The sequence below is a fragment of the Musca vetustissima genome, unplaced genomic scaffold, assembly GCF_032173495.1.
Source record: "Musca vetustissima isolate MV318-11 ecotype Yass unplaced genomic scaffold, APGP_CSIRO_Mvet_v1 utg4099, whole genome shotgun sequence".
NCBI classification, from domain to species: domain Eukaryota; kingdom Metazoa; phylum Arthropoda; class Insecta; order Diptera; family Muscidae; genus Musca; species Musca vetustissima.
The window spans coordinates 1902-146080 of NW_026873995.1; the positions used below are offsets into that span (position 1 = coordinate 1902).

The following is a 144179-nucleotide window of genomic DNA, read 5'->3' on the forward strand; positions in this document are numbered from 1 at the left end:
AGTTCGTTCGTTAACTGCCTTCGCCTTAATTATCCTAATTAAAAGAATAAATTTTTGCTTTTGTTATTATTGTTATTGTTTGCTGTCATCATTTCATCAGCGTGTGGTTAAGTAGTTTTGTGCAATCAGTTTTTTTGATTTTTTTGGATTGAAAGTCGTTCACGTTTTTGTTCACGACTCACGTTTTCCGCCGATGCTGCTGCATAAATTTCCAATTCAAATTACCGATGCTACCAGAATACGCTCTAACGCCAAGTAAATTCAGAATTTAGTTCATAAGTTCATTGTATTATTCATTGTTTGAATACAAACCAACACAAACTTGGAAAACAATTTTCCAAATATCTGTTGTTGTCAACTGACAGAAATTTTTTAAATGGCCTATAGAATATTCGAATGTTTATGTAATTTTCAAGTAATTTTAAATTAAAAAAATAATAAAAATTCGGAATCCAAAAATTTTTAGGTGAATTGTTTATAAAAACATACTTACAACAATATATAAACACATTTGAAAAACGAATCACTTGCTATATCGTTTACGAGATGTTTACAGGAGACAGATGAGGAGTTTTGTAAGCAAATATAAATTGTGGACCTAAAATGTGTTCAGGCATCAGCAAGCGATTTTTTGGGAAAATTTTTCACAAAGCCTGGATTTTTTAAAAATATGTTTTGCGGCATCAACTAGTTTGATTTTTTAATGAATATTCTGGCAGGTACCAATAAGCAAGAACTATTTTTTCAATAATTAATAAAAGTCAATTTTTTTATTGAATATTAATTTCTGGGACTTAAAAGCTTCCATTTTTTTTAAATATTTTTTCAGGGACGGATAAACGTAGTTTTTTTTAAATATTTTGAGGATTGGTTTTTTAAAGCGACTCCCCATTTTCGGTTTTAAACAATCGATTTTTTATGTGTATTTAATTTTAACCTATGTGTATTTAATCTCAATAATTTTTGTAATGAAGCGGGGTTTTTTAGAGAATACTGGGATTCAGCCTGACTATTTTGCAAAAACGAGATTATATTTTTTTAAAAAAATGTCCAAGTGGTATATCATGGAGAATGTTTTAAATTCTGTATAGGTTACTGATTCAATAACATATTTTTAAACCCATATAAAAAAAATCAGAATAAATTCTGAAAATATGAAAGTCTACAAATATAGAATGAAGAAATTTTTACTTGATGATTTCTTTAGAAAATTACAACGATCTTTTTTTCAAAATGAGCCTTCATTCGACACCTACCATTATTTTAATTTTAATCGCTTTGGCATGCATGAGCAATCCCAAGCCTATATCAACGGATTTTTATCATAATTTTCACTGATTTATGACCATAACAGCAGTCAATTTTGCCGGAGTTTTTGGCAAAAAATAAATGCTTCACTCCGCTGCCCTAGTTGTGATTCAGATAGAAGTGGAAGTAGAGGGAATGGAAAACATGTCCACTTAAGTTGTCGGTCGAAATCGATTTAATACCCCATGGAAATTTGAAAAATTAAATTAGAATAAAAACAGGTGTATGGGGGCTAACCGGAAACAGGGACCAATCTTGATATTTTTAGGGACATTTTCTACACAACGAGAAAAAAAATACATATAAAAAATCAGCTACTGAAATTGTGGATGTAGCGTTATATGAGCGATTCCCTATAAAATGAACCAATATTGATAATTTTTAGTAGAAAGATTAGACACCCCATGAGAACCTGAAAAATCAAATTAGAGCCAATTCTGTTAAAAAAACATGCATAATAAGTCCAAAATACCGAATAATGGGTGTCACCATTATATGGGGACAAACCGGAAACATGTGCCAATATTTAAAAAATTATATTAGAATCCAAAATATTAAAATTCTCCCAAATTAGTTGAAACACTTGAAAGTCAGTATTGATCCTTTTTGGTGGGCAGATCTGATAGAAGAAGTGAAATTCAAAATTATGTAGCTCGATTATGTAGCTCATTTCTAGAGGAGACAAAATTTATTTTTTTCTGTCTGTCGGTTTTTAATCCTCTGGAGACACTTATTTTATCTTTGTGAAACTCAAAATGCCAAATTACAGCCACTTGGTTTGAAAAATTCCTAAAATCGATCTAAACCCTTACTACGAGGATATGTTAAGTCATGGACATCTAGTAAACATGATCTATGAGATTTTTTTATACCCTCAGCTTTATGGCTAATGAGGTTATATACAATTTGATACGGCAAGAATGTGCCTGATCGAAATATTTGTTTTTGACCCCATGTTTTTTTGGACCAAATAAGTTTGGACTCAGTTTGCAAATGTCCGTTCGTTGGGATGTCAGTCTGGGCTGGTCCACACGATCGTAATATTTCTTCCAAACTCAGTTCAAGTTCAAAGACGATTTGAACCAAACTTTACACAATCTATTATTTTCATCAAGCCTAAATTAAGTCCGAAGACTTAATTGGTCCATTGGTCCACTCTTTCTGGTACCTCCTCCACAAAGGATAATATTTTATAAGAATTGAATTGACATTGATCAACATTTAATCCGAATAATTCAACCTGTGTGTAACTCTGAAGACATGCGCACACCATAGGATGAGGGTATATATCTCTCGGCGACACCGACTGACACTTTTTTACCTGTTGTAAGAAGTTTTTAAAAAGCTTCTATAATAAAAAAGGAAAATTATGAGGACTAGTGGCTATATATGACACTAGCAGTGGCTATATCCCACCACGTGGTAAAAATTACATTTTCCCCCGAAATTAATATTTTTTGAACAACTAATTTTATTAAAAAAAAATAAAAATGTTAACTTTTTTGTCGCTAAATACAAAGGTCAACATATAGCTGAAATTTAATGATTTTTGCGAACGGAGTATCCGAGCCACTAAAAAACTTGAAAATGGTGATTATCTGTCCGCTGAAAATGTTCAATAATCATTATCAAGAGAATTGAGTCTAATATCAAGAGATTGATCCAATCTTTAAATATCGCAATATTTTCTTCAATTTAAATGTTTGTATTATTTTTCTTTAATACTGGGCTTGAAGTACCGACGTCTTGGAATTTTTCCCACATATGATTTCCGGTTAGATAAAATTTTTAACATTATAGCTACATTTTAATTTTAACAGTTCCGATCATGTCTAATAATACTGTCCACAATCCATCACAGAGCGAAATAAATTCCCTTTTTATTCACACCTTTCCCAAGCTTCTCGGCCTTTGATCGGTATAATTTCTTGTCCAAGTAATAAACAAATAAGAAAAAAATCTTTTTATTTCATAGCCGTTTAACATAAAATCCGAAACAGCTCATTTGTCATTCTTCGCATCCAAAACAATTTCCCAACCATCTTGAATCACGAACATTCCGACAGTTAGTTCCGTTTTGCCCAAGTTAGCAACTGCAGTTTTTTTTTTTTGCATTGGAAACAAATAAAAACATTTTCATTAGTTTTCCGTTTAAGCATCCGTTTTCACTATTTCTTAAGGAAATTTACGATATGACAGTCATCAATCCAACCAATCAACAACAGCAGCAAACATTGCAACCATTCGCAACCATGGTAGCTGGTGGTTGTGACATGGATGGCAATGCAACAAAGACTTCAAGTCTTTCTTTCTATGATGGTTTTTCCTATTCTTCTTCTGCATTTTCATGTCTTTTAGAAAATGAAACTCAATACCACCACCGTCATTTAGTCAGTCATAATAATCTAGTCGTCATTCAGTGAATTTTGTCATTGGCAAAACAGAAAAGCTCAATGACAAAAACGTGTCTATTAAACAACACTTTTGTTGCAGTTGTTTGTTGTTGGTGGTGATGTTGTTTGCTGATCGTTTCTCAAATTCCTTATTGGTTGGATTTCACCCGATCCGACGCCAGCCTGTGTAATTGCAATGTTTAGTGTCTTTGTTGAATTTTTTTATGTTTTTGTTGTTGTTTCTTTTTGCATATTGGCATCTAAAATCATAAAACAACAGTAAACCGTGAAGAAGATATATTTGATGGAAAAAATCAATATTTTTTTATTATTTGCCACTTGAAATATTGTCTTAATTTGAAATTGAAATGAAGGGTTTTTATTATTATTGTTGCTAACTGGCATGCTGGCTGATGCTGCACCTGGAATGCAAGTCATTTCATATGGGGGAGATAATTGCCATCAAATAATGACTTCGGCTGCTGCTGTTGTGACATCATTATTGAGCATGCCACCCATAATTCAATGTTAAATTATTGATGTTCCTTTGGAATAATAAAAATGATATTATTTGCATACAATTGACGAGGTAATGAATGTTCTTTACAATGTTAATAACTGTAGATCCATTAAAAAAATTATGGAAATAATTAAAAATCGTCTACCGGTTTAGAATGATGGTTTCATGTACAGCAGGTGGTGCATATCCGAAATCTATTGGGTATTATTTTAAAGCTTTCAACGATAATGTGGATTTTATGAAAAAAGAAACATGTTCAAGGGCTATTTGAGTAAGCGGTATTTTTCAATAGCATTATCCGAACTTGGGTTATTTAATTAAAAATGTTAAAGACCATCAGAAGGTGGATTTTTTGAATTACTTACAAGGACAATGTATTTTTTTAAAGGACAAAACTAGTCTGATTATTCTAAACTATAGTTTTTAAAGACTATTAAGGCGTCAGTTTCTTCTAGAAGCGTACATTTACTAAACAATATTTTTCATGGACTTCAAAATTATGAGGGATTTTTGATTTTTAAATAAATATTTTTTCAAGAACTATCTGACTGAGGATTTTTAATTAAATTTTGAAGAACTTTCAGAGGGGGATTTTTTAAATATTTTCATACATGAACTATCTGAAGGCCCACTTTTTATTTTTTAACCACAGGATTATAAAAAAATCCACGTTTTCAGTGAATATCAGTGGATTTTTCAAGGAAAATCAATGACGTGAATTAATATATATATATATATATATATATATTTTAATTTTTTTAACAAATTTGTTGGCGTGGATTTTTAATGATTTTTTTCAGGGGCAATGTCCAGCTTTTTATTTGAAATGAAGGTCCACTTTTGATGGTTACCGTAGAAGGGGAAGGCCAAGAATTAAATGGAAACCCCAAGAAGAAAACAACATCTTGGAACGTGGTCTTCCAAATTTGCGGATTTGCGCACAAGACCGACGCGCTTGGAAATCTTTTTTAAGCTCGGCTTATGGAACAACCACAGGATTCAGAAAAATCCATTTTTTCAATCATTATCAGTGGAATTCCGATTTGGGCTAAATATGTACCGTTTTGTTGTATGATTTGTTGCCATTTTAAAGCTAACTTCATAATGCCTCTCTCTTATAAGTCCTGCTCTCTATTTTCAAAAACTCTTGTAGTCGATTTTCACAATCCTCCTTAGATATCATCAAGGGGACCCCCATTCTCGGTGCCAACAATTTTTCTGGTTTAATTCGAATCTACTCTAATTCTAGAATGTCCCTAAAAAAATTGCAAGTGAAAATCTCAAGAACTCTTGAAGATATAGCCGATTTATTGTGTCATCATCAAGTGACGGCAAGAGTGATTCTTAAACTTTAAACGCATTTTTCTCGAAGCAGTGTTTTACGAATGGCGGGCATGATAAATCAAAAACTAATAATCCAATCGTTTCCAAAGCCAATCGGCGAAGATCTTCTTTATTTTTTAACTTAGTTTGTGGTCAATAATAGACGATTTTCCAAAAAAAATTTTGAAAGTTACGCCATTTTGTTAATTGCTGTGCGATGTTAATAACCTTAGTTCATACGAGGGCCAGACATGTACTCTTTCTAACACAGTTGGAATTTTCGGATTCCGATGTTCCAGTGAGAAGTTATCATGCCCGCCATCAAAAATAAGGACTTAAATAAGGTTCCCTTAAAGGAATTTTGCAATGCAAGGAAAATTTGATAATCGCTTGGTGCCACGTATGGCGGATGCATTACAACTCCCCAACCATGCTCCCGAAGTTAATGTGATCCATTTCTCATCTCCAGTCCCCATCCGTTATAGAAATGGGTCTATCTCATTTCGTTTGGCCAAGGCTTCACAGATGGAAATTCGATCCATTCTATTTATCTGTTAATTTCTGTGGCACCAAAACATCGAGCTTCTTTTTGAATCCAGCTTTGTGTAAATGGTTTAAAATAGTTTTATTGTAGATTTTTAGCTCCTGGGCGATGTTCCGACTGTTAATATGCCGGTCAACTTCGATCATTTCTCCGATTATCGACATTTTCGACGACCGGTCTAATTTCTTTTTCCCCAACCTAATATTTTAAGGGATATCAAACCCTGCATTGCTATTATAAAATTCGCATATGTATTTTCCAAATTATTTCGATATAATTTGGAAAATATATATCGAGATATAATTTATCAAGCTAGTATTGATACGAGCAGCATGACCTACCGAGTGTTATTTGTGATTATTGTTCTAATTGTGACTTAATATGCGAATTTTTCAATGCCTTTCATAGCATGGATTTTTAAAATATACTTTTTAAAGACTTATATAGCTCACGAATTTTCTCAAATTTCCTTTTTTATTGTCCATTTTTAAAATATATATACTCAGTTTAAAAATTTCTCAAGATTTTTCGCTTCATGAGAATTGAATATGTCATATCGCATTACTCCAATACTCCCGAAAAGTCGAATTTCCACCAATACTTTTATACATCATTCAAATCTCAAATGTTTCCGCAACATGTTGATTTTTTAAACACCAGCATAAGCAACATGTTGCTATGCAACATAACTATACCTTTTTACAAATACTTGTTGAATACATTTCTCAATTTCTTCACGATGATCATGATTTACTGGAAAGTGCTAATTTGCCAATAAATGAAGATCTGCAGACAACAGGTTTATGGTTGTTGTGATAGTTTCTGTTGTGGTATAGTTGTTTTGGTTTGGTTTCATACAGGCTAAGTACAACCTGTTGTTTGCGGTTGTTGGTGGGCTTGAGCCTAAAACACGTTCGTTTACTTTTATTATTATCGTACAAATACAAGATGAAGAAGGAGGTAAGCCCGCTATAAGTAAAAGTTTATTTCTTTTTTGCACAAACACACAAGGCTTTCGTTTGTTTGGGTTTCGATTTTTTTGTTATTCGAACGTAATTTTTATGTTCAACATAAAAGAAGAAATTCAGTTTTAGATGAATGGATTGAATGTCGTTGGTTGCTTGTTCGAATGGATGAACATTCAATTTTCCCGCCCAAAAAATGCCACTTGTCTTAAAGGATCAATCAACAACGAAGTTATATTTCGTGGCTGAAGTTTTTGTTTGGGCAGGTGAATGTTGTACGAAAAAACTTACAACAAAACAAGAAAAGATAAACAACATCATCATTGACAGACAGACAGTCAGGTTGTTTAACAACTTGCGATTTCTTCATTGGAATGTTGCTGACTTTTCGAAGATTTCTTGTGGGTTTGAATGACATTTTTTGTGGGCTATGGGTTTCGTGACAGGAAATTTTACTTGTATTTTGTTTTCCCTAAGGGTTTTCTCTTTTTATTGGTATTTAAATTTATTGAAATGTTATGAAATGTAGACGATTTGTTTTCCTTTGTGATTAAATGTTTTGCTTCTGTACCGAAATTTCTATGATGTACACTTTTGATAATGGTATAAAAATTGTATCAAAAAGTTGGAGGGTAAAACGAATTTTGCAAAAAAAAAAAAATTGTGTTGTGCTATTAAAGAACCGGGAATGACCTTTCACGAGACAATTTCTGTTTCAGAATCTGCAATCAGCTAATATTTTTGATTCCGTTTTTCCAATGTTTCCTTCATACAAAATTTCAAAACGTTTGTCATGTTTCATTTATCAAAAAATATTATATTTTATTATATCAAATATAACTGTTGGGCGCCAAATAACCAAAAATATAATATTTATTATGTTGTAATTATGTATATATTACAAATAATATGTAAAATATACAAATATATTGCGCAAAAGCTTTATTTCATGATCTAAAACCATCAAAACTCACTCAAGCCCGACAATCTGTAAATGCTTATTAACTGTTCATGGCTAAATGGAGATTATGGGCATAAAGACAAAACCTAAATAACTTACTTCAGTAAAGTTTAAGTACTCGCTTCAGATATCTTTACAAATGGCGAAGAGAGGAGCGCTAGAGAGGATAAAGTAGATCATTGCAACAGAGCCGCAAGTCATCCATTCATGTATGGCTTAAGGCGGATATAGGAAAAAATACAGATTGAAGACGATCATATTTCATAAATGGATATTAAACCATTAATGGCAGGCAATGGCTGACGGAGAAGGGAAAAGTGTTGCTATGTAAACAAATACAAAATACCATAATTAGATGTAATGCAATCTAACCCAGTAACCGAAGTAGCCGAACATATAACAAAACAAACATTTAATGTTTATGCTTCTCAAAATTAGTCATTATGATGAAGAGCACATCATAAAAATGCAACAACATCCACCAGTTTTTTTTCATCCCACAAAAAGAAAAAGATAAAACTGACCAGCCTCCATTTATAGGTGTGTGTGTGTGTTTTGAGCTTTTACTTCTCTGTGGTCCATTCACGGAGATAGCCACCAAAGAAATTACCCAAGCAATTGACTATTTGTTGTTTTATTTTATGCGGACAGGCAGACATACAGTCGGTCAAGCCCCATAGCAAGGTCTAGTCAACAGCATCCATGATGGAATGGAATTGACCATAAATGCATAATTTTCTTTTCTAAGTAAACAAGACAAGAAAACAACTCCTTCTCTCCAAACAAATGAAGGCCAACACAACAAAAGCAACAACATCACCGTCTGTCACGTTCACTATCTATCAGAGATGCGGAGAAAAAAGAAGTGAACAAAAAGTAGCGATTAAGTGAAAACTTTTCCTTTTTAAATGAAACAACGACGTTTTGTGTAATTTGCAGACACAGTAATAGGGGTATTCATAAAGTGAGATATTTTATAATTTTTGGGAGTATAAACCTATTACGAAACACCAATAAATAAAACTGAAATCAGATAAAAACATAAACATAACCACCCTCAAGGAATTGTTCGAACCCCAAACCTTATGTAGATATAACTATCAAAGGGAGAAACTGAAATTTGATTCAATCTCTGTAGGGGAGACTGGGGCACCTTCGGCACTTTTTTTAGAGCTCTATATCTCAGTACTTATTCAATATATATAACAACTTTATGGCTGATTATTGTCCTCAGACACTTAATTATAAAAAATAGTACCAAAAAGATATAAAAAATAGTATTAGTTAAAAAATTTTACAGTTTTGTAAAAAAGTCAAATTCGCCGAATGTGCCCCAACCCGGGGTAGCTTCGGCATTTGATGGGGCACATTCTGCAACATAGTCATAGCCGGGTAATTGTCATCGCTATCAGTCTGGTTAAAATTCTGATCCTCTAAAGGCTCTATTTGGTTTTAATACGCCACACAATGTTTGAATTATAGGGCTTTATTTTCTAACGGCGTACGTTTACATCTCAAGCTCGCACACAACATCAGAAATAAGGGGTTTCTATCGCATTTTCGTCAATACAAGTACGTTTGATCTTATATATGCAATTTCGGACCATATTAAAGGATTAGTTTTAAAGACAAACTCAAAAACATTTTAAGGAAATAATATTGCACAATCTGTATATGGCCGAATGTGCCCCACTTTAAAATGCCGAATGTACCCCGAATGTACTTTTTATAGTTTTTTTCATTTTTTTCGATCAGTTTTTAAAAACATTATATTTTTAAACATTTCTATAATAATACACATCGTAGTTAACCATTTTTTAATAATATTGTCTTAAAAATTTAAAAAGTTTTATACACGAAATACTTACGAAGTGGAATTGAAATATTACAGAAACATCTATAAAAATATAAAAACCCATGTATCTAAATAAGTTTATTAGCTAGAAATTTCAAACTTTGTGTCAGTTATTTATTTCGATATTCGATACCTATGTATCGAAACTAGTGATGTACGGTGAGAGCTTCATATCGATCATATCCCCTACATCGTAATATTTCTTCAAAAATTAAGTTTGAAGATAGGGAGTGTGGGTCTACTCCTTCGGGTACCTCCTTACATAATGGTCAACATTTTGCTAATAACTAAATGTATAATATAATGAGAAGGGTGTATCGAATTTGACCCATATTTTGCAAATCGCAATATCCTTACCACACATATATTAAATCCGAAGATTCGGTCCATCTCCATATATTTAAACAAAATAAGTATCGGGCTATAAACTTTAAATCATAATTTTATCAATTCTAGATCAACTCCAAATATCTTCTCAGGTAGATTTGGAAATAGTGGCTGAAGCCAAATCCAAAGAATGCGATCAATATGGCATTTCTTACATTGCAACACTTTTCCGCTTCTTCAATCTCAATTTTTTTTCTATATTCGCCTTAAGTCATACATGGCGGAATGAATGGTTTGATCAAATAAAAAATATTAGGTTGGGGAATGAGAAAAAAACTCAAGTAGTCGATTTTCACAATCCTACCTAGATACCAATTTTTTGTCATTAAAGAAATTTTGCGAAATGTTACCCTTCCAACAAGCATAAAACTGAAATTGTTTGATCGATACTTTTCGAGAAATCTATCTATAAATAATGGGTTTCCTTTTTCTCAACCTAATATTTGGAAGGTCCGAAAGGCATTTTCCAGCTGAAGTAGCAGTATTTTATTATATTTCCAATATCGATATCCTTTTTGTTTGTTGTATTTTTAAGGCCAAAGCCTTATTCCCACCGAAGAGTGTAAAGGGCCTCTTTGAAAAAATATCCCTTTAGAAGATATAAAATAAAATTAAACTGAAAAGGAAGTTAACATGTGCCTCCGGTTTAAATTATTAGACAAATGCATCATAAAAATTATCAATGTCTTTGTATCGGAAAGGGTTAAGTATGTTAGAGGTCATATACACCGTTCCCAACCGAAAATTCCATTTGACAATTTGGGTACTGGCAGAAACTTTTAAATTTATGCCCATGTTAAGGACTTTGCAATATACTTCGTTACATTTTCCGCTTGGGTGGATACACCACCAGAAGATATTCTATGAAATGTATACTTTTTGGAAGCTCTCGTCCTTATAACTGTATTCGAATTTATTTAAAGCTTAAATTTACTAAAAAACGGGACTTTATGTAATGTCCTCAAAAACAAGAAAGAGATATTTGTATGTTACAATAGTCCTTTTTACTTATAACCGAACCCTATATTCATTTGTATCAATATTATTTTCTTTACTCCACATTTATTTTTTACATGGCAATATTTATCCAGCCACAACGATGTATTCCAAAATACATCAGCAAAAAAAACTTGCACTCACGTGTAAAAAATGGCCTATTGGAAATTGTCATCGAACAAGTTTTATTATCTTTTGATTTCAACATCATCATCATCACTACTTGTATGACCAGCAGCAACAGTTGTTGTTTTCGTTGTCATCCGTAATTGATGACAATCATTTTGGTGTCTCTCACTACGGTTAATCTCCCAAAAGGATTGAACCTGTGTTAAGCACAAGGCAGAAAGTGAAAATTCAACGTGATTGTAATAAATAATCGTACGCCCCAAGGAAATTTTCAGTCGTACCATCTACGAGCAGCCGCCATTCATTCAAACACTTTCAGTTTATGTTTCTCAGCTTAATATTTGACGGTTTTGGTAACAGAAAAAAAAAGAAAACTTGTTGCAAAATAAGTTGCCTCAATGTAAAGTGTCTGGAATATTCCTCTATGGAAGATGCAGCAGGCTATGAGGTCGACATAAATATAACCAGTGAGCGGAGCAGTATAGTCGGACGGGGCCGACCATACGATACCCTACACAACTACCACGAACTCTAACTTCCTGAGGATGTTTATTCCGAGTCTGAGTAATATTTCCTGATATTTGCCCCCTCTTTTACAGCCCCCTCTTGTACAGTCCTTCTAATTACTTGTCCAGATTACCTTCACGGTGGGTGTGTTGTGATTTTCGGATTATACTCTACTCGAAAACACACAAAAAATTATGTTTTCGGTCCATTTCATCCCAAAATTTTAATCTGACCATCACCGAAAATTGTATGCGTTGTTCTTGACCATAACTGGAACTTCATGAAAAATTTCAAAGCCATCAGCGCGATATTTCTCCCTTTAATGTGGTAATGGATTACTAAATAATATCTAAATACGTAAGCACATGTAAATATTTGACTGTAACTCCCACATCTGAGTAGATACATCACTATATTTGGTATCAATTTAAAGGTCAACCACTCATCTTGGATATGTTATCAACTCCTAGGGTCTACATCCTCCAGGAGTAAATATATATGCCATAGAATACAAATTTTGTAATTTTTCACACAAAAGTCAAGGTCCATTTGACCCGCTAAATATTGACCGATCTTTATCAAAACAGGCACGCTTATTCTCTGACCCGATCCCCTTCTCCATGCAAAAATTCGCGGTGTTTGGGCCATAATTGCGGCCTCTGGAGCGACCAGAAAAACCGACAAAAATTTAGTATTTGGTCCATTTCATCCCCTAAATATTAACCGATATTTTCCAAAAACAATAGGGGTCTTCATTGGCCAGAACCCATCCTACATGCAAAATTTCGTGAAGATTGGTCCATAACTGTGGCCTGTATCGTGTTTACAAATTATAATGGACAGACGGACGGACGGACGGACACACATGTCTAGATCGACTCAGCTAGTCGAGATATGACGATCGGTATACTTAAAGGTGGGTCTAGGACCAATATTTCGCGGCGTTACAAACATTTGGGGCTGCACAAAGCTATAATACCCTGACAACATAGTTGTGTAGCGTATAATAATAACTGTAAATGACCAATGTAATAGGTTTATTTATTATATAATGTTGTTAATTCCACATTATCTACTAAGTTCGATTTCTGTTTGATATTAATCCTAATTCAATAACATTTATATTGATTATTATGAAGTAGGCGGCGTACCCATACGTAACTCATAAATACGAAGGCAATTCGGAAAGTTCTTAGCCTAGCACAAAAAGAGCGGTATAAACAGAGAAAAGTTAGGTTAGTTTTGCCTCGATCGGACAACTCCTTCATATAGAAACACTTGTTCATAAAAGACGCATCCGCAATTTTTTACAATGGAAAAATTAGAAATGCGTGCTTTCATTGTAAAAAATTGCGGTTGCGTCTTTTTTTGAACACCTGTTTCTATATGAAGAAGTTGCTACAAGTTTCCAAAACACCTAACATTTTTGTGTTTATGCCGCGCTTACTGTGCTAGACTAAGAACTTTCCGAACTACCCTCGTAATACAGACAAGGAGTTTTGTTTATACAACACTACAATGGAGAACTATATTTAGGATTAAATAACTCTGTGCAACATTTGGGGATGGGAAATTCCTAATGAAGATAAAACCCTGGCGGAATATTAAGAACCAAGTTTATGAGCGATGGCGTGATGAATGTTTGGAGCAACTCTAAAATCTATTAGGAAAAAGTGTTATATCTTTATATGCGGCTTTTGGCTATTGGTCAATGTTTTGACATCGACTCATATGTAGGCATCTCTCAATTTTAGATATTTTGATGGGCCTAGATATATTTTCCAATCGAATTATTATTTTTGCCGAACATATTGAATAGGTTGTGTCAGAGCACCCCTATAAATTGTCGATATAAGTCTATTTATGTTATAGCACCCATACAAAGGTATCGCTTAATTTAAGGTATGATGGACTTTCTCGCCCTGTGGAAACCTGAGTGTCAGTAATTATACCCTGCGCCATAAGGTGAAGTGTCATTCCAAATAATAAAATGCTATGTCGATTTAGTCATGCCCGTCCATCCGTCTGTTAGAGCTCTAACATAAATATCACAATATTTACGTTAGAACTTTAAAATGTTAAACATACTTTACTACCATTCCTAGAATGTTTGATATTGAAAATGAGGTATATCAGTCACATTTTATTTTAGCTCTCATATAACACAAATATTTGGTAATTGGTTTGTTTTGGATCGTTTTTCAATCGAATTGGCTGTATTTTTGGGTTCTAGATAGAAAATCTCCACCAGAGATTATAAATATTGGTCTGCATTTAAAAATGACCCCCATATAACGATACGCCCGAAATGTCGGTACCTTGGGAGATTTGAGTGCGCTTTGAACCAAATTAGCGGCAATTCTATATTGCAGATTATCATTGGGTTGAAAATCTTGCTATGGACGATTATCAATATTGGCTCAAGTTTCAAGGTAGACCCAATATAACATACCCTTTCTTGTTTCTATATTTAGGAGATTTTTTAAACCATGTTGTCTTTAATGCTCATTGGGTGCGATGTGTTCCTACCGAAATTGATCAATATCGATCTTAATGCGTGGATTTACCTATATTCGGCAATTCAGCCCAAATGGTGGAGGGCCGATTTATTCTAAATTAATCGGTACGAAGTTTTGACTCTATCTTAGCTCATAGTAATATTTTTTACCAAACAGATTCCAAAAATTGATCGTTCTAGTATCTCTCCCCACAACAGGTCACAATTTTGATAAAAAAACACAAATATCATACGAAAATTATTGCCAAAATTTTAACTTGGATCCAAAGAATGTGGTGTGATTACATTCGAAATCGTGATATCAAATAAAGGTTGTGGTTGATAATGAATTCATGTATTAACCCTGCGGTGAATAACCTAAAAAAAGTATAAGTAGGTCAATAACCGATCTGAGCTAAATGTAATGATAATCTATCTTAAACAATCATAGTAATAGGGATCTACTTTAGGTGTTCCCCAACCCATTTGCAATTTTGTTGTCCCGGTTATTGATCGTAGGGGTAAAATCTTAAGAAGTCATGAAACATCGTGACGGATATCGATCACATCTCGTAACAAATGTGTGTTTCACACCTTCTCCATGTTTCTATGATTTTACACACTAGGAAGAATATTTCGAGCCTAACCATCAACCATCTATAATTTTGCCTAACCATCAAAAAATTAACTAACACGCAAAATATTATGTAATTTAATTTATGGTTAACACACAAACAAAAAAAAAAACTAAAACAAACTATTTACTACCGTCAAATACCAAAAGACAGAAGGAAAACGTGACGTATATCCAGTGTTCAGTTGTTGACAATATAATTTCGTGGATAAATAATATTGAAGAAATAAACAAACAAAACATTTGATGAGGTCTCAGTATCACCGGGCATTAAATGCAGGCGCCTCTTGCCCTCAAGAAAAAAAATTAAAAATCATTTAACCGATGCCTCTTCAACTCTTCCAATCGACGCAGGGTGCAACCAAATATTTTACTAATTATTCATTATTTGTATGTATTACCAACATCAACATGTTTGTATATATGTGTATGTGTGCATTGTATATATGATAAATTACAATCCACAAAAAAAAATTACATTACCCTGCAATTTTTGTATGGATGTCACATCCGCATTTACGGTTTCGTTTTTTTGTCTGCATTAAAATTTACAAACCAACAACCGACGAACCAAGAAACATAAATTTCCTATAAAATTTACGTCTTGACCTTAGACAATAATAACCATAATACTCACACACACATACACTTATTACTACCACTGACACTACTCAAATTGAATAAATTTTTGTTTGTGGGAACAAGTAACGTTACTTATACGCATTCAACCATTTCTGACTCCACTCCCGCTACCCATCAAAAAGTGTGTCATTTTTTTATTTAACACCATAACAACAAAACGCTCGTACAGAAATTTGAATGCGTGCGATGGTTCAATCGTAACTCCGAGGGCCAGCCAGGCAGGCAACCAACCGACTAGCCATCCAACCAACCATCCATCCATTTGAACAAGAAGGCGTCTCATTTTTTTTTTTGGGGGGGGGGGGGTTATTTTTGGTTGTTTTTTTGCTATTAACGCTTCTATGTAATGATGGCGAAAGTTGATTATTTACACGCTTGTTTTGAGACTTTTTGTCGTTCGGCATTGTCTTCCGCATAGGAAATTTGTGTTTCGGCGGTTTGGCCCAAAACAAAAAAAAACGCATGAATCGATGTTTTTGTGGTCGATCGTTGACTGACTGCCAGTAATTTTTGCAGAGGTTATATTCAATACATGTTTCCCTAAATAAACACAATACGATTCAATGTGCTGTAGGATTGGTTTTAATGTTTTGTTTGAAAACGTTTTGTAAACAATAGCAGCCCTAACATAGCCACCACGCCTGCATTACCGAAGCGAAGTCGTGATCTCATTGGAAATCTTTTCAAATATAGCAGCATCGATCAATCAATGACTTCTTTCTTTGGGGAATTTCTATCGTGGGATGTTTTTAGCTTCGTGGTATAGTCTAAAATAGTAAAATTTAAATTTCAAATGCATAACAGGGGGGTGTATGAAGCAGACAAATAGGAAAAAGAAAATAAATCGAGGCTGTAATCTCCCTGATCGAAAATTGCCTACCACTGTGTTAAATGCAGAATCGTGTGAAATATATAAACGATATTGAACAAAATAGACATAAAGAAAAGATCATGGTTAAAATGTTTTCCGGTTTACCAAAACTTACAGTCTCCGAAATATCAGGATCTTAAATTACTTTTTATGTGATTTTTGTTGGCCTTTGATCTTTAGGTTTCCTTAGACTTTCATTTTGTTCGGCTCGAGGTCATTTTTAATAAAACAAATTTTACAATAAAGTAAAAATCGTGAATACGAGGGCAGTTCACAAAAATCGCGGTGTAAACAGAAAAAAGTTACGTGTTTTGGAAACTTCCATCTCTGTTATAAACACATGCTAAATTTTATTTCGATCTGGCAACTCCTTCATAAGAAAAGGACGCATCCGCAATTTTCTTACAATGAAAGAACGCATTTCTATTTTTTTCCTTTGTGAAAAATGCGGATGCGTCTTTTTGGAACACTTGTTTCTATATGAAGGAGTTGCCAGATCGAAACAAAATATAACATGTGTTCATAACAGAGATGGAAGTTTCCAAAACACTTAACTTTTTTCTGTTTATACCACACTTGTTGTGCTAGGCTAAGAAATGGAGGTCAAAACCTCTCCTAAAAGGACTTATGTGGAATTTGGAGTTAATTAAGGGGACCCCTCCCATTCTCGATTTCATATTTCGATGAGTTTCAACCGGCTGGCAAATGAGCATACATTATGTTAAAGACTTGTAACTTTGCATACATTTATTTGAGACTTCAAACTTTTCGATACAGATCAGTGGAACATCTACATCTCAAAATTCCAATGCAATTAGGAAGACTACATATCGGGCTTGGGTATGAACTAGGATCATTGCCTTCGCTCGAAAATTAACAAAATGACTGACCTAAGAAAATTGTTATTTTTTTATATTTTTTATTTATTTTATTTTTTATTTATTTATTTTTTTTTTTTTTTTTTTTTGAAAATCGCCTTTTTGGACCAAAGCCCAAGGATTTATCCTAGTTCATACTATAACTATGTATGTCCAGAATAAAGTGTTACAATTTGGAACCGATTGGATTAAAAGTTTTTAAGTTACCGTGCCCTTAGCTGGTTCGAGATAGAATATTGTGCGCAGTTTTTCCAATTTTAAAGATCTACTTTCCTATTTAGCTACCTTATGACAGAACGGTTGTTCCATAAGCCGAGGTTAAAAACGATTTTCAAGCGCATCGATCTTATGCGCATCTCATCCAATTTGAAAGACCATTTTCCGAAATATTGTCTTCTGCTTAATCTTTCCCCTTCTGCGTGAACCATTGGTAGGCTCGCGTACCTATGCCTTTTGAGCTGGGGCATATTCATCAATTCTCACAACATGGCCTAGCCAACGTAGTCGCTGAAGCTCGATACGTCAGACTATGTCGATGTCACAGATTACATGGTACAATTCATGATTCATTCGAACGCGATAGTAAATGCAGATCGACCAATAAATCGTTCGGAGAATCTTTCTACCAAACACTCTTAGATCTGCCTCATCTGCTTTCGGAATTACCTATGCATCAGATCCATACCACAGCACGGTTAATATCAGCGACCTGTACATTGTGAGTTTGGTCTGGCGAGAGACCGCTGGTCTTTATATAGACCAATTGGTCTGTATAGAGACCACTGTTCTTTATATTGACCAACTGGTCCGTAGAGAGACCACTGGTCTTTATTTTGACCTTGTTCTTAAATTGCTTACTTACACCATGGTAGCATCTGTTGGCCAACAATATCCTTTTCCGAATTTCACAACTAATATAATTAGTTTTATTTATGGCGGTACCAAGGCTCAAATTCCACACTTGGTCCGAGACTACTGGACCCACTTTGGCAGACTCATTCTGAAAAACTGTCACCTTGGTGTACAGAGTGGCATTTCTATTCACATTTGCATGTCGTATGAACTTTTCCAGCAGGATGTTGAACAGGTCACACGACAAATTGTCATCTTGTCTGAATCCTCGTTCGATATTGAAGGGCTGGCTCCGAGAAGTCCTTCCAGACTTTAACTGCTGAACTTGTGCTAGATAATGTTGTCGTGCATATCCATATTAATTTTGCAGGGATGCCGAACGCAGACATGGCTTTAAATACCTTTAAGCGGATTGGGCTGTCGAATGCGGCTTTATTGTCGATGAATAGATAGAATGTGTCGATGTGTTTTTCGTTGGTTTTTTTCAGGATCTGGCGCAGAGTGAAAATCTGGTCAATGGTGGATTTGCCAGACCTAAAGCCGCATTGGCATGATCCAATAATGTCATTGACCATCGGCTTCAGTCGTTCATACAGTACGCTGGATATCACTTGATATGCGATGGGAAGGAGACTTATTCCTCTACAGTTGGCACATATCGTATTGTCTCCTTTTTTGTGCACGGGCACAAGATCCTGAGGTTCCAATCATTGGATATGCATTCCTCTAACCAAATTGTACTAAACAGCTGGTGCATGCTCCTGACCATCATCTGACCACCAGACTTGAAGAGTTCGGCTGGTGACCCATCGGCACCTGTTGCTTTTTCTTCAGCCGAATAATTGCTAATCTGACCTTATCTTGGCTAGGTGGTATACACTCTATACCGTCATCTCTTATTGGTTCTGGGGACTTTAGAGATAAAAATGTCACGCCATAACTCAAAAACTTACCCGTGGCGAATTTGTCCTTCTCTATATTAGCCAAGGAATTTCATCCCCAAAATAAAATTTTCACCCCCAGACCATGAGCTCAATTTTGTACCACTGTATAATTTACCGCAAATTTTTCTTATTAATATCCAAAAATATATATAAATATTTTGTTGTTGTTATTTTTTATTATTTTACTGGTGACACCTCGACGACACTTGTAAGGTGGTGGTGATGGGTATCATGGCCGCATAACTGGTAGTATTGTTGGAATCCATTCTCTATCTTCTTTATCATCTTTATAAATTACGCGAATTTTGTTGTTGTTGTTTTCTTCATTGTAGCAAAAACAACCACAAAATCCAAATTTATTATTTTACTTTTTGTTGTTATTGTTGGGCTTTGTTTAAAAATACAAAAAGAAGAAGAAGACGGCAACAGCAAAAAACCAAGAAGTATGTGAATTACACCATCCATGGCATACCAGAAAAAACAGCAAAAGAAGAAGATTATTATGCAATCGTAACCACATTGTTGTTGTTGTTGTTGTTTTTTTGTGTTTTTCCTTTATTTGTTGTTATTCATTATCATCGTCAATTGTACAAAGAGCAGGTTAATGAAAAACTTGTTGGATTTTTTCTAGAGACCAAAATAAAGAAATCAATTGGGGATAAATATTTATATCCTTTAAGAACACTACAAAGAGGACATTGAGCAAGGATCATGTAAAATTGGAAACGGACTATAAAATCGTATGAATATCGTATCTTCGAGGACGCTACCTAAAATCTTATGAGCGAAATTTTTGTAGAATATTTAAAAAAAAAAATCTGAAGATAATAATCAGGGAAATGACGTACAAGGAATCGAAATAGAAGGAGGACATGTTTTACAAAAATATTCGTCATTCTATTTGACTGGAGAAATGTAATCTCAAAAATAATCTGCAGTAGACGCATACAAAGGTATAAAAGGTTTTCTTAATGCACTTCAGATTACCAACAAAATCTATTTCTATTCACAGTTGAACGTTTTTTTTAATCTACACAGTTGAATGTATGTGTGTATTTTTAAATTTTGTTGCATTACTTCAAATCCAAATGTCTAGTGTAGCTACTTATTCAGACGTGCAGTTATGACTTCATTTTCAAATGATGATGATGCTACTGCTAATAATAAAAATATAAAAAAACTTGTTTCAAATCTATCTTCCAAATGTGGTAAAACAGTCAGCCTTCCATTCACTTTTTTCCACAAATGTATAATTCCTTGAAATAATGATCTGCATCTTCTGTAATCCACGTAGTTTTGGAATTTTAAATCGTTAAACATGTGCCTGTAGTCAGAAAAACAATTTGAATTGGAAAATTTGCAATTGCTTAATTAAATGAATGGTGTTTTCATGAACTAATTAAAAAATTCCACAAAGTAAGAGGAATATGTTTAATGTGGAATAAAATTATATACACTAAAAATTACAATACCACTGCTAGAAAAAAACGTTATATCTGTAAAATTCTATCAAAAGTAGGCATTTATTATATAGGTTTTAAAATTAAACATAAGATTTTGAAGAAAAAAATCTCTGACGTTATCTGGGCTAAGAATTCTTCATAGAAAACTGAGTATATTACTGGAAAGACCACAGACTATAAATTAACTATAAGAGGTCTTAAATATATAATACGTATAATGTTTTATATCCCTGAATATATGGGAGACCAATAGAAAATCTCTTACCCATAGAAGACCTGCGGAAATTTTTTGAAAGTAGTTTTACATAGATAGGATAGGAGAAGACTCTATATCGACGCCTCCGAACCATAGTATGCTAAGTCGACTTAGCATGTTTTAAAGTTGTTTAAGTTTTTAGATACTACGGTCCTTAATTTAAATTCTCTGAAATTTTGGTAATCATCGGCCAATCCAAACCAAAGTTATGAGCAAAAATGTACGTAGCATGGCGCGTAAGATATAAGAAACATCCATAATTTGAGAGCTTCTACTGAAAAACTCACTTTTCAGACTTAGCATACTATTCTTCGGAGGTGTCGATATATTGAAGGCCCTTATGGTAGCTCTTCTGTTTATACAGAAAACCTATAGAAGCTTCTCATCCTTTAAAAAGAAAAAATAATAAAATTCTGCCAGCCCACAAGTTGTATACCCTCCACCGTGTGTTGGACATACCGCTTAGACTTTGAATTATAAACTGTCGAACATTTTTAAAGCATTCAAAGGCACCTCCTTATCTTTCTGCACAATATGCAGTTGTATACCATAGAAGAAAAATATTATAGTCTGTATGGAAAAAAAGTTCGTCACTACAAGAAAAATCTGCTCTGAAAAGGGATGTTCTGGTGTGATGCCAAATGTCCGAACCTTGACACGGTTGAATTCGAATTTGAAGATGCAATTTCGCAAAAATATTCGACATAAATGCAACATATCAAGTAAAGACATTTGTAAGCCACATTGCCCAATATGCCTTATGAGCCGCTTAAACAACGGCGAAACGTTTCGCATAATGGTGGGAATCTTGAGAGATTTCCCATGCCTCACTTTCCCACCCCTGCCGACCGAGGGGGCGACCTCCCCCTTCGTAGGGATTGCGTACTCACCATAATCCGTATTATGATGGCATATGAAAAGGGAAACCAGCTACAAAGATCCATTTCCAACTCGGTGGCTACGTCAACTTTCCGAATTATAGCTCGAAAAACCGAAGAGCTATTGTTGGCAAGCTTCCCCATCAAATGGGTGGAATGTTTGGTGAAGTGGGGTCATTAGACCTCTACAAATACAAGTTTTGAGATTCTAAAGAATTATTTTTTGGAACTACGTTAAAAATAAAGCCTACCCCAAAAGATCTGTGTCGATTCATGACCTCAAACATAGAATTTGTGAGACCATCGAGGACAAAGAGCGCCCACTTATGCGAAATTTCACGAACATGATATATAAAAATCCTCGTGTTGCCCATTTGTACCTTTTTTGAATAAAAATGCTGTAAAATTTTTAATAATGGAGATATTTGGATCAAATTTTGAGGAATCATTCTGGAGGTATATAATTTTTACAATTTTTTAATGTTATTACCTACGTAGATCAATAACGGTGGTACATTTGTACCCATCCAAAGATAGCTCTCTAACTCATTAAAAAATTGGACTATCGTGAGGTTTTTTGTTTTAAATTAGTCTATACGGATCTGATATAGATGTAGGAACTCAAAATTATATATACATTAAAATAATATATATTTAAATCCATGCTTAAATGATAATCTATCTAAAACAATCATAGTAAATTCGTTATAGCTTTCGAATGGGTTAAGCTTTTTTAGTTATTTTTTTTATTGGGATCTTATTTAGGTGTTCCTCAATCCCTCTGCAAATTTTTGTGGCCCTAGACAACATGGAACCATCAGGGTGGCTCGTGGAAATCAGAAACTACCTTGGTTTCCTTTGGTATACAGGGACTAAAACGTATACTTTTTTGGTTATTGACCGTAGGGTTGACGTCCCTTTCTCTATCCTATAAAATTAAAAATCCGATCATTTGCCTCAAAATTGGAATTTTCCCTTTGAATTCAAAAATAACTTCTCAATAACTTTTCTTTAAAATATTTAGTGAAAATTACAAAGATAAACTATTGATAATATAATCGACATGTGGCAGTGGGAGCGTTTCTCAACACTTTAATGTGCTTTTCTCAAAAAAAATCCGCGTAGATTTTCCCTATTTTTCAGCATAATTTGTGGTCGAAAATATATTTTTTTAGATCCGCTCGTTGCCAGCCAGTTTAAAAACGTATAAAATTTGAAATCGAGATTGGGGGTCCGCTTATGAGAATACCTTTTGGCATTGTATAAATAATCTATGGTCTTGTACGAGAAGTATTAGTTAGATATGATATCTTGATCTTGGAAAAAAATATCTTCTTTTTTATGAGAAGTCTGCTTGAACTTCTGATATCTTTGTTAAAACTTCTTGGTCTGCCTAAGGAAGACCTTCGAAAAACATTTCATAACTTCAGTCCTTTACAAATATGGTACTCTACAAACAGATGTCTAGGTATTCTTTAAAGGGACCTATTGGTCATCATTAGAGTTATTTTTATTCTATAATAAAAAACAGTTGTTCTTCCTCGAATATTTTGGACCTTCTTCGCTTGTTCTCCAATAATAAATCTTGATTATTTTCCTTAGGAACATACACAAAAGTTTTCCTCCAATTCCGATACATTTCAAATCCGTCATGTTTTTCTTCATTCACTACTGCTACAGACATTTTCCTAACTCTTAATATCTATCCACTCCATGGAAACCACAAACAAATAAGGCACATCGATTTGTAACTCACTAATGGCCATGAATATGTGAAGAGTCAGTAGCCATATTTGGAAATTTGCAAATTCATTTTGTCTACCAGCAAATGAATGAAGACTAACTTGGCCTAGTGGCAGAAATAAACCAAATACCAGCAGTGTGTAATAAGGCAAACTCTTATTATATTTGGTATTTGTTGTCGTTGGCAATTGTTTTGTACGAGTGGAGTAATGGCTATGCGGACCTCAAAGCCGGATTTAGTTTTTATTTCCACACAAGTCATTTGCAAAAAAACAGCAAAATGTAAAGATTTGTATTATCCATAAGAGAAGAGGAGTTTTCAATGTATCAATGCAACATGTTGTCGCATTCAAAATGATGCTTGGCAACATGTTGCAGAGTTAAGTTACAATTGTTGCATTATTTTTTATTTTTTGTTACAAAATCGAAATTTGTTTTACAATTCTTCCCACATTATTTTATGACATTCAATTTACAAATCAATGGTGACATTACAATACAAAAAATTGTATTTTGTATTTTTTCGATTTCTAGATTTTGATTAGATTTTTTTATTTGGTCCGCAAAACATGATAAAGATAATGTCATTCAATTAAAATAAATTGTTTTCATTTCAATTACATTTTTTGTTATTGTCTTCATCAGTTCGGCTTGGTTGGTCAATTGGGGAAAAAAATAAATAAAACTAATGAAGGCAATAAAAGTCAGTTGACCAATGCAAAAAAGCAGACACACACAAACAATCGCTATAGATTGTAATCGTCGGGGTCGAACCTGATTTGACCTATAGTAACACACCTGTATGACATTAAAATAGGCTTAGATTTACTAATCAGTTTTTTGGTTGAGGACTAAAAATTTAAATTTTAGGTTGGAAATCATTGTACAAAATCATTTGCAAAAATATATGGATAGCTTATACGAAAAATTAATAATTTTAAAACAGATCTGAAATAATTTTAAAATAGATTTGAAAGTTTAAGGCACTCCAACCTGGTTGAATCCATATTGTTCCGCCCATTTCTAATAATTTTATGTGTAATCTGTAAAAAAAAACTTAATTGCACACTGTATACCTGAGCTGCTACAGTAAGTAGAGCGTTTTCAAATCCAATAATCACAAAAGGTGACCAATATTTAAATATGATACAAAATAAAATCAATTTTGTGTCCGTATTCACATGAAAAGCCTAAACATACTTTAGGAGTGGATTTTGGTCTCTCCCCTGACCAAATCATGGGTTATTCTTCCACCATAAAAATGTGTTTACAAAATGTTACAATTTTTTTTTTTTGTTTTCAAATCCATTCTTTGTATGTTTATTTTACAAATATGAGGCTGGAATTAAAATTTGCTCTCATTTTTCCGTTCGCAACCAATGAAGTGTAACTAAAGGTGCGTCGATGCTTTTGTCTTCAATTTCGTTCGACATAAAACCTATATTATCAACAAATGTTATCCAATAGACCAATGACCCAAAACACCCCATCCCCCAAACTCCACCTTTTATACAATTTATATACCATATTGAAATCAGTTACTCTGCTAACTTCACCTGTCTGCCTGAGTTTCAGTTTCATAGTTGTAATCTAATCATTTTGTTGGCGAACTTCATTCTAGACACAACTTTATTTTAAAACTTTATTTCAATTTCCAATTTATTCTTCTTCTATTCTAGTTGATCACTGCTCTCGCTTCCAACTGTTTGTGTCACAAAAATAGAACCAAAAATGTCGGTGCTACGTACTATGCTGTTGTTGGCGTTGGGCGCCACCATGACTTTGGCTCAAAGACGTCTTGCCTTGCCGGATCCCAGGAGTTGTTCGAATCGTAAGTATTGCACAAAAAAACATACAAAGGATTATAAGGACTGAAGGACTCTGTTTACAACAGAGTGAAATAATAATCAATGGAGTTCTTAAAAGTAAATAATGTTTAAGTTCTGCCGATATTGTAATATATTCTATCAAAGTATAAAAAAATTAAAATGCGATTGGTATGAAATTGTAGTTATGTTGAAACCCATAGAGACCTACAGACCTATAATGAGAATGTCCTGTCAAGTGGTATTTTATCTACTGAGAACGAAAAATGACAGTCACATTAAAAATGCGATCACGACCATAAAATAAAGTGTAAAAAGTGTGACCTAACCTGACCTAACTTGAAAAGGGAAATTTACCAATTACAAATTAAAAACTGTTCGTTAAAAAAATACGTTTATAACTTTCAAAATGTTCAGAATGTAACTTAGGACATACTATATCAAAGAAAAAAATGATATCTCTAGATTTGAGCAATCTAGTTCACGGAGTGTATCGATCATTGTCGTTCCTCTTTTTAGAAAGGCACTAGTTCCTTTGCTCCATATAGTTCCGATTCCTAGATAGTTCCTTTGATTTTCCCTCTAATTATCGTTTTTTTCGCATTGTTCCGTGTTGATGGTTAATATCTATTCTGTAGAATATTCAAAAGGAGAATTTAGCTGTCAGATTATATGCTCAAAATAGTTTATTAAATATTTATATACTTTATTTAAAAATAAAACAATAAGTTTACATATTTTAAACAATGTGGCAGTATCTGAAATAATGAACGAGAACGAATGAAGAATATGGGAATTTAGAAACGAAATCAGTAAAAGGAACGTGACCACAAAAAGGAATGCGATCAAATAAATGAACGAGATCAGAAAAATTAACTAAAGAAATTTACCTAGTTCCTTTATCGGAATAGTTGCAAAGAGCTAGTTCGTTTCGGAACGATTCAACTCTAGATTAGCCTACGGTGAACAAAACTGAATACTACGGAACGCATCAAAAGGTTGCAAATAGTGGAAAACCCATTCGTTATTCAGGGCTTAAATATATATCAAATGAGCTGGCCGCGGATCTGGGATAAGGATTTCTGAGTACAAGAGTGGCTATGTTGATCAATTCTATATCAACCATGGTGAAATTGGATCACCTTAATTAAATTATTACATAGGTCGTTGGTCATCATTTAAAAAAAGACCTCGGTATCCCGCAGTTTTCTTACGATTTGCCGTCAGAATCCTCTGTATTTGAATAGAACCTTGTTTAAACCTACTGAGCGCCTTGTCGATTTTTCAATCCTAGTTGCGCTGTCGCATTGACAGGACAAATTAGAATTCCTTCCAAAAAGTATAAAATTCTTATTGGACTAGCGCAGAATTTTAATCACCCGCCACCCTGTGCTATCTAAACTACCATATCATATTGACTATCTAATTTTAGTCCTAATCAAAATACTTGTTGGCTACAAGATGGCTGACTTATCGTGCGGGACTTCTCCGGCCACCCCACCCTCTACTCAAAGAAATATAAGAGAAGCCTGCTGCCGTGATATGGTTTAGGTGTCTTAAATCAAAGTATCAATGAAGTAGAGCAAATGAATAGAAATGAATCAGCATACCGAATGACAGACTAAGTATCAAATATATGCTTCGATAAATATTAAACTCACCTAATATAAATTGTATTTCCCAGAATTTGGCGTCTTCCGTCAAAACCATTACCAAAGCTACAACAAAGAAAACTGCAAAGAAGTCGAGTTCAATGACATCAACTTCATGGGACAGTGAAACAATTAAAAAAAAAAACAGGTCATTCTAGGAACAATGAGCAGCTGCAAAATAGCTGACTATCGCAGAGATTACTTACTTACTTACGTAGATAGGTTATGATAGAACGGTTGTTCCATAAGCCGAGCCTAAAAAAAGATTTCTAAGCGCGTCGGTTTTGTGCGCATCTCATCCAATTTGAAAGATCTTGGTTCGCTTTTATATGCCTTTTGAGCTGGGGCATCTTCATCCATTCTCACAACATTGCCAAGCCAACGTAGTTGCTGCAGCTCGATACGTCTGACTATGTCGGTGTCCGAGAATACATGGTACAACTCATGGTTCATTCGACGACGATATTCACCGTCTCTCAAACATTCCAAGAGCTGCCTCATATGTTTGCGCAAGTAACCATGCTTCAGATCCATACAACAGCAGGGATAATATCAGCGTCTTGTAGAGTGCGAATATGATTCTGCGAGAGGTATCCTTGCTTTTGAGTTGCTTACTCAGGCTCCGGATTTCAAAGTTAGTTTATGGCGGTACAGAGGTATAAACACTGGATGAATTCCTTACGTCTATCACAACATGATCGATTTGATTTCACGTTGCTTGATCAGGAGAAATCCAGGTGGCTTTATGTACATTGAGATGCTTGAATTACCAAAAATAAAAGAAATACCAACAGGGTTCTCAGGGAATATAATTAGTTGTTCTCCCTTCATAAAAAGAGGCCTTATGGCCCTGTACCGTCAGGTTTGATAATTCAGGATTGCATATTAAGACGTATACCAAATATTAATACCATTTGAATATTGCAACCTTCACTCACACAAGACTACACAGAGAAAAATAATCCTAATGAATATTTTTATAATTTCATTCCCAGTTAAATTTTTCAAAACGAAATAAAAATTAAAACAAAAAATTTTATATTTATGAGAAAGTCACTTTTTTCCAAGAAAATGTAAACATTTCATTAATATCACATCTATTTTCCTACTTCGCTTTACTGTACCACTATTTGTGCTCATGTTTCTTCTCTCTCTTTACAAAATCAAATGTATTCCTCCCAATATCGTTCTCCCCCTCACTTCTTACTTGGTGGTTGTTGTTTTTGCAACCGTTTATTTGATAAATGTTTCTCTTGCTAACAATCGTCGACATTCCACGCACTCGTCTGTGACTAGTTTTGCATTCCATTGTTTCCTTATTTTAGACATTCCTACCGACCTCTGTATTGGTGTTACAAAATTCGCATGTGTATTTTCCAAATTATTTCGATATAAATGCTAAATACAATATATACAGAACAACAAGCCCAACCTAATATTTAGCATTGCATACGGTTGTTCTAATGACGCAGAACATTAACATGTGAATTAATTAAGAAGAAACGAGAAAAGACATAACGAAGAAGAAAGCATAAAATCAAAATAGAAAAAAATTAAACGACTAGAATTTCTGTGACACAGAAACCCTTTTTTTCCACTCTCTCTGACAAAAAAAACAGTATTTCATAAAACATGAACTGAATTCATAAAATGCAGAAATCCCGACATTGGCAACACTTTACGAACACTATTTATATAATATACCAATTATTTTTTCTCTGAGTACTTTGGTCCTTTTACAATGAATTCTTATTAATTTTGTGATTTTTGTTCTCATTTATGCTATTTATTAAATTTTGTCATGCTATATTTTGAATTTGGTCCTTTATTGAAATTACAATTTCAACTTGATTCTCTTTTCCATCCCCTCACAGGTGTCCGCCATGCCTCGTATCGTGATGCCCGCGGTGTCAGTCACTCGTACTTCTTCAGTTGGGAACATGCACCGACCCGTAGCCTTGAAGTCGATTGGTTGGATGCCCGTAACATTTGCCGTCGTCACTGCATGGATGCCGTTTCGTTGGAAACCCCGCAAGAGAATGAATTCATTAAACAGCGCATAGCACGCGGTAATGTTCGTTACATCTGGACATCGGGTCGTAAATGTAACTTTGCTGGCTGTGATCGTCCCGATTTACAACCACCAAATGAAAATGGTTGGTTCTGGTCTGGATCGGGTGCTAAAATCGGACCTACCTCACAGCGCAACACTGGCGATTGGTCGTCCACTGGTGGTTACAATCAACCTCAGCCTGATAATCGTGAAGCTGCCCAGGGTAATGATGAATCTTGCCTTTCGATTTTGAATAATTTCTATAATGATGGTATCAAATGGCATGATGTTGCCTGCCATCATTTGAAACCATTTGTTTGTGAAGATTCCGATGAGTTGTTGAATTTCGTGCGCTCACGTAATCCTGGATTGCGTCTTTAAATAAATTACAATTCAAAAAAAAATTTGGGTGTTTTCCCCGAAATGCAATCAAGCCCAGTGTTTTTTAAAAAATTGGAACTGCCTTTCAAAATTTTAATCATACGGAATCATTTGAAATTGTGTGCTCTTCAATCTTAAACATGAAAGAAGATCCCATTTTAAAGAAATTGGTAGTTTTAAGTTTATTTCTAAAAAAATAATTTATATTTTACTCTCTAAAAAAAAGAAAAACAAAAACAACAAATGAAAATCTGTTATTGTTTTGTTTCATAATTTGTTATATACAAAATTTTGAAATTTATAATTTTGTGTTTATTTTTTAAAATGTTATATAGTTATAAAAAATCGTTATTTTTTAAAAAATCTAAATACAAGAAATCATCACATTTTATTTTTCCCCCTCTTACATACTTACTATTATTATAATTATTCTTCTTTATTCGGTGTGAACCAAGTATTGTTTCTATCAAAAACAAAAATTCCATTCAAATTGCATTTATTTAATAAAGACAAAGATACAACAACAAAATTGAACTAAACAAATTGAGAATTTTATTTGATTTAGAATTGTAAAGGGGTATTTACAGTACCCTTACAATAGGTCTTGGGTGAGTCAATTTTCTCTTAAAGGGAAATAATTTCCAGCGCCTAAAAATATGCTTCAAATGTAAACTTTTTTAATTTTTTCCTTTATTTTAATGTACGAGGGCAACCCTGGCATAAGCCTTTGTTTTTTGGAATTTTGAAACATTTTTATTTTTAATTTAACAAAACATAGGTGTTTATTTTAGCTTTAATGAAAATCGGGTTAAACATATATTTATAAGCTGTATGTATGCCTAACAGGGTTTGAATTAAATTTAGCAGGATGTACAGGGTGAGATAAAAAAAACTGCAACGCCATAATTTTTACATCTTTTTTTTTTAAATTTTGTTGAATGAAAGCAAAAAAATGTAGGAAATAGGATGAAATTTTAGAATTAGTTTAGATTTGTTCGAATTGGTCACCTTTGGCACGATTTATGGCCTTCGAACGGCCAATGAAACCGTCACACGCTGCCCGAATGTTACTCTGTGTTATTTTGGCCCATTCCCGGTGAAGCGCTTCGTTGAGGTGAGGTGGCTTTGGTATTTTTTAGTGCCAACCTTGCTTTCCAAAATACTCCAGACACAATAGTCCAACGGATTGGTATCCGGAGATTTTGGTGGTCATTGTGCGCTGGAAATGAAGCGAGGAACTTCATTTTGTAACCATTTTGGGTAGCTCGTGCTGAGTGCGATGGTGCTGAGTCCTGTTGGAATGTCCAGATATGCGGCCAAAATGTTTGCGTGCCCACGGCTTTAATACACCTCCAGAATATTTTCGCGATAATATTCGGAATTTATTCTGATGCAACGGTCGAGTAATACGAGCGGAAAGCGACCATCGGCTGTTATGTCGGCCCACACCGTCCGGCGTTTGAGTTCTGGTGGCCAACGAAAGGTGCATTTTTTAAGCTGACCTCTCTGGCAAGTAAACTCGATCATTTTGTTTGTTTACAAACTGCTGGACAACGAAATTGAAATCGGTATATATCTATATGAAATAGAGTAAAAATAGCTATAGAGCCATAATATTGAAGAAACGCACAATGAACTTTCTTAACGACGAAGCACGCATTTTAATTGTGAAATTCAATGATTTGATCGCGTTGATCGTTTGTATGGCGATTCATCGTTAAATTATGGACCAAACTGAAGATGTATAACAGAAAAACAAAACACTATATGTGTGCAAACTGTTAAAAACAGTGTTGCCAAAGTGATAACAGCTAAAAAATCACCTTTATAGGTGTAATAAATTAATAATGTCATTGTGTAATAAAACTTCAGAATTCCCTCTAACCATTGCTGCTAAATTCATAAAAATCGGTTAAGTATTTCCGGAGTTATTCGAATTTCAATTCTACCATGTTCCGAAACATACTTTCTATTCGATGCTGGGCGCCTATTACCAAAATATGAAAAACTCCACAAAAATCGATCTTGCAAAAATGGAAATTTTTTCTTCATACAGCTACAGTGTGTATTTGTAGGTGAATATATTTTACATGGCATATGTGCATAAATCAAATGCAATCACACCTACATATCAATCGAGTAACAAGAAATTGCATGCACCTCGAACTGCCCTTTGCTCCTACAAGTATGCTATAATTTTCTTATAACAGCAGACGACATTATGAAAACGATTTTTGCCTTTTTTAAAAGACCGATTTTTGTGTGGTTTTTCATTTTCAGGTAATAGGCGACCAGAATCGAGCAGGAGGTGTATTTCGGACCATCGTTGAATTGAAATACAAATATCTCGGCAACTACTAAACCGATTTTTAAAAAGTTTCCAGATATGGTTAGAGGAAATTCTGAAGTTTTATTACACACTGTCATTCCATGTTTTTACAATTATAAAGGGTGATCTTTTAGCTATTATGTTTTTGGAAACACTATTTTTAACAGTTTACATATATTTCGTGTATTGTTTCACTGCCAAACATCTTCAGTTCGGGCTATAATTTAACGATGAATAGTCATACAAACCCTTTCAAACTATTGATTTTTTACTAAAAGTACTAAATGTGATACCATTTGTGTTTGGCGAACCGGTAGAGCTAGAACTCTTAAATTTTAAATGAGGGTCCCTGATGGAGTGTAGAATAGATATAGCAAAGGTTTTTTTGACATTCGAACTATAAGTATGCGAAAAGTACTAAAATTTTGTACAATTTCGTAGCATGTGACTGGATAGAGCCAAAAACTTGAAATTTGAACGGAAAATTAAGGTTAAGAAGCAGGGTCGATATAAGGAGCGGGTTTTGGAAGTGTGTACTTATGTATACGAAAAGTACTATAGGGTACTATATTTGGTACAAATTTAATTTGGAGGTACAAATCGAGTTGGAATCCTGAAAATTTAAATTAACATTACCGCCGATGTGTAGAATTGGGATATATACGTAGTTTTGGAATTTTTATACTTATGTGTACGAAAAGTACTAAATTGTACTATAATTGGTACCAAATTTGGATGTGGGTGAACCGATAGAGCTGGAAGCTTTACATTTTGAGTTAGGATCATTCTTGGGATAGAATTGAGCAGTTTAAGAAATTTTGGAATTTCCTACTAATGTGAACTAAATTTTGTAATTTAAATTTTGAGTGAACCGATGCGATGAAGTTTTGGAAATTTGTACTAAATGGTACCAAATGCGCGTTTTTGAGTGAACAGATTGAGCTGGAATTTTGTTATATGACCTTCGGATCACTTTTGGGGTTTAGGATTGGGTTTTGTGGAAAGTTCTGGAAATTCGTACTAATGTGTACTAAATTTGGTACAATTTAACTTTTAAGTGAACCAATTGAGCTGGAAACCTTGAAATTTGGAAATAAGGTTATTGTTAGAGTGTGGGATTGGGGTATGGATGTAGTTTTGGAAATTCACACTTATGGGTACTAAATTGTACTAAATTTGGTACAATTTGAATTTTGTGTGAACTGATAGAGCTGGAATCCTGCAATTTGGGGTTACGATCTTAGTTGGTATGTAGTATGGAGCTATGTAGAAAGTTTTGGAAATACGTACTAATGTGTACTAAATGGTACCAAATTTGTATTTGGGTGAACTGATAGAGCTGTAGGCTTATTCTGTAACTTTTAGAAACATTCGATATTGTTTAAATTTCATTAGTTATTGTAAAAACGACAAAACAAACAAATGAAATTGTTGTAAAATAAACAATGTCGAATGTTGTTAAAAAGTTACAGAACAGGCCTAATGGAATCTTAAAATTTGATGTTAGAATCACTGCTGAGGTGTAGGGTTTGGCTTTGTAGAAGTTTTGGAAGTTCGTACCAATGTGTACTAGATTTTGTACAATTTAAATTTTGGGTGAACCAATACAGCTAGAATCATGAAATTTGGAGTTAGGATCACTGTTGGGATTTAGGATTCAGGTATGTATAAAGTTTTGGATATTTGTACTAATGTGTACAAAATAGAACCAAATGTGGATTTGAGTGAACCGATAGAGCTAGAATCTTGAAATTTGAAGTTAGGATTACTGTTGGGGTGTAGGATTGGGCTATGTTGGAAGTTTTGGAAATGTCTACTAATGTGTACTAAATGGCACTAAATTTGGTACAGTTTGGATTAAAAGCTAACCGATAGAGCTGGAATCTCCATTGGAAGTTATGGCAATTTATATTCAGGTTTACTAACTGGTATTTAATTTGGATTTGGGTAAAGTTATATTTGAAATTTGGAAATTTTACACGAGTACAAAGGGTAAAAAATGACAACAAATTTTGTATAGAGCTAAATTTCTTTTGCGGTCAGAATTGGTGTGTAGGGTTGAGATATGGAGGTAGTTTTGGAAAAAAAACGTGCTATAAGAGAACATAGATACTAAATGGTTCCAAAAGTGTTGGTAATGTTTGGTATTGGGTTTTAAATAATTCCCACATTCGCTAACGAAGTAGCGTTTATATGCTAGTGGGGATATATATACGGATTTTCAGAACTCCTAAAAAATCTGTCAAGTCACAAAATTCGACAAAATTATATTAATCAGAAGGTTTATAAAAAATGTGTTTAATTAAGGCTTGCGATAAATAACCATTTTTTGCTAAATTAAGAATAAAAATATTTTAAAATTTGTCAAATATAAAGGCTTCAGAAGTTCTTTACACGATGCCATTCAAATTGGAAATACATCGGCCTTAAATTGTATGAAAATTACGATTTTTATATTTTTAAGACATGACGATTTCGGGACTTTTCAGAATTTGTCTTGCTTAGTACCGTCATACGTATCAATAGATGGCGCTATTTGCGTGCTATTGCCAGAGTTGCCCTGTACACTTTAAATTATGTTCACATTAGAAAATAATGGAAATTTAAAGAATACTCTTAGGCGCAAGTATGTCGTTAACTTCAGTTGCTACGAAGACAAAATTCGACAAAATTTAATTCATAAGGCTTATAAAATATGTTCCATTAAGGCTTGCGATAAAAACCATTTTTTGCTAAATTAAGAATAAAAATATTTAAAAAATTGTCAAATATAATTTAAATAACAAGAAACATTTCATTATTTTTTTTTCAATAACATTTATTAACGTATTACATATACATACATAGATTTATTAAGTTATATAACTAATATTTCGAATTTATATGTTTAATTAAAACACAATGAAAAAAATTCTTTCATTTAATAAATTTTATAAATATATTTTTGTTTGTGTGTGTGTTTTTAATAGTTTGGGAAGTGTATAATTGCTAATCATACAATTAATAATAATAATTTTAATTATTATATTAATAAAAATACTTAGCTTTGGTAATTTGCTTTAATTGCTATAGAAAAGGAAAACACAAAAAAGTACAATATTAATTAAAAAATAAAAATAAACATAAAGAAATATACAAATTATATATTTTTGTAATATATATAAAATATAATCATCTTAGGCAATAGAATTTGAACTCTTCTTTTTTTAATTATATATATTGTTAATTATATATGTATAGACAGAAAAGAAAAAAAAATAATAGCTATGCATATATGTATTCTAGGAGCAATAGACTTAGTTATTTTGGACAATTGTGCTTTGTTTTAAATTATCTAGGCTATAATGATTATATTTTTATTTTTTTTTTTTGTTAATATACTTAAAAGCTAATAATTGTATGTTTAAAAAATTTTGATTTAATTGTTGAGGGTTATAATCATCTCAATTCCCAAAAAGAAAATACGGGAGATGTTGGGAGAATAATTAGAGATTTAGACACAAATGTATATTTGTATGTAAAGTTATTTAAGGGCAAAAGAGGTTGCGTTTTAAAGCTTAAAATAAATGCACAATTATTTCAGCAAACAAATGTAAATAAATTAAAAACTAAATTGTTACAGTTAAACTGTGCCAAAAAAATATATATAGAGTTAATAATTAAAACTTAAAATTAAAACAATTCATATTATTATTAATTTGTTTTAGAATTTTGAAATGTTGTTGTTGCATAAAGTTAGCTGATGAAAGCATTTTTTGGAATAAGGTTGGGGGCTTATTTGGAGGAGGAGGAATTTAATCTTCCCATTCTGTATTTGTAATTTTTGGCGGATGGGGTAGGGCTTGTGGAGAAGGAATTTATTTTTCCTGTTTTTTAATTTCTAATTCTTTGTTGGTTTGGTTAACATTTTGCGGGTGAATTTCATGTTGCTGATTTAATAATTAATTTTCACTTGTGTTTAATTTTAGCTAATATTTATGTTGCATTTTTGTGTGTGTATGTATTGTTAATCATTTAATTGTTTGTATTTATTTTATAGTTTTGCGTTAACATTTCAATAAACTGCAAAACCAAAACCTAAAATTAAAAATAAAAAAAAAAACAATTTATTAATTATTTAAACAAAAAAAACAACAAACACATTTCTAGGCAAATAATTTCACCACTTTGGTTCCAGTTTTTGTTTTTCACAAAAAATAATTACACACCATCACATTTTTTTTACTTTTACTATATAATCTATTAATATCATCCAAAACACCATCACCAGATTAGAAAACATTTTTTTGTATTTTTGTTTAGAACATACAAGACTACATTCGGCGGTACCGATCATTTGATATTTTCTACACCATCACAACTTTGCTGATTAAAATCGGATTAAAGAAAATATTTTTGGTTAGTGGAATTCGGTATTAAAATGCGGCTACAACCAAAAATGGAGCGGGATATATCCAAGTATAAGCTTTTCTAGAAATTTGTTGAGGAGGTAGCCTTTTCATTCGGTGAACCCGAAAGGACAAATTACAGCTTATTAAGTAGGAATATGCGGATAGGACCTTTCAAACACCTAAAGTGGGTCGGACTTTTAAAAATATGAATTTTCCGGCAGGATGTATTTTATTCTCTGGAAACTCTAAATAATAACAATTGAAGTGAAAAACAAGGCCAGGACCATTAAAATACCTGTAATGAATGGAATGACTAAACATATTAACATTGTTCTACCTGGATTTGTATTTACTCTCTGAGAACCCTAAATGATAAATTTCAACCACTGTAGATGGAAGATTCGGCTATGATCTTAAAAATGTTTAAAAGTGTCCAGGACTTGTATATGTGCCCTGTATGAAAACATGGACTTACACTGAATATCTTCTGTTGATGGAAGCTTCAAAAATCGTAAATTTTGTGGTACTTTTATATGGGCTTCATTGTTTTCTGCTAGGAGCTTCAAAGAATCTTAAATGATGCGGTACTTTCATATGGATCTTCAATAGGCCTATAAAAGACAGAAGATCTTCCACAGCTATTGTAGAGGCAGAAGATATTCCACAGACTTTCAATGTACAGAATACTTTCTACAGACACAGAAGACATTTCAACCAATTTCTTTAGATATAAAACCCTTCTACAGATAGTGGATCCTTTACCGGTCTTCTTTAGACCGAATACCTTCTATATGTCGACCATATGCAAAACGGCCTTTAACAGATACAAAAAAGACAGAATACCCATAACAGGTCTTTAGTAAATAGAAAACTCTATATAGTTGGATGTACACCGAACATTTTTCATCAGGTTTTCTATAGATACAAGACCCTACAATAGGCATTCTTTTGTCAGAAGACATTTTATAGGCCTTCTTTAGATAGAATGCCATTCAAAATGTCTACTATGGGTGAATGTACCTTCAATGGGGCTACAGAAGACACTTTGCAGGTCTCCAATAGGCATAAAATGTTCTGCAGGCCTGTAGATTGAATATAAACAGAAGAAAGGGTTTCCAGTAGATACGAAAACGGCCTTTAACAGGTCCACAAAAGACAGAATACCCATCAGAGGTCTTTAGTAAATAGAAGACTCTGTACAGTCTCTTGGATTGGATGTACACCGAATACATTTCATCAGGTTTTCTATAGATATAAGACCTTTCAATAGGTATTCATTTGCCAGAAGACACTTTATATAGAATATCATCCAAGATGTCTACTAAGGGCCAATTGACCTTCAACGGGCCTATAAAATTCCCTTTACAGTCTCCTTTATGCCTATTGGAGACCTGTAAAGGCCTGTAGATTGAATTGACACAGAAAAAATGGTTTACAGTAGATACGAAAACGGCCTTTAACAGGTCCACAAAAGGCAGAAGACCCATCACAGGTCTTTAATTAATAGAAGACTCTGCACAGTCCCGTAGATTGGATGTACACCAAACATCATTCATCTTGTTTTCTATAGATATAAGATCCTTCAATAGGTATAATTTGGTCAGAAGACACCTTACAGACCTTCTTTGTATAGAATATCTTTCAAGATGTATACTATGGGTGAAAGAACCTTCAACGGGGCTACAGAAGACCCTTTACAGGTCGAAAATAGGCATAAAGTGTTCTGCAGGTTTTCAGAGGATACGAAAAAGGCCTTAAACAGGTCCAAAGAAGACAGAAGACCTATCACAGGTTTTCTATAGATATAAGACCCTTCAACATGTATTCTCTTGTCAGAAGACACTTTAGAGACCTTCATTAGATACAATACTTTTCAAGATGTCTAATATGGGCGAAGTGGCCTTCAACGGGCCTACAGAAGACTCTTTACAAGTCTCCAATAGGAATAAAATTTTCAGCAGGCCTGTAGATTCAATATATAGAGAAGAACACTTTTTCAGTAGATATATGACGCTTCAACAGATATTCTACATACTGAAGACCCTATACAGGACTTCTCTGGACAGAGCACCTATCAAGAACCCCAGAGAAAAGACTATTTTACTTCACCCCTAAAAATATATATTATGACAATTTAAAGTCGTCGGGATTTTAACCCTTTAATGTAACCCGAGTTTTACCTTATATACGTCGATCATGTTGAAATATGCTTCCACTTTCCCGCATTCTATTTTCATGCAAAATTACGAGCATATTTTTTATGTTTGGGAGGTCAAATGATTTAAATGTTTGTATTGAATTGCCGACAACTTGAGGTCATACAAAATTTTCGTAATAAAATACGACTTCCTGCAAATCCATTTTGCTATTACTTCCCTATCCAATAGTGTAGTTTAATTGGCATTAGTTTTTGATTAGTTCCGATTAGTATTATTAAATTAATATTTTGATATAATTTGTTTATAGTTATTGATAAAAAAAATTCAACAGGAATAGTAGGAGGAGTAGTACAAAAATCTGGGGTTAATTATGAAAACATTGTATGAAAAATATATATGTATATATATAGGTTTTTTATATATATCTAAGAAGAGAATACACATCTATGGAGAGTATTGTGTTTAGTATAATATTTGAGTTGGCTTGTTTTTGTTTCTTTTACTGATTTAAGTTAGTAACACATATTTTGATATCGAGACACAGACAGTCAGTCATTCATACATTCACTCGCGCACTTCCACCTTTCAGCATTCACACTCCACATTCAAATACATTGACATAGACTAATTAATATAATAAACTAGGCTACATTTTGAAAAAAAGGAAATTCTTTAGTTTGTTTCCTTGGAGTATTTTGTTGTCGTTTCTCTAGCTTATGAATAGATTCTACATAAAATAAATAAAAATGGGAAAACAAGAAACAAACATATACGATTTAGGCAGTACTTGAATTATTCGAAGTTCCGCTAATGGCATTAAACAATGCCATGCTATTGCGTTGTGTATTATTTGTGCTATCCTCAAGAGGTTGAAATGATTCATCCAATAGTTCACCCAATTCTTGACACATTTTCTGATAATTCTCTTTCAAGGCGTTGTGATATTCCTTTTGATCGCTGCATATCATGCGGGCATTCAATTGCAGAGCTGTATGGCAGACACCAATGAAATCTCTGTAAAAAAAAACATTTTTGATTTAATTTGAAATTGTTTGATATTAAAAAAAGTAATGTGTTACCTGAAAACATCTTTAAGATCTTCGACCCGATCTACTGAGAAATTATTAATAACTTTGGGATCCAAAAATGCCTGGGCATATGCCAAGGGACCGGCATTAACTTGCACTGCCACACTTCCTTGCAGCCGCAATTGCAATTTCTTAACATCAGCCGGTGGCAAAATGGTCTCTCCCAATTCTGAAACCTTCGTTTGCATTTCATCAATCGCCACCTCAATGGGACTTAATTCAATAATTTCTCTGGATTTGACCGGTATACGTTTCAAAACGTATGGGAACGAATAGGTAGCTGGAAAATGGAAATGAAATGTATTAACAACCTACAGAAGCATTCAAAAACAGCAGCTAAATTCTTTATCCGAGGCATACTGTGAAGATATTAAACGGGTTTCTATGTGTGAAAAATATTTTGTATAGATAATCTTCTATCTACAGAATACCCTTTATTAAGATCCTATATATAGGCAGAAATAAATTGTAGTTACTTCAAGTGTAAAACTAACCCAGAGTCATTAAAATACCTGAAATTGGGTCGGGCCTTTATATTGTGGGAATAACTAAACATATTAATATTATTAATGATCTAACAGAATTTGTATTCATTCTCTGAACAAAACTAAATGAAAAATTCCAACCACTGCAGCTGGAAAATGCTGCTAAGATCATCAAAAGATTTAAAAGTGTCCAGGACGCCAAATCCTGGAAAAAACATATCGACACATTCCACATATTCGCATTCGACAGTCCTATCCGTTCAGAGGTGTATAAAGCAATGTCTGCGTTTGCCTTCCTGCAAAATTAATCCGGCTATGTAGGATAACTTTAACTGACACACGATCAGTAGTTAAAGCCGGAAAGGACCTCACGCAGCTCTTGAATATCGAACGAGAATTCAGACAAGGTAACAGTTTGTCGTTTGACCTTTTTAACATCCTGCTGGGAAAAGGACATTCGAGAGGTAAAGGTGAACAGAAATGGCACGCTGTACACCAAACAACACATGTTACTCGCCTACGCCGATGACATCGACATAATGGGTCGAACATTGAGAGCGGTAACAGCCACCTTTGAACAAATTGAGAAGGAGTCTGCCAAAGTGGGTCTGGGTCGATCTGCGTTCACGCAGAAGAGGAGGCCACGAATAAGATCAAGTTGAAGACAACATTGCCGAATATGGTCTTTCAAATTGGAAAAACTGCGCAAAAGACCGACGCGCCTGGAAATCTTTTTTAAGCTCAACTTATGGAAAGAAAGTTCTGTCACAAGCCAGCTAAGTAAGTAAGAATCTGCTGGGAGCTTTTCTGTATATAGATGCCATATTGCATTGTTTGTATATAGAAGATCTGTTAACAGGCACTTTGGATAAGAAAATCTGTAAAATTTAAAACCCTCTACGGGGTGTCTAAAGACATAAGATCATAAGTTTCTATAGAGAAGATTCCAAAACTATTCTATACTCAGAAGAAGACAGGAGATTTTTTTTATAAAAATACACACAGGGACTCCTTTTTATGCAAACACTAAATGAACGTGGTTTGAAGATGATTTCGTTTATATAATTGAAAAAAAAGTTCCTTTAAACGTCTTCTTTACAAAAAAAAAAAAACACTCAAAGTTTACGACGATCCTCTTGGAGGTTCCCATATAAAAAGTTTTTCTTTCTGCATGTATTTTACATGACGACCTAATAAAAAATCCTCAGTTTACAAGAAGTGATACCCATTACGATATCTATAAAGACTATAAAAGAATTTAAAAGGATTTTTTCATTTTTTAAAAACTTTGAATTTCTTAAAACAATTGTTTGCTTCTAGATTTCGAACTTACTTTTAATAATAGTTTTTCGTTTCCATTGCTCTTCCACCGAACCTCGGGCAGCACCAGATTTTGTAAACGGTGTTTCATACATGAATGTGTCCACATCATGATTTTGTTCAAATTCATTCAGTCTTTGATCGAGTTCGTCTTTTGTAAAGAAGGGTATCACATGGGTCACTTGAATATAAGCCAATTTCGGATCCAAATCGTTGACATCAACCTATAAAAAATAAAGTAAATATTAAATCTAAAGTAATTGATAATCAAATAACCAACAACATTTTGAAAGTTGTAAGTGTCACATCAAACATTTTTTTTAAATAATTTTCTTCCATAGACTTTCTTAAATTAAGCAATTCTTTATTCAAAATAACAACAATAATTTTCCTGTGACAAAATATCCAAATCCAAACTATTTCGACGTAATGTGGAGACAACAAGGAACACTCATAAATGTAGGCAATTCCGGCGAGCCTACATTTCAAAGACAAATTATATCAAATTTAAATCCAAATGCAAAAGAATTTTATCCAAATTATGTTAAGTCATGGCGTTCGGGGCCAGAGCCAAAGGCGAAAAGAGAACGAGTTATGCGAAATTATACAATAATATCATGGCCGACAAATGGACAAATTTCCATTTACGAGCCATTAAAAGGTTTATGGGATGTTCAATTTCAAATAGAATCTCAAAATGAAATAAAATATGGTACACTGAACACAAGTGAGGCAAAAAAGCATGCAAGAATTGTAAAACCAAATAACCCCGGTGCTGCTAAGACGTCTACAAATAATTCCTCTGGTAAGCCGCCTCTGATGAATGGAGCAATAAAGAAATTACCAATGAAATGGGATAACTCTCAAAAATCTACTAATCAACACAGAACTTCTTTAACAACAATTTCTTCAAAACCAATTTTAAAAAATAAGTTAACGAAAAATTCCCCGCCAACAACACATCCCAGATCTTCTGGGAATAGCACACCAAAAGATGCTGCCTCAATAAAATCAAATAGTTCTTCGGATAAAAGTTATGGTGTTCGGTAAGACTATGTTTCATTTAAACTTTAAAAAAATGTGCTAAATAAAAAAATGATATTTTAGATTCTTACAAACTGCAAGTAAAATGTTGCCTCCTGCCAAACAAAAATCCTCCGCTCTAGCCAAATCGAGCAAATCTAAAGAAACATTACCGAAAACTCCACGTTCCACTGTAACATCGAACTTACGCAAGACAGAAACCCAAAAAGTAAGCTGAGTCCCACATATTTAGAAAATGTAACATAAAATTGTTTAAATTTATGTATTGTAAATTTGTTTGTAGCGTCGAAGTTTGTTTCCGGATAGTCCTGAACTAAATATTTTTATGCATGATTTTTTATTTTAGTAATATTATGTCGCAATAAAAAACATCTTCCAGAACATTAGCTTTTTAGTTCGAAAGTAAGCAATATAGATATATCTTAGTGCTGAAAAGGTACAAAATTCGGTTGTGGTTAGCCTCTCAGCTTGGAAAACCTCTACTTTTTCTGAGAAAATTAAAATTCACAATGGTGGAATTACACAGTAACCCTATAGAAAGACAAATTGGGAATAGTGTAACGTGAAGAAAACAACGGTTCCCTGACCTACAAATGTTCGAATACATTGAGATGAAGCGAACGAGTACATTTCTGAGATTCGAAGAAGCTTATTGTCCTGCTAGATTTTCACGTGTCTAAGGATGGATGGCGTACGGAATGATAGTACCAATCAAGGGCTCTGATTATCTTTAACATGGCAAAGCCCAGGCTTATCTTGGTCCCTCTTCCATCTCAATTGTGGACACTGACCTCCCCGCGGTGCACATGGGGTAGCTATTTTCATCAACCGTTGAAATAGTGAGCTGATATGTGCTGCGATTTCACTCATAAGAACTATAAAAAATGGTTGAGGCGTTAGGTTAGATGCCCATACTCGGAAAACCCCTCATACTATGAAAAACCAACGAAAAAACCTAACCGCCCTAATTTTGACGACCCTCACAAACGTATAAGGGCCTTGATTTGCGAATCTGAATATGGAATATGCGCACGTTGTACAGAACAGCCGCAGTTTTCGCCTTGGCGGATTTACTCAAAAAGTACAAAGGCGATATTATTGCTTTACAGGAAATGCGATGGAAAGGGACAGGCGTAAGCAAATCAGATTACGCACTGTATATTATATATAAATTTATGGTTAACAGGAGAATAACAGACCCCGTCTCCATATTCACTCCAGGAGATGAGCGAATTCATATAATCCGTATAAAAGCGAAGTTCTTCTACATCAGTCTTATTTGCGCCCATGGTCCGACCGAAGACAAAGATGAGCAGACCAAATATATATTTTACGAGAGCCTAGAAACAGCATATGACGGCTGCCCTGACCATGAAATAAAAATGCTAGAAGATTTTAATGCAAAATTGGAAAATTCTGCCTACATTAAAAAAAACCGATAAAGTGCTATCCAGCGTAATGTGTGAACAACTGAAGCGGCTTCAAGCCTGGCAAATCCACCATTAACCCGATGTTCACTTTGCGCCAAATCCTGGAAAGGACCAAAAAAAAAAAATACATGGACCCATTCCACCTATTCGTCGATCCGCTCAGAGGTATTTAAAGCCATATCTGCGTTTGGCATTCCTGTAAAATTAAAATGGCTATGCGGGATAACTTTAACTGACATATGGACGACACTTAAAGTAGGAAGGGACCTCTCGGAGTCCTACAATACCGAACGAGGATTCAGATAAGGTGACAGTTTTCGTGTGACATATTTAACATCCTGCTGGAAAAGGTCATACGAGAGGCAAATGTGAATTGAAATGGCACTCTGTACACCAAACAGAATATGTTACTCGTCGACAAAATGGGTCGAACATTGCGAACAGTAACAGGCACCTTTGAACAGATTGGGAAGGAGTCTGCCAAAGTGGGACTGACAGTAAATGGCGAGAAGACCAAGCTGATGGTATCAATGTGCAAGACGTCCTGTAGACTCGTACCAACTGTAGAACTTGAAAACTAGAGATTCGAGGTAGTGAACCATTTTATATACCTCGATACTGCCATAAACAAAGCTAATGACATCAGTTTTGAAATCCGGAGAAGAATAGTGTTAGTTAACAGATGCTACTATGCTCTGAATGAGCAATTCAAAAGCATGAACCATTAGAAGGTATATACGAGCCTACTTAAATGTTCTATGTGTGGAATGGCCCGAAATTATTCTCTTGGCGTCGAAATGTTTCAATTAAAGGTTGAAGCTGTATCAAAGACATAACTATTGAAACATGAAATATGACGCTTAATACGCATAGAAAGGGGGTACACACCTCTGCCAAATCATTAATACGTTTTATATAGTGATTCCGAAGATCTATTTTGATCTATTATCCACATAGAACCGGCAACGAAATACATAGGTCTACAGGAGTGCTAGTTAGATGAAAAATCTTAAAAGCTATTTGGAGCTGATCATTCACCACTTTAGCATCAAATCTCCTTCAATTGCATTCCTCTTTTGTATTTTTTATTATTAATTTATTAACTACATTTACTAATTATTCGGTTCCAATGCTTACCGGTGACGAATCCATAATCATTTTCACCACATCAGCACCAAATTTCTCCTTATATTGTTTAGCTAGACGTTCTGAAATTTCACTCAATGAGGTAAGTTTAGGTTCCTTGTAGACATATTCAACAGCATGATCCTCTTCGAAGTACATCTGCAAACAAAAAGTATAAACATAAGATTGCAAGAAATCCATTCAAACAATTTACAACTTACCATGCCATAAAATACCACCCGGTAGAAACGTCCCAGCATACGTTTACCCGAACGATTAACTTCAATAATTTTCGCGTATGCTTTGGCCAAATGTTCATGTGATTCCTGCAGATCACTATAATTTCTCGTTCTCTCATATATGGGCACAATCAATTTATATAGTTCACCCAAACATTCGTACCGCTCGGCAGTATCCAAATACAAGGCGCATTGTTTCAATTGTTCCAATAGCATTTGTTCGGTATACTGTGAATCTTGAGTGCCAGCATCCAATTTCAGACCCTGTTCATCACGATGAATGTTACGAGAGATTTTGGCAAATGCCGAAGAACCCCATTTTATGTTACAGCTACCTTTGAGACGTAGATATTCCGACATAAGGGCGGCAATGTGTAAATGGCAGCAAGCGGCCTCAGAGAGATTGCCATTTTGTTCATGATTCCGAGCCATTGTGACCAACCATGTGTGCCGTAATTCAGGCGTGGAGGCATAGGAATTCGCCAGGGAATATTGTAGTTCTAAGAGTCGCTCCGGATCCATGTGATGGGCTTGCATTTGTGCTGTGGCCATTAGTACTGTTCTCACACGCCGTGTCAGATCTTTAACTTCCATTGGAAATCCGGTACCTTTCATGGCCTTATCGCTGTTGGCATAACTGTTGATTATGGAAAGACTTTCTTGGAAGCGGGCATTGTTGAGGCCAATGACATTGCCAATCATTTGTGAAACCGAAATGATGACTTGTAGATGAACTCGTGTCAAACCTTTACGGCCACTAAATTCGAAATTGCTACGCATGAGCAGATATAAAACCGCGCAGGACTCATGGCGTATTTGTACCAAGCGACTATCGCAAGCCTTCAGCAATTCATAGACCATTTGACCACATAGAATGGCATTACCTTTGAAAAAGGCTGGTGAGAAGTTGTTGATGAAAGCCCGCAGGGCGGCGAATACATGCTTCGACAGCGATTCAGATTGACCAAGTTGCAGGAATTTCAAATAGACTCGGGCCAGTTTGGGTAATATCAAACTATCGATGAGTTTGTGACGGAATTGCACAGCAAATAGACCCAGGCAATCGAGTATGATCATACCCACCTCTGTGGCCAAGTTGGATTCATAGAGAGCCCTCTGATTGCGTGCCGTTTCGTCCAGTAGATTTTCACGTGTCTGAGGATGATTTAAAGTCCCAGTTTCATGAATGCCAGGTTGGGTTGAACCATTACTTTCCAAATTGGCTGGTGAGCATCTAGCTGGCAAGGTACTAGCCTTGGCTGCCCTTAAAGCACGGGCATCCTTAGAATCATCACTCATATTGAGATTCTTTTTGCCAACATAGCGGAATTGCAGCAGACACAATTCTAGAATGCTAAGGAAGTTGAGGGTTTCGGTCTCGTTGCAATTCTGCCACCAGCCAATCATTTGTTCCTGTGACAAATACTTAATGACAAACAGGAAACCAAGCAAGAAATCTCTACTCTCAGAGGGTGAAAATTTATCGAACCTTTGCTGGACCAGAGTGTGGGAAACGCTAATTGAACGATTGTGGCCATTTCGCAGGGCAACTTCATTACAGTCACCCGTAACGGTGGTGTGATTGCCATTTGTGGTGGGTCCGAGAGTGGTGTCTTGGGAATTTTGGGAATCCGAGTTTAGGGAATTCAGTGACGAGTCGGAACATCCATTGCTTATAATATTACCCGTGGCAATTGCAGCAAAATAATTCGTTTCTTTAATATGTACGGAGGCTCGCAAAGGACTAGGATGATCTATGTGTAGAGTGGCACGATTTTTACCTCTTGGTGTCGAAGTACTTGAATTCAAGGTGGAATCTTTTCCAAAGACATAACTACTGGAACATGATAGGCGTTGGGTATACGAAGCTGAATCAGCATAGACATGACCATTGGGAGTGCACACCTCTGCCAAATCATTGATACGTTGTATGTTATCCATTACAATGCCCAACCAGGGAACATAGAGCAAAGCGATCCGTGACAATTGTCCGCGATTCTGATAACGATCATCCAGTTCATGTTTGGCCAGTAGATTTTTCAACACCTTCAAAGCATGACGGCGCACATGGCCAATTTCATTGAGACTACTTTTCAATTCCTGTAACAGCAAACCGGACAAGAAATGTTGGCGACAAAATTCTTCAGTCAAATTGAAATGTTGCATCATTTCGGGTGGACGATTTTTCGGATTCATAACAAAGGGTAAATTAAATGGCACATAATGTTCATGTTGACATATCTCTTGCAGAAAATTAAATTTAAATTCTTGCAGGACACGAGGATCCCCTGGAGAAAATTGTTCCATATAATAGCGAATGAGTTTAAAGACAAATCCGCGATCCATAAATGTTAGGCATTTGCGTATAAATTGTGAGAGGGATTTATTTAAATACTGTGTCTCCACGGGTAAATCTTTATAGCGTGATATTAGGTAGGGTATCAAAGTCTTTACCAATGTCTCCACCCTTGTGGGAAACTCTTTCGGGAAACGTTCATTACGCAGCATACGTATCCGTCCCGTATCCAACAAATGCTGAGCCATACTTTTAATTATCAAATCGAAAAATATATTTGAAAATCTCATGAATTTATGTACGACCAAGAAATCCGTATTGTTGGGATGTAAAATAGTTGGCAAGTGACGGCATAGCTCTCCATGGACCGTACGTGAGATTTTCTGTGAATAGTAGGGCGCATGGAAGACATATGTGACATAGGAACTTAACAATTCCTTGCGTCCAGCATCCTCTGTTATAATGTGTATAATATTGATTAGCAAGCGGATAATATTCAATCCAACCTCTTCCGATTGGGTGTGTACCAGCAGGGTAAATAATTCATTCAGCAGAGTTGGTAAATAGTTAATTAACGTAGTTACATCTATGGCATGGGCAGCTTTTAAGATTTTACATGTTTCTGTTTCAGCAGGCATAGCTGTAGTTTTACCACCTTCCAGTAGTCGCTCACAATGGACAAAGAAATTGTGTAGATGTTGATCGGCTGTGTGCACGGTGGAATCCATACGCAGGGCTACGGCAAATAATGGTCGTTGATTATCGATCCATTGTACCTCCGGTCCACAATTCTGCTAAAAGTATGGTAATGTTTTGTAGATAGCAGTAATATCGAACAACAACAAAAATAACGGAAATGTGGTAGGTGTTGATGTGATTTGGTGAATATTGAAATATAGTAAGTATTGTGTTTTTGCATGTTTTTTTTTTTTTTTTTGTGGTAATTGTGATGAAAATGTGTTGTTTCATGTGTCCAAAGTTAACACAAATGCAATGATAGCCAATGTCGTAAATTAAACATTATGAAACAAAAGAAAACATAAAATGTTAGTTAAGAAAGCCGTTATTTAATAATGTAAAAAAATGTAGGTATTTTATAAATATTGTAGATTTTTATTATATACTATAAATCTATATGAAGCATATTCCACAGGAAAAAACCTAGGAAAACCAGTAACCTGCTATGACAAAATCAACACTGTCTAAGACCTAAGGTTTAATATTTCGTAGAACCATTGAAAACCTAATCGAAGTATGGTGGCATGGCTACACTACAGATGGTAGCTGATGAACTTTGACAAAGGTAATATCAGACGGACAGATTAATGGTCTTCCTAAAATCGTCTTCGAGGAAAGTTTGATAGTTACATTTACCGATAATTTCATACTCCGAAAAACCTCTACTCTCAGAGTTAAAAAATCATTCAAAATGAACCAGCATGTGGAAACTTTGGAAGTTTTGGATTTTCAGAGTTTTTGGGCACGCTTTGATACTGAATCGGCTGTAATTTGATATTTTAGGTTCTATGTTTCTAGGTGTCCCCAATATAACAAAATCTTTTTATTATTATTTTTTTAATTTAAAGTGACTGTAATTTACTATTCCTTGTAGCCTATGGGTTGGAAAATAGTATTGGAAAACATAGTCGACATAGGTATACTTCTTTGCTATGTTCCTTATATAAAGATCCCAAGGTTATTCGCTTCGAACCAAAAATTTGGCCTGGTCGTACTTAACGATTTTAACTCACTTAATATATTTATAAGTAATAAATCTACACATACTACTATTTTTATTAAAAATAAATATTTTTCTTTTTGTCATCAATTTTCATATTCAAAATCTGGTCGCCTTAATAAAATATTAAAAATTTAGCTCTTAATCTTATTAAATTATTATATACGACCTATGTCCAAACTTGAACTATAGCATCGGACATTTTACTGAATATCCCTCAAACATACATAAATGATAATCATTCACAGTTTTAAAGGCCCTGCTGTTCTATTAATAAATAAAATAACATATTTTGTGTTTACAGTTTACAAAGCACTGTTAAAACTGTTGGCAACACTGCTAACAGTAACACTGTAATGTTAATAACAGTCAGACTGTACAAATACATACTAATATAAACAACAGCACAACCAAACGAAATGAGTCACATTGTTTTGTACAACATATATGTCATGTTTAGTTGATATCCCACACAAGACTCCGTGGCGCAACGGTAGCGCGTCTGACTCCAGATCAGAAGGTTGCGTGTTCAAATCACGTCGGGGTCAAAATACACGTTCATCCAATTTTTTTCTTGTATTTTTCTTTAATGTTTTTTTATTATAATTTTTTTTCTAGCGGTGACATTTAAGAGATTTAGAGCTAAATCGCTTAAAATTATTATTTGGATCAAATTAAAAAAAAAATTGGGTTCCATTTAGAAAAGTGTTGCTGGAACACACGACAATACTCGAAGTAATGATTCTCTCTTGGGAGGACTTTATAGGGGTTTTTTGATTGCTCTGAAAGGTCTCAATACATAGAGGCTTTTATAGGTGCTTTTTGATTCTTCAGTATACGAATATCGTGTTTCTATACTTTACATTTAGTTGAAAAGAACTGAGTGGAGGTTATTGCAGGCATTTTAACTTCAATGCCATTTGCATAGTTTTCTTTCTAGAAGACCCCCTTGAGATAAATACATAGATGATCTTCAGTATATTAATACACTTTTTGAATATTCTTAATGATTCAATCAATAAAAAAATTATATAAGAGTATTTTGTATTAAACTATAAAAAATTATATTTATTGACACCTATTCGATTTATTTACTGTTGCGTTAAAAGGGCTTTATATCAGCCAGATTTTGTTGAAAATATAAAGTGTATGAAATAATTATCGAGCTTTGGAAAAGGGTCTGATGTATGTAGACAAGGGATGGGAAATAAGAAAATTATAAATAAGATAAGATAATAATATGCGAATTCTTGCTTCTTCCGATAGCATTTCAATATTTATGCTATTGTCTAGTTCGTTGTCAAATGTATTGATTGCTCTAAAATGATATCCTCTACCTTTTTCCCCCGAAAACCAATATACCTTGAAATTATTGAATTCATCATCGAAGTCCATATCTTTCATCTACCTCTAAAAATATCACAGAAAACGTAGCAGAGAATACCAATTTGAATACGTAACAAAGATATCCTGTTACAAATAGATTAGAACTGAGATTTCATTGTAATGTTTGTAATTAGGTTTATTAAAAACCTATGTGTTTTCACATCATAACTGAGCAGTTATCAGTCGTAAGCCGGATCATTTTATTAAGAGGAATATTACAATTCTACATTTTTGAGTTATAAGAATTTTATATTCCCAACAATAGTATTTAATACTTTGCCCTCATTAACTACAAAAACATGCACAAATCTAAATATCTCTTATGTGGAATAGGCTTCACTTTTTTTGTTAATAACTGTGGCATTGATGAAGTCGCGCACACTCACACAAATAAATAAATAATAATTTTCTTAACAAATTCCATTTTACTTACCCCTTTACCCAGACCCAATGGCTGTATACTCAAATAGCCAACGGGTAATGATGCTGCTACCGGTATTATTTGTTCATCCAAATTAATTTTGCCTTTTTGCAACAACGGCAGCCAAGCATAACCAATAGGTGTTTCAAACGATGCTGAGGCATCGCGTTTTTTGCCCAAATTACACGAAACATGATAGAAGGAGAACAGCAAATGATGTTCGGGAAATAGGCCCAAAGGTAAACGCAGCTTTAGCTCTTCATACCATGTCGGAGTGGTGTTGTGATGCAGCACAGGACAGGCTATATGGGAAACTAGAAAATCATGACCAGGACGACCATAAATACACTAAAAATAATAGACACAAACACACACGAAGAAAGGAAAGTGTTATACATTGAGTACACAAAAAAGTAGGCTAATGTTTATTTTACCTTTAATGGTTTGGCATTTTCCTTATCGGAATCTCGTAATTCAACCACAACGGTTATGTTGCGGGCTCGTGAAAACAATTTCTGACTATCAAATTGCAAAGACAATGGATACACAAATAAATGATTACAAAATGTTGTATATGGTTGACAATCTCTTTCACAAGAACTTTGGAATTCGGTTATTTCCAAACTGGCCACTTTGGAAGACATTGTTGTGTTATGGGCCAAAGGAACTAAAGATTTTGTAAATGAAACTAGAGAAAAGGGATAACATGGAAAACACATATATTAATACACAAATGTGAGTTAGTCACACTTTTAGAATACTTACATGGAACTTTTTCCACTTCCTCTATGGTTAATTTCAATTGTCCTGGTATGACGGTTAGTTTACTTAACTTTTCCGGTTTACGATAATCTACCAAGAATTTCAATAACTCTTCATCTTTTAGTTTATTTACTTCTTGGCGATACAAGATGTTAAATTCAAATTCATTTCTCTCGGTATCCAATTCATGACTATAGGGTTTAAATAGAGGCTTAGCGGCCCAGGCAAATGGTTGTCTATAGTGACCAATATTTTGGGCATAGTTGCGAATGTTTTTATGTAACTTTTGGGCAAATTTTGGATCACGATTTGCCTTGAGATAAGGTTCCACAGCCTGTACAATATTACCTTGTAATATTTTCTCAATTTTCAATACTAAAAATATATCTGTGTGTGGCGCCGTCACCGAAAATATACCCTGACGCAATTGGGCAAATTGTTCTTTTGTGCATTTTTGTAATTCCCCTGAAAGATTTTCGATTAGCGTTGAGAATGCCTGAGATGTTTGCCTTGTGCGTTCATCATTTTGCGTCTCTTTACGTGGTATATTGGAGTTGGCCACAGAATCGGGAACTGGTTTTGAGGGTAACATATCACGGACATGTTCATCGTTAATATTAAAATAAAAGGATTCGGTTAGTTTGCGTCCTGCGCGTACATCGTATAGGGCCAGACTAGTTATATAGGGTTCCACTTGGCACAAATGATCACCATCCACCGAGAATTGACTATCCGTGGGACATTGTAGGCGGAATTTTAAACTACGACAATTTATGAGAAGACGTTTACCAAATTGTTCACGATATTGTTCAACATTATCGCTGGGAGTGGCTTTGGCAGTTGACTGATAGTTGGCAAATAAACGACGACGATGTTCTCGCCTCGCCTGGGCAATGGAAATATCTGTTTCCCGACCATATTTAATTAATTGTGGATTCATCGATTGATCTAGACCTTTAAGGGTGCCAAACATTATGCTATTATTACTACTGTTACTACTCGTGGTACTACAATTGCTCGCGGCCGATTGGGGTGCTTGTGGTGTTGTTGTCCTTTCCAAGGAGGCATTACGTTTATCTTCTTGTATTTTATTCTGTTGCAGAACTGAGGATAGCTTACTCAGCCAATCTTTTAAATCTTCTTCATTTTCGGCGGCCAAGGTGAACGATTTATGCCCGGCTGTCATTCGTAATTCAAAACAGAAGCGACCTCTTTTGGGGTTCTGTAAAAAAATTCGGGATATATGAGTGTTATTTGAATATATTTTCAAAATATAGAATTTTAAAATATTTACCTGTACTACTTCAGTACAAAAGTCCATGACTATGGTGGCTTTGGCTTCACATTGTTTTTCATCTTTGTGCAGTTCCAATATATAAGTGCCGTCTACTTCTTGCCTCAAGTAGCAGTATCTGAAAGATGGGAAAATAAATGATAATGGATAACAAGTGAATTGAACTCTAAAAAGGTCCTGTCTAAATATTAGATAAACAAGTTGGAAAGATCATATCATTTGAGCAATCACGTGAGGTTTAGATGGGGCAAAAGGCGGGGTTGGTTAGAACCATGACAAAATCCTACGATTTATGGCTACAACAGGGCGTGTTTGGGAAAACCCTAAATCTATGACGAAGTCTTGCTGTTCATGATCTAAAATGGGGTGTATATATCCTGAATTCAATAGCCAATGCTTTAGCTACTGAAATACATAGTAGTAAAGAGCCTAAACCCATTATTGTGTCCTAATTTCTAGCTGCAAAAAGTGTGACAATATCGACGGGTTATTTGTTGATGTTGGATAGAACCGAAAAAAACTAAATTCTTTGGCTTAGAGCTTCAAAAAGTGAGTAGTCAAATGGAACCTCAATTCAAGGCAAAATCCTTTGTTTTAGGACAACAAAAAGGTGAGACTAAGTAGAACCTAAATCCCTAGTTCGGGAATTTTAAAACATGGACAATGCCTTATGGGTTAGTCCCTGTAAAATACGTTGTTGTACAGGGAAATAATATAGAACAATATTCATATTTTCCCTTTATTCAGACGGCCTGAAGTTTTATGAACAAATTCCCGGGTTAATTGAGGGCTACACAAAGGTGAAGTCGGATGGATGGATAAAGAGCCTAAACCCATTATTGTGTCCTAATTTCTAGCTGCAAAAAGTGTGACAATATCGACGGGTTTATGTCGAGGTTAGATAGAACCAAAAACTTCGATAACATTCTATGCTTTGGGGCTTCAAAAAGTGAGTGGTCAAATGGAACCTCGATTTAAAACAAAAGCCTATGGTTTAGGGCGAGAAAAAGGTGTGATTTAGTAGAACATAAACTTTTGGGTTAGTCCCAGAAAAAATACGTTGTTGAACAGGGAAATAATCCAAAACAATATTCGTATTTTTTCTCTGTTTGAACCTAATACCTAAAAATAATAACAATATTCCGTAGTTTATTGAGGGCTACACAAATGTGAAGTCGGATGGATGCTAAAGGCATAGTTCAACCTAAACCGGATAAATTACAAATATAAATTTATATCCAAAACAAATTAATCTTTCATTTGAGCCCTCGATCAAATGACTTACCTTCGCTTAAATGACTTATTACCAATATTGGCAAACATGCGATCTGAACCTGAATCCGGCCCCTTCAGAAGATAACCTTGTTTGGTAATTGAATCAGCTTGAGAGCGAGACATTTGTTCATCAATACGATCCTGATCGGCATCAATTTCATATACCTCTTCACGAAGGACTTCAGGGGGACTTAACCTAAAACAAAAATTAGATTTCAAAACAAAATTACGAAATTAAACTCCAATTTGAACTCACTTGGGTAAATCATGACACGTTCCACCATATGCACTATATTTATAGTGGATAATGTGATTTTTAGCCCGGTATGTATATAAGGCCTGTCTTGTAAACCGAGAACATTCCGATTTGGGTCCGACATTTCCATTATTCAGCGTACTCTCATCCACATCTTCCAAATCATCATCATCTTCGGGTTGGGCCAAATTGCTCGACTTCAGCGTTGAACTTGATGAAGATATTGAACGGTTGGCACCACCAGTTGGGGTGGCTTGCGATGACAAGGCCGATTCATAGGATTCATGTGATGATGTGGGAGATTTAATCGAATCTAAGTGGGATGAATTTTGTGATGTTGATGATTTTCGTGAAAGTTGTCCATTGTGGGCTGAACCATTGGAGACAGTCGATGTGTTCGATTGATTGCTAATTTGACGTTGTGTACTGCGTGGACTATTGGAGGCACTGCTATTTTGTCGTGATACATTGTGTGTACCATTGGTACCGTTTGTTCCACCACCACCATGTAGTGGACAAATAATGGCCACATTTGGCGGTTCGAAAATATCTACTATCGATTTGGTATTTGTGCGTAATTTCCGGGGTAAAATGATTTCCTAAAAAACAAATAAAGGGATTATTTAAATTGAAATAATAAATTAAATTTTAATTAACCAAATCTACTTACTGAAACATCATCATTTGGATACATAAGCAGCTCACGATGTGAATCATTTTGTATTAGTGTTTTATTTTTAGCTATGAAACCTTCAAAGTCAATGGGTTCCACCACCAAGGGTTTGTTCTGCAATGAATAGAGAAGGTTGAAGTTATTAATGGAAATCATCACGAATATTGTAATTTCTATTTATCACTGAGGTAGTACAGTTACAATTAATTAAATTAAAATGCATTGGAGGTGAAGGAGGAGCCACCAAGAGTCATGCAACTTGTATATGATTTATAGAATAAATAAATTGACCTTGAACATCTGTAATTAGTTGTTTAGTCTAAAATTAGACACTATTAGGCACAAAAATATCAATTTTAGTAGGAACTTTTATAGTAAATAACAAAAACATGAGCCGTGGATATTTTAAAAATATTTTTCAAGGACCAAAAACGAGTCGCGGATTTCTTAAAAATATTTTTCCAATAAGAAGACAGAGCAAGAAAAACGTGAGCGTGAGCAAATCGAGATGTACAGGAGTCAGAATGAAGTCCGAAAATTCTACCAACGGGTAAAACACAAAACCGAAGGCTTTGGTGCAGGCACATCCTCCTGTAGAAATAAAGAAGGAAACCTGGTGACAGATACAGACAGTGTGCTGAGGATCTGAAAGGAGCATTTTGCTACTTCTGGTATCTAATAGTAGCCGTGAAGTGGATACCCCAAAACCACCTAGCCTAGATGAAGTCAGAATAGCAGAATAGCGGCTGAAGAATAATAAAGCAGCAGGTGCCGATGGGTTACAAGCCGAACTATTCAAGATTGGTGGTCAGATGCTGGTAAGGAGCATGCACCTGCTTAATAATACAATTTGGCTAGAAGAATGCATGCCCAATGATTGGAACCTCAGCATCCTGTGTACCGTACACAAAAAAGGAGACAAGACGATATGTGCCAACTATAGAGAAATAAGTCTCCTTCCCATCGCATATAAAGTGGTATCCAGCGTACTGTGTGAACGACTGAAACCAGTGGTCAATGACATTATTGGACCATACCGATGTGGCTTCAGACCTGGCAAATCCACCATTGACCAGATTTTCACCTGCGCCAAATCCTGGAAAAAACTCACGAAAAACACATCGAAACATTGTACCTATTCGTCAACTATAAAGCAGCATTCGACAGCCCTATCCATTCAGAGGTGTATAAAGCCATGTCTGCGTTTGGCATTCCTGCAAAATTAATTCGGCTATTCATGATAACTTCAACAAGCACAAGATCAGCAGTTAAAGTCGGAAGGGACCTCTCGGAGCCATTTAATTCCGAACGAGGATTCAGACAAGGTGACAGTTTGTCGTGTGACCTTTTTAAGATCGATATAATGGGTCGAAGATTTCGAGCGGTAACAGCCACCATTGAACAAATTGAGAAGGAGTCTGCCAAAGTGGGTCTGGCAGTAAACGGCGAGAAGACCAAGCTAATGGTATCAACGCGCAAGACGTCCAGTAGACTCGGACGAACTGAGAACTTGAGAACTACAGCTTCGAGATAGTTTAAAATTTTTATACCTTGGTACCGCCATAATTAAACCGAATGACATCCGTTTTGAAATTCGGAGAAGGATTGTGATGGCCAACAGATGCTACTATGGTCTAAGTAAACAGTTTAGAAACAAGGCCACCTCACGACAGACCAAACTCACACTTTACAAGACGCTGATACTACCCCTGCTGTTGTATGGATCTGAAGCATGGGTACTTCCCCAAGCAGATGAGGCAGCTCTTGAGGTGTTTAAAAGAAAAATTCTCCGAAAGATCTACGGGCCGATCTGCGTCGACGCAAATATCGGCGTTCAATGAACCACGAACTTTACTACGATGGCTAGGCCATGTTGTGCGAATGAATGATAATGCCCCAGCTCAAAAGGCATTTAAGCTCGGCTTATGGAACAACCGTTCTGTAACAAGCCAGCCAAGTAAATAAAAGAGGGGTGGATTTTTTAACAAAAAATTTTCAAATACCAAAAGAGGCGTAAATTTTTTTAAAATACAGGTTAAAGTACAACTTTAAAAAATATTTCTGTCTTTGATCATGAGAATATCTTGCAGATATGTTGTACTTTCTCTCAGAACCCTGATGTAAAAAACACATATGAATACCTTATTTAGGGTTGTAGGCTACCATATGTTGGGCGCCACTCGATAACCTTTATATTTATTTATCTAAAATATTTCATTAAGAAAATTTGCTTTTTATGTTCATGTATTTAAGTGATGTCGATGCATTTTGTTTATAAACATAAAATAGTCCCACCCTCCCTTCATCCCTTTCCCCCCTCTATCAACATTTTTCACATTATGCGTTCATTGCCCTTCTCTCAAATAAAATAATGCCATTTTAAAATGAAAATAGTTTTCGAAAAAAGTACTCCATTGCAAGATTTATGACTCATTTAGTTAAGAAGGCAAAAATTGTTGACTGTAACAGGGAAGGGAACAATCTTCATTATTATGCTCTTCATTATAATAGCTTACTTTAAAATACATTTATTCTAAACAGCAACAACAACAACAAAATTAATACAGATGCTTTTTATCATCATCATCTGCTTCCAAAGACAATAAAACAAAACGAAGAACTACACAAAAATGTTGTAACTAACCTTGACCTGATTTTCCACCCCTCCCCTTTTCACTACTGTTCTGTTCTATGTGTGTTGTATCTTTCCGACAGACATCATGCCAACCTGCCACAGACATAACGCCACTTTGCTTCCCACTTTGTAATATTACCAATACAACAAATGCTCATCACCATTATTATCAGCCAACCAAAAAGAAGAAGAACACGACCAAAATAATATAGAATGGAACCGAGTATCGGCGAGAGTCATGCAAAAACACAATTTCTTTTGCTTATTCCAATTTGGTTTTACGTTGTTTTGTTCTTGGCCATATTTTTACGATTCGATTTAGTAATTTCTTAGATGAAATCATTATTTTTATATGCCAACCGAAAAGCGAAAAAAATAAAAACCGAAACGATTAAGACATTTCAATTGATAATTAACATGGAAATTCATTGGCATTTATTCGCCAAGGACTTGCTCGCTCGCATGTCTTTCGACACCAAACAAATGAAAATATACAATTAAAAAAGAGAGCTTAAGATTAATTTGAAAAGTATCAAAACAAAAAAATTACAAGATTTTTTTGAAGGGTGGTATTTAAAAAAAAGGTGGCGTAGGGGATGATAGATACCATGCAACGGCTCTGATTGGCTTTAACATGGCCAGGCTTATCTTGGTCCCTCTTCCATCTTAATTGTGGACACTGGCCTCCCCGCGGTGCCACCTGGGGAGCTAATTTCATCACCCGATGAAATAGTGATCTAATATGTGCCGCGAGTTCTCCCATAAGAACTATAAAAAATGGGTTGAGTGCATCAGTATCATTTGCGCCCATGCTCCGCCGAAGATAAAGATGAACAAACCAAAGACATATTTTACGAGCGCCTAGAAACAGCAAATGATCGTTGCCCTGGCCATGACATTCAAATTCTACTAGGAGATTTTAATGCAAAAATCGGAAGGGAAAATATCTTTGGCCCCACCGTCGGAAAATTCAGCCTCGATGAAGAAAGATCAGACGACGGCATGAGGTTGATTGCCTTCGCGGCAGCAAACAACATGGTAGTTAGCAGATTCAAGATTCAAGGCCACTTGGATTTCTCCCGATCGAACAACGAGAAATCAAATCGATCATGTTGTGATAGACGGAAGGGGAGCGAATATCGATTCGGACCATTACCTTGTGGCAGTCAAGGTACGCACCCGTCTTAATGTAGCAGCAAAGGTGCGATCTAATGTAACAAGGAAATTTGACTTCGAAAAACTACAAATACAAGCGATAGCAGAAGCCTACTCCGCTCAACTTACCTAACTGCTTGACAAAATCACCCCCTGTCCCGATAATAATATAGAAGCACAGTGGCAGAGAAATGCCCACTCCCTACAAACTGCAGCAAAAGCAACACTTGGGTACCAAAGACCACCATCAAGAAATCCATGATACGATCAGAAGTGTCGTAATGCTACTGATATGAAAAACGCAGCGTATAGGGCAAACCTGCGGACAGTAGCAACACGTAATGCGATGGAAAACTATCGGGAGAAAAGGAGAGAGGAAAAACGTATTTTCAGAAAAAAGAAGAAGGAACAAGAAAAAAATGAGCGTGAGCAAATCAAGATGTACAGGAGTCAGAATGAAGTCCGAAAATTCTACCAACGGGTAAAACACCAAACCGAAGGCTTCGGTGTAGACACATCCTCCTGTAGAGATGAAGAAGGAAACCTGGTGGCAGATACAGACAGCGTGCTGAGAATCTGCAAGGATCATTTTACAAAGCTTCTGGTATCAGATAGTGGTGGTGAAAACCAATAAGATATGACGGTATCGAGTTTATACCACCTAGCCAAGAATAACAATCAATCGGCTAAAGAATAATAAAGCAGCAGGTGCTGATGGGCTACCAGCCGAACTATTCAAGACCGGTGGTCCGACGCTGATCAGGGACATGCACCAACTGATTAGCACAATTTGACATGCCCAATGATTGGGCCTAAGCATCATGTGTCCCTTGTTCAAAATAGGAGACAATAATATATGTAACAACTATAGAGGAATAAGTCTCCTTCCCAACGCATATAAAGTGTTATCCAGCGTACTGTGTGAATGACTGAAGCCAAGGGTTAATGAAATTGGACAATACCAATGCGCCTTCAGACCTGGCAAATCCACCATTGTCCAGATTTTCACTCAGCGTCAAATCCTGGAAAAGGCCCACGAAAAAGGCCGTCGACTATAAAGCCGTATTCGATAGCCCTATCCGCTCAGAGGTGTTTAAAGCCATGTCTACGTTCGACATTCCTGCAAAATTAATACGGTTATGCAGGACAACTTTAAGTGGCACAAGGTCAGCAGTTAAAGTCGGAAAGGACCTATTGGACCCTTCAATACTGAACGAAGATTCTGACAAGGTGACAATTTGTCGTGTGATCTTTTTAACATCCAGCTGGAAAAGGTCATACAAGACGCAAAAGTGAACAGAAATGGCAACATATATTACTCGACTACGCCGATGGCATCGATATAATGGGTCGAACATTGCGAGCGGTAACAGCCACCTTTGATAAAATTGAGAATGAGTCTGCCAAAGTGGGTCTGGCAGTAAATGGTAAATGGAGAAGACCAAGCTGATAGTATCAACGCGCAAAACGTCCAGTAGGCTCGGACCAACTGTGGAACTTGAGAACCACAGCTTCGAGGTAGTCAAAGATTTTATATACCTTGGTACCGCCATAAATGAAACGAATGACATCAGTTTTGAAATTCGGAGAAGGATTATGGTGGCCAACAGATGCTACTATGGTCTAAGTAAGCAGTTTAAAAACAAGGCCACTTCCCGCCAGACCAATCTCACATTTTACAAGACGCTGATACTACCCGTGCTTTTATATGGGTACATGCGCAAGCAGATGAGGCAGCTCTTGGGGTATTTGAAAGAAAAATTCTCCCAAAAGATCTACGGGTCGATCTGCGTCGACGGTGAATACCGACGTCGAATGAACCACGAGCTTTACAATTTATACGCGGACAGTCGTATTGAGCTGCAGCGACTACGGTGGCTAGGCCATCTTATGCGAATGAATGAGAATGCCCCAGCTCAAAAGGCATTTAAAAGCTAGCCTACTGATGGTTCCCGTAGAAGGGGAAGGCCACGAATTAGATGGGAAGACCAAGTAGAAATCAACATCTTGGAACGTGGTTTTCAAATTGGAGGAGATGCGCACAAGACCGACGCTCTTGGAAATCTTTTTTAAGCTCGGCTTATGGAACAACCGTTCTGTAACAAGCTATGTAAGAAAGTAAGTAATCAAAGGCGTGGATTATTTAAAGAACATTTTTTCAGGGGCTAACAACGGCGTGGATTTTTTAGAGAATATTTTTTCAGGGGCTATCAAAGGCGTGGATTTTTTAGAGAATATTTTTTCAGGGACTATAAAAACATTTCTTTCAAGGACTGCAAAAACGATATTTTTAAAGGACTATAAGTTTAACTTTTTTTTGAAAATATGTTTTCAAGGTTTTCTTAAGGCTTCAAAAGGCGTGATTTTTAAAAACATATAATTGTTCGACGTCTTAAAAAATGCTTATGATTTTTCAAGAATATTTTTCGCTTTATCAATTAGAGCTGTAAGTAAAATATATCTTATATGACTCAATATAGAAGGAGTAATGAAAATTAATGATGATGGAAATTGTTCTTATCGACAAGACCTTCCCCAATGCCTTTAATTTCTAAAGAAAACATGACTACTTAGTGATTTTATCCCTACACAATATTCTTTATGTAGATTCCATTAACATTTTACACACAAAGTTAAAGGCACTTTACTTAATTACCCTTAGGTTCCCACTGATTGCTTTCCTACAATGACCTACGATTACTCAGAAGTTTTTTATCAGCATTCCAAGCAAAAAAGAAAAAATATTGGAACAAAAAATAATGAGGGTATTTTCAAATGCATTTAAATTATGGACGGATTTCCTTTACAACAAACGGGCGGCAATACACAACAATAAAATCAAATTTCAATTTTAAATTCCAGTCATTGGATACAAAGAGAAATAAAAAATAATATTGAAAATAAAAAAAATGGAAAAACTATTTTCTTCAATCGCAATATTTTACTAATGAAATCATCGCTTTTAAAAAATACCAACAATTATGTATTCGTTTTTTATTGACTATATTTGCCGCTCCATTTGTGGATTTATTGGCCTTTCGTTGTTGTTGTTTGCATTCCTCCAAATGGAGGCTACTACTTCTTCCAATCGCTCACTCAATGCAAGTTCATTGAGTTTATCGCGTAATAGCCTTAAAAGTATTTCCTTGGTGATTGAATTGAGAGGGGGGACGCCTCCTATCGACTACAGTAAAAGAAACATTTAATAATTATTTGTTTTTATTAAAATTAAGAAGAAATACCATCATTTTTTATCAGTAAAAATATTAAAAACAATATAAAAGGTCTTTAAAAGGTATTCTAAAAGCCTGCATTTGTAGGTTTGACTTATAAAACTTTTTTCGAATCATATTCACGTTTTTATATATGCTTAAAAATATTTTTTTAAAAATCCACGCCTTAAGAAATGCCATAAAAATGTTTTTTTTTTAAATCCACACCTTAAGAAATGCCATAATAATGTTTTTTTTAAATCCACGCCTTAAGATATGCTTAAAAAATATTTTTTAAAAAATCCACGCCTTAAGATATGCTTAAAAAATATTTTTTTAAAAAATCCACGCCTTAAGATATGCTTAAAAAATATTTTTTTAAAAAATATTTTTTAAAAAAATCCACGCCTTAAGATATGCTTTAAAAAATATTGTTTTAAAAAATCCACGCCTTAAGATATGCTTTAAAAAATATTTTTTTAAAAATCCACGCCTTAAGATATGCTTTAAAAACATTTTTTTAAAAAATCCACGTCTTAAGATATGCTTTAAAAAATATTTTTTAAAAAAATCCACGCCTTAAGATATGCTTAAAAAATATTTTTTAAAAAATCCACGCCGTAAGATATGCTTAAAAAATATTTTTTAAAAAATCCACGCCTTAAGATATGCTTTAAAAAATATTTTTTAAAAATCCACGCCTTAAGATATGATTTAAAAATATTTAAAAAAACACGCCTTTAGATATGTTAAAAATTACGCTTTTAGATATGCTATAAAAAATTTACGCCTTTAGATATGCATTAAAAAAATACGCATTTAGATATGCTTTAAAAATTTTACATCTCTAGATATGTTTTAAAAAATTTACACCTTTCGATATACTTTAAAAAAATTACGCCTTTATATGTGCTTTAAAAATCCAAACCTTTAGATATGCTGCAAAAAAATATTTTTAAAAAATCCACTCATTTCTATTGGTATTTAATTATGCACTAATGTTATTCATCCTACTCCATATTCTCAAAATCGCTAAAGTTTTGTTTGACCAGCTAAAACATTTCGAAATGAAATGAAACACCAAAACGCCAATGTTCTCATTTCGGTATTATTTATGAATTGCTAAATCGCCACGGATTGAATGGCCGGCATAGAATGTTGCATTTGATTGAACAGAAATTCGATTAAATCCAAACACAAAAAAACAAAGGAAAAAACGTTGGTGCATACCACTGAGTTCAAGTGGTAATCAAATAGTTGGGGTATTCACAAATGAATCAATCACCATCCACAACCAAGCACAACAACAAAAAAAAAAATAATTTCCATCAATAAACAATTTCGCCCCTATTCGATATTCAATTGTTTTAATTTTTTGTTTTGTTTTTTTCGTTTTTATTCAATTAAAAATTTGTAACGTTTTTCTCAAAGTTTAGAAGTCAACTAGAAGAAGTCGGGTATAGTTGTCTAACAAGTTTTGTGTTATGTTCGATATTTTGTTGTATAAAAAATACCCTGGCCTTTTTTGTATTCCCCCTCCCTTCCACTTTATGGAAAAGGGGTCATTACGCTATTGACTGCATCTAGCGTTACAGCAGTAATCAAACTAGACATAGTTTCTCTGATGTACGTACATGGACATGAAACATGACAATGAATGCATTGTTGGAATTATGATGAAAACCGCACTTTATGATCGAGCCGGTCGGTCGAGCGATAGTATTGCACGTGGTGAATGTATTAGGGTGGTTTATGAGAAGAATAAGAACAAAAGCGGAATTTAAATTAAAAATTAATACAATTCAAATAATAAACTAAAAGATTAACAACATTAAAAAAAAAAATATTTTTTAAAAAATCTAAGCCTTTATTATAGCTGCCATGAAACGAGACATGAATCAAATTGATTATGTTGTGGTAGATGGAAGACATTCATCCTGTGTATTCACGTTCAAGTAGATGAGGAACGAATATGCTATAATCCGCATAAAAGCGAAGTTCTTCTACATGTTGCAGCAAAGGTGCGATCTAACCATGAAACTCGACACAACAGACAAAGATGAGCACTTCTTGTCCCGATAATAGTATAGAAGCACAATGGCAAATAATTGCCCATTCCCTACATACTGCAGCAAAAGCAACACTTTGGTACCAAAGACCATCATCAAAAATCTATGGTACATTCAGGAGTGTCGTGATGCTACTGATACGAAAAACGCTGCGTATAGGGCAACCCTGCGGACAGTAGCAACACGTAATGCGATGGAGAACTATCGGGAGAAAAGGAAAGAGGAAAACGTATTTGCAGAAAAAAGAAGAAGGAACAGGAAAAACATGAGCGTGAGCAAATCGAGATGTACAGGAGTCAGAATGAAGTCCAAAAATTCTACCAACGGGAAAAACACCACACCGAAGACTTTAGTGCAGGCACAACCTCCTCCTAGAGATGAAAAAGGAAACCTGGTGACAAATACAGACAGCGTGCTTAGGATATGGAAGGATCATTTTGAAAAACTTCCGGTATCAAATAATAGCGGCGAAGAGGATACCCCAGAACCAATAATAGATGATGGTATAGAGTGTATACCACCTAGCCAATATGAAGTCAGAATAGCAATTAATCGGCTGAAGAATAATAAAGCAGCAGGTGCCGATGGGTTACAAGCCGAACAATTCAAGACTGGTGGTCAGATGCTGGTAAGGAGCCTGCACCAGCTGATTAGTACAGTTTGGCTAGAAGAATGCATGCCCAATGATTGGAACCTCAGCATCTTGTGTCCCGTGCACAAAAAAGAGACAAGACAGGATATGTGTCAACTCTAGAGGAATAAGTCTCCTTCCCATCGCATATAAAGTACTATCAAGTGTGCTGTGTGAACGATTAAAGCCAATGGCCAATGACATTATTGGACCATACCAATGCGGCTTCAGTCCTGGCAAATCCACCATTGACCAGATAGGCTATATAGTTAAAGTCGGAAAGGACCTCTCGGAGCCCTTTAATACCGAACGAGGATTCAGACAAGGTGACATCGACATAATGGGTCGAACATTGCGAGCGGTAACAGCCACATTTGAACAAATTGAGAAGGAGTCTGCCAAAGTGGGTCTGGCAGTAAACGACGAGAAGACCAAGCTGATGGTATCAACGCGCAAGACGTCCAGTAGACTCGAACCAACTGTGGAACTTGAGAACCACAGCTTCGAGGTAGTCAAAGATTTTATATACCTTGGTACCGCCATAAACAAAACGAATGACATCAAGCAAGGCCACCTCCCGCCAGACCAAACTCACACTCTACAAGACGCTGATACTACCCATGCTGTTATATGGATCTGAAGCATGGGTACTTGCGCAAGCAGATGAGGCAGCTTTTAAGCTCGGCTTATGGAACGAAAGTTCTGTCACAAACCAGCTAAGTAAGTAAGTTCAGTTCAATACCTTCACGAGTTAGACGGGTCAACGACCACAATTTTTATTACAGATTATGAACTTAATATAAAAATAAATTAATTGACTTCGAGTCAATAACTCAAAAAGTAGATCAATGGGATTTGAAAATCTCGATTCAATGCTTTCCTGTCAAAAATATTTGATGTGTATATTGTTACAATTCAATCTGGCTGTGGTAGCGCATGCAGCAATAATCGACAGCAGATACAACCACACAGGCCAGCAACAACGCACAACAACATCAAAATAAATAAATTTCCAACAAATTAATTGTTGTTGTAGTAGTTTTTGTAATTGTTGTTTTTGTTTAAATACCCATTTGCGTAAAATTATTATGGTGGAAATTTTGGTCATTGACTTCGTATTTCACTTTAAATGCATTCCGATGATCGTGATTATTATTGGTGTTGCATTTTTGAAGGGAGGTGGAGCACAACAACAACAAGAGCAAATACATGAACAATAAAAAAAATATTCAACTATGGTTGGTGGTTTGGGTAGGCTGAACTGAACTGGTCTGGCCTGGCACAACCATCAGAGACATGCCTGCCAATATTAAATACAAATTTTGTGTGTAATTTTTTTAAATGGAATTTTGAAATTTCAAACGAACGATGGAAATGATGGAATTTGATTGATACCAAATCAGGAGGAGTCCATCAACAGGGAAGACACCAACCAAACATTGGTGATATGTTTTTGATGTTATTGTAACTACAACGGCTGGGGTAGTCACACATGAGGAAATTGCAAATTAAAATTTTTGTCATGAAACCTGTTTTTAGGAAGAAGAAGACGACAAAGAAATGCTTCATGGAACAGAGATAAGTATTAGAGGAAGATAGTCTGATAATATCTTGACAAATTTATTTCCTTCAAGTAAACTGGTAGTTTTATGGCATTGTAAACTACAAACACGTGTGTACGCAGCACTAGAATCTCTATGAGGTCAATAAACTAGCCAAGATAACTGTCAGCTGTAAGAAAAGAAAGATAGTTGTTGTGAAAACCCCTTTCTCGTCACCCAACATTTCACACTTCATTGAATGTCAAATTATTTGTACAAATTGTTAGTGGTCAACCGAAAAAACTTTCCATCATAAAATATCTCATTTTAATAAGGTGATGATGACGCTGGTGGTGATGGTAATGACAGAGAAGGCACGGCAAATAAAAAATGCAGAAAAATTGATAAACAAATAAAAAAATAAACGTCATTGTCAATAAACCTTGCCGAGATTATGAGATGATGGCAAATATTCAAAACTTGGCCGATTGTGATTTTTTCTACTTTCCGTTTCTGTCACCCCGTCTGCATCTTTATTTGCTTGAGAAAAAAGTTTTTTGTCATAGTCATTAGCACGCATTTCAGTTGAAACCATTGAAGCGCAGTTTTGTTTTCATTTTTTTCTGAACATAAAAAATGTCAAAAAAACAACAACAACAATCAGAAGAAAATAAACATACAGAAAACAAGCGTTTTGGACCACCTTATATGGCCAATGTCATGGTCTAGTTATTGTTTAGTTCAGGTTCAGTGTTGAATGAAAATAGCAACAACAAACAAACAAAAAAATGAAACGAAAAAGAGAGAAAATAAAAATAAAAAACTATAACCACTGAACAAAAACAATAACTGCGCTACCTACAAGTAGTTCATTTGAAACATAAAGTCACAAAACCAAATAAAAATACAATGGGGGAAATGTTTGAAAAAATCAATATTTCAAGAATCAAAATTTAATTAAGTACAAATGAATATAAAAGATTACACCTCAATAATCAGATTATTGATCTATGACCAAATCATTGGTCTATGATCAAGTCATTGATCGGTTATCAAATCGTTTATCTATGATTGAATTAATTTATGATAATATCTATGATCAAATCAATCAATAATGAAACCATAGCTCTTGATTTGGAATCAAATCTTTGATATATTTTCGAATCATTGATTTATGATCAACTCACTGATCTTAATTCAAATCATTTATCAACTAAATGAACAAGTTATTGACAGATCATGTCATAGAACTTTGACCAAATTACTGACATACAATATAGCCATTGACTTATGATGAAATCATTGATCTATGATCAAATCATTGATCTATGATCAAATCATTGATCTTTGATCAAATCATTGATCTATGATCAAATCCTTGATTTATGATCAAATCCTTGATTTAGGATAAGATCATTTATGTTCAAATCATTGACTCATGATTCATCATTGAACCATGATCAAATCATTAATCTATGATCAAATCATTGATCTATGATCAAATCATTGATCTATGATCAAATCATTGATCTATGGTCAAATCATTGATCTATGATCAAATTGAAAACATTAACGTAAGATCATAGTCGATAAAATCGATATAATTAAAAAAAAATTCCTATGACCTAGGCATTTGAATTTTCGCCAAACAATTTAAATCACTGACTTATGATTAACTGGTATATAATCAGCTCATTGATCTATGATCATTATATTAGCTATGATCATATTTTTGACGTATGTTCAGATCATTGACATATGATTACCTATTGACCATAATTCCATTCACTTTGGATCTTAATATTTCAAATCACTGAACTATGATCAAATGATTCATTTATGATGAAATCATTTTATTGTCAAAATAAAATAGTTGACTCCACTGCAATGATTATACGATGTGTTGATTATGAGCTTAATGAACTCACCATATGAGGACTAAAAATAAGTCAGTGACATGGCTTGGAGCTCATTAATTAGAGCATTGATCACAATAAAATTACCAAGTCTATAATTAGGCTACTATATGTCTATAATTTTATAGTAGTTGTCAACAAATTCATTCAGCCAGATGGCAAGTGTATTAATCAACGTATCAATATATAAATTCAAGAATGAAATTGACCATTATTTTAATGCCAATTATGTAACATTATTCAATGACTCATTATATGATGATAATAGTTCAATAATAATAGGTCAATGATGATAAGATAAGGTCACTAATTTCTTGTATTTAATACAGTGAGTCCACCATGGGTCAACGGCTTCACGCTCATTGGTCTATGATCAGCTCATTCATATATGATCATAACATTGATCTATGATCAAATCATTGACATATCATGGAACTATTATTACTATGTCAATTAAAATACTGATTTGTCATGACATATGATCAACATTGCATTTGACGGAATCATTAGCATATGTTTAAATCACTTAATTACAGATTTTAATTTTCTTTCTTTTTTCACCTTTGTAATATTCCACCCACTGTTAAAATAATAATAACAGACCTAATGTTTAGCGTGTAGCATGGTAATCCAATATAGATAATTATAGTTTATTTAAACTTGTGCAAATAGCCAAACCATCCAAAATAAACCAAAACTAAATTAGATTTGATTTTCAAATCCCCACCACTACTACCACTACGAGTATTTATTCTGAGTTTAAAATTCTCAGTTTTTGGTGCTTAACAGTTTTGCCTTTATGTGATTACCGTTTTAGACACAATTAAATTTATATTACGACCATATACAAATTAGGGTATAATTAATTCTGCTTGTTTTAATGCACAAAAATGGTCAAACGTTAAAAACAAAAATAAGAATATTTACAAACCCGAACAGCAACAACAACAGCACGAATACAGTCTGCACGTTTTATCGCTTTTTTGTTTGTTTTCTTTTAAAGCACAGCTTGACTTTGGTGTTATGTTTTGAAGTAGCAACACTTGTCACTTCCGGTTTTTGGCATGCATGTGCATGTGTTGAGTATGAGTATGTCCGCCGCTTTGGTCTAAATGCAAATTGGTGGTAAAAAGTTCACACATACGACACTGTGTGTGTGTTGTGTATTATTATACAGTTATTGTTCTATAACCCCTTTTTCAGATTTTATTTTCAACAGCTGAAGTTAAATCCGGTCAGGGAAGGTTTTCCTGTCAGAAGAGCGTGACAGCCAGCCACCCTTAAAAAATGTCATGAATTTTAACTAGATTTACAGCGATGAAGGTATTATTGTTTGTGAAATGGATTTGTGGTTACAACTGAAAGATATGGAATATATAACGGCCATGATGCCATGGAATCATAAACAGAAAACAAGACTACCGAATAATTCACTTTAGAAATATTAGTGAATATTACAGAAATATTACAAAATTTGTAGATAATCTATTTGCAATAAATCGATTTCGAAATGTATTCCACCAATATTGAATTTTGATGCAATTTATTTAAGCCAAAAGGCATTCAATTTCTATCAATTGGAAATCATTCATAGCAATTGCTATATCTTCGGCTCCAATACCGGTTATCCACATCATCAGTTTTGTCCTTAAACATCAACGGCATAGGAGACATTTTATGTAGGTGGATATGCATTTGAACTATAACAAAATTCCCGTACACACCAACACACATTTCCAGAACACTTGAAATGTCATCAAGCCGTCCGTGCATAAAAAGGAAATGAAGAGAAAGGAAAGGAAGGAATAAAGAATGTTGATGGAGAGAAAAGTTGCTTGCAAAGTACTTTTTTTAAATAACAATGACATTTGGTTCATCATTGCAGTCGGAAGAGATGTCAACAAGGCTATAGTCGACCATTGGAAACCACTACACACAACACATGTTAATTAAAGAAATATGAACCGTAAAAATGAGCGTCTTAATGAAGCATCATATCATTGTCTCATAATGAAGTCAATGGGCTATAATGATGACATTCAAGTCATAAGAAATTTACTTGATAATAAAAATGACAATTGATCAACCGAACCATGAATTATGATCAAATCAATTATCAATGATTAAAGCATTTACTTATGATAAGATTACTCAATGATCAAATAATTCATTTATGATCCAATCATTGATCTAGGAGCAAATCATTGTTATATCTAATCTAATTACTGATATATGCTCAAATCATTGATCTATAATAAAAATCATTATTGATTTATGATCAAATCATTGACCTATGATCAAATCATTGATCTATGATAAAAATCATTATTGATTTATGATCAAATCATTGATCTATGATCAAATCATTGCTCTATGATCAAATCATTGCTCTATGATCAAATCATTGATCTGTGATCAAATCATTGGCTTATGATCAAGTATTTGACCTCTGTTTCATTATTAATCCATGATCAAATCATTGACCTATGATCAAATCGTTGGCCTATGATCAAATCATTGATATATGATCAATTCCTTGACTTTTGATTAATCTTTCATCTATCATATCATTGTCTTCTGATTCATCATTGAGCTGTGGTCACATCATTGATCTATGATCAAATCATTCACCTATGATCAAATCATTGGTCTCTAATTCATTATTAATCCATGATCAAATCATTGTCATACGTTCTAATCACTGACTTATACTTATGTCATTGTAATATGATGCAATCATTGACCTGTGATCAAATCATTGATCTATGACCAAATCATTGATCTTGACCATCATTAGCCTATGATCAAATATTGGACCTCTGATTCATTATTAATCCATGTTCAAATTTTTGACTTATGATCAAATCATTGATCTATGATCGAATCATTGTCATATTTTCTAATCATTGACTTAATACTTATGTTATTGTAATATGATACAGTATTTAGCCTGTGGTCAAATCGTTAACCTATGGCGATGAAATCGATGAACTATCGCCCAAAAAAATGAGCTATTGGCCTATCCCAAATCATTGGTTCATTATCATGTCAATGACAATTATTGAAGCATTCAACAAGTGTCTTCCCGACCCCAGAACAACTTAGAGAATGCCAGGTTAAGTCATTATACTACGAATATTAGCATTTGATCAAAACATTCAATTTCTATCATGTCATTGACCTCGAGTGAAGTACCTGGCCTTCCATTTATTATCAGAAAATCAAGTAGGAGTCATAAGGGTTTGTGAATAAATTAGGTTATATTGACTCCGAGTGAAATACAGAATAGGAGCTAAATTCTTTTAAACTTAGAAGGCCTTTTAGAGTTATTTGAAAGGTTTATCAGTAGTAATTTTACATTTAAAGACTTTCCCGATGTGACCAAATGTTGTCCTTAAGTAAGAAGATCTTGTAGAGTTTTTCAAGAAAACCTTTCAGAAGTCTTGTTTAGTTAGATGACCCAACGGACGTCTTTTATAGCTATACGATCATTAGTAGCAAGGATATCTTCTGAAAGTTTGGAACCATCTATAGTTAGAAGAACTTTTAGAGGTCATTATTTAAAAGACATGACAGATGTCTTCTAAAGTCATAATAGTTTCTATAGACCTTTGGTCTAGAATATATTCATAGTCATCAAGTAAAAGTTTCTGGGATTCTCTTTATTTATCAGGAGTCCTATAAATATATTATTATAAGCTCTTTAATATACCGAATATATTGTGGAAGTTTTCATGGATTTTTTATAGTTAGAAGTGTCAAAGATCCTCTATAGCTAGAAGACCTTCCAGATGTCATTTTTGTTTAAATGACCATAATACCCTCTATAGGCTGGGCATAGACCGATGATCAAGTCTGTAACATAGGATTAATCCACTTTCCTATGTTGTTATCGTGGGCAGTCATTTGATCAATGATAAAGTCATTGTTGTAAGATTTGACTTTGTTCGATAACCTCTATACAGGTCAATATTTGTCTAAATATAGGTCAATGTCTTGAAATGTTGATCAAATCTCTAATCCTCTGTCGTATCGGAAATCGGTGACAACCTTTTGATCTTTCGTCAAGTCATTGAAGTAAGATCTTGGTCAAGTCATTCGTCTATAGTCATTCAAGTAAAGACTATGAGTCAATGATTTGTCTACAGTTCTATAACTTTACTACAGGTCAATACTTAATGACAATCGATTATGGCTATAAGACCTTTGAGAGGTAATTTTTATTTAAATGACTTTACAGAGGTTTTCTAAAACCATAATATTCTCTATAGACCTTTCATAGCCAGAATATATTGCATAGGTCTTCGGTTGAAGGTTCCAAGTATCCTTACATTTAAAGGAAGTCATATGGGGTTTCATAACCATCATAACCAGTTAAACTTAAAGTGTCTTTGATATTCAGAAAAGAATGAGATTTGAAATATATCTACAATATATTTCAAAAGTCTTCTACAGTTATATCACATTTTAGGGACCTTATTATGCTAGAAGATATCTTGTTCATTCCTATGTACCTAACCCAACATTTCAGTGTATGTGATGCTTTCTCGATTGCCGTTAACTGATGTTCGGGGGGTTGAGATGGCGGATAATGCTATTGTGATGAGTTTTGAAATGCAATCATGAACACGAACTCACATTTGTTTGACATCGTCGCCGAATGATAAAAGATTTTATATTAAATGATAGGATGGTGGCAGAAGCAAAGCTATGCAAGCAGGGGCATGTATGAATGGGGCAGGAGGTGACGTGGAGGAGAAAACAAAGAAGTTGCTTGGTAAACAATATCCTATCATCTATAAATAGTGTCAAGCTAGTATCGAAAGACTATAGAATTGCAATATTCTATCAATGCCATTATCGTAACACAATAAGAAGGCGTCATTTAAAACATTTATGACAGACGACAATATTTTGAAAGAAAAGCGTTTTTGGAGGAGGACAATGAACTTCAGAGGTGAATATAATCATTAAATAATTGATGACTTGAAGAGGAGGAATTTTTAAATATTTTTGTTGGGACTTGGCGAATTCTAATGTAGTAAACACATCTTGAAGATTTATTTTCTTCAAAGTTTGGTGCAAGGTATCGAACTTTTGCAACCGGAAGAATATGAAGCTATATTCGGAAGATATATAATCAAGTTGGACTTGCAGACTACGACCATGTTAGAAGAAATTGATTGGAATTGTAAAGCCTTAAGGAAAACATATCGAGGTTTCTTTTGTCATGAACATATTTTTTGCACTACGAAATCATCTGAATCGCCCAGTGTCTTTTTATAAGACTTGGTTAATAAAAATGTACCCATCAAAATTATTTCTATTAATTTCCAACAAGTTGTCTTTTTTCTTCTGAATGACCTTTCTACAACTTCGAGTGTTGAAGCCACTTGTGGTGCACCAGTTAACCCAAAGACACACAAACACGACGACGATTTAATTTCATAAACTTTGCCATAACCATTTTTTAACTGCAACTACTTAGTTTACCAAGCGACCGACCGACCGACAGTCCGTCCGTCTGTCCATCCATACATGGTTAAGTGATTATTTTGAATGGGTGAATACTTAAATTGTTACAACTATAACTTAAGTTGTGTTGTTATTATTGTCATTATGGTTGTTTCGAAATAAACCTACTCGGGGTAGCGAGAACTAAGTGAATACTGGGCTTAATACTAAAATGTCATTTAAGTCATTACACCTGACGACATGACGACTACTTTTTTGCAGTTTTTAGCAAATTGTTGTCTCATATTTCAAGTGAGAAGTGTTTTTTGTTGTTTGTTCGAAGCTTCTTGAGAAATGTTTACAAAGCAAAAAACCGGGCGGAATATACCACAAAAAAATATTTCACTGTGTGGAAAGAGATGGAAGAATGGGAGAGGGCTAAAACATACCCTACACCATGAGTCATAACAAATTGTTCGAAATACGTCATTTACAGGTGTTGGACAATTGGTCTATTGACTCAACTTATTCTAATTGAACATTGTTATAGGGTTACGACATGTATATTGATGGTAGGTCAAGTCAATTCATTTGCCTATGATCATTCAAGTAAAGACTACGAGTCAATGCTTTGAATTCAGATCAATGACTTCACTACATGGCAATATTTGACTGGTCATAAACATATATAACTAAAGATTAATCCACTTTCATATCGTTGACAATCTTTTGACCAATAATAAAATCATTGTTTTATGATTTGATTTGGTTCAATGACTTCTATACAGGTCAATATTTGACTAACTATAGGTCAATAACTTGAGACGATGATCAAATATCTTACGCAGGATAAATAATCTTCTTTCATATGTAGAAATCGTTGACAACCCTTTTTTTCGTCAGGTCATTGAAGTGAGACTATGAGTCATCTTTGATCAAATCATTGATCTTTGATCAATGATTTACATAAACCGTATGGCACATGATCAAGAGATTGACCTATTGTCAAGTCGTTGTTTGACTATGACATGATGATTCTATAACTTCAATATAGGTCAATACTTAATCGATGATGAAGTCTCTGTCATAGGATAAATCTACAGCCCTTTGTCCAAACCGTTAAAAATGTTTTCATCTATGATCAAGTCATTGATCTATGATCAATCATTGATCTATTATCAAGTCATTGATCTATGATCAAGTCATTGATCTATGATCAAGTCATTTATCTATGATCAAGTCATCGATCTATGATCAAGTCATTGATCTATGATCAAGTCATTGATCTATGATCAAGTCATTGATCTATGATCAAGTCATTGATCTATGATCAAGTCACTGATCTATGATCAAGTCATTGATCTATGATTAAGTTATTGATCTATGATCATATTGATCTGGAAAACACCGAATTCTTCGGGAATGGATTTGTTATAAAAACCTATTTTTTGATGGATCACATTTCTGTGTATAAACCCTGAGGAGGATATAATAATTACATATGATCACGTCAATAAATAATTCATGTTGCTGAACGATATTTCCTATTTCGTAGCTAAAATTAGCAAATGAAATTGATACAGAGATTTCTCTGAAACTAATATTGACAATAATAAACAATTTATTAATATAACGCATAGATACTTAATATAATTCCCCCGGTATCCAATGACAGCCTGTCGACTACCGGCTTTAGTTGTCTGCATTAATTGGTAATTGCTGCATTTAATTTCAGTAATAATTGCTTTGTATTATTGTTCGGCGTTTTTGTTGCTTCTCACATAGCGTTTGGCTTAAATCGCGTTTTTGTTGTGTTTGTTGTACACTTAATTGGTTGTAAGTGTAACAAAACGTTTTAATAAATACTGTACAACAAACATAGTTTTTTTTTGCCAGATGGTTGTTGGTGTTCTTCACCAAAAGCCTGGAGGCCACTCTTAGAAGAAAACTACAACAAACAACAACAAAAACTAAAACTTCTACTGGGGACGAGGAGTGAGTGATGGTTGGATGAATGGCTGAACTAAGTCGCTAACGACATCTCATCACCATGACTTTGACCATTGCGTTTTTTGTCTGTCTGTTTGTTTGTTAATAGGCTTGTTTGTCCATCCAAACAAATGAAATGCCGGGTCTGTCGCATTTTATGATGAGCTGCGAAAGTAGAGATAACAAAAAAAGTGCAGCAGCAGACAAACAAACAGTAAAGTAATAAAGAATTTTAATTATGATGATTAGTTAGTTGATAGTTTAACTATCTGTCCATAGTTGGGCAGAAACATTTTGCGGATCTTTTTTTCCTTTATTATTTCCCAGTTAATGTAAAATATTGTACAAAAACAAAACGCTTGTCTTTTATTTTACTTTGTACAGTTGATGTCGTTGTCACAGCTATTTTTAGCTGCGACGGCTCACATACATTTTTAATGAGCTGTGGACAAACAAAAAAGTGGGGAAACTTTTCTTCTGAAGTTCTGATGGTGGCTATGTTGAGGATTTAGGATCTTCTTTGATTAGTTTTTTATGGGTTTTGGATGAAGATATGAAAAGTTTGCCAGATTAATGTACTTTATGTATTTTTTTCTTCGAATTTACAGGGAATGTGAAAATACCTCTGACAAATTTAAAAAAAAAAAAAATTATTCATTAAAACCTAAAAATTAGGGGGAATGATATTAAGTATGTCATTCGTAATATATGGATATTTATGGATGTAATAAATCAAATTCAAATAAACCATATATAAATTTTATTCGTGGTGAATTTTTGTCAGCTGCTGTGTGTGGATGACTTCATTAATAAAAATTGGATCAAAAATTGTTGGATCAACAATCCAAGTCAAAAGCTAAATTGATTTTTATGGCAAACTTTAACCAAATTAACACATTTATATTTCAAAAATATGTTAATATCTTGAATATTTAATTTATTTAATTAGTAGTTAAAAAAATACAACTATGAACTCATAAAACGAAAATGAAACAAATTTAAAACATATTTTATAATTGCCCTTATAACAATGAAATTGCTATAAAAAACCCAAATTGTTGAACTGCAAATGGAAAAACCTGCAGCGGACCAAATATACGTATTTGTTTACTTAAACGAATAAACAAACATCTATAAACGTCATTAAGTCCAGTCGGACCAACTTTTTTATGTCACGAGTAAGATCTATAAAATACCTACAATCAGTCGATTCTTTATGTGCTATGCCAATTCATAACCCTACATTGAAAATTCTCTCCCAAGAGGCTGTCCACCCTCTGAGAAAATTAATCAAATTACGAAAACTTAAATAGGAAACTTCGGCAAGAACCTTCAAAATACAAACAACATTATATAGGACAATGTAAAAAAATATATATAGACAATATTATCAAGAAATATTTTATCCTCTTAAATCCCTTTAATATTTATTATATACATATCGATTGGAAAAAACAAGGACCTGAAACATTTTCTACAAATTGCGAAATTACATCCACATTGGTTGGACTAAGACATTCAAACTACCAAAAATGTGGCTATACCAAGCCCTAAACCTATTTGAGTCAAAAACATATGATTATATCAATGATTTATGGTTATGTCAATGATCTGTGATTAAGTCAGCCATCTATGATGAAGTCATTGATCCAGGTTTAAGTCATTGATTTATGATCAAGTCCTTAATCTATAATCAGGTCATTGATCTATGATCAAGTCATTGATCTATGATCAAGTCATTGATCTATGATCAAGTCATTGATCTATGATCAAGTCATTGATCTATGATCAAGTCATTGATTTATGATCATGTCATTGATCTATGATGAAGTCAATGACCTGCTTCAAATCAATGATTAACTCAGTATCCTATTCATAATTAATTCCGTGTATATATTGCAGTTAATAACCTATAGTCACGTCAATGATCTGTGGTAAAATCCTATGTTCGAGTCAAAAACTTATGATTATATTAATGATCTATGATTAAGTCAATGATCTCTTATTAAGTTCATGATCTATGATCAGGACAATGATCGTTATGAAGTCAATGATCTGATATGAAGTCATTGTCCTATGGTCAAGTCATTGATCTATGATGAAGTCAATGTCCTGTGATTAAGGCAATAAACTATAACCAAGTCAAGGACGTATGGTAAAATCAATTATCAATAACGTATGGCCGAGTCAATGACCTATGGTCAATGGCCTATGACCATGTCAATGACCTGTGATCAAGTCAATGACCTATGATCAAGTCAATGACTTAAGATCAAGTCATTGACCTAGGATCAAGGCAATGACATATGATTGAGTCAATAACCTATGATCAAGTAATGACGTATTGACTAAAATCAATGACCTGTAAGTGAGTCAGTAATAATGCAAATCAATAGCCTTTGGTCAAGTAAATGGCCTATGACAATGTCAATGACATGTGATGAAGTCAATGAAATATGATCATGTTAACAACCTATGATCAATCAATGGCGTATGGTAAGTCAATGATCAAAATCAATGGCGTATGGTAAGTCAATGACCTGTAAGTGAGTCAATGATTGTGCCAATAGTCTATGGCCGAGTCAATGACTTATGGCCAAGTCAATTACATATGTTTAAGTTAATAAAATATGTTTTGGTCAATGATCATACCAATGGTATATAGTAAATATATAGTAAAGTCATCGTTGATGTATAGTAAAGTCAAATCATTGACATATGGTCAAATCAATGACGCAGTGTTATGTCAATATCCTGTAAGTAAGTCAATGATCATGCGAACAACCTATAGTCGAGTCAATGACATATGATTAAATCATTGACGCATGGTTAAGTCAATGACCCATGATTAGGTCGGCTGCATTCCGTAAGATAAAGATTAGACTATTTTCTTTTAAAAAAGACCGCAAAAATGTATTTAATATACGGAAAATCATAAAGAGGTCATTTATATATGGCCAACTGTAAAAAGTCTTCTATTAATAGTATATGGTAAAAATATTCGACTTATAAAAGAGCCTACATGAACTGCAAATAGACCCTCTATCAATATAAGACCATAAAAAAGGATTCTAAATACAGAAGACTATACAAATGTCCTCCAAATAGCCTAAGCTCTAGGTTTCGTGTTTTACACGTTGGTAAAATTTCCGGACATATTTCTGACTCCTGTAAATCTTGATTGGCTCGCTCTTACGTTTTCCTTTTTTCTGAAAATACGTTTCTCCTCTTCTTTTCTCCTAATAATTCTCTCGCATTATTATACATCTAACTTTATTGCCATTTTACATACTTTTTAAATACTAATTATTACAACTAAGATATTCATATTATGTTTACATTTATATTATTAATTTATTTAAATGAAAAAAATAATGAAATTAATTGAGCAATAGAAAAAAATTAATAAAATTCATAAATACTGCTTCAACAAACTCAATGAAGGTTTTCTTTGTAGGACCACAAAAATCGTGCGTATTTCGATAATCATAAAAACACGATTTAAAAAAAAATCAGTATATAATAGACCTTTTGGATATTGTTTTTCTATCTACAGACACTTTAGTTGGCCCATTCCTCCCTTCAATTATTCTTTTTTCTGTCGAAAAAAAAACAATTTTTATTTTCAACCCACATAATAAATATTTCATACACATTGTGGTTCAAAATTCCCAGAATGTGAAATAGACAGACACACAAACTCGTACTCTCATCACAGCATCCACAAAACATTTGTAATAATGTAATTCTATTACAAAATAACTAAAGGTTATTGAACTATAACCCCCTTTAGCCCTTCATCCTCCTCTCCCACACATATATGTATGGGAGAGCACAAAAAGCAATGATGTTTTGTTACAACAAGTGAATGGAGTTGGAGTTTTAAAGACACACCCTTATTTTGTGTTTCAAAACGAATACCAACAAAAAAAATCTACCTTTCAGATGTAGCAGCAGCAGAATATTTGCCTAGTCTGGTAGCAGGCAGGCAGTCAGACAAATAAATAAACATAGCAACCATGCTCCCAACCAACGAGCCAACATTCATACATACATCATTGTTGTGTTCAACTGACATTTTCAACTAGACAACAAATTTACGTAACTCCCTCAGTACTGAAGATAACTCCAGCCGTCAGCTAGCGAACAATTGCATGGTTATTCGTTTGTGCCTGCTATTTTATGTGACCATATTTGAACAGAAATTGAAATGAAATAAAAAACAAGTTTCTATTTTATTTTTGAAGTACGTTAGGTAGGTAGAGGGTACGACCGACCGAATGACATAGCCATTAAAAGTCATGAAATTATTGTTTGAGTGAATTTTATGAAACCCAGACGCCAGTCTATTTATAGATGTACTGCGGGAACATTTGCAAAATATGGAATTGCGGAAAATGCAAAATAATTTTGAATAATAATATTCAAATATAATATCAAAAATATTGACTTGGTTTGACTTCAATCTCTTGATTGTAAATTTGTTGAGTATAAAAAATATTCTTAATTAGTTTTAAATTCTGACTGACATTTCTATATAAACCAAAATTAATTAGTTTTTTTGAAAGCCTAGCCTATAAAACCACACATCCAAAGCCTAGAGCATTGCAGCTCAAACATGAGGTGTGTTACAAAAAGTAACCCACTTATTTTTTATACTTCTCTAGCTTCAAAAACATCCACCCACGTTTCTGAAGGTTAGTAAAAAAAGCCTCCATCCCATAAATTGAATTTCAATAACATCTGTACCTCTTTTACAAAACATGTTTTACATTACACTTCGTTGTAAAAAATAAAAACTTTCTTTTGTAAAATTTTCATTTCATTTAAATTTTGTCATGCATGCATTTTAAAATCTGAAAACTAAAAAGCACGTAATGTAAAACTCGAACAAATAAACACACTGGCAACGTGTATTTAAAAATACATTTTTATGGCCATAAAAAAACAAAAAATACGAATAATTGCTGATTTGTTGCAGTACACATTTCTTCTAACTGAAATGTTCCACCAGAGAAATGTCAACCAACCAAGTGTTGGAAAAAGACCAAGAAGAAAATAAAATAAAACGCAAAACTAGAATATATTATTCGAATGTGGTTTTTACGATGAAAGATAATTCTCACCTACACAACAGTAATCGAAACGAAATTGTTAATTAATTTTTTTAAATTAGAAAAATAAACAAAACGAACTTAACTTTCACTCCGTTTGGCAAATGGAGCAAAGAAATTGAAGAAAACGTTCTGATTTAAAAAGAATTTCGAGAAATTGTATTTCACTATAAAACAAACATTTTATGTTTGAATCGAACATTTAAAGTTCGCAACGTATCAGACTATTGAAGGTAGATTTCAATATATCACTGCACTTCAAATGTTCGAATCGAACATTTAATGTTGAAATTAAGTCTGTAAAGTTGGAATCGAATTACTCTACTATTTCCTAAAAGTATATACTTTGCTTACTTAGCTGGCTTGTATCTCAACATTTGTTCCATAAGCCGATCTTTAAAAAAGTACAGGTTCGCCGGTCTTGAGCGCAGCTCTTCCAATTCCAAGATGTTGTCTTCCACTTGATCTTTCCATGGAATTCATGGCCTTCCCCTTCTTCCTTCCATTCACACAACATAACCTAGCCATCCTGGTCGTTGCAGCTCGATACGTCTGACTATAGATGGTATTATTTTAATTTCTCTTTCGAGATGAGCTACATGATCGAAGTTGCAATGAAAAGGAAAACCAGAGAGGTACTATATTCCCACCATTATGCGACGCGTTTAGCCGTTGGTTAAGCGGCTGATCAGGCATATTCGGCAATGTGGCTTATTCTATTTATGTCGAATATTGTGGCGAAATTGCATCTACGAATTAAATTCAACCATGTCAGGGTTCGGACATTTGGCATCACATTAGAACATTCCTTTTCAGGGCAGATTTTTCTTGTAGTGACGGACTTTTTTTCATACAGACTACAATATATTTTCTTCAATGGTAGAAAGATAAGGAGGTGGCTTTGAACGCTAAGGCGCCGGACAACAATCAACATATGCCATGGGAACCAGGGTACAAATCCCAGCCGGGCTCAAGCTGAATTTTTGAGTTTTATGCCTTTTTAGGGCGAAAGATCATTCGTGTAAATATTTTTATAGCTTGAGGATATTCACCGTGTCTGAATCCTCGTTCGGTATTAAAGGGCTCCGAGAGGTCCTTTCCGACTTTAACTGCTGACTTGTGCCAGTTAAAGTTATCCTGGATAGTCGTATTAATTCTGCAGGAATGCCGAACGCAGACATGGCTTTCTACACCTCTGAACGGATAGGGCTGTCCAATGATGCTTTATAATCGACGAATAGCTAAAATGTGTCGAAGTATTTTTCGTGGAGAGAATTTGGCACAGAGTGGAAATCTGGTCAATGGTGGATTTGCCAGGCCTGAAGCCGCATCCGTATGGTCCAATAATGCCATTCGAATGGCTTGAGTCGTTCAAACAGCACGCTGGATAGCTCTTTTATGCGATGGGAATGAGACTTATTCCTCTATAGTTGGCACATATTGTGCACGGGACACAGGATACTAAGGTTCCAATCGTTGGGCATGTATCCTTCTAGCCAAATTGTACTTATGAGCTGGCGCATGCATCTTACGCAATCCATCCGATTGATTGCTATTCAGATTTATTCTTGGCTAGGTGGTATACAATCTATACCATCATCTCTTTTTGTTTCATCATCATCGTTCTTTCTTCGTTACATGTGAATTTTATAATCTAGTTGATAGTCGGTAATCTATTACATGGTTGTATTTTGACAATGAAGTCAATCTAAATAAATCAACTACACTAGTTTATTTTTTTCCATATTGTACATGTTCCTCGCTTTGAATGCAAGTAAAAATTCTTATAATCACGAAAAAATCACTACTTTTCCAAGCAAATTTAAACATTTAATTGAAATCACAACTATTTACCTACTTCCATCTACTTTACCACAGCTTACACTTATTTTCTCTCTCTCTCTCTCTCTCTCTATCTCTATTTTCCTGAGAAGAACAAATGTATTCCTCGCAAAAACCGCCACCCAATTCATTGTTCCGCTGTGTTTTGTTTTGGTATCGTTATCCGCCTCTTATTTTCCACTCACTCCATGTGAGTAGTTTTACATTCCATTGCTTCTTTATTTCAGATACTCGTACCGACGATTGCATAGGGGTTAAAAATTCGCATATGTATTTTCCAAATTATTTCGATAAAAATGTAAAATACAATATATCAAACAATTGTTAATATGAAGAACAACAATGTTTAATTCGATTAAAACCTATTTAAGTTAAATTAAGACCTATTCAACGTTTAGAACATAAATATAGTTAAAAATTAATTCCAAAGTTCGAATCGAACTAATAACTTTTTTTAGCAAAAACGTGATATTTGATTAGAAATTATTGCATGTGTCCACCTTCATAATAATCGGTCCTTTAAAGTTCGGAACGAAGTGGGAAGAAAGCTCGAATCGAACATATTATATAGATCTTTTAAATATAATTCAAATTGAAATTAATTTCCACAAAAAATAATAATTATCATCCAACCTATGGCACGCACAACCATCCATCTATCTATTTTTGGTGTTAATGGCATTATTTTCCGCCAAATGTTTGGCATCACCAATACAATGTTTCAAAGTGCAGTGCAAGGCATATATCTTGCCACATTAATTTTCAGTTTAAGTGGATTTGGTAAATTGCAAACCAAGTGCAGTCGAGCGAGATCTTTCAAGTAGAATAAGAATGAGAGGTGAGGGGAAAAAGAAGAAGTGGAATTCATTGCAAAAAATAACGTTGCCCATATTTATGACATCAAACACTCTTGAGAACCGGCCATTTGGCTAATATTTCTTATTAAGTTTCAATGGACATATCAAATGACCATAAATGGAAGAAAGGAACAACGGGACCACCCAAGAATCATGGATGACAGATTTTTTTGGTTTTTATTTTGTTACGCCGCCAGACAATGAAGATGAGTGCGAAGAGAAAAAAATTGAATTATTTTTTTCATTTATTAGCTGCTTTTGTATGGAGATCAAAATTCATTATGCTAATCAAGGCAGCAATTGACTTAATTCTTTGCCATTCATGAATTTTTGTAACCAAAATATGAATGAAAATCAAATGAAATGGGTATTGAGATAAGAAAGAAATGAAGAAGGAAAATTAAAATCATATGAAATACGAATTTTGATAATTTGCAGATTGTCTTTCCTCACAGAATAATAAAACCAAAAAGAAATGACCAAAATATATTTTTGTCTTGAGTGAATTGTGTGTAGAACCTTTTGTGAAAAAATCAAAAATATTTCGTTTCCCACACAAGAAATATAATTTTTTTCGCGTGTCCATAATTAATTAAAAATGGCTGGTGGGTAGCAGCGGCGCCCTACTGTGGGAGTGTAAAAAATGACACTGTGTCATACACATGTAATGAAAACGAAAATAAAATCGATTTCCTAACATTAACCCAAAAACTGAAGAATGTGTAAAATATTGCCAATTAAAGTGACATTTGTGACGCAATATCTTAAGACACCTTGAAAATTTGAAAGTTATTTTTGGAACAGCAGACGGAGAGGGATGATGATTTTATTTTATTTTGAGGTAGGTCTAGAATTGGACTACAAAAAAGAAAAATGTTGCCACCACCATTAGCTTTTTGAAAATATGCCAATGCGGTGATAGCAATAATGAAGGCGAAGTAGTTTAAAGGAATGAAATACAACATCGACATATTTCACCCATTTGTCGACTATAAATCCGCATTCGACACCCTTATCCATTCAGAGATGTTTATAGTCATGTCTGCGTTCGGCATTTCTAAATTAATACCACTACGCAGGATAACTTTAACTGGCACAAGGCTAGCAGTTAATGACGGAAAAGGGCAACTTGGAGTCCTTTAATACCGAAGGAGGATTCAGACAATGTGACAGTTTGTCATGTGACCTGTTTAACATCCTGTTGGAAAAGGTCACACGAGAGGCAAAGTTGAACAGAAATAGCACTCTGTACACCAAACAACACATGTTACTCACATACGCCTATGACATTGTCAAAATGGATCGAACATTGCGAGCGGTAACAGTCACCTTTGAACAAATTGAGAAGGAGTCTGCCAAAGTGGGTCTCGCAGTAAATGACGAGAACACCAAGCTGATAACAATAACGCACAAGACGCCCAGTAGACTCGGACCAACTGTGGAGCTTGGCAACTACAGCTTCGAGGTAGTTAAAGATTTATGTACCGATTTGGTACCAAGGTATTTCGGAGAAAAATAGTGTTGGCAAACAGATGCTACAATGCAGTTTAAAAATAACAAGGTCAGCTCCCGCCAGACCAAACTCACACTTTACAAGACGCTGATACTACCAGTGTTCTTATATGGATCTAAGGCATGGGTACTTGCACAAGCAGATGAGGCAGCTTGTGGGGTGTCTGAGAGAAAAATTCTCCGAAACCGATCTGCGTCGACGGTGAATATCGGCGTCGAATGAACCACGAGCTTTACAATCTATACGCGGATATCGACATAGTCAGTCGTATCGAGCTGCAGCGACTACGTTGGCTATGTCATGTTGTGAGAATGGATGAGGATGCCCCAGCACAAAAGGCATATAAAAGCGAGGCTACTGATGGTTCACGCAGGAAGGGAAGGCCACAAATTAGATGGAAAGACCAAGTAGAAGACAACATCTCGGAACATGTTTTTTTCAAATTGGAAGAGATAAGTTCAAGACCGACGCGCTTGAAAATCTTTTTGTTTAAAAAAAATGTGTTCCCAATAAAAAGAAACCCGATAAAAAGCTCTATTTAGACTCCATTAAGATCGAATTTTGTTTCAAACTTCTATACAACCCACACATGTTCGATTCTAATGTTTTCTGTTTGAAATTATTTTATAAAACAGTTCTACTTTTACTATTTTAAAATTTTTATTTAAAATTCCGCTACATAACTAACAAGTTCCATTCGATTTCAAATCGAAAATATTTCATTTTTACTCTACGAAGTTTGATTCCCCCATAGGATGTTCGAATCGAACACTAACAAACTTGACTTCATACTTCTTTGTAATATTTTAAATATTTTGAAACAATTAAAAAAAACGACGAGCATACCAGAAAAAAAAACATAAAAAAATTATAACCAACCACCCGATGTCACATCATACCAATATCGACGAGCATCACACACAGATATGATTTGACATTTGACAAAAAACAAATGTAGATGAGACACGTTCGTCGTTCTGCCGTTCATATATTTGATGTATGGAAGTGGAAGTAATTTTGAAAAAAGGAGGCCATCATCTGAACATTCTTGCATAGAAAGAGAATGGAAGGAAAGTTTGTGGCCACAACAACAACAGCAACAAAATGAGATAGAAATTATTTATACAAGGTTAGTCGGTGGTTGTTGTTGTGCTAAACTAAATGTCTGTCAAGGGACATCTTATCCAAAAGAATTTTCTGTAGTGAAAAAGAAAATTATGTGGAAAATATAGGAAAAGGAGAGGAAGAAGAATGGGAGGTGATACAGAATCACATGCCAGATATTAAATCGATAAATTCTACTCTGCGAATGTATATAAATATTAAATAGACTAGAGAGTTATGGTTGACAAGTTAGAGAATTTGAAGGAGAAGACCATTACGGGTCAACAGTGCAGGGTTTCGTTAAAGTAAGCTGCAGCAAAAATAGGAAATCAATTTAACATTTTCATAATACCTCTTAAAACTATAAACAGGTCAAGTGAAAATTCACAATTTTTGTGAAAATTGTAATGGCAATAAAATCCGATATTCATATGTTAAGAACTTATATACGAAATAATGAATGTATATCACTACAAGCCAAAAAGCGCCTCAAACCGACTTTCGGATATGGGAATTTTTCCGCTTTTTTTAAAAATAATTGGTGACCCTGACTTTTAGCAAATTTCCAATAATATGGCCTCAAAAAGCGCCTCAAACCGACTTTCGGATATGGGAATTTTTCCGATTTTTTGAAAATTAATAGGTGACCCTGACTTTTGGCAAATTTCCAATAATATGGGCCACTGAAATTAAGAAGGGTGAGCGGTTGAGGGGGACTCAAACGATCTAACAGTGTACTTCAGAATATCTGCACCAAATAGGCAAACAGACTATCGGATTTTTCCGAGTTTCTGAAAATTTATAGGCGACCCATATCCGAAACTTCTTTTGCCTATATGGTCCACAAATTCTGAATGTACACTCATAGACCTTTCGTTTAAGCATCCATCAACCCCGCACCCTTCTTTTTTTCAGTGGGCCATTTTATCGTAAATTTGCTTAAAGTCACCCTATAAATTTTCAGAAAATCGGAAATCTTCCCATATCCGAAACTCCTATATGGTCCACATATTCTGAAAGAACACTCCAAGATCGTTCGTTTGAAACCTCAACCCCGCACTATTCTTATTTTTTTACAGTGGCCCATTTTAACGGAAATTTGCTTTAAATCACCCTATAAATTTTCAGAAAATCGGAAATATTCACATATCTGAAACACTTTTGGTCCACATATTTTGAAAGTAAACAGACTCAACCCCGCACCCTTATGGGGTGGGGGGTATTTTATATGAAATTTACATAAGACCGCCCACAATTTAGTTCCACAAATTGGTGGCGCTTTGTCAAATTCGATCACATACTCAAGCACAATTCAGTTCTGCAAATTGTGGTACATTCTCAGTTACGTCCACATACTCTCTCTCTCAATTTAGTTCTGCAATTTCACATTCTCTTCTCAGAGAAAAAGTTGGGTGGTTTGTGCCTTTGCTAGATAAATTTTAAATATGAGTTCACGAACATCGAGACTGTGCTGTTGGAGTGGACTTTACAATTCACATGTCCCCAAAGGAAGAATTTTCATGGTTTTAAAATACAAGATATCGATCATGATCATCCCTTCGAGAGGTTCTCAAACTTTTTCTATAAAAGAAAAATTGGTTCTTTGCTTGCGACACGTATCGCCGCCTCGTTGTCATTAATAATCTCTCGATTTACGGTAACTGTTTATCCAACCTCAAGTTTGTTGAGGAAATGGACCTCATCCGTCAAGATGAGATTTTGAAGGAATGTTCGATCATTATAATTTCAAGGTCACACCAATCAGCGAACACGTGTCCTTGTTTTTATTGTTTGCAATTTCCAAAGCAGCGTTCCAATTTTACATTCCAATTTACGACACTTACAATGTTTTCCTTAGGCTAGGTAAGAAAAGACTTCTTATAAGCTTGAACCAATCGTCAGATTTAATCTTTTTTATAATTTGTGATAATATATATATATATAGAAAAAATTCCATATTTTTTCAAATTTATTTTATAGATCGTTGCAGATATGTTGGTTTTAATATTTTGTCAATAACTGTAGTACATTTATTATATCAAATTCGAATCCATTCGAATATTTCATATTCTGTATAATGTTTTGTAGAACATTTTCAAAATACAATTTTTAATATATTTTCCACAGATATATCTGTACATTTTTATTTTTTACATAGTCGAAGGACCAAAATTGAATATACCACAAAATAAAGGAAACATGCAATATATACAAAGAAGTATAACAAGAATTTATTACAAAATATATCAAAATTCACGCCAAAAATGTATTTACAGCCCTCGTAGTATACTTGAGTGTTGTGTGTTTTATTTGGGGGCTAAAACAAATCAGCTCCCACAGTTGTATGTTTTGGGGACCTGATGATTTACATAAATAATACAATAATAGACATAATGATAATATGGAGCATGATTATGAATATGATAATAATGTGATTGGGGGTATGGGTATGATGATGACGATGTGATGTTATGTTGATAACATTTATAAATAATCATTAGAAAATTATATGGGAATATTAAAAAAACTGTTTATCATCTTTGCAATAAAATTTCACATATTATGATGGGTAGGGGGGAAGTGTGTCAGATGATGATGGCGTCGTCGTCGGATAGATAGACTTAGTGTCTGAATGTGAAAATGTTTAAATGGTCATGCTTAAACATTGCATTAAAAAGGAATGTGTGAATGTATGTTTCGTCTGTAAAAATGTAATAAAATGTTGAAAAAAGTGTAATGTTTATATAAAAATATTTAATTTAGAAATAATAAACAAAATGAAAACAATATGTTAACCATTCGCTCATTAGGGTGGAAGGTCAATGCAGGCGCCTTAGCACTTCGCTTTGAATACAAATATCATCATCTTTAGCACTGGCTCCATTTAATGATATTTTATGTAAATAAACCAAGTAGCACATTTTCCCTTTTCATTGACCTTCAACCTCATGGCTGGCATCATAAAAATACAATTAAATTAGGAAACGTTCCAAAAGAAAACATAATCACATCTAATGGAATAAAGGAAAACATTATTTTATTATTTACAAGAAACCATTTTGTTTTCTTTCTTTTTTCTGTGTCTTACATCGAAAGTAAAAGGGAAACACTTTGCTTCACAACATTTAGTACACAAAGACTTCTTAGAAAAAAAATGAACAACAATTTACCGAATGATGGCTATGACTTTCTTTGATGGGATACTTCATCTGTTTGTTTAATGAAGAGAATTATTTTTATGTTTCGTGCCAGCCGCCGTTGCCAAGTAAAGACAAGCAGTAGTAGAAGAAGAGGACGTAAAAAAAGAAAAAGAAAGTTTATCTTATTAGCAAATATTGACTTAAATCAAATCAGTTATCATAATAAATATTTGTATATATATATTTTTTCGGACATGTGTTAAAAATTGACTAGGTACACAAATTCTGATCGCAAAATAAATTTAGCTCTATACTAAATTGGTTACCATTTATTACCTTTTGTATTCTTGTAGCACGTATTTTCAAAACTAATTCACCCAAACCCAAATTTTACGAAATTTCATATCATTTACAGTAGACCAAGGATATAAGAACATCTTATATAAGAAAAACATGAGAGAATATTTCACCCATAAATGAAAACAATTTGTAATACAAAAAAATACTTTCATATAAGAAAAACCCGCCTATAAGAACAAATTTTTCGTTTTTTTTGGATGTTCTTATATCTGTGGTCCACTGTATTACACATTAATATACATGAGTACCCTCCGTAACAATCCATTAGAAATCATATTTCCCAATTTCTGGACCATATAGGCAAAAGGAGTTTCGGAGATGGGAATTTTTCCGATTTTCTGAAAGTACACTCTTAGACCTTTCGTTTGAGCCCCCCCTAAACCCCGAACCCTTCTTAATTTTTTTACAATGGGGTATTTTATATGAAATTTACATAAGGCCGACCGCAATTTAGTTCTGCAAATTGGTGGCTATTTAGTGCACATAAGTGCGAATTTCCAAAGGTACCTACCTTAATTATACAATACAGAATAAGCTTATTTCCAAATTTCAAGATCGGTTCACCCAAAATGCAAATTGTACCAAATATAGTACCATTTATTAATTTTCGTACACATGAGTAAAAATATCAAAAACTACCTAAATATGTTAATTTCAATTTCCAGTATTTTGAGCTCCATCCGTTTCAACAAATTCAAACTGTACCAAATTTAGTACTGTTTAGTACTTGTCGTATACATGAGTACACATTTTCATAACCACCACCTTATATCCACCCTACTTATCAACTTTTATTCGCATTCCAACTTTCAAGCTACGAAATTGTACCAAATGTAGTACATTTTAGTACTTATCGGATACATATAGTACGAATTTTCAAAATGTAACAAAATAATATCCTACACTCCATCTGTAAACTTCATTCCATATTTAATGGTTCCAGCTTTACCGGTGCTCAAAATACAAATGTTTCGTCTGGGCGTTGATGCATCGTTAAGTCGTTAAGTGCAATTCAAAACATTTCATTTTGATTTTAAGAATTTCATTTTAATTTCAAAACATTTTGTTTAAACATCAAAATATTTCATTCGAAATTTAAATGATATCATTTGTAATTCGACTAGAAATTAAAAATAAATGCTTATCTATTTTGTGGTTTCAAAAGTAGTCCAAATTTTTATATATGCCATTCGAATTATTGGGATGCAAATCAAAACATTTCATTTGGAATTTGAGAATTCTATCTGAATATCAAAACATTTTGTTTGAATATCAAAATATTTCATTTGAACTTTGAATTATGCCATTTGCAATTTTAATAAATCGACCAGAACTTGGAAATGAAGGTTTATCCTAAGTTCTTAAAATATTTTTTTCTCTTGAGTTAAAAGTCTGACATTGACACGAAAATGGAAAAATGAAACCCACTACAAAAATGGTGATTTTTGCACAGCCCACATTTTCGGAAAAAATTGATGAGCTCATTTCTCACCCGGGTATGGGTATGTTAAAAATCATAATTGTATTTGGGGTTTTGAGAATCCATATGTAATTGAGAAGAGGCCATTATATCCAAAGGTGGGGTTGGATTTTACTTCGTCAATTCGGAAGGGAGCGCTATGGTCATGACTAATTCTTATCTGCTTTTGAAGAATACGACTTTAGCATTTTACGGGCTCAGACGGGAGATTTGAAGGGAAAACCCCGTTTAAAACCCAATTGACCTTAACCGAGAGACATTAAAACGGATCCACTTCTGCAATACTATAAAATGAGCAGCAGTGCATCGACGTTTCAGAGTCGACTCACTATTTTCTGTCGAAAGATGTCGAAAGATTCGTCAAAAAATTTTGTGCATCGCATCTCCCTTCATGTGAATGAAAGAACTTATAAAGAAAAATAGCTTTTGCGTGCCTTGCTAAATAATTACAGTATCCATAATTGAATTTTTCTAACGATCTCTAAACATGCCGTGCTATTTTATTTAGCAACTTATTTGTTTAACAATAGAATATGACAATAAACATAGTAATAGTTTATAATAACAATAGAATAACAAAAAAACTGAAAACATAACCCACAACAATGTAAACAAATAAATTATTATGTCATGAAATCGCAGTGAGGCCGGAGGCACACAGTCGATCGGTCGGTCATTCAGTTAGTTGGTCATATGTAGTTTTGCTAATGATGTTTATTCGCTCTCTTTTTTTTTTGTCATTTGAGCAAACTCGACATGGGATTATTTTTTACTTAAATAAGCGGAAATTGAACAAAAACTTTTTTTCATATAAAAATAAATGTGTGTTTGACTTAAATACTCACAGTTCGATCGTGATATTTATCTTGTGTCTTGCGATTGTTTGTTGAGAAAACATGTTTTTATATTTGAAATATTTGCCATTTGTCAATTTTTGTTGTAGCTACTTAATAATTTCTCTCTCTAAAAAAACGTTGACAAATTTTATTTGCACATATCCGCCAAATTAAAAATTTTAATTAACATCTATTAAGTGTGATATAATAATTACTTCCTACAGACATGTATACTCAAGATTTGTTGTGAAATTTTAAAAACTAACATTAAATATTTTAAATTAATAATTTTATTATTTATATGCTACCAAGGCAGAATTTCACACATCAAATTCCATTTGAGTAGAATATTACGAATACGAGTTTATTTGTATACAACTCTACAATAGATGAACAATAAACTACATGTCGCGAAGTTCAACCCGAAACATGATGATGGATTTTAGACTAGCAGAAACCGTAGAATCAAAATATTGATAGGAAAAGAACAAGATAAAAAATCGGCTATAAACATCAACATACCTGAAATGGCAGCAATATACAAAATATGGTCCAATACTGAAAATTTGAAAATCGTCGTTTTTCCACAGTGGGACCTAACCTTGTTTCTCTTTATATCTAATTTAAGATAGGCCACTGTGGACCTAAAGTAATTGTAGACCTCGCCATTTTTACACAGTGGGACCTAACATATTTTCCCTTCACATGGAATTTAAGATAGGCCACAATGGACATAAAAAAATAGGATAGAGCTATGGGAATAATTTGGCCTAGAAGCATTTTCGATGCCCTTTCCGAAAATGCAAACCACAATGTTGTAGACCTCACCATTTTTGCACAGTGGGACCTAACCTATTTTCCCTTTATATGGAATTTAAGATAGGCCTCTGTGAACCTAAAAAAATAGCTTCGGGGAAAATTTGGGTTAGAAGCATTTTCGATGCCTTTCCGAAAAAGCAAACCACAAAGTTGTAGACCTCGCCGTTTTCCTACAGTGGGGCATAACTTATTTTCCCTTCATATATAATTTAAGATAAACCACTGTGGACCTTAAAAATAGCATAGAGTTTCGGGAAAAATTGGCCTAGAAGCATTTTCGGTGCCTTTTCCGAAAATGCATACTACAAAGTTGTAGAACTCGCCCATTTTACCCTTCATATGGAATTTAAGATAGCATAGAGTTTCGGGAAAAATTTGGCCTAGAAGATTTTTCGATGCATTTTCCAAAAAGGCATACTGCAAAAGTTTCTCGGCCTAAAAAATAAAATAGAGCTTCGGGAAAAAATTGGCCTGGAATCATTTTCGACGCCTTTTCCGAAAATGCATACTGCAAAGTTGTAGACCTCGCCATTTTTAAACAGTGAGACCTAACACATTTTCCCTTCATGTGGAATAGCATAGAGCTATATTTATGAAAAAACTAATTCCCAAAATAGTTTTTCCTTTATATGAAAATTGTTTTCATCGAAGATTTCCTCAAAGGTACTTAGGAATAAATATTTAATAAAACTGGCGATAAAAATTTTTTTAAAAACTATTTGAAATTCCCAAACACTCAGCAAATAATCCATTATTCCATAATCGCACAATCATAAAAATTCTTTTAAAACAAATAAAACATTGACCATGAATTTCGAAATTAATGAAAATATCCATTTGGAAAATTTATGCGGGTCAGTATTTGCCAAGACAGCAGGTATACAAAAATTGTTTTTTGGTAAATAAGGGGAAACGCCTTATCGCCAGACTATGGCTACTTACATTACGAGTATAGGGTAAGTGTCGATTTCAAATTTGTTCTCCCTTCCTTCAGTTATTTATTTATTTATTTTTCACTGTTGTTCAAATGAATTAGAAGAACGGACGAACGTACGAACAAACAAAATGTAAATAAACTTTATGTTTGAGGCTACAAAAAAAAAACTGAGCAATGACCACATGGGCAACAACAACAAGCAGCAACTATCATGCGGCACTAGATTCCGGTTCGGCCAGGTAATAACATTATTACAAATATTCACATTTTCCAGTACACGAGAATATAGTTGCGGTGCGGTGGTAGTTGTTGTTTTTGCCATTTCCCACCAGACCCCCAATGATGTGTGAAGATTAGACATAAAACCAACCAATCGACCATACATCAGACGATTCCACATTTGTTGATGTTTTTGTTGCTATATTTCTCGTGCCATAGCTCGTTTGTACTCCTCTCCCTCATTCCTTGAGCGTGTGAGCAGCAGCGTGAATTCTCATCTAGAATAGAATAGGTGATATTCATTCCATTGCGTCATAAACCGATGTGGTTTTGACCTTCTATTGAAGTGTTGTGTTATTGATGTGGTCGTCGTTGTTGTTGTTGCTTCTGCTATTTAAACAGCACCATCATCATCAGAACATAGATGCTATCATTTTCAAAAAAAAATTGTTTGCTTAATTGAAATTTATGTTTGAGTATTGGTGCTCTTTTTATGGTAATTTGGGAGAGGATCATGTATGAATTTGTAACATAAGTCGACAGTCGTTGAAAATAAGGACCTAGTCAGGAAACACAATTTTAATCTTCAAAAATTTCGAAGTGAGCCGTTAAAGAATGTGGATATCCCTCAGATTCCTGGATTAAGTTCGATGCAGGGAATTTTTATGCACTAAACACGAAATTAAGCCATAACACACTACATCGTTCAAACCAATAGGATTGCCAAAATTGCAATTCCAGAATTTCATTTGTTATTCGAAAACTCAATTTGCTGAATCGACATTCATTACATTAGCTACCACAAAAACCCGCATGACACGATAAACCAGTGCAGGTTGTCTGCTTCTTGAATGTAGTGTTAGATTCAGAACCCGATTCAATAGGGTGGACTAGAATAAGAACATAAAGGATGAGATAAAAAAACTGCGTCAAACGACATAAGAGTCACAGATTAAGTGTAGAATCGATGTAACAAATGATTTTTAAAATTTGTACTTATGTGTACGAAAAGAACTAAATGGTAGAATATTTGGTACAATTTGGGTTTGGGTGAACCGATAAAGTTGCAACACTGAAATTTTGAAATAAGATTACTTGGAAGCGCTTGACCATCAAAAGCCGTTGTTAGAGTCAATCATGCCACACTGTTTGAGGACATCGAGAACAATTCCCTCCGGCCAAGTTTGAAACATTGGTTAATCAACTTTATGTGTGGACGCCAGTCGTATGTGTGAGTTCCGAAATAAGAGGTTTAAACCCGTAGAGTGTTGCAGAGAGTTTCTCAATGTGGAGTGATATCTCAGGAACAGTTTAACATCTACCTTTCCGATATTCCATGCCTCCAGACGGAATCGAGATCGTTACGTATGCAGATGATTGTACGATAATGGAGTCCTATAGTTGAGGACACATTCGTAGGATTGAACGCCTATCTCGCCGAGTTATCATAGGGAAATATCCGCCACTAAATCTACGGCCACGTTATTCACCACATGGACTGCGGTGATGAGAATGCCATTGAATTTGTAGATCAATGGGGCACACAAATTTCGACCACCTAATATCCCAAAATACTCGGGGTTATATTCGACCGCAGGTCCAATCATCTGCGCAAACCACAGCTATCTGAGAAGTACGAAGTCCTCAAGTCTCTTGCCGGCACCACCGCATAGCTAGCCACAGACCAGCTATGCGGTACCACTGTGGTCTGCAATACTAGTGCTAGGCAGTGGGGAAGTATTCAGACCTGTCAGAATGCCGCCCTGAGAGCTGCAGCAGGTTGCGTCCTCATGACACCAGTGGACCATCTTCATGAGGAGACGATGATCCTTCCGTCAGCATAGAAATATGATTTCGTTGCAGTATCTGGTCGAGTGCTTCAGAGACAAACATTCTAACCATCATATGGTTAACATTTCCCACCAAGGTGTTTCAGGAAGGATCTGCATGATCTAAAGAGAGAGGGCGCCAACTTTATAAAAGGGAGCCTCTAAATCAAGTTGCCTACCGAGCAGGTCTGAATAGCAGTCATACTAATGCAGTTACCGCATAGCTAAACGAATATAAAGGAGTGCCTTTTGATCAACAAGTCTCTCAAACAACTGACCTGACATCGATAGCAGCAGCTAAGTCAACTAACTATGACGGTTTTTTTTGGCATAATTGAGATCAAAATAGAGCTATCGGCTCAATTTGAATGGGAAAGGCAAATTTAACGGAACGATTCAGAGCTTGTGTTAATGGACCGTATGATCCAGATACCCCACAGTTTCATTTTACGAAATTTTGTGAGGTCATTGGATTGGATTGGAAATAGTCTACAGTGTATTTCTCTGGGTATTTGTATAAAATGCCCATAGTTCGGATTTAGATATCTCCACTACATCAATAATGCACTCTAAAGAAGAAACTATGGAATTAAATTTTCCCAGTCAATAGATTACAGACACCTTGGTTACCTATTTTTTTAATGACTTCCTTTCGAATTCCCATTAGTTTATCTCAAATAGATTTTGTTCCTTTTGCTAGAGGATATTGTATATAATCCTGGATTTTATAAGATTATGATCTTCTACAGATTATGGCATAGGAATTTCATTTCTACTCTCAATTAGGTTTTCGTGTTTCTTTCTAAATCCGATGACTTTGTGATGGAATTTTTAATCATTAAGGACTAAATATGAGTTTGCGAGTGTTTTTCACATATTATGAAGTAAGGACAAACACATACACACTGCAATTAGATTTTCTATAATAAAATAATAATTATTAGATAAATATAATTTCCCAATTCAAAATATTTTAAAAATATGTTTTCTACCTGATTTCCCATTTGTTTCCATTCAAATCAAATTCCATTATGAAAATTGCATTTCGTTTTCCTCAAAGTTAAACATTTTTAATTTCCGGTAAACTGTTGACTGCCACTGCTGCTCGTTTTGTTTTATTTCAAGTTCTTATCAATCCCTTTTGAGGGGTCAATAATCTTAGGAGCATAGCTCCGCGTGTAAACAAAGTTTATGAAACAAGAGGAAGAAGAAGAAGCAAAGAAAAAAACAGAACTTTGTTCACTCCACAGCTTATGAATGTTTGCGTTGCACAACTAAATGTTGCTGCTGGTGCTGCAAGGCAAACTCATGATAAAGGCCATCACCATGCATGCGGCGATACGATATGAAGAGTAGGTACGAGTATGCATGCAGTTGGTGACAAATCCAATGTTGAGGAAATAAGGTGTGGGATGGTGGCAAGGTGGCCCCACACACACTTTGGTGGTATGGTGTATTTCTGGGCCGTTTGATATACGAATCATGACTCTTGGGACTTTTGCAACAAATACGCATTGCCCAGGCACGCATACACACAAACACAATCATCCAGTTCGTTGTGTTGCAAAATCCATGTTGAAAGTGCACTAAAAAAAGGGGAGTATAAACACACTTGACACACCCTTTTCTCCCAAAACAGATATGTGTAATGATTTTTAAAGAAAATTAAATTTAGAAATAAGGTGTAATAAGATATGGTGTGGTCTGACAACATTGATTGTACATTGCCACAAATCTGGGTATGGAATATTGATTGCAAAATCGTCACAAGTTCGAACATGAGTACACAAAGTGGCTCTTAATATATCGCATCATAAGACAATAAACGTTCTACATTTTAAAGAAATGTAAGTTTATAAATCTTTGGAGTCCTGGAGTCTGGAGAATCATACAGAATTCAATGAGTATCCACGAATTCTTCACAAAAAGCTATTAAAAAGAAATATAGTCGATTGGTCGGGATTTTTATGACCATTCATAGGTGAAAGCCTCACATATATGAGGTTCGGGTCTCTGTACTTACAAAAGCGGAAAAATAAGCTGTAGAAAACACCCGGCGCTATTCGTTCCAACGATAATCGGTTTGGAATGACCCGAGCTTGACCCGAGCACCTTTGTGAAAAATCAATAGTGCTACAACAACAAAATTTTGTAGGCCAGGGAATTCTATTAGACCAGATTATAGGTTCTATATCTGATGAACTTAAAGAAACCAAAATCCGATTTGTTCGATATGTTTTTGGGAGGTATTTTAATCAATACCTCCCTAATCCCTCATTTTACTTTTTTGTCACTTTTGTTAGAAAACGATGCCAGTGCCTTCAAAAGATCTGAAATCAGACAGTCATATGGAAAATATCTTAATCCAAGGATCTATATTCCAAATTCTTTGAGAAATCGAATAACCATGCCACAATCAGTTCGGATGGGACTTTAAAATATATAAAATCGGTGGAACAGGAAAATATCTGTGAGAGTAGGCATTTATCCTCCGAAAAAACGAAATACCAGTGTTTTAGGTGGGAAATGCAGCTTAAACCCCTGAAAATTTGAAAATGCATTGATATAATTTTATAATAGAAAATATGGCAAGTGCCATCATTGAAATGGGTCATTATATGAGGGAGCCGAACTTTTAATACCCTCCACTATGAAGTGGACATTTGAAATCCCAATAATCGTTCGACACATTTATAAAGTATGTACATATATCGTGGGCTGCGCCATGATAAATTATTGCTAGGAAGATTTGACACTCAATGACCACGAATTTACAACAAGTTCGGGTAAAAAAAAATACCGGGACCTTAAAAGTGGAAATTGTGCCCAAAATTCCAAAAATACCGAAATTTGGGAGGTACCGTTATATGTGGGCTATCATAAAAAAAGTAGACCAATTTTGATAGTAGGGACTTGAGATAACCAATGAGAACTCAAAATACCGAATTTCAGCCAAATCGGTTGGAAAATGTGCCCCTACTCCCCCGAAATACCGAAATTTGGGACATATTGGGGCTATGGTAACAAGTGGACCAATGTTGATAATTTAAAGTAAGAAGTTGTTATACCGAATGAGAACCCAAAATATCAAATTACAGTTAATTTATCTTTGGATTTGTTTAGCATGAACGGTGTAAGAAACCTGTAGCTTCTCTCACAACTATTTCCCTGAAGATGACTGTCGAAGACAGTCGAAATATTGGAAAATAAAAATGCAGAAAACTAGATACTGAATTTTATTTAACCTTACTGAATTTTATTAACCCGAAACAAATCCAAAGAAGAAAAATTAATTCTTCCAGCGAAAAAAAAAACTAAATATTCCCAAGATGCCGAATATTTGGGGGTACCGTCATATGGTATTTGCAATGTATGTGCAAAATTTCGAAGTTCTATCTTAAATATTGCGAGCTCTATTGTGATTTCAACAGACAGACGGACATGCATAAATCGGCATAGATTTTTATTCTGGTCAAGAATATAAATATATATTTTATGGGGTCTCAGGTGAAAATTTGGAAGTGTTGCAAAAGGAATGACTTTTTTAATATGCACAACACCTTATAATGGAGGGTATAAAAACCTTACACGATCTACATTGAACATTTTCTGCGATATAACGCAGTAAGTTGAAAATGCGAGACGGCCTAGAAAATTCCTACAAGGGTCGGATTCGATGCAAATATTTCAATGTTTCTGAGAAGAAGTCTTATTCTTCAATAACCTAAAACGATGGTGCCGATGTGTAACTTAACCGGTTCTACTGTTTATTTTAATATCTTGGACCATGCCAACGAGAGTTGCTCACACAAATTTGTTTAGAAAAATTCTATACAGTTTTTTTTTAATTATACGGACCAATGTATGCCCTTTTGAATGTAAATTATTGTTCGTAATCTGTTAAAGTTTCCAAGTATAACAAAATTATAGGTTATGAACAATTTTGCAAATTTGAATCCCCTGGGCCTCACGAAAAAGGGTTCGAAATAAAGTTCTGCATAGATAAAATAAATTTTGCTTTACACTTCCCTAGGCATTTTCTCTATAACGAAAACCCCTACTAATTAATAAATTCCTTAAATTAATAATTATTTACAAAAAACACTTACCAAAACTGCACTTTCTCGTACCACCTGTGATACCGTCTCACGCAATTGGGCAGCCATACCCGGCTTATTCAAAGCACGGGTAAATTTACGTTCTGTCATTGTTCAAGGCGACACGGCACGGCCCTGTATTCCCTTTTAAATAGAGAGAGCGAGACACGCACACACAAGAATTTTTCTTTTAAGAACACTTCACCTTTCCTTTTTTCCTTATTTTTTGATTATTATTGATTAAACTGTAGCTTTTCTTTCACATATATTTTAAATTATTTTTAGATTATTTTCTGTTATTTTTATTTCTATATTTTTTTGCAAACATCAAACCCGAATTAATCACATATGACACGGGGAGAACAGAGAAGTAACAAACAAACAAAAAATAATGAATTAATTTGGGGAAGAGATAGAGAGACACTTTTTTATAAAGGCAAGAGATATTAATAGAGTAGGGATGAGAGAATGAGAGTAAGCTATTGGGGAGTAACAACAAAATTATTCAAAACAGAGATGCCCCAACAATTGTTATGTTGTTATTGTATAGAATTTGTTGTGTGTGTGTTTTTGTTATTGTTGCTGCTCTTGCTGTTGTTTTTGTTATTGTATAGTAGATATTTTTGCATTGTTGTAGCAAAAGTAGTTTTTGCCGCTTTTTAGTAGCTCTTATTGTTCATGTTATGGCTTGATTGAAGTTGGAGCTTAGTTGAATTGGAGAAGACACTGAGAGAGAGAGGTAGGCAGGCAGACACACTCAAACATAGCAACATAAAAAATGCGCTAAAGCCAAATACACCGTGTTGTTGATACATAGTTGTTGTTGTTGCTGATGATGACGTGATGAGTAATCCTTGTTGTTGCTTGATTCTTCTTCTTGTTTTCATTTACTTTTGTGTTATGTGGCAGGTTTAAGTTTTGCATCTGCCTGTTTTTTTTTCACAATAGGACTATGGCTATTTCATCTTGTTGGGGTTTATGTTTGTTTAACTTCCTTTTCATTCTTATTCCTTAGCGGCTTTTGGCCAGTACCCAACACACACACAAATACATTCATAGTGTTATACACACAACAATAAGAATCCGATAGCGAGTTCTTTTTTGCAATTAATTGTAAATTTTTTATTTAATTAAACACGCAAACAAACAATTCAATTTGTTTAATATAACACCTACACAAAATTGAAACAATTGAATAAAACACACAATGATGGCTTGGCTTACACGCATCCAGCCAACCAGTCATATCAATTATTTGCATATATCACATTTTTGCACTTCCCTTAGCATCATGCCATTTATTATATGTTTTGTATATTATCAAATAAACAAAAAAAATAATTAAGGTTTCTTCTATTTGCTAAGATGCTGTGTGTATTTGTTGTATTTTTGTTTAACTTATCTCATACGTATTCAGTATTTTTTTGTTTCTTTTTTCAAAACACTTCAGACAACAACAAAATAATATACAATATTTATTCATTTCAATTTTTCTTCGCTGTTATATAGTACACAATTTATGAATGGGGCATATCTCGTATAAGAAAAAAATATAATGCAAATATTTGGAAACGCATCAGAAAGAAAAAATAAAAAATTGAATACAAAACATAAACAATTGCCAAAACGTAAACACACTAATATGATTTTTTCTTTTACATTTTTTCACACTATATCAATTTTTGCATACATATTCTTATTGAATTCTTCTTTTTTTCTAGTCACAAACAAAAGCGCGAAACACCGCATGCGACAACCACTTTTTCAGAATATTTTCCAATGTTTTGCGACGAACGCATCAAAAAAGACTGCTCTTTTTTGTCTCAATGATTTGTGAAGAGAGAGAATGTGGTTCAAAAACATAATCGATTAACATACCATTCGATAACACTATTTCACCACACACCGTTATCGATAGTCGTTTCATGGCATTCATAGTAAAGTGATAACAGAATATATTAAACATTTTAATAAAGCTGAACAAATATCATGATGATGATAAATATTTTGAGATTTAAGTCGCAGATATGACTTAAAGCGGATTTACATATAACATTTGATCATGATTAAAGGACGAATCAGGGTTTATTTTCTTAATCAGGCTAAATTTACCATGATTTACCATACAAAATTAAATCATCGTACGGCATGGTTTATTTTAAATCATGATCGATTTAAACAAAAGCCGGCTGTATGTCAGTAAAGGGAATAGGTTCAAAAGGAAATGTCAACAAAATTGTTTTCAACGAACAGAGCAAAGCAGAATTTGCGTGTACGGCAAATTCTGAACAGGCAAATTTTTGTTTTTCTTCCTCGCACCCCTCTCGCCTACAAACTCAGTATTTGCCAAATAAAAATTTGCCTGTGGAAAAGCAGACATATGAACTCAATTGTTTGTCTTCTATAAACCCAGCCTTAGAGTCTAAACACAACCAGAGAGTCTAGAGACAGCGGCGGTCGTTTACCGTGTATTTCTTATTGGCAACGGGAGATCCCGACGGCTGACGTTTGCGTCTAGCGGCTTGGCGCTAGAATAGATTTTATTCATCAAAAAACACAATCAAAATTTTGGTTTACACAACTTTTAATATTCTAATTAATGAAAACAAATAATTGACATTTTGTGCCGCTAAAGGCACGTTTAGATTTACGAAATCCACTCGATCTCAAATGTCAATTCCATTGCTTATACGTCAAATATAATCCACTGGATTTGTGAACAGGATTAACGTGACGTATACGAATTAAACTCCTTGTACATTAGAACTTTTTACCGGGTTAAACTACTTTATGAGGATTTATTTGACGTATGTGCAAAGGAATGACAATTTGTTAACGTCAAATATAATCCGGTTAAATGTAAACGTACTATTAGACTCTAATTCTTGTCATTTTAGTCGCGTCTAAACATTATAAAAATACCAAAATAAAGTAATTAGTAATCATGTATGTTTACAAGTAGCCGAGTTGCTTCGTTTTTTCCGATCGTTTCTTCGTTGGCGATTTAAAAGTTTTAATAACAAAGCCTATATTTTCCAATTTTATAAAATAAATGTAAGTATTTACATACGTATCTGGAGTTTTAGAATATTTTTTTTTCGAAACTTGCGGAGAAATGCTCATTGCATTTTATCTTGGAATTCTTTTTTACGAACTACGAAGCTCCAACTTTTATTGGAAACAAAAAATCGGAATTGCAATTGTATTGAGTTAAACAAGTGAGTTTGATGCTCCTATGTCTCAGTTCCAAATCTGGCACTCCAAAAACCCAGAATGACAAATTATAGGGAAGAAATCAATTTTAGGGGATCCATTCGGATCGTAATGAATTTTTTACCGTGAGGGAAATACATACATTTCATAGCGATACGAGTGGTGCACTTAAACTTGACTTCAGACGAGAAATCTTTCGTCATAAAAGAATCTGGAATATCAAATAAATGACCATTGAGTCAAAATCCTTCGGTGCTAAAATATAGCCACTTCGGTGGAAACATTAAAATACCTTTAAAGTGCCCTTTACATAAAGGTCGATCTATATTAATAATTTTACAATATTCCAAAATACCCGAAAATTTTACATTCTATGGGTCTATACAGAATAAAGGACCGATATTGATAATTTGAGGAGCAAAAATACATATCAAATTACAGCCAATTCATTTGAAAAATGTTTTGTTGGAGAGGCCCGTAAAATAGGATTATCAAAACTTTTACCGTCATATGCCATTTTCAATACCAAACATAATACATACTGCGAGCTCTGTCGTTATATTAACAGACAAGCGGACGGACATTTTTAAATCTATATGAATTTTTTTCCGGTCAATAATATATAACGACACCCTGACTGATATGCTATACTTCTATTGCAGATCATTTTCAACATGAATAAAGAGAATGAAAAATCAGTTAAAACTAAAAATATTTCTAAGAAGCGACACCACTCGGCAACTGGAGCCAAAAATATAGAAGCCTTTCTGAAGAAACAATATGATATAATAGCCAATCTAAATGATGAGTTAAAGAAGACTGCCGGCGAAAAACAGCAGATTATGTGCTGCATAACAGATAAAGATAAAACGATTGAAGAATTATGTAAAAGGTATTTACATATATTATATACGTACTTACAATAAAACTGCATTCATTTTGCATATTCATGTTTTTTTTTTCTTAGTATTGAACAACGTGATGAACAAATTAAAAAACTCAATGAAGATTTGATCACGGCCAGTGGAAATAATCAAAAACATCTCGATGACTTTTTACTATTCAAAGAAAAATATTTTAAATTGGAAGAAAATTATGATCAAATGCGCCAGATACAAAATCAAGAAATTGATCATCTTAAACATGAAATTGAAACACAAAAGACTTTGGAAAATCAAGAAATAAATGAACTTCGAACAATGTGCCAAAACCTTAATGAACAATTGGAAGAGAAGCAGCAAAAGATAGATTGCTTAACCTCAGACTATGCAGACTTATTGAGAAATTCTGATAAATATCATAAAGAATATGAAAATTTACAAAAAGACTATGAGAATTTTAGAAATCAAGTTGTGATTGAGAAAAATGCGTCGAATGAAAAGCACATGGTATGTACATATACATTTTGTAATTGAGTGGTCTTACAAATATTCTAAAGTTAATTTTTATTTGCAGAAAGAATTGACATCTCTTCGTGAAGACATTTCGCATAAGGAGAGAATATTTGCAGAGGAAATTTCAAAACTTAATTCTGATGTAGCTGAGAAAGATGAAATGATCCGTCAATGTATTAGAGACAGAGATTCGTTGGAAAAAGAAAAGAATGTAAGTTGGAGTTGTGTTTAAAAAATTATACCTCAAGCGGAAATTGATATGAAATAGAATACGCGATCTTCATAAGTGTTCCAACTAACATCAATCCATACACATGCCTCTCTGCACCCTATGCTGGATTGAATTTCATTCGGCAGATTTAGTGCCGTGCAAATCGATTTAAAGCAAACTTGATACATGCTATTCGGTTGGCCGCACTGTTCAAAATTTAATACCAATCGAAATATATATGGAAGCTATGTCTGTATCTTCACCAATTTCAACAAAACGCGTCATGCCAATCGGACAAACATTTGGAGTTTGGTGCACCATTTACCCACGAAACTCACCACTTGTCATTTTATACTAAATTCAATACGCTGTGCCAAATTTTGTGCAACTACCTAAAATCGGACGAATATATATATATATATATATATATGAGCTAAATCTAAATCTGGACCGATTCTCAGGAAACTTAACACACTTCATTCAATTCAGTGCTCCATTCCAAATTTCGTGCAAATCTAAAGATATATAGGGACTCGGACGAAAATATATATGGGAGCTACATATAAATCTGTACCGATTTTCCCGAAACTCACAACTTGTCATTTTATACTCAATTCAATACGCTATGCCAAATTTCGTGCAAATCGAAGGATATATAGGGACTTTGGTGCACTATTTACCTAAAATCGGACGATTAGCCAAATAAATAAGCTGTGTCTAATTTCACCCAAATCGATTTATAAATGAGACGTGTACTTTGGATACATCGACTCACAAGGTGATTCAATGCATATTCTCAAAAGGAACCATGTGTCTACCTCGTTTCCTTTTGCTTGTTACAAATATATGCACAAAGACATAATACCCTGTACCACAGTGCGGTGATGGGTATAAAAATACGGATTGAACAGGTTTCATACATGGTTTTATTTCGGTTGATAACACATTTGTTTCCTATTATATATTTTCAGCGCCACATTGAAGAACTTAATTTTAAAATCAGACAAATAGAAAAGGTGTTTGGACAGCCAACCAAAACAGTCCCTCCAAACAACGCAAATAATACATCATTGATTGGATATAAGGTTGATAATGAGCAGGTTGTAATTTATACAAGTTTTTATTTTTCCCCTTAATATGAAAACTAATTTACTTCATTTCTAGCCATCAACAAGTAAGGCTGCTGCCGATGCAATGATCACAAATATTGGCATAACAAAACCACAACTTCGTAGAGAATCTTTGGATTCAAATTCTAGCAATGCTAGTGATGTTATTGATGTTACAGCAACACGACAACAGCGTACAAAGAAAATACCTCGACCCATACAACATAACAGCAGTGGATATTCAGATGCTCAAAATAAAACGATGTATAACAACAGGAAGAGGGGAGGATCACATCAACAACAGGGCAAGGCGGCAAACAATTCCTCACAAACATCGCGAAAGAATATGTTTAAAAACACAGGATCATCAGATGAAAATGATCGTGATTTATATATGTTTAGACCAGGAAATGTATGATCCAACATTTTGATTTTAATGTGTGGGATTTTATTAATTTAATTTATTTTCTCATTTTTTTTTAAGTTTGTTCCGGAAACCGAAACAAGTGCTTCGGAAGGTTTTTGCAAAACAAAACGTTCCAGAAAGTAATATTGTTATATTTTTATTATATTTTCATTTAGTTTCGTTTTATTTTTCAGAAACTGAAACAAGAGCTTCGGAAGGTTTTTGCAAAGCAAAACGTTCAAGAAAGTAATATTGTTATATTTTTATTATATTTTCATTTAATTTTGTTTTATTTTTGCTATAACAAAATGTGAATTACAATCTGTATTTTTGTATTAATAATTGAAATTCATTAATTTAATAAATTAAATTAACTATAAGATTTTTCATATCTTAAAATTGTATTTTTTGGGGGTAACCCTTCAACCTTTGGTCATAGTCGTTGATATTCGTTTGAACGAAAGAAAGCAAGATTAACCGAGTCAATGCGTTGCCAACCACATCGAAGACAATAACATGGTTGTTGGCGGAGCTATTAATTCAACTTCGGCCCAAATGTGTAACAACGGCCCTATGGATATTTGTAGCTATTTAGCATTTTGCAATTTTATTTATGGTTAATATAAATATTACAAGAGTCTATTTTCTTTGGTTCGGGGACGTAATTGAAATTATTGGATTATTGGACCACAGTACGAGATTTGCCATATGAACGCCCTTATTAAAGGCACACAAACTATACAATCAGTAATCACCTGCTCCAATTGTAGGTAACCGCTTTGACCGCTTCGAATTCACCCGAAAGCTTTTGACTTAAAAAATTAAAAAAATAAAGTAGTAATAAAAAAAATACCAAACTGTTAAATGAGAAAGAAAATATATGTATTGAACTAATTTGGACAAAAAAAGGAATTGGATTATTTGAACTGGACTGCAAAACTATCAACGAAGTTTGGAAAATAGTTGTGCTTCCAAAGTGTGAATTTTGTTTTTGCCCAAGCCCATAATAATTTTGAATATTAAAGGAGGAAATAATTTCCTTTGTGTAATTACTAAACTAAATGATATTCTAACACACAGCGCACCGATTTGTTGTTAAACATTGAAACTGGTGAGTCCCAATATGAACATATTCTCTTTCTTTCGGGTTATTCGATCATTGGATGGACATGGCGTGATTATTATATTCGTGTAAGCGCTATATATTTTACAATTAAACAGTAACATCTAATTGGTATATCATCCACGGCTTAACTCTAGTTAATAATTTCAATCCGTTTTGATTTTATGATTTTACAATTTGCCCTTTCCAAAATGGTGCGAAATGTGGCTGTATCTTTTGTAGATCAAAAGATATGAGTCTTAGAACCTTTAAAAACAAGGAAATTCTGTCGCGTAGCCGGTGTTGGCATCTGTCCATAGGAGAAAGTCTTACATTTCCGGCCGGCACTATCAAAATTATTATTTAACAGAATATTCTTTCGCGTAGGCGGTGTTGGTGCCTGTCCATAGGAAAAAGTCTTAAATGGAAAAAAAAACTAAAACTATTATCATAAATCATAAATCCCCGGCCGAAAGCCGGCCACCCAAAAAACTATTATATTTAAAAGGAGTTCCTGTCGCGTGGCCAGTGTTGGAATCTGTCCATAGGTGAAAGTCTTAAAACCACGGCCAAAGGCCGGCCACCACAAAAAAAAAAACATTTTATTTAAAAGGAGGTTCTGTTGTGTAGAAAGATTTTCCTTGTTTTTATAGGGTTCTAAGGCCCATATATTCTGATGCACAACAGATATAGATATCGCACCATTTTGGAAAGGGCAAATTGTGATCTATAATTTGAGTTAGAATTGGAGAAGGACCATAATGGACACAAGTTCGACTTTTAGGGTCCTAAGCCCAGTTTTTTTCATTGTATCTCCATATTACCACTCATTGGAAAGGTAAGGTATTTTTATAAGCTTTAAATTATATGTAATACAAAGCCTTACCGATCATTCGGACAAAAATTTATACCCTCAGCCTTATGCCTAATTAGGGTATATACACTTTGCTACGGGAAAATGCGCATTATCAAAATATTGGTTTTATACCACATGTTTCTTTGCACTATATCCGTCCGTGTGTCTGTCTGGTCGGCTGGTGACCACGATAGCTCTCGAAGGGGTAACCGATTTATCCAAACTTTGCACAAATTGTTAATCCAATATCAAGTATAATGGACATACCGGTTCACTCCTTCTGGTACATCCCCTACAAAATGGTCAAAATTTTGCTAAAAATTTGTTTTATGATATCATGCGAACGTACTATACGATTTGAACTAAATTTTCAATACCATAATATTTTAACCATGCCTATAGTACCTTCCTTTTAGAGCCTCCCATTTAAAGGGTTAAAATTTTGAAAACTTGTAAATCTCATATGAAGCGTACGGAATATCCAATTTCATCCAATCTTTGCATATCTTTCATAGATCAAACAAAGTGTCAACATTTTGAAAAATTGTTAATCCAATATCAACATAATGGAATGTCTGATTTGATTCAAATAATATAAATATTCAAATGGAACCTCTCCAAACATGGTCAACATATATTATGTACGTTTTTCCTTTCAGGCCTTTATTTTTTTTCTTTATTCTATTCTCTTCAATATTTTCACATATCAGCTGATTAAGCTGGGTCTGAAAGGGATATATATGTATATTATTCCGTAGACCTCCGTAAACCATAGGCTGAGGATATATAACTGTCAGCAACACTGACCCTTTTTTTGAAATTACAATACAAAACGGTAGCCACAAAAATATGTTTTTAACCATTCTCCCATATGGTGTTGCTGATCCTCTTTTGATCTCCCACAAAAGTAGAATCTTAATACAAACTATTGCATTCAAAACGGCAACTCTTTCCAAGATACTTTTTCATAATGCTATGTGTTTTTGCCCGTTTGTTTGTATACCTTCTCTCCCTCTCAGTGGTCTAGGGAGAACACAAGAGAACAGCGATCACTTTTTAGTAGGTATACAACAATTGTGAGCAAGCAAGCAATCCAATTCGGCGGTGCTGGCTTTGTTGACTTGTGTGGTTTGCGGCATTTACAGATTTTAGTTGAGAGTTAAACGTTTGGAATATTACATCGCGGAGCGGAGTTTCAACTTGAAAACGTATTCTCTGGTGAAGTTGTAAAAAATAAGAACAACAGCAACAACAAAATATAGAGTGGAAAATATAAATAAATCAAAAAAATATCTTTTGGGTTGTTGAAAATTAAAAAAAAGATAACACACAACAACAATTGTTGTGGTCGTTGTGTTGTTGTTTTTGTTATTGAACATACAAATACTTACTTTTTTTACTCTGGTGTAATGTGCCCAGACGTTGTCCGTCTGCCCATTTTCTTTTGGTGTTGTTGAATGTAAAGTGTGTATGGTTGTTGGTTGATGGTGTGTTGTTGCACATTACCTGCCTGACGGGGGGCCCCCAAAAATACGAAATAAGGAATGAATGAATATTTTTGTATTGCCGATATTTATGCTGCTGCGACAATTGCTACATTGGAGGAGGATTAGTTAGTTGTTCTCGTCGTCTTCGGTTCTCAGCACATGGTAAGTACCAAAAAACAAAACATTTTGTAATACTTATTTTAAATACTCAAATCTTAAGTGGGACAACATATTTGAATGAAGATTTCTTTAATGTTCAAGTGCTGAGGATATTTTGTTATTATGATATTTTTCGGTTGTTGTTTTTTAAGAGAAAAGGAGTTTGTGCCACAGATAACATGATGGCATTTCTTGAAGAAATTGAAATAAGTGTATTGTCCCTTGTTCGATTGTAGGCATCTTCTTTTATTTTGTGTTGGTTTTTTCATTATTTCGTTTTGTATTTTCTTCGTTCATATGGTTTCAGATAAAGTTTGTTTTTTTTCTTCTTGGTAGAAAAGAAAGAAATCCATGCAACACACACTCTGCTCTCTCTTTGTGGTCACCACATTCGATCTTGTTGGGCTGTAATTTTTGCCTCAATACTCCATTACTGTTAGTGAGAATAATAACAACGTTGAAATAAGTTGCCGCATTTTTTTATAGAAGTTTTGATATTTTTGGAAGGTTTTGTAAAGTAACAGATTGAAAACAGGATCAGGCGTAATTCTGAGCACATTTGATGAAGTGACCCAGTTTCTTAAATTAGGGAGTTACTTTTACAGTTAATGACATCGTTTAATTTATTTTTTGTGCAACATAGTTCAATGCCCCTCAGTGCGAAATACATCATGTTTGAATTAAAACTCGAATATGAAAATCAAATTCAATAATAAATAGAATGTTAATCCTAGATCACAAAATGTATAACAAACAACAACAAAGATGTTTTCCTTATTGTTACATTTTAAGTGAAAAATGAAATTGAAGTTTTATTTATTCCATAAAAGTAGTGACCCGGTAAAAACAACTAAATAAAATTACTAAATAGGTATACTGTCAAAAAACGTAAATATTGTCATTTATGTGTGTGCAAAAATTTAAATAAAAAGTTCTCGATGATGGGGCCTACAGTTCTTGAAGACGTAAATTTTAAAATATTTGTAATTATAATAAAATTAATAATTTTCCTTTAGATTTTTTTTCATTATTCTTAGTAGCCCAAAAGAGACCACTTGGAAACTAAAATGCGTTTGAATTAAAATGGTTGGGGTGATTTAAAACTCCTTCACATTTAACCCCTACCGAGTATTTGTATTATTCCAACACAATCGATAAGAAGAAGTCTAAAATGATAAAGATCAAAAATAATATTTACTGTTACAAGTGTTGGGATCCAATTAGTCGATGATTACGTCTCAGTAGCCATTATGAATAATCTACCGTTTTTTCCACTTGGAAAACTTTTTTTAATCCATTGGTATTTCTTTTCTTTCATCATATTCACTGCTATACACCGTGAGGGGATTTATTCGTTGTTAGAATAGAAGCATTTCGAAAATTAAAATGCACCCTCTTTCAGACCCTATTCATTGAACACATATACACTGGTGGATAAAACTAAAGCAACTAAAATTGCAAGCTTAATAAATTATTTTCAAAAATGAAGATGTCATGATGGATTAATAAAAAATTCATTATGAAATTAATAATAATTTATCGATAAGGGAATTGTCTCAATTTTTGATTGGACAAAACTAAAGCAACTCGACAGTACAAACAGATGAGCTCCAAAATTTTAGTTTTACCGTAATAATTATTATGTTTTGGTTTCCACACCAATTTCGATTCTTTTAGAATCGATAAAACAGCTAATTACCAGTAATTGTGAAAATAATTTATCACCGAAAATGATTTCGGAAAAATATTCCATTAGTGTAAAAAATACCAATTTAAGAGTTCAACGGAATTTTGTGAGACGGTTATCATTGGATAGAAAATGATTGACTTTCGAAAAAGCTAATATTAATTGAAATCCGACTCAGTGGAAAAATATTATGCTCTAGGATGAATTAAAGTTAAATATTGAACACTCAGACACGAAAAAATATTAACGTGAGAATTTTCAAAAAGGAAAGGATCATGTCACAGTAATGATATTTGAGGTACTTCCCCGCTCTTTGACCACGATTGTTTTCGCACAGGGTTATCGTATGTGATCCATTTTTCATCTCCAGTCACCATCCTTTTAAGAAATGGGTCTATAATTTGACCAAGGCTTTGCAGATGGAATTGGTGTGGCACCCACCAATAGGTGTGGCACCCAATCATCGAGCTTCTTTTTGAATCCAACTTTGTGTAAAAGTTTTATGGTCGAGTTTTAGCTCATGGGCGATATACGACTGCTAACATGCCGGTCAAATTCGATCAATTATTTTTTTCCCCAACCAAATAATAATTGTTATTTTGATATCTCATTCATATCCTCCGAATGTACCCACATCATTCCATCGTCCGAATGTAATCCGTACTAAAACTACACAAACCCAAAAGAGCACAAGATTGTCCAACACCCCAATTACGTCTGTAATTTTTAATATATCACCCAACGCCTAAGCGTTAGGGAGGAGGAGGGGTCACCATAAATGGGACTGTAGCCAACGACCAAATCATTTCGTTAGTTTGAAAATAAAATATATATTCGCTAATAAAATACGAAGATTTTGAATGCAACGGGTTAATTAATGTTTTTGAAAAGTCTCTGCTTTTTTTTTGTAATTGAAAACTCAGTCCGCCTTTTTTTGTTTATTTGCACATTTGTCTGTCTGGTATTTACTGGTGGTGGTGGGTTGGTCGGTTGTGTCTTTAACCGCTAAAACAGCAATAACAATAAAAACGACAAACTGCATTGCTAAGCAGAGCATAAAATTTAGCCCAGAATGAACTTCAAGTTTAGTTGTTTTTTTATTTGAGCTTGTCTTTTATTTTCTGCATTTTTGTCTCTTTTGTTATTAGTAATTCAATTCGGACTGCAACTGGAACTGAGATGAAGAATTTCAAAGGCTGTTTGTTATTCTTGTTATCCAAGAAACAGTCCTACTCCTCCTCTATTCTCTTCGACTACAACGACGTCTTAAATATGAATGATGTGCGGATAAAATGACATCAGTCTGCTGTTTATCTGCTGTGACATACAGAAAAATAAAAACTGAAATTCAAATTCAAACTCAATTCTTTGCAAAATAGCAAGTCTACAACACAACAACAAAGTTGCAGTCGACCATAGATATTTCAAAAATAAACAAAATAATCAAAACAAACAAGATGGAAGGGGGGAGGTAATTTTTTGTTGGTGACTTTAACCGATTAGGCGAAGCTTTACACAATTTTTGTTTATAAGATTCTTAGTTAAAACCCTATTACTTACTTTTATAATCATAACCGAATTTGTATAACCTTCACCACACTCTGGTATAGGGTATTATGTCTTTGTGCATATGTTTGTAGCTTCGTCTGATTTTTGGTAAATGGTACACCAAACTCCCAATATTGGTCCGATTGAGACAAAATTTTGCACAACGTACTGAATTAGGTCTAGATTGATGTATGTGATGTTTTGTTGGAATCGGTTCAGATTTGGATATAGCTCTCATATATAGTTTCGTCCGTTTTTAAATAGTGCACCATAATCTCAATGTTTGTCCGATTGAGACAAAATTTTGCACAGCGTTCTGAATATCTCAGGTTGACGTTCGCGATTTTTTTAAATCGGTTCAGATGTAAATAATAGCACCCATATATATTTTCGCCCGATTTTAAGTAAATGGATCCTATATTTGTCCGATTAAGACAAAATTTTGCACAGAGTACTGAATTAGGTCTAGAACATTATAAGCCCTAAGAGACAAGGCTTTATACAAAATACGATGTAATGACATTTGTGGGTGGGTAGTCCAATTCCAAATAACACTTGGAAGTTTCTTGAAACACTTGGCACAGTTAATATACTCTTCTATATATTGTAGGGTATAAGAGCGACTTATTTGTTTTGTTTTTTGTTTATTTATTTCTCCAATTCACCATTCATTATTTCATTCATCAGCTAATTGAGAATGAGAGAATGGTGTGCGTATGGTGTGGTGGTACAAGTTCTGAAGGCGGCGGCATAAACCTAATATTGTCATTTGTTATTTGCATATGACTTACTCCCCACATTCATACATTTTCTCGTCTTCTTCTTCTCCATCCCTCCTCAATGCTATTATTTAATTCATTAAATGAACTTGAGTCTCAAACACTTTAATTGTGACCGACTAAAACAAATTATACACATTTCGCCTTGTTTGTCGTTTAGACAAAACAAAAAATAATAAAAAAAAATTTTCGTAATTCCAAGATTTATGCTCTACTCTGCGAACATTTTTCCAGCCATTGGATGCCCTGCATCACATAATGCATTTACTTGTTTTTGCCTCATTATTATGACTTTTTTTAGAGATTTGGTTTTTTCTCCGTTTTGCTGATCTCATCTTTATTTTCATTTTCACTTACATCTATACATCTTCTTTGTGCACATATGTACATATATATTTCTAATTCGAAAAAAACACATGTTTTTTTTTAATTTTCGAATGGACCAACACCGAGCTAGCCCGCCAGCCAGTCAGTATCATGTTTTTTTTCTATTTTTTTTCCTTCAAATGAAATAAGCCTAACAGGAAACAACAAAAGCAAAAAAAATTGTTCTGTTTGAAATGAATTGTGGATAGCCGTCTAATGGTTTGTTCGTTGGTCTCTACTTACATTTAAATTTGAAAATGTGGGTTTTAGTATTTTTTTCTTGGACAACACCACCGCCACCTTCAACATTTTTAGAACTAAATTTAAAACACATATGTTGTTACTTCATTTAGGCTCATGTTTTTTTTCTTTTTCTATTTTTTTCTCAAACTGAGATTTGTATTCTCTGATTACAAGGAAATTCAGATAATCCTTTTAAAAATAACTATCTTATCTCTATGGTTTATGTTAATGGGAAATAATGTGAAGCGAAAGGCAGATAAAGAGATAAGTTTTTACTTCTATTTTTTTTCTGAATAGTCAGCGGTTTAGGATTCTCCGTTTTCAACAAAGATGTAAATTTGTAGACACAATTTTAAGTGATTATTGACTTCGCTCGAAAATTATCCAAATGGCGGACCAAGAAAATTTTTTTTACCAAAAACCTAGCTGGCAAATATGGAAGATCTTCACAGATTGGATTTATCCTAGTTCATACGATAACTATGAATTATTAAAATAACTTGTAAATTTTTGAACCGTTTGGATAAATAGTTTTTGAGTTATCTTGCCCGTCAATCGTAAAAACACTGTTTTGAGAATAAGGCGTTTAAATGGTTATGAGTTTAAATGGTTAAATTAAAGTAAAAAATCGATTTCTTAAGCCGAGAATGTTGGTTTAAAATTCTGATACTCAATAAGTAATTGAAATTATTATGTGAAGGTTGTTCAATAAGTATCGAGAGTGTTGTATTTCTTTAAAAATTAATTACTTATTTAAGAATATCTTAATTGTGTCCCTTTAATTCTGTCTTATATTTTTATAGGCTTCACCACACTGTGGTACAGGGTATTAGGGTACAGGCAATTTCAGATATTATGGAGGGCGCCCTCTTAATTCTATCTAACTGGGCACACGCCAAGGATCTTGGTGTAAAGCCCACTAAGACAGAATTGGTGCCATCACTAGGAAACTTGCCTTTTTTGGGAGGAGTGGCCCTATCCCATTCTGAAGAAGCAAAATACATTGATACAATCCTTGACCGCAAATTACATAGAATAGAGATGTTGAGGAACGCTCTAAGAAAGGACTGATAGCACTCTACTCATCCAGGCGGCCAGATGTGCCCTGAGGCTCCGATAAACGCTAGTATTCTCAACATAACGCTAAGTTGTGATATCTTGAGGAGAAATACTCACATTAGTGACTCTCATAGAGACTTTAATGACATCAAAGTAGTGTTTCCTAGTAGGGAATCCTGGACTAGTGGCTAGTATCGTTCAATCTTCCGTAGTCGGTAACAGAGGGTCCAGAGAACCTGGTTGCAGAATCCCAAAACCTATCTGGCCTGAATTCTCTCGCTGAAGAACTTCTTCGCTGTTGGCACATAATAAGAGAGAGAGAGAGAGATCAAAATCATTGTGGGGATCGTAACACGTCACTGCAAGATTAGATCTCTTACTTCGAAATGGGACTCCAGTGGAAAGGATTACTGTCATATATAGAGGGCGATTTTTGGTGCACCAAAGAACGTAAAGTTAGTAAATGTCCAAAAATTTTGAACACATAAACAGTTTGGAAGATATGAAATTGATAATCTAGCCTTCTTCTCTAAAATAGACCCCAAGCAGATCCTAGGCTTTGTCAAAAATCTAAAAAGGATATAGGCTCTCCTCCTATATTTTCTTCCAATTTCTTTCGTTCTCTATTTCAGGTAAAATATCACAATGGACAAATTTGTGGATGGTTGCCCCTAACAACGGAGTAGATCCGGCATATCCTAATTATCATTGCTAACAGGCAAAAGGAAACGAGATTTACGCATGGTTCTTTTTAAAAAAATGCATAGATTCATGTGCATGTCCAAAAGACGAACCCTATTGAAATAGGGGAAAATTGGTTAAGGTTTATAAAGGAATCGGGGAAGGTATCCAAGAATAATAGACAAGGATAATAGAAAAACAAATATGAGAACATTTAAAAAATTCACAATTTTTCGACCATAAGCTATGTATAGGTATTTGTATATACTGACATTATTATACATATGTATATGTATGTATATTTTTTGGACAACAATGTAGTGTTTATACTATTATGGTTTCTTCATGTGCCTCGATTCGATGTGATTGTGTCCAGTCGTCTAAAATTTCGACAGCACAACATTGTATGGGAAAATAAACAGAATAATGATAGTGCTGATGTTTTGGTTGTTGTGTGGTCGATCCGTCGCCCGGCACCCGCTATTCGGCGTCAGAAATATGATTTTTTTCTTTTACAATTGTGGTTTTTTGAGTTTTTAATTATTTTTTGGAAAGATTTTGTTTTCTTCGACAGAAGATTCCCAAAAATAAAAATTAATTAAAAATTATATGGATTTTTGATGTTTTGTTTGTTTACACCAACATATTAAGCACAGACAACCATTTTCTTTGATCGGGAAAATATTATTTTTAGTGGAATGGTCATGTTTATTTCCAGAAAACCATTTATAACCGGTCTTGAATAGTTCGGATTATTATATTTTAAAGAAAATTATATTTTTTCTAATACTATCAATATTATTTTCAACGAATTACTGTTCCTAATAGGTTAATCATTACCATACTCACTTTATAGAAGTAAACACACAAATATCTATCTACGTTAGTAAATAGATGAGTAAATAACACAAATATACATAAATACATTCAAAAGTCAATCTAAATATTTGCCAAACAAATGAGATAAACATTTTGAAAACACCATTGCCAATGTAGCATGAAGCCTGAAGTTAACTGCTTTCCCTCACAAAGCCAAAGAAATATATAACAAATATAATGGCATGAACCATCACTTGGCTCGCTTTTATATGCTTTTTGAGTGGGGGAATCCTCATCCATTCTCACAACATGAACTAGCCAACGTAGTCGCTGCACCTCGATCCGTCTAACTATATCGATGTCCGACAATATATGGTATAGCTCATGGTTCATTCGACAACGATAATTACCGTCGACGTAGATCGGCCAATTTCTTCCGGAGAATTTTTCTCTCAAACACTTCAAGAGCTGTCTCATCTGCTTGCGCAAGTACCCATGCTTCAGATCCATACAACGGCACGGGTAACATCAGCGTCTTGTACAGTGTCTTGTACAACTGCTTACTCAGACCATGGAGGCCAACAGATGCTAGGCCAACACTATTCTCCCCCGGATTTCAGGTATATAAAACCGTTCACAACCTCGTAGCTGTAGTTTTCAAGATCCACAGTTGGTCCGAGTCAACTGTAAGTCTTGCGCGTTGATACCATCAGCTTGGTCTTCTCGCCATTTACTGCCAGTCCCACTTTGACAGACTTCTTCTCAATTTCTTCAAAGGTGGATGCAACCGGTCTCAATGTTCGACCCATTATGTCGATGTCATCGGCGTAGGTGAGTAACATGTGTTGTTTGGTGAGCAGAGTTCCATTTCTGTTCACTTTTGTCTCTCGTATGACATTTTCCAGCAGGATGTTAAAAAGGTCACACGACAAACTGTGACCTTGTCTGAAACCTCGTTCGGTATTAAAGGTCATTTCCGACTTTAACTGCTGATCTTGTGCCAGTTAAAGTTGTATTGCATAGCCGGATTAATTTTGCAGAAATATCGAATGTAGATATGGCTTTAAACACCTCTGAACGGATAGGGTTGTCAAATGCGGTTTTATAGTCGACGAATAGGTGGAATGTGTCGATGTGTTTTTCGTGGGTGTTTTGCAAGATTTGGCGCAGTGTGAAAATCTGGTCAATGGTGGATTTGCCAGGTCTGAAGTCGCATTGGTATGGTCCAATAATGTCATTGACCATTGGATTCAGTCGTTCACACAGTAACACTTTATTTGTCATAGAAAGGAGACTTATTGCTCTATAGTTGGCACATATCATTTTTGCTTCTTTTTTTGCACGGACACATGATGCTGAGGTTCCAATCATTGGGCATGTATTCTAGCCAAATTGTACTAATCAGCTGGTGCTTGCTCCTGACCACCTTCTGACCATTGATCTTGAATAGTTTGGCTAGGTTCTGGGATATGTATCTTCTTTACCGCCACTATTTGATACCAGTAGCTTTTCAAAATACTTCTTCCAGATCATCAGCACGCTATCTGTATCTGTCACCAGGTTTCCTTCTTCATCTTTACAGGAGGATGTGCCTGCACCAAAGCCTTCGATTTGGTGTTTGACTCCTTGGCCCACCTTAATAATCTCTTCAAAAAATTACTTAATCCTCCCTGTTGTTGGATAACAAATTTGAACATCAAAAAATGAAAACCGGTCCTTGTTCCAACGATTACAATTATTAGATCCTATACGACGACATATAGAGGGCAACGAACACAATTTAGTTTTATAACTTCACTATTGGCTCATCAGAATCCTGATTCAAACGGTTGTATCTTAGTTGTGTTAAAACATCTCATCTTTATATGTTTCTTTCAATTAAGGACGATCTTCCCTGGTATCCTTTTGTTCAAATGCCTGTGCTGCGACGACATCTCCATGATAATGATTATATTTGTACCTTTGGACCTAGATCATGACTATCATTCCTATCGTATTTGTTTAGGAGAAATATGTCTATATGGCAATGGAAAGGATAGGGTAGGTACAATAGCATCATCTCTCACCAACAAAAATCAATTCTTCGAATCAGAGCTTCGTTCATTTCCGATTTTGGCCAATAACTTAGTACATAATTTATAGACGATATGGATTACGATCGCATAATCATCTATTATTGTCCAAAATTGTTGTAATCCAATCCACTTGAAATCTAAAAATTCCATAATATTTGTTGCAGTCACTTCGTTGTTGTTTAATATCATTGTTATTTTTTTCTATTTAAATTTCATGGCTCAATACCAAACATAAACAACCAGCAAAGATTCCTAATATTGTAGATCGTTATTGTACGACTGAATGGTGGATGGACGGCCGGACGAAATGTGATGATTACCAAGACTAATTTTCACAATTAGTTAATAAAACAAGTAGTCTAGAATGGATGAGCTCATATATTTAGTTTAATAATTCCAAAAGAATGCAATTTTGTAGTTGTTGTTGTTATTATTATGATAATTGTTGTAATGAAGAGAAATATGCATGTGAAGGACAGATGCAAAAAATGCACCTAAACAATTTAAAATTTTCAAAATTGAATATTATGAGGTTGGGAATGTGAAAGGCAGTAAAAGTTTGGCCGCGTAATTAAATACAGACAGCTTTTGCAAAGCTTCAGGTATCAAGTAATAACGGTGAAGAAGATACCCCGGCACCAATAAGTTATGACGGTATAGATTGTATACCACCTAGCCAAGATGAGGTCAGAATAGCAATCAATCGGCTGAAGAATAATAAAGCAGCAGGTGTCGATGGATTACCATCCGAACTATTCATGACCGGTGGTCAGACGCTGATCAGGAGCATGCACTAACTGATTAGTACAATTTTGCTAGAGGAATACATGCCAACGAAATAATAATAAAAATAATGCCAATAAAATTGGAGACAATACGATATGTGCCAACTATAGAGGAATAATTCGCATCGCATATAAAGTGCTATCCAGCGTACTGTGTGAACGACCAAGGGTTAATGACATTATTGGACCATACATTGTCAGAGCTGGCAAATCCGCCACAAACCAGATATTCGCACTGCGCCAAATCTTGGAAAAGACCCACGTCGACTACAAAGCCACATTGGACAGGCCAATCCGCTCAGAGTTGTTTAAAGCCATGCCTGCTTTTGGCATTTTCTGCTAAATTGATACGGCTATGCAGGATAAAGGCGGAAAGGACCTTTTCGTGCCCTACAAAATCGAACGAGGATTCAGACAAGGCGACAGTTTGTCGTGTGATTTTTTTAACATTCAGTTGGAAGAGGTCACACGAGATGCAAAGCTGAACAGAAATGGCACTCTGTCCACCAAACAATATATGTCACTCGCCTACGCCAATGACATCGACATAATGGGTAGAACATTGCGAGTGATAACACCCACCTTGGACGAATCAGCACTTGGGGCGCTGACAAAGAAACATTGTTGATCTCTTATAAAGCAATAGGCCGGTCAGTGGTAAGATGGTGGTTCACGAATGTAAGTGATACACAGTGGAAGAATATCCAAACATGCCAGAATGCTGCCCTGAGAACTGCAACAGGGTGTCTCCTCATGACTCCTGTGGACCATCTTTATGAAGAGACGAAGATATTACTCGTCCATCGACACAATTACAAGAGAGAGAGAGAGAGGTCCAAAGATATAAGCGTGAACCCCTAGATCAAGAGGCCTATCAAGCAGGTCTGAATGCTATTCACACGGACGACTGCGTCCTCAGGCAGTGTAAATAACATAATCGGAGACCAACCCCCATCCACCGCATCAGAGGAAAAGCAACTGCTAAAACAAACACGAGTAATCTTAGCTCAACTAAGATAAGAATGGTGAAACCGCCTCAATTCATATTGGGCAACCATTCACTGCTCGATACCTAACACAACATTGGAGGTAGAAGAAGCAGAACCAGTCAATGAATGACCCATCGAATGTATTCTGTTGCTACAACAACCTTGGACAAACTGTGAAGGAATCTGCCTGGGCCTAGCAATAAATGGTGAGAAGACCAAGCTGATGCTATCGAAGCGCAAGACGTCTAGTAGACTCGGATCAACTGTGGAACTTAAAAGCTGCAACTTCGAGGTAGTCAAAGATTTTATATACCTCGTTACAGCCATAAATAAATCTAATCTAACATCAGCTTTGAAATCCGGAGAAGAACAGGTCAACAGATGCTACAATGGTCTGAGTAAGGAACTCAAAAGCAAGGCCACCTCTCACGAGACTAAACTTACACTCTACAAGACGCTGATACTACCCGTGCTGTTATATGCATCTGAAGCATGGATATTTGCGCAAGCAGATGAGGCAGCTCATGGAGTGTTTGAGAGAAAAATTCTCCGGAAAATGTATGGGCCGATCTGCGTCGACGGTGAATATCGCCGCGGAATGAACTATGTGCCATATATCCTCGGACATCGACATACTCAGACGTTTCGAGCTGCAGCGACTACGTTGGTTAGGTCATGTTGTGAGATTGGATGAGGAAGGCCCAACTTAAAAGGCACATAAAAGCGACTCTAGTGATGGTTCTCGCAGAAGGACAATGCCACGAATTCGATGGAAATATCAAGTGGAAGACAAGATCTCGGAACATGGTTTTTCAAATTGGATGAGCTGCATACAAGACCAACGCGCCTGGAAATATTTTTTAAACTTGGCTGGTATCTCCCCCACAGAAGGCCAAAATTTTCATTATTAAAAAATCCAATATCAGGCTAATGGATTGTCCGATTTGAATCAAACTTTGTACAACCTTTTATCATTACCAAGTTTGGATCAAGTCCGAAGATGGGACCCATTGGTCCACTCCTTCTGGTATCTCCCACACAAATGGTCAACATCCTCCGCAAACCATAGGGTGAGGGTATACATATATCTGTCGGCAACACCGACTGACACTTTTTATTTGTTTCCATCAAATCCTGTTCTGTAAGCTGCTTCATGACTACTCCAAAATGCAGTGACTGCTAAATTTTCATAATTTTTGAAGCGTCATTAAAACTTCAAAACTGACGGAAACCTCATAATAACACCATAGGTTCCATGTTTGCTACATGATGAATCTATTTTTCCATTCCATTTTCCCAACCAAAGAACATATTAGATCAAGAAAAAGAGTATTGACTAGACGCGTCCCATAGCTAATGGACGCATACATCCAAAATCGATCAAATAGAAAGTGACCAAACATTTCATTATCTTGATAACTTATCGAAAAGAACAAACATAACAACGACGACAAAGAACATTTTCAAACATTGCGTTTGGTATATCAGTCTAGTATAATCTCCAAAATTCAAACAGAGTTCATATTTAATTCTGATTTTCTTTTTTGTGTTGCCTGTAATCAGTGAATGAACTCTTATCTTTGGGGAAAAGAAAACTAAAATAAATAATAAAATATGTCACGCATTTTTTAAATATTAAATAAAAAAGAAAAGTTTTTAGGTTTAAGCGGAGGCGATTTTTTCGAGTTTAGAATATTCCTAAAATTATATATTTTGGTTTTTGCACAACCAAACAATGTATGAATTTCTAAAAATAATTTTATTGCTTAGGCATTCTCTAAGTCCAACATAAGTGGGGAATATGAAAACAACCCCTACATCTACATATAACAGCATAGGTTTTTTTTTCTTTTAAGATGCTGATAAGGATTTTCTTGTGTTTAAATTTCGAAAAAAAATATGAAATTCTGTATAATGAGTCCACATGTCATTGTATTTGTTTTAAGAAGGCAAACTGATAAAAGAACTAAACTAACGAAGCATATATGTTTTTATTTTTTGAAGAAAACTATAAGGCTGTCGTTGTGTCTTAAACCCCAAAAGAAGGAGAACTCTTTATTTTTATCGCCATGCTGCTTCGCCTGCAACGAGTAAACGAACAGCGAACATTCATTTCATTAGCAGTTTCATATGGAATTTTCGAAATTATATGGACGACGTCCAGCCAGTCTAAAAGAGATTGTGGTCGGGTTCGGTTCATTGCGGATAAACGTCGAACCGTGAAAGAAGAACAGCGAACATCAACTAACGGCGACAACGACGACGGATAATACAAACTCACACTAATCCACACATTTTGGATATAAAAACCAAATATTACACCGGTATATAAAACAAACAGAGTTATCCATAGTTTTTTATGTGTGTGTATGTTTTGTGTTAAAACTTATATGTTTTTCTAGATTATCATTAAAAAATATGAATGAATAAATTCTGAAATCTATGTTTTTATGGTCTCGGCGAAAAAATATGTTCTTACAACACAACAACAACATCACAAAATTGTTCATTCATTGTTAAATATCAAAGGAAACGATTTTAAGTAGTGCCTATGTGTGTGGTGATATACCACTGATAACAACCAATGTTGGTTTCAATACTATATATTCTCTAATCTTAAAAAAGCGGAAATTAAAAAATGAAAAAGAAAGAAATGTGGTGTTCTGAATACTTTCACTTTATCAAATGGTTCAATAAGGAAAAACATATTCAGTCTTTTCAAATAAAATTAAATGGACCATCAATTCTAGGAAGACTAAAATAAAAAATATAATTTAATTTTTTTGTAGAAACCAACTAAACATGAAGTCATGGGAGAAATTTTGTCGAATTTTTAATTTTAAAATCTTGTTGAATGCTTGTGCTATTAAGGCGACCAGATTTTGAAAATAAAAATAGATTACAAAAAGAAAAATGCATAATTTAAATAAAAAATAATAGAATTTGTATAAAACACATTTCAATTAAGACCGTGCCAAATTTTTGGTCCTAAGAAAAAAAGTTAGACCTATGACGACTATGTTTCCAAGGCTACCCATAGGCCACAAGAAATAGTAAATTACATTCACTTTTATAGGCAAATTTTTGTAAAATTAAAAAAAATTGAAAAATGTGGGTTCCATTTCTTTAGGGGACTCCTAGAAACATAAAACCAAAATATCAAATTACAGCCAATTCGGTTGCAAAACGTGTCCAGGAACCCTAAAAATGCCAAAATTTAATAATTAATATTTTTTTATGGACATTTGTTATCCAATTAGAACTAAAAATATAAAATAACTGATAATTCGGTCGGAAAATACCGAAAATGCCTTTTCTACATTTTGATCAAAGTTTAAAAATATAAATGACAAATATGACAGATTTTAGAAATAGATGACCGATAGAGAACATACATTTTATAGATGACATCCACCTTTATAATAAAGGTCGGTATCCCTGTTATAAGAAGGAACTCTACTTTCTCATGGTGAAAGAGTGCAAGTACTTTCCATCGCCGTACTCAATGCAGGACCATCCCAAAGTCTTGGCGAAATCAAATAAATTTTGTCAATGCCAACCAATTATAAAAAAAACCTAAATAAAACCCATGGTACAATTATACAAGGTAACTCCAATACTCAGCTGATTTAATTGTATCGTAATACTCGTGTCAAGTTCGATATGTCGTTTTTGATTGTATTGTATTTTCCACAATTTGAGGTTTGCAATATATAGGGACCAGAAAAAAATAAAACACCATTTTGTTAAATGTTTGACATTTATTTTTCCTATATTTCAAAAATTATACATTTTCAAATCAAAGAAATTGCAAGAGAAGTTCGTTACCCTTTGGTTTACAATTTACTTGAATTTCCTAATGGGAACATTTGAAGCAGCAAATCCTTTGGCAATGAAAAATTGCAATTTTCAAAGCTATTTTTAGCATTTTTGTTACCTCAACCCTATGGTAATAATTCAATTGGAATAAAGATCTGAAAGCAATAGAATTATAAATTTGCAAGATTTTCATACATGTTTTACAATTTTATTCTGAAAATTCAATTTATTGATATTTCGTATGTTTTATCGATTTTTACAATAACAATTTTCTATGTGGTTGTTGTTGAATTGTTTTTGTTGTAGTTTGGCAGGTTCCTTGTATAATTATACCATGAATAAAACCATACGTTCCTTGGTTGCCACATGACGAATCTATTAGATTTTTTGAATGTTATTTCCAATATCGTGTAGTGCTGAAGGCATTCCTGTTATTATTACAGGAAAGTGGTTCTCTACTACAATATCATCCCCCTTTTAATTTTATAGTTGTGTTGTAAAAATGGATATGAAAAATAAAGGTGAAATCTGAATGGCTTTTGAAAGACCAGTGAACATTATATACTTAGCTGGTTTGTGACAGAACGTTTGTACCATAAGTCGAGCTCAAAAAAGATTTCCAGGTGCGTCGGTCTTGGGCGCAGCTAATCCAATTTGAAAGACCGAGATGTTCCGAGATGTTGTCTCCCACTCCCATATTTCGATCGGATTCGTGGCATTTCCCTTCTGCGTAAACCATAAGCTGGCTCGCTTTTATATGCCTTTTGAACTGGGGCATGCTCATCCATTCTCACAACATGACCTAGCTAACGTAATCGCTGCAGCTCGATACGTCTGACTAGTATGTCGATGTCCGAGAAAAGATGGTATAGCTCATGGTTCATTCGAGGGCGATATTCGCCGTCGACGCAGATAGGTTCATAGATCCTCGCGGAAAATTTTTCTCTCAACAGTCCAAGAGCTGCCTCATCTGGGAGTAGACACGAAATGACTCGTTCAAGAATTATCGTATTGGCCTGATAATTTACAAAATGGCAATCGTGGTAATTGTTGGCGTTGTGCATTTGGAGTTATATTGTGGCCGCTGTTATACAACATCCTATTTAAGTCACTTAGCTCTAGCAAGCGCGTGCTCAACGACTATGTGTTCTAGTGTCCAATCTTTTTAAATATTATTCGAGAATTAATGTGTATCCAGTATAATTTTATGTTAATGGTCAGACAGCCTGTGCCTTTTTGAAAGAATTCCCAGAAGGTCTGGATCGAATTTTTGTGTTTATAGTCTCACCATAGTATGAACAATATCAAATTTCAGGATTTACACCTAGATTATTAGTCTGTTTTGTTTTAGTATTCAGCAGTTTCAAAGGAGAGTTCCAACTGCATCCTCTACCTCTTGGGTTTTGAACCAATGATCCTCGAAATTCATGAACTTCAAAGGAATTAGGCAATGCCTTTTTTCGGCTTCAATTTAAAAAAATATTGGTGGGAAGCAACACTAAAGAAATCTTCATCATCTCATTACTAATAAATTGTATATAGCATTTCCACATTAAATGAACCCTTTTCCAAATTAAATGAACCCTTTTCCAAATTAAATGAAACCTTTTCCAAATTAAATGAAACCTTTTCCAAATTAAATGAAACCTTTTCCACTTGAAATGAAACCTTTTACAAATAGAATGAAACCTTTTCCAATTGAAATGAAACCTTTTACAAATAGAATGAAACTTTTTCCAAATTAAATGAAACATTTATTCTTATCTAAGGAAATATAATATTTGCACTAATTTTAAACCAATATTTGAAAATTAAATCAAAGAATATTAACAAGTATAGTTGTATGGCTATGTAATTAACATAAATATTATTTAATTCGGTGTGATTTCATTTAATATCTTTACTACATAAAACTAAATAAATAGTAATACAAACTGGGGTATTTCTTGACATTTTAATAAATAAATATTTAAGAACAAGAATTGAATACCCGGTCCTAAATGCGAAATACATATTTGACTTAATAAATTGTTGATGATAAGGTAACTGCTTATCTTAATGAAGGGGTTCCCGACTTGCAGCTTGTGGGATTTTCAAAACCATGTCCATAACGTAGTTAGAACAATCTTGCCGAGTAAGCTTTTGAATACTTCGCTCGATTACATCAACAATGTTATGTTCCATTGAAACGTCACACAGCTCAGCTCTTGCACATAATTTTATTTTTGAAAATGCATTTTCGATTGGATTTAGCATTGGAGAATAAGGTGGTAAGAATTTAAGGTTGCATCTTTTGGATTCGATCAAATTTTTTATGTCATGTCGCTTGTGTATTTGAGCGTTATTTTCCAACTCTGGATTGATTTTCTCAAAAAAAATTTCTATAAATAATTTAAATCTGTCTGCATTGACACTGGAATTAGAAACGATTGTGTGATGTACAACTCCCGCGTTGTTTATTGCTGCAATTATAGTGACATTACGACCTCTGACCGTAGGCAACACAATGTGTGCTCTTGTTCCTTGTCTTGAACGGGCTTGGGTTCTTCGTATGTGAAGATTAAATCCACACTTATCAATGAATATAAATTTTTCTCCTTGTTGGGGTATCCATTTTGTAAAGTCTTGAGCATATTTTTGTCTCAAGCCTAATGTTCTGGAGTCATTCTTTCGTTCTATTTCAATAGAGGCCATCTTAAACGTAATTTTTAATTTCCGTAATCCATATTCTATGCAGCTTGTGGAAATATTTATATCATTTTCTGTCAACAGTTTAGTTTTTATGGCTTTGAGGGTAATTCCAGTTTGACTTTCTACATAGAACTCGATCAGACTTAAAACTTGTGATGTCAACAACTTAATTCTATTTCCTCCACGCTTATTTTCCTTCAATGTTCCAAAATGTTGTTTGTAATTACTTCACATTGTCGAGAGTTTACTGTTTTGGATGTTCACATTATCGAGAGTTCACTGTATTTAAAAATAGCCACGTTTAAAATAAATGCGAACCTGATTTTAGCTCGGGAAGCTCTGATAATTGGGAACCTGAGGAAGAATCAATATCCTCGCCAAGTATTGCAAGTGGAAATGATCCAGAACCTACCGAAGCTACATCTACAAGACCCCGAAACAAATTGGGTCAGTACAACAAAAGACATGAAATTGTTATTATTTAAATTCTATGAAGAGGGGAGAACCATTTCCGAGGCTGCAAATTTAATCTGCATAAACATAAATTCCGAAAAAAACATTTATATGAAGATACAAACAAAATTTTGGAACATTGAAGGAAAATAAGCGTGGAGAAAATAGAATTAAGTTGTTGACACCACAAGTTTTAAGTCTGATCGAGTTCTATATAGAAAGTCAACCTGGAATTACCCTCAAAGCCATAAAAACTGTTGAGAGAAAATGATATAAATATTTCCACAAGCTGCATAGAATATGGATTACGGAAATTAAAAATTACGTTTAAGATGGCCTCTATTGAAATAGAACGAAAGAATGACTCCAGAACATTAGGCTTGAGACAAAAATATGCTCAAGACTTTACAAAATGGATACCCCAACAAGGAGAAAAATTTATATTCATTGATAAGTGTGGATTTAATCTTCACATACGAAGAACCCAAGCCCGTTCAAGACAAGGAACAAGAGCACACATTGTGTTGCCTACGGTCAGAGGTCGTAATGTCACTATAATTGCAGCAATAAACAACGCGGGAGTTGTACATCACACAATCGTTTCTAATTCCAGTGTCAATGCAGACAGATTTAAATTATTTATAGAAATTTTTTTTGAGAAAATCAATCCAGAGTTGGAAAATAACGCTCAAATACACAAGCGACATGACATAAAAAAATTGATCGAATCCAAAAGATGCAACCTTAAATTCTTACCACCTTATTCTCCAATGCTAAATCCAATCGAAAATCCATTTTCAAAAATAAAATTATGTGCAAGAGCTGAGCTGTGTGACGTTTCAATGTAACATAACATTGTTGATGTAATCGAGCGAAGTATTCAAAAGCTTACTCGGCAAGATTGTTCTAACTACGTTATGAACATGGTTTTGAAAATCCCACAAGCTGCAAGTCGGGAACCCCTTCATTAAGATAAGCAGTTACCTTATCATCAACAATTTATTAAGTCAAATATGTATTTCGCATTTAGGACCGGGTATTCAATTCTTGTTCTTAAATATTTATTTATTAAAATGTCAAGAAATACCCCAGTTTGTATTACTATTTATTTAGTTTTATGTAGTAAAGATATTAAATGAAATCACACCGAATTAAAGAATATTTATGTTAATTACATAGCCATACAACTATATTTGTTAATATTCTTTGTTTTAATTTTCAAATATTGGTCTAAAATTACTGCAAATATTATATTTCCTTAGATAAGAATAAAGGTTTCATTTAATTTGGAAAAAGTTTCATTCTATTTGTAAAAGGTTTCATTTCAATTGGAAAAGGTTTCATTCTATTTGTAAAAGGTTTCATTTCAAGTGGAAAAGGTTTCATTTAATTTGGAAAAGGTTTCATTTAATTTGGAAAAGGTTTCATTTAATTTGGAAAAGGGTTCATTTAATTTGTAAAAGGTTTCATTTAATGTGGAAATGCTATATATAAAAAAAAACTAAATATAAAATCTAATTTCAGATCCGCGACAGTAATACAAATCATTTAAAACGCCGATTACCAGCATTATAGAACTTATACATTGAACACCAAAGTAAGTTAAAAAAAAAACGATATAAATGTTAAAGTTTTTAATAAATGTTTTATTTTTTCCTTAGGTGCAGCAAAAAAAAAAATGTTTTGAGAAGCAGCAGGACACAAGAAAGGAAAACAAGGAAGTCTGTCCAGAACAAATATTACGACTTCCTTGCTCTCATTCATAGCACATCAAATCAAACTTATCAACATAATTGTTGTTGTTATTGTACGAACACAAGCAAAGAAGAAACAAAAGCCCGACTTTGAAACCGAAAGTAGGACGCTTCTTTTGTGCGTGTATGCTCTTGTGTTGTTATGTACAAACGACTACGAGCCGATTACGACCGGAAATTTGTGAACTGAAAAAAGAACACTACATAACAATCTAGCGAACGAACCACACAATCAAACCTCTATTCTTCTTCATCTCACATAAAGACATTTTGAATAAGAAAGAAATCAAAATAATTCCAGAGAAGAGTTGAAGTCGCCTCAATATGACGAAAATATGTTGGAGCGGCGCTGTTAGCAGCCGCTTCAAGCTAACAACTCTTATCAATCGCCGTTTGATTCTTGCTTTGGTAGCTGTATTGTGTGTGGCGTGTTTAATTGATACAACAAGTGGCCAGCATGCTGGACGCCGTGATAGACCCCGTAATCCACCACGACAATACATAAAAACACATCCCTGCGAAAGATCGTCGTGTTATCCGGCCACGGGTAATTTACTCATTGGTCGTGAACATCGTCTGTCAGCCTCATCAACATGTGGTCTAAATTCACCCGAACGTTTCTGTATCCTCTCTCACTTGCAGGATAAGAAATGTTTCCTTTGCGACACAAGGGAGGAGACACGAAATGACCCCTTCAAGAATCATCGTATTGGCCAGATTATTTACAAAACCAAACCTGGCACATCCACACCCACTTGGTGGCAGTCGGAAAATGGTCGCGAAGATGTGTCGATCCAATTGGATTTGGAGGCTGAATTCCATTTCACCCATTTAATTATGTCCTTTACCACTTTCCGGCCGGCGGCTATGTTTATCGAGCGCTCATTTGATTTTGGTCAGACGTGGCATGTTTATCGCTATTTCGCCTACGATTGTGCCGATTCATTTCCGGGTGTACCAACGGTGTTGCGCAACATTACTGATGTGGTTTGTACATCGCGTTATTCGAATGTGGAACCTTCCCGTAATGGTGAAGTTATTTTCCGTGTGTTGCCACCAAACATTAATGTTTCCGATCCCTACGCTCCCCACGTCCAGAATATGTTGAAGGTAACCAATTTACGTGTGGTGTTCAAGAAACTTCACAAGCTGGGTGACAACTTGCTGGACAATCGTCTGGAAAATGAGGAGAAATACTATTATGGTATCAATAATATGGTAGTGAGAGGTTCTTGCTCGTGTTATGGTCACGCCTCCCAATGTCTGCCTTTGGATGGTTCTGATACCAGTGAACCGGACATGGTGCATGGTCGCTGTCAATGTACCCACAATACGAAGGGTTTGAATTGTGAAACCTGCGAGGACTTCTTCAACGATTTCCCTTGGAAACCGGCCTTCGGCAAGCAGACAAATGCCTGTAAGAAATGCGAATGTCACGACCATGCTGTTAGCTGTCACTTCGACGAGGCAGTGTTCGAAGCATCTGGCCGTGTTTCGGGAGGTGTGTGCGATAATTGTATGCACAACACCCAGGGTCAACATTGTGAGGAGTGTATGCCATTCTTCTATCGCGATCCCAATGAAGATATACGCAGCCCCTATGTGTGTAAGCCGTGTGAATGTGACCCCGTCGGTTCATTGGATGAGGGTATTTGCGACTCACCCGATCCTGATACACCCGATGTGGAAGCTGGTTCTTGCCATTGCAAAACCAATGTCAAGGGTAGACGTTGTGACACCTGTAAAGATGGTTTCTGGAATTTGATTTCCGAAAATCCCGATGGCTGTGAACCGTGCAGCTGCAACACCTTGGGTACAGTAGACAATTCCGGATGTGACATGTATACCGGTGAATGTAAATGTAAACGCTTGGTCACCGGCAAAGATTGTAATCAATGTGCTGCCCAAACATATGGACTGTCGGAATCCGAAGATGGTTGCACACCTTGTGGCTGTGATGCCGGTGGTTCCTATGACAATTTCTGTGATGTCATTACCGGTCAGTGTCGCTGCCGCCCACACATGACGGGTCGTACATGTTCTCAACCCAAACAAAACTATTTCATACCACAATTGCACATCACCCACGAAGCTGAAAATTACCAACACTGCGTTTCCTATTCCAGTGGTAACGGCAATTGCTCAGTCATACCCTATCCCCAGACACCGGATCGCCAACCCGAATGGACTGGCATTGGTTATATTCGCGTACCAGAGAATTCCGAATTGACTATAACTGTGATGGACATACCCCGTTCGATGCCATACGATGTGGTCATACGTTATCAGTCCACATCACGTGGCGACTGGGAAGATGCCTACATAACATTGGTGCGTCCTGATGAAATTGATCCGGAGGGAGATTGCGCTGATCTTGTACCACCAGGCTCTAGTGTTTATGAATCGCATGTGCCGTTTGTTTTGCCCGATCGCGAACGCCAAGTTATTGCCTTACGCGAAGTATGCCTCGAAGCAGGAAAAATGTATAAATTCAAAATACACTTTGAACGAAGACGCCACAATGAAGATAACCCCACCTCGACTATTTTGATTGATTCATTGACTCTGATACCGAGAATCGAGTTGACCAGCATTTTCCGTGGTTCTCCTGAGGCCGATTCTCGCCGTATTCTATACTATCAAATGGGTTGTAATCAATCATTGTACGACATCCGTTACAGCAGTTTTGCTGATGAACGTTGCAAGGAGTTGGAGGACTATGTGAGCACGGTGATTTACGATGGTGCCAGCATGTGTAATTGTAACCCCACCGGTTCTCTGAGTAAGGAATGTGATCCCCATGGTGGCTACTGTCAATGTAAACCGAATGTTGTGGGACGCCAGTGTGACCAATGTGCTCCTGGCACCTATGGTTTCGGCCCCGAAGGCTGCAAGGCTTGTGATTGTAACAGTATCGGAGCCAAGGACAATAATTGCGATGTACTGACGGGTCAATGTTCCTGCCACCCTAATACCTATGGGCGTGAGTGTGATCAGTGTCAGCCCGGTTTCTGGAACTTCCCCAACTGCCAAGCCTGCGAATGTAATGGTCATGCCCAACAATGTGATGCCCGCACTGGTCAGTGTTTGAATTGTGCTGACTACACCACTGGTTATGGTTGTGATTCCTGTTTGGATGGTTACTATGGAAATCCCTTCTTGGGCAGTGAAATTGGTTGTCGTGCCTGTCGTTGTCCCGACACCATTGCCAGTGGCAATGCCCACGCTGACGGCTGTTCCTTGGACGTACGCGATAACAACATGATCTGTCACTGTCAGGAGGGTTATGATGGACCACGTTGTGACATTTGTGCCGATAATTACTTTGGTGATCCCGAGGTACCCGGTGGCTCTTGCCAGAAATGTGATTGTGGCAACAACATTGACATTTACGACACCGGCAACTGTGACCGCCGCACTGGCAAATGTCTGAAATGTTTGTACGACACAACCGGTGATCATTGTGAGTTGTGTCGCGATGGCTACTTCGGCAATGCCTTAGAACAAAATTGTGTGCCATGTGATTGTGATTTCTTGGGTACCAACAGCACCGTCCAGTTCTGTGATCGTGTAAGCGGCCAATGTCCTTGCCTGCCCAATGTGGTTGGTGTACGTTGCGATGAGTGTGCTCCCAATCATTGGAAGATTGCCTCTGGTGAGGGTTGTGAGGCATGTGAATGTGACCCAATTGGATCTTTGTCGGAACAATGTAACCGCTATGATGGCCAATGTGAATGTAAGGAAGGCTTCGGTGGCCGTGCCTGTAACCAATGTCAAGCCAATTACTATGGTAATCCCAACAAAGAGTGCCATCCTTGCGACTGTGATCCCTATGGTTCAGCTGATTTCCAATGTGATCGGGAGACGGGACAATGTGTTTGTCACGAGGGCATTGGTGGCCATAAGTGCAATGAATGTGCCCGTGGCTATTTGGGAGAATCACCACACTGCATGCCTTGTGGAGAGTGTTTCAACAATTGGGATTTGATTTTGAAGGAATTGGAAGAGGCCACAAGCGAGACCATTCGTCGGGCCAGTGAAATTAAACTGATTGGTGCCACCGGTGCCTACACCTCTGAGTTCAACACCTTGGACAAGAAATTACAACATATCCGCGATCTTTTACAAAACACCTCCGTCAGTTTGAAGGATATTGACAGCTTGGACAAGGAAGTTGCGGAAATGAAACTCAAATTGGGTAATGCCCACCAGAAGCTGTTGGACACTGAAAACAATCTAGAAGATATTTATTCGTCCTTGAGTTTGTCAGCCGTGGAGGTAGAGGCTTTACAAACTCAGTCTGAATTGGTAAAGAAACTGTCCAAGGAATTGAAGGAACATGGCATACAATTGCAGGAATCCAATATAGAAGGTGCCCTCAATTTGACACGGACTGCCTATGAAAAAGTACAAGATTTGTCGGAGGTTAAGAAGAAGGCCGAAGAACTTGCCTCGAACACTGATCGCAACTGCAAGCGTGTCGAGACACTGGCCAACAAAATGAAAGAAGAATCCTCGGCAGTGGAGACCAGTGATGAACTCATCGAACAATATCGTGAAGAATTGTCCAGCCTAACAGCCATGATACCAGAATTGAACAACGATGTATGTGATCGTATGGGTGATCCGTGCGACAATATTTGTGGCGGTGCCGGTTGTGGTTCGTGCGGTGGTTTGTCATGCGAACGTGGCGCCTTGACACGTACCGAAAAGGCACTGAAGGTTGCCAAGGACACGGAACAAGAAATCAAGGAGAAGAAAGACCAAGCTGATCAGACCATACGTTCCCTATTCCAGGCTAAGGTAAATGCCTCAGAAGCCTACCAAAAATCAAAATCTGCTCACGAAGATGCCGAACGTTATTTGAACCGCACCCTTTTAAACATCAAACGTGGTGAGGAGATGATTGAAAATCTTAACGAATTCATGTCCAACGAAACTGCCTTGCCTGGTGAATCGAAGGACTTGGCACAACAAACTTTGACATTGGATTTGACACTGGATCCCAACGAGATTCAGACACTGGGCGGCAAAATCAATGATGCCGTTTCTTCGTTGAAAAATGTGGAGGCAATTATTTACAGTACCCGCGAAGATTTGCAACGTGTCAATGAACTGCAAGCCATTGCCAATAATACCAAGGAATTGGCCAATAATATTCTGCAAACTGCCAATACCGTGGTGGAAAATCTCAACGATGCCGATGAGGCACAGAGCAAGGCGGGCGATGCCATTACCCAAGCCAAGAGTAATATTGAATTGGCTGCCCAAGATCTTGACCAAATCGATAATGAAACGGGAGAAGCAGAGGCGCCAGCCAATGCCACGGTACAACATGTCGAAGAGCTAGCCAAAAAGGTGGCACGCCTGCAAAAGAACATCCTGAAAAATGAACTCGATGCCAAGGATGTGAAAAACGAAGCGGACAAGGTGAAAGAATCGGCAAAGAGCGCTCGAGAAGATGCCCGCAAATTGCAGAATGCCTCGAATGTTGCCAATCAAACGCTCACCGATCGTGCTGTACGTTCAGAAAATGCACGTGATCGTGCCAAGAAGCTGCTGCAGAGAGCCTCTAAACTGACGGTGGAAACTAAGGAACAATTGCGTGAATTGAAACTCATGCAAGATTCGTACAAAGAAAAGAGTGATCAACTGCTGAAGCTGCAAGAGGGTCTAATACCATTGCAAGATGAGCTAGCGCATCATTTCAAAAATATTAAGGCCAATGCAGAGCGTTATATACAATGTTAAAGAGGGGATTTTGGAAGAAAAATGAGAGACGTTTATTATTCAACAAACTCTTATCTACTTAAAGAAATGAAAACAACAACAAAAAAACAAAAACCTCTTTAATTTTTTATACATATAGGTTTAATTACGATTTTTTAAATTAAAATATATATATTTTCGAGATAATGATGATGATGTATGCAACAAAGCCGCCATAACGAAGAAACTACCAGTACATTGTTTATTGTAATTTTTCATACTGCACCAATACAAAGTCCCCCACCACCGCCTCAACAGCCCCCTTTCCTTATTTAAGTCTATAATTTGTGTATGTCAAAGCAATGTTATTAGCAATATAGTTGTGTGTGTAATAAATAATAAGTTCCCCAACACCCTCCCTCCACTCCTGCCTCATCCCATAGTATAATTTTAATAATTTTAATAAATTTTAAAAACAAAATGCAATATCATGTACTCCTTCGACCCAACAAACAATTCTTTAATAATTTAGTGTTAAACGAACATAAGTTTTTTTTCTTATTGCAATTATAGAATGTGCCTTATTTTTTGAAAAGAAAGATCCCCTCCGATTATAGTCTTAATTATATAATATTTTTTGAACAAAAATACAAATATTCGAATATGCCATAAAATTTAAGAAAATTTTTTGTATTTAAAATATAAGGGTGAAAGGTAAATAACGACGAAGTCATACCATAACGAAATAATGCCGCCTCGTGCAGCATTAGGCCGCTTCCATTTACCGTACTACACCCGAACTCATTTCTTCTTCTTTTTTTATACTTTCATACTATTACAAACGAATCATACATTTTATATAGAGTACATACATATATATTGGATAATTAATAATGTGAAATAAATAAATACAAATTTATAATAAAAAGAAATATTTGTACATATTATCTATCTATATATATAAAAGAGCTTAGTGTTAAGTGAGTGGGTGAGTGAGTGAGTGACTGACTGACAGATCATCGCCCAGACGAAACGGCTAAAGCTAGAAGCCTAAAATTTTGAGTGTGGGTTGTTGTTGGTGTGTAGGCGTGAGATAAGGCTGGGTTTTTGGAAATTCGAACTAGAAGGGTACGAAAAGTACTAAAATGTACCAAATATGGTACCCTTTGTATTAGGCGAACGGGGATAGCTAGAATTCTGAAATTTGGAATGTTGGTCACTGATGGAAAGTTAGGAAGATGTACAAAAGCGTTTTTGGAAATTCGACCTATAAGTGTACTAAAAGTACTAAATTTAGTTCTAATTGAATATATTTTGAACATATATAGCTAAAATCTAGAAATTTTATATAGAATACAGGTTGGAAAGTGGTGTTGATGTATGGAAATGGTTTAAGATTTTCGTACTTATGTTTTTTAAAAATTACTAAATGGTACTAAATTTGGTACTATTTGCATTTAGTTGAGTGTATATAGATGGAATCCTGAAAATATCAATTAGGACTACTATTGGAGTACACGAATGAGGTAGCTTTAAAAAATTGTACGTATGTGTACGAAAAGTACCAAATGGTACTAAATTTGGTGCAAGTTGGATTTACGTGAACATAGAGTCTTCAAATTGACTGTTGGAGTGTAGGATTGAGGTGTTTAAGAAATGGGTAATTATTGGTACAAAAAGTACTAAATGGTACTAAATTTAGTACTATTTGCATTTTGCTTGAACGAAAAGATGTGAAAACATGAAATTTGGAATTAATATTTATGTTAATGATTGAGCTATACCGAGAGACAATTTGGAAATTCGTATTTACGTGTACGAAAAGTACTAAATGGTACTAGATTTTGTACAATTTGGATTTGGGTGAACGGGGAGAGCTGGAAACCTTAAATTTGAAACAATGGTTGCTGTTAAAATATATAATTGAGATATGGAAGCATAGTACTTATGTGTACTTAATGGTACTATAGTTGGTACAACTTGATTATATCTATATATATAAAAGAGCTTAGTGTTAAGTGATTGAGTGAGTGAGTGACTGACAGATCATCGCCCAGACGAAACGACAAAAGCTAGAAGCTTGAAATTTTGAGTGTGGGTTGTTGTTGGTGTATAGGCGTGAGATAATCCTGGGTTTTTGGAAATTCGAACTAGAAGGGTACGAAAAGTACTAAAATGTACCAAAAATGGTACCCTGTGTATTAGGCGAACGGGGAGAGCTAGAATTCTGAAATTTGGAATGTGGGTCACTGATGGAAAGTTAGAAAGATGTACAAAAGGGTTTTTGGAAATTCGACCTATAAGTGTACTAAAAGTACTAAACATTACTAAATTCAGTACTAGTGGTATATATATTGAACATATATAGCTAGAATCATGAAATTTTATGTGGAATTCAGGTTGGAAAGTGATGTTGTTGTATAGAAATGTTTTAAGAAATTCGTATTCGAATTTTTATACATATAAAAAGTACAAAATGGTACTAAATTTGGTACTATTTGCATTTAGTTGAGTGTAAAATGATGGAATCCTGAAAATGTGAATTAGGACTACTATTGGAGTACAGGAATGTGTTAGCTTTAAAAAATCGTACTTATGTGTACGAAAAGTACTAAATGGTACTAAATTTGGTGCAAGTTGGATTTAGGTGAACCGAGAGAGCTGTAGTCTTCAAATTGGGAATTAAAATGACTGTTGGAGTGTTGGATTGAGGTAGTTTAGGAAATTCGCACTTATTGGTACGAAAAGTACTAGATGGTACTAACTTTAGTACAATTTTGATTTTGTTTGAATGGATAGAGCTGAAAACCTCAAATTTGAAATTTTGGTTACTGTTGAAGATTGAGCTATAGAGACATATTTGGAAGTTCGTATTTATGTGTACGAAAAGTACTAAACGGCACTAGATTTGGTATAATTTGGATTTGGGTGAACAGAGAGAGCTGGAAACCTTAAATTAGGAAAGTTGGAATATAGAATTGAGATATGGAAGCATAGTACTTATGTGTACTAAATGGTACTATATTTGGTACAACTTGACTAAGTGTGAACGGATAGAGCTATACTCCAGAATTTTGGAATTTAAATTACTGTTGGAGGATTGAAGTAGTTTAGAGCATTTTTAATTATAGAAACAAAAAGTACTAATTGGTACCAAATGGTTTACAAAATGTTTTAGTGTGAACGGATAGGGCTGAGAATTGCAATTTTGATTTTAAATTACAGTTGGAGAGCAGGAGTAAATATGTGTACTAATAGGTACTAAATTTGGCAAAATTTATATTTGGGTGAACGGATAGAGATGAAAATTTTGAATAAAATTTGGAATGAAAATGACAGGGTTATTGTATTATTGGAATTTCGTACTTATGGATACGTGAAGCACTAAATAGTACTAAATATGGTACAATTCGTTTTGTGTGAACGGGAATCCTAAAATTTGGAATTAAAATTAAGGTTAGAGTGTAGGATTGAGACATGGTGGTAGTTTTGAAAATGCGTAATTATATGTACTAAATGGTACTAAGTTTAGTACAATTTAGATTTGAGTGAAAGGATGGATATGGAAAACTTATAATTGAAAATAAAATTACTGTTAGAGTATAGGATTTAGACAGTGTTGGAAATTAAAACTCATAAATAGGAAAAGTACTAAATGGTACTAAATATGGTACAATTTGGATCTATGTGAAAAGATAGGGCTGGGATCCTGAAATTTATGATTAACATTACTGTTGCAGTGTGGAATTGAGGCAGTTTTAAAAACTCGTACTTATGTCTACGAAAAGTAATAAATGGTACCAAATTTGGTACAATTTGGATGTTGGTGAACGGATAGAGCTGGAATCTTTAAATGTGATCTTAAGGGTATTATTGGAGTACATGACTAAGGTAGTTATGGAAATTCGTACTTATGGGTACGAAAAGCACAAAATTTGGTACAATTTTACTTTGGTGAACGGGTAGAACTAGAATCCCGAAAGTTGCAACTAGAATCCCGAAAGTTGCAACTAGAATCCCGAAAGTTGCAACTTAGGTTGGGATTGTAGGAAAATTACAGAATGGTACAAATCTGGTACAATTTAGTGAAAATACAGAACTGAAATTTTTAAATTTGGACTTATTGATTACTATTTAAAAGCAGGTTTGGAATATTGAGGTAGGTTTGAAATAGGGATACGAAACATTAAACATTTTTATTTATGGGTGTGAATTGGTTGAAACCTTAGATTTGGGATTTATATTACTTTAAAGTGTGGTATTACGCTATGGAGACAACATTGGAAACTCGAATTTATGTGTACGAATAGTAGAAATAAATATAAATAAATAAATAGAAATAAATATAAAATGCATTACATTTTGATAAGAATTCTGATCTATTTTTAATGTGTAATGGAAATAGGAAAGAGATTTCGGAATATAGTGATTATGTGTATGAAGAGTACTGAATGTTAATAAACATGATATTAGCTGTAGGAATAGAAGTGGAACTATATAGAACTATGGTACAACAAATTATACCGTATTCACGATTTCCATATGAAATGTTATTATTATTTTTGTATTCCTTTCCGCATACGAAGTAGCGGGCACTTTGCTAGTATATATATAAAAGAGCTTAGTGTTAAGTGAGTGAGTGAGTGAGTGACTGACTGACAGATCATCGCCCAGACGAAACGGCTAAAGCTAGAAGCTTGAAATTTTGAGTGTGGGTTGTTGTTGGTGTTTAGGCGTGAGATAAGGCTGGGTTTTTGGAGGTTCGTACTAGAAGGGTACGAAAAGTACTAAAATGTACCAAATATGGTACCCTTTGTATTAGGCGAACGGGAAGAGCTAGAATTCTGAAATTTGGAATGTGGGTCACTGATGGAAAGTTAGAAAGATGTACAAAAGGGGTTTTTGGAAATTCGACCTATAAGTGTACTAAAAGTACTAAATGTAGTTCTAATTCTACATATATTGAACATATATAGCTAAAATCTTGAAATTTTATATATGAAATTTGGAAGTAAGATTACAGTTGAAATTCGCATTTATATGTACGAAAAGTACTAAACGGAACTAAATTTGGTACAATTTGGATTTGGGTGAATGGAGAGATCTGGAAACCTAAAATTTGGAATAGTGGTTGCTGTTGGTATATAGAATTGAGATATGGAAGCATAGTACTTATGTGTACTAAATGGTTCTATATTTGGCACAACTTAATTATGTGTGAACGGATAGAGCTGGACTCCAGAATTTTTGGAATTAAAAATACTATTGGAGTGTACAGAAAAAAGTACTAACTGGTACCAAATGGTTTACAAATTGTTGAACAATTGTGTGAATGGATAGGGCCGAGATCCTGAAATTATGAATTAATATAACAGTTTGAATGCAGGATTGAGATATGTGGGTAGTTTTGAAAATTCGTAATACGTGTACTAAATGGTACTAAATTTGGTACAATATAGATTTGAGTGAACGGATAGAGATGGAAAACTTAAAATTGGAATGAAAAATTACAGATTTAAGGTAGTATTGGAATTATGTACTTATGGATACGAGAAGCACAAAATGGTACTAAATATGTTACAATTTGTTTTGTGTGAGCGGGAATCATAAAATTTGGAATTAAAATTAAGGATTGGATTGTAGGATGAGACATGGAGTTAGTTTTAAAAATGCGTAATTATGTGTACTAAATGGTACTAAGTTTAGTACAATTCAGATTTGAATAAAAGGATAGAGATGGAAAACGTATATTTAAAAACCAGTAAGGAAAGTAGTAAAGTCGGACTGTATGATACCCTTCACCACTTTGGGTATATTCTACATATGTATCCGAAAAGACGTCGCCTTTTTTAAGGAATTTTGACATGAAATCGAACGAACTTAAATATGTGATTTTAATGTCTTTCTGGAACCTATGCTAAATTTCATTTCATTTGGGCAAGTTTAGAGTCGTTTGCGCTCAGTGGGACAGATTTGTGTAAATCGATTTAAAGCCAACTTGACAAACTCTATTCGGTATGCTGCACTGTTTAAAATTTAATCTCAATCAGACACCTATTGATTATGTGGTGTACAATAAACATAAATAATTCGAAATTATATATGGAAGCTACGATATATCTATGCCAATAAAAAAATTAGCAAAGACTTTGGTGCACAATTTACCTAAAATCGGGTGAAACTATATATGGAAGCTATATCTAAATCTGCACCGATTTTCACAAAACTTAGCATACGCCATTCTAGATTTAATTCAATACGCTATGCCACAATTCGTACAAATCAAATGATTTTCAGAGACTTTGATGCATAAATCGACTCAGAAAGTGAGTCTATGCATATTCTCAAAAGGAACCATTGGTCTATCTCGATTATTTTTGCCTGTTACAAATATATGCACAAAGACATAATACCCTGTACCACAGTGTGGTGAAGGGTATAATAAAATTACTGTTAGAATACAGGATTGAGACAGTGTTGGAAATTCGAACTCATAAGTACTAAATATGGTACAATTTGGATCTATATGAACGGATAGGGCTGGGATCCTGAAATTTGTCATTAAAAATAAAGTTTTGGAGTGTGAAATTGAGAAGTTTTAGAACCTCCTACTAACGTCTACGAAAAGTAATAAATGATACTAAATTTGATACAATTTGGATGCTGGTGAACGGATAGAGCTGGGATATTTAAATGTGCACTTAAGGTTATTATTGGAGTGCATGACTGAGGTAGTTTTGGAAATTCGTACTTATGGGTACGAAAAGCACAAAATTTGGTACAATGTGGACTTGAGTGAACGGTTAGAACTATTTGGAGAACAGACAGAGCTGAAATTCTTAAATTTGAACTTACGATTGCTATTTTAAAGCAGGTCTCATGAAAAAGCACTGGCGCTATTTGTAGATGTTGGACATATCAAGTACACATGGAATTTGTCAAAGAGAGCCGCTAAAGGGTCGATATATATCCATGCTACGACAAACTGCGTTGTCGTAGCATTGACACTATCCTAGTGACACTATCCTAGTGTCATGACGGTCACTGATAATTTCGCTGAAGTACCATTACAAACCATATGATTGCTAGGATTATTGAAGCACGCCCAGAAAGTTTTCAAAATCAAATAATAATAACACCCAATTAACTGATACCTTGGTACCATTTAACTGATACCTTGGTATAATGTCCGAAGAAGCTCTTGAAGCCAGGAACAAGGACTATCGAAACATACGCTAGAGCAATACAAGGAAAAATTTAAGGAAAAATAATATCATAAATGATTTATTAGTTTCGCCAGACCCTTTGATATCTTCATTGTCAAATGGGTTTCAATTTCGTCTGCAAAAAAATATTATTATAGACGATGATGTCAAGAGATATCTTTTAATGAAACATCCAGATATGTCTGATTCTGATTCCGAAGATAATTTTGATTTATAAAGTTTATTTATTGAAGTTAAAAAAATTAAAAAAAAATTTAAACAATTTTTTTTCTTAAAAAAATCTATGACTGTTTTCTGAGCTGTGAAAAAAAAAACGGCTGAAGATATCGTTTTTCGTTTAAAAGTTACTAACAAGGCCCAATCGCCAACTGTGTTTGGAAGTAATTGATACTAAATTTAGTGGTGGTGATGGTATGGAGGTAGTCTTAAAAATGTGTACCTATATGCTCGAAAAGTAATAAATGAAACTATATGTGGAACCTGTACGTATTTGCTAAAATCTGATCTATTTATACCCTTCACCACACTGTGGTACAGGATATTATGTCTTTGTGCATATGTTTGTAACAGACAAAAGGAAACGAGATAGACACATGGTTCCTTTTGAGAATATGCATAGAATCACTTTTTAAGCCGATTTATGCAACATTTTAAGGCCTTTAAACGCTTCTAACGCCTAGAAAAAGAATTTTAATTTTCTGTGGTCTAAAAAGACATTTTAAGGCCTTTAAACGCTTCTAACGCCTAGAAAACGCATTTTAATTTTCTGTGGTGTAAAAAGACATTTTAAGGCCTTTAAACGCTTCTAACGCCTAGAAAACACATTTTAATTTTCTGTGGTGTTAAAAGGCTTTTTAAGGCCTTTAAACGCTTCTAACGCATTTTAATTTTCTGTGGTGTAAAAAGGCATTTTAAGGCCTTTAAACGCTTCTAACGCCTAGAAAACGCATTTTAATTTTCTGTGGTGTAAAAAGGCATTTTAAGGCCTTTAAACGCTTCTAACGCCTAGAAAACGCATTTTAATTTTCTGTGGTCTAAAAAGGCATTTTAAGGCCTTTAAACGCTTCTAACGCCTAGAAAACGCATTTTAATTTTCTGTGGTCTAAAAAGGCATTTTAAGGCCTTTAAACGCTTCTAACGCCTAAAAAACGCATTTTAATTTTCTGTGGTCTAAAAAGGCATTTTAAGGCCTTTAAACGCTTCTAACGCCTAGAAAACGCATTTTAATTTTCTGTGGTGTAAAAAGGCATTTTAAGGCCTTTAAACGCTTCTAACGCCTAGAAAACGCATTTTAATTTTCTGTGGTCTAAAAAGGCATTTTAAGGCCTTTAAACGCTTCTAACGCCTAGAAAACGCATTTTAATTTTCTGTGGTCTAAAAAGGCATTTTAAGGCCTTTAAACGCTTCTAACGCCTAGAAAACGCATTTTAATTTTCTGTGGTCTAAAAAGGCATTTTAAGGCCTTTAAACGCTTCTAACGCCTAGAAAACGCATTTTAATTTTCTGTGGTCTAAAAAGGCATTTTAAGGCCTTTAAACGCTTCTAACGCCTAGAAAACGCATTTTAATTTTCTGTGGTCTAAAAAGGCATTTTAAGGCCTTTAAACGCTTCTAACGCCTAGAAAACGCATTTTAATTTTCT

General features: G+C 34.7%; 3 protein-coding genes and 1 non-coding gene across 6 annotated transcripts; 3 read left to right on the forward strand and 1 right to left on the reverse strand.

Annotated features, from left to right (window-relative positions):
* Positions 1–25249: 25249 nt before the first annotated feature.
* LOC133329867 (uncharacterized) lies at positions 25250–29470 on the forward strand. The gene is made up of 2 exons (XM_061538331.1): positions 25250–25377; positions 28899–29470. The coding sequence occupies exons 1-2, from the start codon at positions 25278–25280 to the stop codon at positions 29456–29458; spliced, it is 660 nt and encodes a 219-aa protein (XP_061394315.1). The 5' UTR covers positions 25250–25277; the 3' UTR covers positions 29459–29470.
* Positions 29471–35819: 6349 nt separating this feature from the next.
* LOC133329836 (dedicator of cytokinesis protein 9) lies at positions 35820–100045 on the reverse strand. 3 transcript variants are annotated; one of them, XM_061538300.1, is made up of 14 exons: positions 99931–100045; positions 55167–55283; positions 54497–55095; positions 54251–54436; positions 52966–53083; positions 51675–52893; positions 51344–51597; positions 50922–51257; positions 45051–48158; positions 44842–44988; positions 41244–41454; positions 39417–39705; positions 39125–39351; positions 35820–35864 (listed from the first exon to the last, which is right to left on the reverse strand). In XM_061538300.1, the coding sequence occupies exons 1-14, from the start codon at positions 100027–100029 to the stop codon at positions 35842–35844; spliced, it is 6933 nt and encodes a 2310-aa protein (XP_061394284.1). In that variant the 5' UTR covers positions 100030–100045; the 3' UTR covers positions 35820–35841. The 3 variants fall into 3 exon arrangements, with proteins under 3 accessions (XP_061394284.1, XP_061394298.1, XP_061394291.1); XM_061538314.1 differs by lacking the exon at positions 35820–35864 and having other exon boundaries at positions 39100–39351; positions 45051–48155; positions 54497–54706; positions 54755–55095; XM_061538307.1 differs by lacking the exon at positions 35820–35864 and having other exon boundaries at positions 39100–39351; positions 54497–54706; positions 54755–55095.
* Positions 49579–49650, forward strand: Trnaw-cca (transfer RNA tryptophan (anticodon CCA)). Its single transcript has one exon. It is a non-coding gene; the product is annotated as a tRNA-Trp (tRNA).
* A 29882-nt stretch (positions 100046–129927) lies between the features above and the next one.
* Positions 129928–135354, forward strand: LOC133329855 (laminin subunit beta-1). The gene has a single exon (XM_061538321.1). The coding sequence runs from the start codon at positions 129928–129930 to the stop codon at positions 135352–135354; it is 5427 nt and encodes a 1808-aa protein (XP_061394305.1).
* The last annotated feature ends 8825 nt before the right edge of the window (positions 135355–144179 follow it).

Bases quoted from the DNA above. Each gene is read 5' to 3' on its own strand.
- LOC133329867 (XM_061538331.1), top strand. From the start codon at position 25,278: ATGTCGGTGCTACGTACTATGCTGTTGTTGGCGTTGGGCGCCACCATG. The intron at 25,378-28,898 runs GTAAGTATTGCA...ATCCCCTCACAG, and splicing joins TCCCAGGAGTTGTTCGAATC to GTGTCCGCCATGCCTCGTAT.
- LOC133329855 (XM_061538321.1), top strand. From the start codon at position 129,928: ATGACGAAAATATGTTGGAGCGGCGCTGTTAGCAGCCGCTTCAAGCTA.
- LOC133329836 (XM_061538300.1), bottom strand. From the start codon at position 100,029: ATGACAGAACGTAAATTTACCCGTGCTTTGAATAAGCCGGGTATGGCT. The intron at 55,284-99,930 runs GTAAGTGTTTTT...TATTCATTGCAG, and splicing joins TACGAGAAAGTGCAGTTTTG to AACAAACCCTTGGTGGTGGA. The intron at 51,258-51,343 runs GTAAAATAAACA...TATTATTTTTAG, and splicing joins AAAATGCCAAACCATTAAAG to TGTATTTATGGTCGTCCTGG.